The 144,179-nt window shown below is 47.3% G+C and overlaps 2 protein-coding genes across 3 annotated transcripts in view; one reads left to right on the forward strand and one right to left on the reverse strand.

Annotated features, from left to right (window-relative positions):
• Window positions 1-19,628: 19,628 nt before the first annotated feature.
• Window positions 19,629-76,260, reverse strand: NUP85 (nucleoporin 85). Of its 2 annotated transcripts, none has more exons than XM_073588024.1 (19): window positions 76,052-76,260; window positions 73,554-73,647; window positions 70,808-70,967; window positions 70,576-70,646; window positions 67,200-67,243; window positions 66,049-66,118; window positions 65,273-65,394; window positions 58,340-58,474; window positions 56,908-57,021; window positions 45,568-45,699; window positions 45,136-45,242; window positions 44,957-45,040; window positions 43,753-43,818; window positions 43,443-43,594; window positions 43,176-43,293; window positions 29,416-29,516; window positions 29,170-29,321; window positions 19,884-19,949; window positions 19,629-19,781 (listed from the first exon to the last, which is right to left on the reverse strand). In XM_073588024.1, exons 1-19 carry the CDS (start codon window positions 76,085-76,087, stop codon window positions 19,680-19,682), a joined length of 1,926 nt encoding a protein of 641 aa, XP_073444125.1. In that variant the 5' UTR covers window positions 76,088-76,260; the 3' UTR covers window positions 19,629-19,679. The 2 variants fall into 2 exon arrangements, with proteins under 2 accessions (XP_073444125.1, XP_073444126.1); XM_073588025.1 differs by lacking the exon at window positions 76,052-76,260 and adding an exon at window positions 75,894-75,911 and having other exon boundaries at window positions 70,808-70,969; window positions 73,555-73,647.
• Window positions 76,261-144,095: 67,835 nt separating this feature from the next.
• SUMO2 (small ubiquitin like modifier 2) overlaps window positions 144,096-144,179 on the forward strand; it is a 10,844-nt gene continuing 10,760 nt past the window's right edge. The window contains exon 1 of the mRNA XM_073588028.1: window positions 144,096-144,179. This exon is cut by the window's right edge and continues 111 nt beyond it. The gene's annotated coding sequence lies outside the window, so the exon portion shown is untranslated.

Here is a 144,179-nt window from a genome sequence, read left to right on the forward strand (position 1 = left end):
GAGCAATTTCTCCTGAGTACACCAATACCTCATATGTGGTCATAAACCACTGTTTGGACGCAGGGCAGGGCTCAGAAGGGAAGGAGCACCATTTGACTTTTTGAATGGAAAATATGCTGGAATATTTAGCGGTTGCCATGTCGCGTTTGGAGAGTCCCTGTGTGCCAAAACATTGGAGCTCCCCCAGAAGTGACCCCATTTTGGAAACTAGACCCCCCCAAAGGAACTTATCTAGATGCACAGTGAGCACATTGAAGCCCCAGGTGCTTCACAAATTGATCCGTAAAAATAGGTATTAGACCTACCGGTAATGATGTTTCCAGGAGTCCATCCTGACAGCACCATGGAGGACGTCCTCCTCCTCCTTACAGGGACAGGAAAGCACACGAGAGGTTAAAAGGCCCCGTCCCACCCCTTTCCCTCAGTGACTTAGCAAGTACCACAGCGGGGATAATGCCATAACTCTTTTAATGATATCATATTACATCATATGACATAACATAACCTATCAGGGAGGGAACTACCCGTGCTGTCAGGATGGACTCCTGGAAACATCATTACCGGTAGGTCTAATACCTATTTTCCAGGATGTCCACCTGACAGCACCATGGAGAGTACCAAAGCTCCTCCTCAGGGTGGGATCACCGCCTGGAGAACTTTTCTCCCAAATGCGGTATGTTGGGCTGATAGCACGTCAAGTTTGTAGTGCTTGCAAAATGTATTCAGGCTGGCCCAAGTTGCTGCTCTACAAATCTGCTCGACTGAGGCGCCTGCACGTTCGGCCCAGGAGGCTGAGACTGCCCTAGTAGAGTGGGCCCTTAAGGTATCTGGTGGGCTGGCGCCTTCCGACTGGTAGGCGTCTGAAATTACTGAGGTGATCCATCTTGCGATGGACGCCTTAGAGGCTTTTCGCCCCCTATTTTTACCCCCAAAGAGGATGAACAGGTTTGAGTCAATACGCTAGTCCTTGGTGGCCTCTAGGTAGCTTATAACTGCCCGTCTTACGTCTAGGGAGTGGAGACGCTGTTCTTTCTCATTGCGGGGATTGCTGCAGAAGGATGGTAGCACTATCTCCTGATTTATATTCTGGTAAGAGGCTACCTTGGGGATAAAAGCCGGATCTAATCTTAAGATTATATGATCATCTCTGATCTGGAGATATGGATCCTTGGTGGACAGGGCCTGGATCTCCCCTATTCTTTTGGCCGTGGTAATGGCTACCAGGAAAGCCGTTTTCCGAGAGAGTTGAAATGGTCATTCTATCACTAGGCATGTAGGGGTCCCTACATAAGGATCTGAGTACCAGGCCGAGGTCCCAGGGCGGGGTGAGCTGCCTAATTGTGGGGCGAAGACGCTGCGTGGCCTTTATGAATCTTACCACCCAAGGATGGGAGGCTAAAGGGTAGTCGAAGGCGGCGCTCAAAGCCGAAATCTGGACCTTTAACGTGCTGGGTTTAAGGACTTTATTATATCCCGACTGTAAAAAGTCTAGGACACTAGGGAGGTCGGGGGTACCTGCCGAGAGGTCGGACCTGCCACCTTCCAGGCAGAATCTCTTCCATATTTTTCTGTAGATTGCAGATGTTACCGGTTTCCTGCTGGACAGTAGAGTGGATATGACCTGCTCGGATAAGCCCTTTGCTCTCAGGATGACCCTTTCAGGATCCATGCCGAGAGGTGTAGCCTTGCTGGGTCTGGATGGCGAATCGGACCCTGGTGGATAACATCTCCCTTCAGGGGTAGCTCGACTGGGTTTCCTACTGCCATGGCTCCTAGCAGCAGAAACCAGCTTCTCTTTGGCCAGTATGGCACTATTAATATCACCGACGCACGGTCCTCGCGGATCTTCCTGAGTACCGCCGGTATCAGCGCCAGTGGTGGGAATGCATACAAGAGGGGCTCCGTCCAGGCCTGGCTCAGGGCATCTACTCCGTCCGGGTGGTCTGCTGGGTTCAAGGAGTAGAATCTGGCGACCTTTGAGTTCTTCCGGTTTGCAAACAGGTCTATACTGGGGGTCCTCCAACGCTGACAAAGCTGATGGAAGATTTCTTCGTTTAGTTCCCACTCTGTCGGGCTGACCCGCTGTCTGCTTAGATAGTCCGCTACTATGTTCTGAGAACCCTCCAGGTGGATTGCTGTTATGGAGAGGACCACCTCTTCTGCCCAGGCGAATATTCGTCCTGCAAGTGCCTGGAGTGGTCGATGTCTCGGACCTCCCTGGTGCTTCAGGAATGAGACTGCCGTTGTGTTGTCGGACAATATCCGGACATGTCGATTTCTCACTACCGACCGGTTCGGACGCAGGGCTTCCCAGACCGCATAGAGCTCCCTGAAGTTGGAGGATCTGTTTCTGATGCTGACCGGCCATCTTCCCTGAAAAACTCTCCCTTCTACGTGGACTCCCCATCCCCACATACTGGCGTCTGTGGTGATTGCCACGTACGGCGAGGTTGTCCATAGCACGCCCACCTGTAAGTTCTGGGGCTGTATCCACCATCGCAGGGATCATCTTACCGTGTCTGGTAAGGATATGGGCCCGTCGAGAGAATCCTGACGCCTGTTCCATCCTGCGAGGATTTCCTCTTGCAGGGGCCTCGATTGGGACTGGGCCCATCTGACGCATGGAATGCAAGCCGTCATCAGACCCAGAACTTCCATTGCACCTCTTATGGAGGAGCGATGTCTCAGTAGTCCCTTGACTCTGTCCTGAATTATCTGCTGCTTTTTTTTCCTCGGAAGCCGGGATATTCTGTCTCTTGAATCCAGAAGGGCTCCCAGGAAGATCTTCCTGCTTTCTGGCTTTAGGTCTGACTTCTGGTCGTTGATCAGCCAGCCGAGATATTCCAGTGTTCTGATCGTTCGGTGTCCTCTAACTTAAACAGCTATTTCCTGCCTTGGTCCCTCCTGTCAGTCGGGATCTCCCCATCCTCGGGATCCGAGTCCCGGGGGTCTGACCCCTCAGGCGAGCTGGTCTCCGAGGCTAGCTCCATCTCCCACCTCGGCCGCTTCCGGCTTGTCCCCAGACTAGGGGACTGCTGCCGTGAGAGACTGGATCTGGAGGCCTGTACTTCCTCTCGAATCAAGGATCGCATCTCGGCAAGGAGGGACGGCTGCTCGTCTCTTACGACCCTTGAAGTGCAGGGTCCGCAGAGAGTCTTGGTATAGTTGTCTGGCAGCTTTACCCTGCAAACCGGGCATCTGACTTAGATGTGGCCTTTACCGAATCCTTAACCTGTCAGGGGGGCTGGGGTACCCTTCCGCTTCCTGCCCAGCTCTGAAGCCCCGCCCACCGAGCGTCCTGCAATGGCGGCGCCCATCCGGCTTTCTGCGGGGACCCGGCTTCTAGCTGCACCTGCAGCGTGGCCCGGGTTCTCTGTCTCCGGCGCCCACTGCGTGTGGGGCCCGGCTTCCAGCAACTGCCGCGCGGCCTGTGATTTGTCGCGCCGGCATCGCCCGCTGCCTGCGGGGACCCGGCTTCTAGCTGTGATTGCAGCGCGGCCTGGAGCCGAGAGCCTCCCTCCAGGAGCGACGTCCTGCTCCTGGCTTTGGGGCAGAGGGACTCCCCACCGGGAAGTGTCAGCCTTGGGCATCCTGACAGGGGGAAGGATTGGACCGGCCGCCCGATCCCCCTGCGCCCTCCGGTAAGCTTCCTGCTCCTCTCGTATGTCCCTCCGTGCAGGGGCAGGAAAGACACTGAGGGAAAGGATTGGGACGGGGGCTTTTAACCTCTCGTGTGCTTTCCTGTCCCTGTAAGGAGGAGGAGGAGGACGTCCTCAATGGTGCTGTCAGGTGGACGTCCTGGAAAAAAGCACTTTTTTCTCACTAAAATTTTTTTAGCCTCAAGTTTTTTCATGTTCACATGGGCAACAGGATAAAATGGATCCTAAAATTTGTTGGACAATTTCTCCTGAGTACACCGATACCTCATATGTGGTCATAAACCACTGTTTGGGCACACGGCAGGGCCCGGAAGGGAAGGAGCACCATTTGACTTTTTGAATGGAAAATTAGCTACTATCGTTAGCGGACACCATGTCGCGTTTGGAGAGTCCCTGTGTGCCTAAACATTGGAGCTTCCCCACAAGTGACCCCATTTTGGAAACTAGACCCCCCACGGAACTTATCTAGATGTGTGGTGAGCACTTTGAACCCCCAAGTGCTTCACAGAAGTTTATAACGCAGAGCAGTGAAAATAAAAAAAAATCATTTTTTTCCCTCAAAAATGATTTTTAGCCCGCTATTTTTTATTTTCACAAGGCTAGCAGGAGAAACTGGACCACAAAAGTTGTTGTGCAATTTGTCCTGAGTACACCGATACCCCATATGTGGAGGGGAACCACTGTTTGGGCGCATGGGAGAGCTCAGAAGGGAAGGAGCGCGATTTTGGAATGCAGACTTTGTTGGAATGTTCTGTGGACATCATGTTGCGTTTGCAGATCCCCTGATGTGCCTAAACAGCAGAACCCCCCCACAAGTGACCCCATTTTGGAAACTAGACCCCCCAAGGAGCTTCTCTAGATGTGTAGTGAGAACTTTAAGCCCACAAGTGCTTCACAGAAGTTTGTAAATGCAGAGCCATGAAAATAAATTTTTTTTCCTCAAAAAATGATTTTTAGCCCCCAATTTTTTGTTTTCCCAAGGGTAACAGGAGAAATTAGACCCCCAAAGTTGTTGTGCAATTTTTCCTGAGTACGCTGATACCCCATATGTGGGGGTAACCACTGTTTGGGCACACGTCGGGGCTCGGAATGGAGGGAGTGCTGTTTGACTTTTTGAATGCAAAATTGGCTGGAATAAATCGTGGCGCCATGTCACATTCGGAGAACCCGTGATGTGCCTAAACAGTCGAAAACCCTCAATTCTAACTCCAACCCCAATACACCCCTAACCCAACTCTAATCATAACCCTAACCACAACACACCCCTAACCCTAACCACAAGCCTAACCCTAATCCCAACCCACCCCTAATCTTAACCCTAATTCCACCCCTAACCCCAATTCAACCCCTAACCCCAATTCCAACCCTACCCTAATCCTAACCCTAAATGGAAAAATAAAAATATTTTTTTATTTCATTATGTGTGCCTGGCTATGGGGATGATAAACGGGGGGTGTATTTACTTTTTTTTTTTGTTCATTTTGATGACTGAGATTATCACAGTGATCAAAATGAAAAATGAATGGGCAGCCGGCAAATTCATGGGCGCCGCCATTTTGGAAAATGGCAGGCAAATGCACCCACCATTTTCCAAGATGGCGGCGTCCATGATCTGGGACGGCAGGACCCCAGGATGCTATTGCAGCATCGGCCATGGCTGGATTGTAATATTTCACCAAATTTAATTGGTGAAATATTACAAATCGCTGATTGGCTGTTAAAAGTGAAACAGCCAATCAGAGCAATCGTAGGCATGTGGGGGCTAAGCCACGCCCCCTGGGGTTAACTATAGTGTCCTCTGTGTTCGGGTCGGGTGACCTTTCAGTGACCCCGGTCACCCGACCCGCAGGGGGGCAATCCATGACGCCACATAGGCGTCATGGGTCCTATTGGCACGACTTTTCATGACGCCTATGTGGCGTCAAAGGTCAGGAAGGGGTTAAAAGAGGCATAGATGCTCATGAGAATATAATTTTACCCCTATACAAGTCACTAGGGCGACCACACTTAGAATACTGTGCACGGTTCTGGTCTCTGGTGTATAAGACAGACATAGCTGAACTGGAGCGGATGCAGAGAACAACAACCAAGGTTATTAGGGAACTGGGGGGTCTGCAATACCAAGACAGGTTATTACACTTGGGGTTATTTAGTTTGGAAAAATGAAGGCTTATGGGTGATCTTATTACAATGTATAAATATATGAGGGGACAATACAAAGAACTTTCTAGTGATCTTTTTACTCTTAGACCTGAGACGGGGACAAGGGGGCATCCTCTACATCTGGAGGAAAGACGGTTTAGGCTATGTGCACACGTTGCTGATTCTGCCGCGGATCCACAGCGTTTTTGGCCCTGTGGCGTTGTACAGTACCATTAAAGATAATGGAATTTGAAAAACGCTGTGCACATGCTACGGAAAAATCCGTGCGGATTAGCTGCAGGTTCATTTCCGCAGCATGTCACTTCTGTGTGCAGTTCTAAAGTGTTTCTGCACCCATTGACTTGCATTGATCCGCAGCAAAGCTGCAGGTCTCAAAAAGATCTGCAGTTTTGCTGTGGATGAAACGCAGCAGATCGGGAGGGGGAAGAGTGTGGGCGGTGACTGTGTGCGTGTATGTGTGCGGGGGTCTGCGGAGGTCATAGGGATGTCGCGGTGTGTGTGCAGGGCCTGTGCAGTCATTGGGCTGTTCGGGGGGGGGGGTGCGGGGGCTTACGGGGCTGTTCGGGTCTCATCGGGCTGTCGGGGGGGTCTGTACGGGGGTGATCGGGTCTCCGCAGCGGGCTCTGCGGTGTGTATGTATGTGTGTGTATATATGACTCTGGGTCAGAACGAAAACAGCTACAACATAGGCATCGTCTGATGGGACTACAAGTCCCAACGGGCGATGCCTGCTACACTGTCAGTGATTGACACATTAGCCAATGATGGGACAGTAGTAGTCCCATCATCCGGCTAATGTGTTGCATGTAAACGAAAAAAAAAAAAAACACATACATTACATACAACATACAGTACATATAACATACAACACATAACGGAGTACATACTCACCATATACACCCAATTCCCTGAAGCTATCGATCTCCTGTAATAAACACAAAATAATAAAGCAACCTATACTCACCTCTTCGCTGCAGTCCAAATAATAACGAGGGTCCCACGACGATCTCCCATGGAGCCGCATCAGCAGATGAGACCGCTCTCTAGAGGCTCCAGCACTGAAATGACAGGCAAAGGTATCCCTCTGCCCAGAAAGAGGTCCCGTAACCCTAATTCTCACGCAGCAGTGCCGTAAAGTGAGACTTTGAACTCAGGTAACCTCAGTGATGGACTGCAGGAGCCATTGTTTATTGTCAGTTCATCACTGGGAAGTCCTATAGAGCAGTGACATCAACTGATGTCACTGTTCTATAGGGGAGAGATCGTTGTGGGACCCTCGTTATTAATTGGACTATGTCGGACAGGGAGTATACGGTTGGTTTATTTTTTGTTTTTTTCTAGGAGACGAGGGCGTCGCTTGGATCTGAGCGTGCAATAAAAATATGAAAACTGTCGTGTTTTATTTCATTAAGACTTTTTTCTTGTGTTTTTTTTTAACCCTTTAAAAAGATTAGTAATGGATCGGTGCCTTATTGATGCCTCTCCATTATTAACCGGACTTAAAGGGAAAGTGCCGTGTTTTTTCATAATGTAAAAAAGAAAATAGTATAAAAAGATATTGCCCCCTAAGCTTGACTCAGTGGTGTGTATGGTCTGGCTGCTGAACGACTTTCCATGATCATTTACAGCGGTCCCTGGGCATAAGAGACAATAGTCGGCTCCCGACCCTATCTCTTTCATTGCAGCTGCATCAGGAGTGAACTGGGCATGCCTCTCAGCTGTAGGTGTGGCCAGGCACCATCTTATTAGAGCACAGTGCTTTCCTTTTAGCTCCATTTACACTATTGCAAGCCCTGTTATCATTGATGCTGTACTGTTCCACTATAACAGGGCTTGGATGTTCACTCTGCACATACCAGCTGCAGGAAAGGGATGCAGGACGAGCTCCTGGAGACCAAGCTGCACTTTCCAAAACACCCGACCAGCTGCTGCCCCTGCTCTTGCAAAAACATAGGAGGAGCTGCTCCCTGCTGTTTCAAAACACTTGGCAATCTGCTGGACATCTAATCCTCTCCTGTGTGATACTGACTGCTGAGCCGTGTATCTAATCCTATCCTGTGTGATACTGACTGCTGAGCCGTGTATTTAATCCCATCCTGTGTGATACTGGCTGCTGAGCCGTGTATCTAATCCTATCCAGTGTGATACTGACTGCTGAGCCGTGTATCTAATCCTATCCTGTGATACTGACTGCTGAGCCGTGTATTTAATCCCATCCTTTGTGATACTGTCTGCTGAGCTGTGTATCTAATCCTATCCTGTGTGATACTGTCTGCTGAGCTGTTTATCTAATCCTATACGTGATACTGACTGCTGAGCCATGTATCTAATCCTCTCCTGTGTGATACTGTGTGCTGAGCCGTGTATCTAATCCTTTCCCGTGTGATACTGACTACTGAGCCGTGTATCTAATCCTATCCTGTGTGATACTGACTGCTGAGCCGTGTATTTCATAGAATCATAGAGTTGGAAGGGACCTCCTGGGCCATCTGGCCCAACCCCCTGCTCAAAGCAGGAGTCGCTAAATCATCCCAGTCAGATGTCTGTCCAGCCTCTGTTTGAAGACTTCCATTGAAGAACTCACAACTTCTCGTGGCAGCTTGTTCCACTCATTGATCACTCTGTCAAAAAGTTTTTTCTAATATCTAATCTGTGTCTCCTCCCATTCAGTTTCATCCCATTGCTTCTAGGCTTTCCTTGTGCAAATGAGAATAAAGTTGATCCTTTTACAATGTGACAGCCCTTTAGATATTTGTAGACAGCTATTAAGTCTCCTCTCAGTCTTCTCTTTTGCAAACTAAACAATCCCAAATCCTGCAACCTTTCCTCATAAGACAGGGTTTGCAGACCAGTCACCATTCTGGTTGCTCTTTTCTGAACTTGCTCCAGTTTGTTGATGTCTTTTTTAAAATGTGGTGCCCAAAACTGGACACAATATTCCAGATGAGGTCTGACCAAAGAGTAGAGGGAAATAATGACTTCACGTGATCGACTGTATGCTTCTGTTAATACATCCTAGAATTGCATTTGCCTTTTTTGCTGCTGCATCACACTGTTGACTCATATTCAGTCTGTGATCTATTAGTATACCCAAATCTTTTTCACATGTGCTGTTGCTTAGGCCTATTCCTCCCATTCTGTATATGCTTTTTTCATTTTATTTAATCCCATCCTGTGTGATACTGGCTGCTGAGCCGTGTATCTAATCCTATCCAGTGTGATACTGACTGCTGAGCCGTGTATCTAATCCTATCCTGTGTGATACTGACTGCTGAGCCGTGTATTTAATCCCATCCTTTGTGATACTGTCTGCTGAGCCGTGTATCTAATCCTATCCTGTGTGATACTGTCTGCTGAGCTGTTTATCTAATCCTATACGTGATACTGACTGCTGAGTCATGTATCTAATCCTCTCCTGTGATACTGTGCTGAGCAGTGTATCTAATCCTATCCGTGCGATACTGTCTGCTGAGCCGTGTATCTAATCCTCTCCAGTGTCATACTGACTGCTGAGCCGTGTATCTAATCCTATCCTGTGAGATACTGACTGCTGAGCCGTGCATCTAATCCTATCCTGTGATACTGCTCTCCTGAAATACTGTGTTGCTGTCACCCTGCTCCTCCACCATACATCTCCCTCTGTGCCCCCATAGACCAGTACACTGCTCTCCTGAAATACTTTGTGCTGCTATCACCCTACTCCCAGAATCCTTGCTGCCTGCCATCCTCAGTGACCGAAGACCCCATTCCTCACCTCAGATCCTGTCCAGGCGATGTGTGAAAGCAAGGCGACAGGGGCCTGATATATGGTGGAAGGAGCAGAGTGACAGCAGCACAGAGTATTTCAGGAGAGCAGTGTGCTGGTCTATGGGGGGCACCCTGTTCGGTGCCAGGGATTGTACATAGAGCGCTGTGTTTTATACACATGGATGGACAGTCTGCTCCACAGAAATCCAGGAAACATTTCTGCTGATTGATGGCCTGTTCTGATCCAGACTTTGCATGCAAAGACAGTAACTTTGCAGGCCCCATCAAAATGGCTGATCACTGTGTTCCTAAATGTCATCCTCTCTTTTCCCTTAACAAACACCCAGAAGGGGAGAAGAGGAGTGACATCACACCAATGTCAGCAGATTCCGCCCATAATTACTGCAGGGCAGTAATGTGAGCTAGTTGTACACTAGGTGTTTGTGCCAAATTTCAGTAGCTGCTCCCCCTAGTGTTAAGTGGAAATGCCAAACTTTTTAAAATTATTTTTCATATTTTACAAAATTAAAAACATATCCCACCACTACACGGGAGTGGGAAGAAAGGGGCTAAGTGTCAGAATTGGCGCCATTTCTGGGGCGGCTTTGGGGTGGTATTTGTAACCGGGGAGGTCAATATCCATGGCCCCTTCCTAGGCTATGAATATCAGCCCACAGCTGTCTGTGTAGCCTTTCTGGCTATAAAATATAGGGGGACCCCACGTCTTTTTTTGGAGGTCCCCCTATTTTAATAGCCAGTAAAGGCTGCGCAGACAGCTGTGGGTTGATATTCATAGCCTGGGAGGGGGCCATGGGTATTACCCCCTTCCCAGGCTACAAATACTGACTCCCGGCCATGGGAATTCCCCCCTCTGGCGTAGAAAATTGCGCGGGAGACGCCATTTTTTTTTATTTATATAGCTATATATCCTATCTATCCATCTTTCTATCTATGCATCGATCTATCTTTCTATCTGTGTGTGTAATGGAGTGTGGGTTGGACCAATGTAAATGAGGAGGTTGGACAGAAATGACATCACAAATTTTTTTTTGTGAAATAACATCTTTATTTAGCTTACAAAAACGCATACAAAACCGCAGGCAAAATGACACTGAAAAACCGCATCAAAAACCATGGCAAAAACGCATAAAAAACGCACCTGCGTTTTCTGTCAAGAGCTGCAGTTTTTGTGCGGAAAAATCATCGGGAGAATCTGCAACGTTTGCACATAGCCTAAATCATAATCACAGATGCGGATTCTTTACTGTAAGAGCAGTGAGCGTATGGAACTCTCTGCCATATGTTGTTGTACTGAGTGATTGACTACTAAAATTTAAGAGGGGACTGGATGCCTTTCTTGAAAAGTATATTACAGGTTATATACACTAGTTTCCTTCATAGGGCGTTGATCCAGGGAACTAGTCCGATGCCGTATGTGGAGTCGGGGAGGATCCTCTGGATCAACATGTTGGGCTATAGGTTGAACTAGATGGACTTAAAGTCCTCCTTCAACCTTAAAAACTTTACCTTTATACTCATCGTTCAGTGCTGGCTATATCCCATGCACTTATCCCTGAACTTATTAGTATTTCTGATAGTATAGTAATATGAAGAAAACTATTAGTCCCTTCTCATGATTATTTAATATCCCAAGTTCCCCAAATCCACGTCCACGTGACCTTTACATTTTTTCCTTCTATTTCAATGCTGACTCCTGCCACTATCTGGACAGTGCGCATGCGCTGCCTCCCTAACCTCCAGCACTTTCAGTGATGTTGACACACCGACAGGTTTGCATTCCAGTGAGCGTCTCCAGGAAGATCCTGTTCAGAGTAGGGCGGTCACCACATGCGCTGCACACATCATGGATAACGCTGGCCCCAAAGAACCGTGGATTGGTTGCCGCATAGTTTAAAAATACGATCGCCCTTCACCCTGACAAATCTCTGGAAGAAGCTGGCGGCGAAACGCGTCTGTGCGAGTGGATGCTGAGCTAATCTGTCAAAATCAATATTTACAATGTATTCCTGCTATCTAGAGGGTTTCCCATATTGAACATTAACTTGGGAGGCCTATTGGGGTATAATACCGATTCGGATACTATTTGTTTTATACCATTTGCCCCTAGGCTGTAATACAATCCCTCATTTGATAGTTATATAGTCACCTTATGCACATGCTATTACTTTGTTTTCACTGGAATGTTATATTGGAATTATACGACTTTTCTTTTGACTCTGGATAGTTATGGGTCTCATTTTGATCAGGTGCTAATTTAGCTGTCCACATACCGTTCTGACCTGCTTAAGTGACACCTTGCTTTAGATATAGGCTACTGTTGTGAATTCTCTCTCTGGCTTCCCCTCTGGTGATTACTGAAGATAGTGGAGCTGGTCAGATTGAGAGTTCTCTTTCTGGGCTCCCTTTGGTGGTTACTGTAGGTAGTGGAGCTGATCTGACAGAGGCTTGCCACCTGATAATGAGGAAGACAATTGGAGATCTGGGGCTTCTGATTGGCATTTAAGACAGCTGACTCCCTCTATCCCTGCTGATTTTCTTCCTGTGCCTCATGAGGTCTGATGTCTCCTGCTCTTTCCCTGCATGTTCAGCTAAGTGGTTCATTTGCTGTTGTTTGCATTTGATCTGGTTTTGTTTATCTCTGCTTTGTGCGGTTCAGCTAGCTCCGGCTGGGGCTGTGCTGAATCACCGCCCATGTTACTGCATGTGCCAGTTTGTTTTGTCCCCTTTTATATTGGTCTCTTTTTGCTTTGCTTTCAGAATATACCAGAGTGCTGATATAGTGGGGGCGAAGTCGTGCGACTTCAGTGTTTTTGTGCATCAGACGTGTTGGACTTTTTGCAGGGTTTTTTGCGTGATTGCAGACAGTGTCTTTCCTTTCCTGTCTAGTCAGTGTGGGCCCCATTGTTTGCTCAGTCTATTTTTCTGCCTGCGTTTGTGTTTTCATCTTGTCTCACCGACAATATGTTTGGGGGCTATCTATTCCTTTGGGGTCTGCTCAGGGGCAGTTTAGATTTCCCCTTTCTTGCTTTAGGCTTAGTTAGCTCTCCGGCTGTGCCGAGGCGTCTAGGATCATCGCAGGTACGCGTCTAGGATCATCGTAGGTACGCTCTACGGCTACTGCTAGTTGTGTGGACAGGATCAGGGGTCTGCATCCGCTTAGTTACCAACCTCTCTGGTTTTCTGTGGCTTAGCCTGGGGCCTGCTATCCTCCTCGGTGACCCATTCATAACAGGCTACCGCAGGTTTATTATATATTCATTTGGATGGGGGGGTATCACAGTATTCTGAATGTTTAAGTACCCCATCTATATTGTAATAGCCTTCATTCTTGGATAATGTTTGCCTATCCGCATCCCTGGTATGACATTCTGCTTTTTTATTGTTTTGACATTTTGTTCTAATAAAGATTAATTATTTTTTTTAACATGGATCGATTCTATACTCTGTCTTGTGTACACTTAGCCCGTGTATATGGTGTTATTTCATGTAAATTACATGCCGACAACTGTGAGCATTTGGTTTTCTTTTGTGAAGCCAACAAATAGGAGAAATTAACAGTAAACTTTAGTGTGCATAAGTAATCACCCCCCAGAAAACAGGTGTATATACGGACAGATCATGACACTTAGATTGCACACAGGTGGACTTCCTTTCAACAAGCATGTGACTTATGAAGGTAATTTTTAGGGGCTTCATAGCAAAAGGCTTGAATACATATGCACATGCCAATTTGTAGTTATTTGATCCCATAAAGATAATATATGTCTATAGTTTTCTCACTTCACCAACTTAGATTATTTAGTGCTGATATATCACACACACAAATCGAATTACATTACAACCTGTGTTTAAATATTTTTGTAACAAAATAGATAAAAAGACAAAGGTGGTGAATACTTTCACAAGCCACTATTTACAACTTATGGGACATCCCATGATTCCGGTGTCCTCTAATGACACCAGAGAATAAGCCGGATTACTTACCGGTAATGCTCTTTTAATGAGTCCACGACAGCACCCACTTGGAGGGATCCGCCCATAGGAACAGGAAACCTACAGAGATAAAAGAGGGTGGTCCACCTCTCCCCCTCAGTTGGATTTCAGAGTACCAGGAGGACCGCCAAATATTAGGCCATTATATTATCCAATTATTCTAAGTTATTAACTTCACAACTAAGAAGGTGTATGTACATTATGTTAACTTCTAGGGAGGGTTAGTGAACGGGTGCTGTCGTGGACTCATTAAAAGAGCATTACCGGTAAGTAATCCGGCTTTTTACCCTTCGCCACGACAGCACCCACTTGGAGAGACTTTCAGAGACCTTCACCTGGGAGGGACCACCGTGCCGAGGACCGCTCTACCAAAGGCTAGGTCAGATGAGCATGATGAATCAAGCCTATAGTGATTATAAAAAGTAGAGGGTGTAGACCAGGTTGCCGCCTTACATATAGATTCGATTGCGACGTCTCCCCTCTCTGCCCAAGAGGAAGCCATAGCTCTGGCTGAATGTGCTCTGATACCCTCCGGAGGATTCTCATTGCTCTCTGAGTATGCCAGCCCAATCGCGTCTGATCCATCGAGACAGGGTACCCCTTGTGTGTTCACATCCCTTCTTTTGGCCCTGAAAAGAGACAAATAGAGCCCTACTCTTCCTCCAGCTGCTAGACCTCTCAATGTATTGTAATACTGCTCTTCTAACGTCTAGTGTATGGAATCTTTCTTCCTCTGGAGTAGAAGGGTTACTAAAAAATGAAGGGAGATGGATTTCTTGTGACCTATGAAACCTCCCTGCTACTTTTGGTAAGTATGAGGGATCTGGTTTTAGTATTAGCTGATCCTGTAACATCACTAAAAAAAGGGGATCTATTGAAAGTGCCTGTATGTCACTAACTCTTCTGGCTGAGGTTAGTGCAACTAGCAGTGCTGTTTTGAAGGATAGGTGTTTAAGGGAAATTGTATCTAAGGGTTCAAAAGGCGGACGTGTTAAGGCCTCCAGAACCAGGTTTAGATCCCAAGGAGGGACTCTAGGTATGTGTACTGGCTCGCTCCGCTCACATGCCGCGATGAACCTGCTTATCCATTTATTGCCTGCCACATTATAGCTATATAGGGCCCCTAGAGCTGACACCTGAACTTTTAGTGTGTTGACAGCTAGCCCTAATTCCTTTCTGTAGGAATTCTAGGATCGCCGTAATCGGGATTTCTCCAGACTCAGGGCTTGTGTGGGACTCTAGGAATTTTCTCCATACTCTGGTATAAATTCTTGTCGTTGTTATTTTCCGACTTTGTAGGAGTGTATTGACTAGTCCCTCCGAGAACCCTCTTGATCTCAACATTTCCCTTTCAAGTTCCAGGCAGTCAAGTGGAGACTGTCCACTTGAGGATGGAAAAAAGGTCCCTGTGAGAGGAGCCTGGGGGTTGAGGGAAGCACCCACGGATCTGTTACTGACATCGCTTGCAGGCATGAAAACCACGGCCTCCTGGGCCAGAATGGTGCTATTAGGATTATTCGTGCTTCCTCTGCTCTGATTTTCCTGATCACCTGCGGTAGTAGTATGATTGGTGGGAACGCATATGCCAGTTTGAATTGCCACGGGGCCTGGAGGGCATCCAGAATTTCCGGACTGTCTGACACATTTAGAGAGGCGAACCTCCGCACTTGCCTGTTTTTTCTGGTGGCGAAGAGGTCTATTTGGGGAAGACCCCAAAGCGACACGATGTGTGTGAATATTCCCCGGCTTAGACACCACTCCCCTTGCCGCAGTGTATGGCGGCTTAGGAAATCTGCCTCCACGTTGTCTCTTCCCCTTATGTGGAGGGCTGAGAGAGACAACAAATGTTCTTCTGCTAGGGATAAAATTCTTCTTGCGGAAGACATTAAGGTGACCGATCGAGTTCCGCCTTGTCTGTTCAGATAAGCGACTACGGTGGTGTTGTCCGAAAGGATTCTCACGTCCTCCCCTTGTAACTGTGGAAGAAAATGAAATAATGCATGATAAACTGCCTTTAGCTCTTTTAAATTTGACGAATCCTTATCTTCGCCTATATCCCATAGGCCTTGGGCAAAGTTATTCCCCATATGGGCTCCCCATCCTGTGGGGCTAGCGTCCGTGATAATTATACGGGAGGGTGTTATAACCCAAGGTACTCCCGCCGTTAGGTTATCGTCCTTTAGCCACCACGCAAGGGAGGTTAGGACCTCCTGGGACAGCGTGATTTTCTTTGTCAGATTCCCTCGGTCACGGGACTCCTCTAAAAGAATTTGGTATTGTAGCGTCCTCGTGTGGAACTGGGCCCACTGAACTGCCGGGATGCAGGCAGTAAGGGATCCCAGAAGGGACATTGCTTCCCTTAAAGACATGTGTGGCCGACGTATCGCCATCTTAACCTTCTTTTTGATTGCTGAGATTTTTACCTGCGACAGCAGACACCTTTGGCTTATGGAATCTAGCTCGAGACCCAGGAAAGACTGAACAGACTGCGGCTCGATTCTGGACTTTTTGAAGTTTATTATCCACCCTAGGGCCTGTAAGGACAAGATTGTATCAGCAACTCGATCACTACATTGTCGAGATGAATTTCCCACTATCAGAAAATCATCCAGATAGGGTACTATTAGCGTGTCCTTCTGGCGTAAAAAAGCCATCACTTCCAGCATCACCTTTGTAAATACTCGTGGTGCGATGGAAATGCTGAATGGCATGGCTGTGAACTGGAGATGCTGTATCTTGCCATCGAGGAGGACCGCCACTCTGAGGTATTTCTGATATCTGTAATGGATGGGAATATGATAATAAGCATCCTTCAGATCCAAGCCTGCCATCATACAATTGGGGAAGAGGAGCTTAATCGTGGATCTTATGGATTCCATCTTAAATTTATGATTTATTATGAATGAATTTAATTTTTTCAGGTTGATTATTGTCCGGAATGATCCGTCTGGTTTAGATATCAGAAAGAGAGGGGAATAAAATCCTCTCCCTTCTTGCCCCTTAGGCACATGGACCAAAACTTTTTTGTCCAGTAAATTCCGAATCTCAGCTTCCAGGGCCTGCTGTTGGATTGGTGAGCTGAAGGATGTTATAATCAAAGAGTTACGGGGTATATGATGGAATCCTATTTTTAACCCGTCTCTGATAATGCCTAGGACCCAAGGGCTAGCCGTAATTTTCTCCCATTTTCAAAAAATTTTTTAGTCTCCCTCCTACTGGAGGGACTGGCTCCTCAGTTCCTGTCCCTGCGGAAGGAGGATCCCCTAAACATGGCACCTTTGCCTTTTCCTTCCTTTGTGGCCCAGCGGTTTTGATTCTCCGCTGACCTTCCCCGGCCGAAGGGTCTTCTCCTAAACGCCCTCCTATAAAATGGGAGAGGAGGGTTAGGGAATCCTTTTTTCCTTTCTTTTGCCTTCGTAAGGATTTCATCTAAGGCTCTTCCAAATAAGAACTCACCCTCGCAAGGAATGGTACACAGTTTTGCTTTGGACTGAGTGTCACCTCTCCAGCTTTTAAGCCACAGGCTACGCCTGGCGTTATTAGCCAACCCCGCTGTTTTGGCTGCCATACGTAAGGAATCAGCCAAAGCATCCGCTATATATGCTGCTGCACCGCGGATTAGTGGTATGGCGGCTCGTAGTTTGTCTCTAGGGATCTTCTGGTCTATTTGCTGGTCTAGTTGATCGATCCAGACCAGCATAGAACGAGCTGTGCAGGTACTAGCTATTGCCGGTTTAAATGTGCCGGTAGCTGCTTCCCATGCCCTCTTCAAAGAGGCGTCAGCTTTGCGGTCAAGCGGGTCTTTTAAAATGCCCGTGTCCTCCACTGGTAAGACCGTTTGCTTTGAGGCGGAGGCCACTGCCGCATCTACCTTTGGGACCTTACCCCATGTCGACAACTCTTCGTCGTCGAAGGGGTACCTTCTTTTTGAGGTTGAGGGAAGATACCCTCTCTGGTCCTGTCTCTCCCATTCTTTCTTAACCAGCGCTTTTATTGCTGGAATAACTCTCCTCTTTTTGTCCGTCAGACCTGCAAACATGATTTCTTGAGTCGTCTGCGGCTCCTTTGTGTCCGTGCATCCCATTGTATTCCTCACGGATTTAACTAGATTATCCATATGATCTAAAGGAAAACAGCAGCGGCCCTCCATCTCTGAGGAGGATGCTGATGTGGATGCGTTGGAACTATCTGAGACTACTTCGCCTTCATCGGTGTCTACAACCGCTGATTTGATAGTTTCGATATTGGAGGGCCTGCTCTGGTTTAGGGCCTGTAGCTCTTCCCTAATTATGGCCCTTATGTCTACGGCTGATGCCTGTTTTGCCGTCTCATTAATGCATTTTTTGCATAGCCTTTTTGTGTAAGATTCCGGTAACGGACGTGCACACAGGGCGCACTCTTTATTTTTTGATTTTTCCTTCCTTTTTGCCTGAGATATGATGACGGCAGGGGAGAGAGGGGGAGAGAGAGAGAGAGAGAGAGAGAGAGAGACACATTTTATCAGCTTGATAGGCAGAGCGACGTCCACTCACCCAGGGAAGCTGTAGGTACCGGCTCAGGCTGCGAAGGAGGCTTGTTGGCGTGGCTTCTGTGGCTACGATCCGAGGACCCTCGTCTTGCATGGTCCTTGGTTGCTGCTGCGTCGCCTGCCTGGGGATGCGTGTCCTGTCTCGGTGAAGACATGATTGGACGCCGTATCTCTGTGCCCCAGGCCTTTTGTAAGCCCCTTCATACCTGGTACCTCCCCCTCCAGGTGCGCCTATTTGCGGCTCATTAGTATGCGCTTCAGCGCCGACACTAGCCGCTTGCGCAGATTGAATCGCTCTCTCTTTTTATTTTATTTTTTTTTTTTTCCTGCTGGAGGGGGCGGGGAGCGCCTCTATGCCTGCGGTGCCGCCCATCCGCGCGTGCGCTCTGAGCCGAGGAACCTCCGGTAACCCGGAAGTTCCTCCTTACCACATCCTGCCGCTCTGCATGTGTGCCCTCCTGGACGCTGAAGCCTTCTAGGAACGCCGGAGGTTGCCGTTTCCTCCGGTTCCTGCGCCCCCACATGGACCGGAATGGATCCTCCTGCCCGGTGTCATGTTATCCCAGAAAGACCCCGGTCGGCGCCACCCGGTACCGGTGTCTCTGCACTCCATACCAGCCGAGGAGGGAGCCGGATTCCAGCACTCCCCCGTCGCTGCCTCTGGACCGGAACCCCTGCCGTTCTCGCAGACACTGCACAGGCGGTTCCTTGGCCCAGGTAAGCTGTAGCGTATCCTGCAGTTCCCCATCGGAACAGGAAACCAACTGAGGGGGAGAGGTGGACCGCCCTCTTATCTTTGTAGGTTTCCTGTTCCTATGGGCGGATCCCTCCAAGTGGGTGCTGTCGTGGCGAAGGGTAAAGAAGAATTTTTGGACTTAAAAGTATAATCCCTCTCTGATAGCCTTCATTGGAGGGGAAGGCAGCACCACCCTTTTATCCTTGCTGCTCCATTGGACCTTTGGTCATTATTTTCTGCTTTTCCTACTGTTTTTCTCACTTAATAGCTTAATTGCCAGCAAGCCGGTGTAACCTGCTGAGTAAGAGCAGTCTTTTTTTTCTTTGGTTGTAATTATCACTGTCAGCTTCATGGTGGCAGCAGCACCATGGTTCCGTGTCCACAAATGAAGTCTACGAAAAAGGAATTTTAGTAAAAATCCTTTTCCCATCTCATAACTGAATCATATAGAATCTTGAGAATGAAGTGATAAAGCTCTTCACCATTTTTCCTTTGCGCCATGATCACTTGGTTATGCAAAGACCTGATGAATACCTTTACGTATTAGCAATGCAGTTGAGAATGCTGTGCTCTTTCTATAAGATTTGTTGCATGAATTCGCAACATATCTGAATGAGGCTGATTCTGTAATGTGTGCATAGATTATATCTGATTTGGCATTGTAGTATATTGTACCCACTAATACATGTGATAACAGCAGTTTTGATGTATTTTCTTTGCACAAGTTTTGTTTTTTTTTCTTTTTTTAATTGCACAAACATCAGTAAGCTCAAAAAGAAAATAAGAACAAGATGTTTATTTGCAAAACATAACTACATGAGATATTCTCTATTTACATTTGAGCAGTTCCTTCTTTAACAATGGCGCGGGCAAGGTTTCGTGCAAGAGCCAGCCTAAGCATCTGAAGCTTTGAGTGTTCAATGCTGCTGCTGTCCTGTGGAAGAAAACAGCACAAACCACATGGTGGTCAGCCATAATTGCTTTCTGACTTGCCCTACAGTAGACGCTTCTTATTCTGTTACCCAATGCAATTTACCTGGGCTCTTGGGTTCCCTTCCAAGCAGCTCATTAGCTGGTATGTCTGGTCAGCAGAAAAGATCACCTATAGGAAACAGTTTGATAGGGGAGCTTGGGATTTTCTGATATTTGACACTTGGCACATTCTAAAATGCATGGGCGCTTTCTTGGAATTATGCATCCAAGTGCAGCATTATGTATGAAAAAAACACATGACATTTTTGACTAAGAATCTAACCCTAGCAGTACTTGAAATAAGCAAATTCTCCTAAATGTAATAAAGCAGCACATGGAATTGCCAACCGATAAGAGATGGAGTTTACATGAAAAAAATAGGGATTTTTGTGTACTCACCGAAAAATCCTTTTCTCCGAGCCAATCATTGGGGGACACAGTCAGTGGGTGTTATGCTGCTTGCCACTAGGACACTAAGTAAACACAGAAAAAGTTAACTCCTCCCCTGCAGTATACCCCCTCTCGCTGGCTGGGAATTCCCCAGTTCAGTGAAAAAAGCAGTAGGAGCATTAAACGAATGACAATAATCAAAACCTAAAAGTGCTACAGTGAGCCAATAGGCCAGACAGGGTGGGTGCTGTGTCCCCCAATGATTGGCTCGGAGAAAAGGATTTTACGGTGAGTACACAAAAATCCCTATTTCTCCTACGCCTCCTTTGGGGGACACAGACAGTGGGACATCCTAAAGCAGTCCCTGGGTGGGGAGCATACAACTGCTAATACCCTATGTACCACTGGCTTAACACTGTGGTACTGCCGATTGCAGGATGCATCTGCCAAGAGCTGCATCCGCAGAGGCCTGAGCATGAATTTGGTAATGTCTTGTAAAGGTATGCAGGCTGGACCAAGTCGCAGCGTTGAAGACCTGTTCTGCCGACGCCTTGTGCCGAATGGCCCAAGAGGCGCCCACTGAGCGGATAGAATGCGCCTGAATCATTGCTGGGACAGGTGTCCTGGACATGGCAGGATTCCTGAATAGCCAAGAAAATCCACCTGGCTAGCGTGGTTTTTGAAGCCGCTAGACCCTTCCTATGCCCCTGTGGAAGTACGAACAGGGCATCTGACTTGTGGAAGGGAGCCGTCCGCGAGATATACCATCTTAAGAGCCCTGACCACATCGAGGGCGTGGAAGGCCCTCTGAATGTAATGGACTGGAGCCGGACAGAAGGAAGGCCAAACAATTTCTTCACTGAGATGAAAAGACGACCCGACTTTGGTCAGGAAAGACGGGGACGTCCTAAGAGCTGCCTCGTCCTGATGAAAAATTCAGGAACGGAGGACGGCAGGACAGGGCTGCAAATTCAGAATCTTGTGTAATTGACGTAATTGCTGCTAGAAAGACCACCTTCCAAGAGAGAATAGCTAGTGGTACGTCCTGCAGTGGATCGAAAAGAGCCTCCTGTAAGGCTTCGAGAACCAAGTTAAAGTCCCATGATTCCCATGGCCCTTAAAATATAGAGGTGCCACCTGGGAGACTCTGAATGAATATCTTCATCTGAAGTCCGGTGGCAATTTTGCATTGGAATAGCACCGACAAGGCTGAAATCTGGCCATTGAGCAAGCTAAGCACGAGCCCTGACGTTAATCCGGATTGTAGGAATTTCAATATGGAAAGAATAGAAAATACCAGTGGGGATCGACCATGATCCTTGCACCACGATAAGAAGGTTCTCCAGGTGTGGTGATAAGTGCGCATGGACATGGGCTTCCTAACATTAATCATGGTGGCGATCACATTGGGAGAAAAAAAGAGCCTGTGCTAAACACCAGGATTCAACATTAAAGACAGGGCCCCGGGGTTCTGGTGGTAAATCGGGCCCTGTGAGAGTAGATCCATGCGATCTGGAAGTCGCCAGGGAACACCGGCGACTAGTTGTACTAGTTCTGCATAGAATGGCCAGCATGACCAATCTGGCGCGACTAGGATCACTGGTATTCCCTCTGCTCTAATTTTCTTGATGACCCTTGGGAGCAAGGGAAGAATGCACGGGAGCCAGCACTGGTGCCATGGCAGAACTAGAGTGTCCGCTCGGATGGCGCATGGATCGGGCGTTCGGGTAATGAATCGAAGAACCCTGTTTAGTCTTTAGGCCATATGATCCACATCCGGAGTCCCCCAGCGACGGCAGATCTGCTGAAAAAAAACTTCCACTTCCGGATGAAGAGACCACTCTCCTGAGGCAAGGCCTTGGCGACAGAGAAAAACCACCGGCCAATTGTCCACACCCGGGGTGTGGATTGTTGAGATGGGCGAATGGTTGGTCTCGGTCCAATGGAGGATGTGACTCACTTCGTGCATATCCATCCTGCTCCGAGTACCCCCCTGACTGTTGATATACACGACAGCCGTGGCGTTGTCGGATTGGATCCTGATGAGGTTACCTGCGAGGAGATGGTGGAAACTCAGTAGAGCTAATTTGATAGCTCGAATGTCCAAGATGTTGATGGGGAGACATGGCTCTTGAATTAACCAACAATCCTGTGCCGTGTGGTAACGAAGAAAAAAACGCACACCAGCCTAGGAGATTGGCGTCGATGGTCACCCCGACCATCGTACTGGGAGAAAGAACTTCGCTTAACTCAGGGAGGGTTTCAGTGTCCCCCGCTTGGGGGCTCGTCTGACCCGCAGGGACAAAAGGAACCGGCGGTCCAGAGAACGGGTTCTTGTCCCAAGTTAACAGCAACGCATGTTGTAAAGGGCAGAAATGGAGGTGTGCAAATGGGACGGCTCCCATCGCTGCCACCATGTTTCCGAGAACTATCATGCTGAAAGCGTATGGAGTGAGAAAACAGTCGAGAAAGAGTCCGCGCTGCCTGTTGTAAGGCTCGGGCCTTCTCAGGAGTGAGAATGACCAACCCGCGGGAAGAGTCCAAGATCAATTCCAAAAAGGAAGTCTGCTGGACCGGTGTTGGGGAAGACTTTGAGGTTTATCTTCCGACCCAGGCAAGAAAGTGTATTTACTGTGATATCCACAGATTTCTCGCAGGCTGGAAGGGATGGACCCTTGATCAGCAGGTCATCCAGATACGGCAGTACGACCACTCCCCGAGCGTGGAAAATGGCCATAACAGCCGCCATGGCCTTGGTATAGACCCTGGGGGCGGTGGCGAGACTGAAGGGCAAGGCAACGAACTAGAAGTGTTCTTCTCAAATTGCAAAATGCAGGAACTGCTGAATGATAGGGGCTCTCCCTTTTGCATGGAGGCAACACCGATTGGAGGAATTCCATTCGGAATTGCCGTACTTTGACAAACTAATTTAACAGCTTGCGGTCCAGTATGGACCGCATTGTTCCTTCCTTCTTTGGAACCACAAAGAAAGGTTTGAGTAAAAAACCGCTGACCCATTCGTCTTGAGGGACCAGAAGGATGACTCCGTCCCTCTGCGACGCATGAACGGCCCGAAGGAAGGCTGTGACTGAATGACAGCAGATGGCCGCCTACTTTGTCGGTGTCTGCCAGATACCACAAGTCATTGAGTGGAGGATCTAAGGGATCTGCTTCCTTAGATCCAGATGCTGTCGGCCTGGGTTTCCAAGAGTGGTTAGGTCTGTGAGAGACCTGGGAACCTCTGTCTCCACGCGGGGACCTACCTGATCCGGAATAGAAGGTTGTGGATTCCAAAAACGGCCGGGGAGCCCCTTGGTGAAGAAACCTACTCTCCCCCCCCCCCGGAAGTTTCAGAAATGAGCTGGTCTAGTTTCTTGTCCAAACAGGCGACCAGTTTGATACGGCAGAGAAGTCTCTGGAGGTGGAATCTGCCCGCCAGTCGCGTAGCCATAGGGCTCTTCTGATGGAGACTGCATTAGCGGTTGCCTTAGCAGCGCAATTAGCGGCATCTAAAGAGGAGTCTACTGCAAAATCCCCTGCGTGAGTTATCTGCTTGGCGACACTGGCTGTCTCCGGAGGGTTGCTATGTTGGAAGGCAGTAATTAAGACTTCTGCCCAAGTAGCCATTGCCTTAGCCACTCAAGTCGCCGCGAAAGATGGGAAAAAAGCCACTCCTGGAGCGCCAAAACTGAACTGGCGAGGTAGCCAATTTGATAATTGGAGGGGTTTCTGACTGAAGAGCCCTTAGAAATGGATCAAAGCGTTTTAGGAGCAAGGCACAATACAGGAGAATCCACCGAGGGTGACTGTAATCAATCCTTCATTAGATCTGGAGTAAAGGGGTATTTAGCCTCGATAGGCTTTTTCCCTGTGAACCAGGGCTGTGGAGTCGGAGTCGTAGCTCATTTTGGTGGAGTCGGTTTAAAATGGACCGACTCCTAAAATATATAATAAATTGGGTACAGTAGTTCAATGCAGAATGTGCTGAATATTTTTTCATAGGAATTTGGGAAAGTTATGAAATGTCCTATAAATGACTTCTATTCCTGATCTAAGGCTACATTCACACACAGTGTTTTTCCTGCGTTTTTTGAGTATACGTTTTTCAGTTGCAAAAGCAGATCAGCTCTTTAAAAAATGGATCACCTGAAAGGTTTTTGAGCTCATAGCTAATGTTTTCAATAGCAAAAGCAGATTAGAAATCTGCTCTATCTATATATCCATTTCATATCTGTACCAAAAAGAATGAAAGCCGGATAGCACACAGACTAACACTCCTTTTTTTAAGCACCAGTCAGGTACACCTCATAGCTGCCCAAAAGGACACCCAGGACAGGCATTGCTCATCTTCAGTAACACATCAACATCAATTGATAGTTGGAATAAATAGACTGCATTCACCACCACATGTTCTTGAGGTGCAGGCTTTATTTTCAAGTGTAGGGGTGTGCAGTATGAGGTTCTGCAGTAGCTGAGGTGTGCAATATGAAATTGAAATTCTGCAGAACAGTATGAGGTTCAGCCCCCCCCCCCTAATTTTGATCCTGGCTACGCCCATAGTGTGAATGTAGCCTGAGGATCTAGGCTTTATCTTAGCCGAGGTGTGTATGTGTGTATGTGTATGTGTATGTGTGTGTGTATATATGTATATATATATATATATATATATATATATATATATATATATATATATATATATACACATACACACTCACTGGCCACTTTATTAGGTACACCATGCTAGTAAGGGGTTGGACCCCCTTTTGCCTTCAGAACTGCCTCAATTCTTCGTGGCAGAGATTCAACAAGGTGCTGGAAGCATTCCTCAGAGATTTTGGACCATATTGACATGATGGCATCACACAGTTGGCGCAGATTTGTTGGCTGCACATCCCTGATGCGAATCTCCCGTTCCACCACATCCCAAAGATGCTCTATTGGATTGAGATCTGGTGACTGAGGAGGCCATTTGAGTACAGTAAACTCATTGTCATGTTCAAGAAACCAATCTGAGATGATTTGAGCTTTATGACATGGCGCATTATCCTGCTGAAAGTAGCCATCAGATGTTGGGTACATTGTGGTCATAAAGGGATGGACATGGTCAGCAACAATACTCAGGTAGGCTGTGGCGTTGCAACGATGCTTAATTGGTACCAAGGGGCCCAAAGAGTGCCCAGAAAAAATTCCCCACACCATGACACCACCACCACCAGCCTGAACCGTTGATACAAGGCAGGATGGATCCATGCTTTCATGTTGTTTACGCCAAATTCTGACCCTACCATCCGAATGTCGCAGCAGAAATCGAGACTCATCAGACCAGGCAACGTTTTTCCAATCTTCTACTGTCCAATTTCGATGAGCTTGTGCAAATTGTAGCCTCAGTTTCCTGTTCTTAGCTGAGAGGAGTGGTACCCAGTGTGGTCTTCTGCTGCTGTAGCCCATCTGCCTCAAAGTTCGACGCACTGTGCGTTCAGAGATGCTCTTCTGCCTACCTTGGTTGTAACGGGTGGCAATTTGAGTCACTGTTGCCTTTCTATCAGCTCGAACCAGTCTGCCCATTCTCCTCTGACCTCTGGCATCAACATGGCATTTCCGGCCACAGAACTGCCGCTCACTGGATTTTTTTTCTTTTTCGGACCATTCTCTGTAAACCCTAGAGATGGTTGTGCGTGAAAATCCCAGTAGATCAGCAGTTTCTGAAATTCTCAGACCAGCCCTTCTGGCACCAACAATCATGCCACGTTCAAAGGCACTCAAATCACCTTTCTTCCCCATACTGATGCTCGGTTTGAACTGCAGGAGATTGTCTTGACCATGTCTACATGCCTAAATGCACTGAGTTGCCGCCATGTGATTGGCTGATTAGAAATTAAGTCTTAACACACAGTTGGACAGGTGTACCTAATAAAGTGGCCAGTGAGTGTATATATACACATACATACACACACACACACATACACAATACAGAAGAAAAAAAGTTTGGACACACCTTCTCAATCAAAGCGTTTTCTTTATTTTCATGACTATGAAAATTGTAGATTCATTCTGAAGGCATCAAAACTATGAATTAACACATGTGGAATCATATAATAAAAAGTGTGAAACAACTGAAAATACTGTATGTCTTATATTCTAGGTTCTTCAAAGTAGCCACCTTTTGCTTTGATTTCTGCTTTGCACACTCTTGGCATTCTCTTGATGAGCTTCAAGAGGTAGTCAGTCTACTGAATAGACTGTTAGAATTTGTATTATGGCAAGAAAAAAGCAGCTAACAGTCTATTCATTAGGACAGTCACCTGTGTATCCACCAGACTTCTGCACAACACAACTGATGGTCCCAACCTCATTTATAAGGCAAGAAATCCCACTTATTAAACCTGACAGGGCACACCTGTGAAGTGAAAACCATTTCCGGTGACTACCTCTTGAAGCTCATCAAGAGAATGCCAAGTGTGTGCAAAGCAGAAATCAATGCAAAAGGCTACTTTGAAGAACCTAGAATATAACCTACAGTATTTTCAGTTGTTTCACACTTTTTTGTTAATTATATAATTCCACATGTGTTAATTCATTGTTTTGATGCCTTCAGAGTGAATCTACAATTTTCATAGTCATGAAAATAAAGAAAACTCTTTGAATGAAAAGGTGTGTCCAAACGTTTGTCTGTACCGTATGTATGTAATCGATATTATACAGTGTATTACATATTTACAATTGATTAGTTTTTTGTGCTCTAAAGTTGTATTCCAATAAATAGAACATAATATCTAAATATCTTGATTATTGGATCATAGAAATGATTAAATGTCTGATGTTCACATTGTACTACAATAAATTTTTCACTTAAATATAAGCAATATATGTGGGAGTCGGAGTAAGGGAAATTGAGGAGTCGGAGTTGCAGGTTTGGCTTACCGACTCCACAGCCCTGCTGTGAACCACTTATGTGGTCGGTTCCTACGTTTCTGGACAATGTCCTTCAACTCCGGATGGCTGGCAAATACCCTGCGTACACGTTTAGTTTTACAGTAGATAACGTGCTCTGGAGCGGGAATATTCTCCTCGTCCAACGTCAGAAACTTGTTGAATGACTGTCAGAGAATCAAGCGATTCATGGACATTTGGGGAATTCTGAGGGACATGTCAGACTCGAATTCAGAGACATGTTCTCTGCGAACATTAGGAGAGGGAGAGCGAGAGACAGAACTCGCCGATGCTGAATCGCGAGCGTGACTAGGGGACGCGTCATAGGTCCGCTTTCTAGAGACCCGAGGATCACTTGAACGAGCACGGCCCCTGCTTGCAGACAGTTCCCGGCAGTCGCCAAAACCCTCCTCGGGTGGTAAAGAGGATTCCCGGAGGAGTCTATAGCCTTGGTCAGTGACTCCACAGACCATGACAAGGACGCAGCCCGCACAGGGGGACTAAACGCAGGGAGCACCTTGCAGCGGATGGAGTTTTAGCACAAGCCGGGTTGCAATCCGTGCATAGCGGATTAGTCTGGGTACTGGGCAATGCAGTCTTGCAATAGGTACCAGCGGTAAAGAACAAGGCGCTTCTTATTAGCCCCCTTTTTTGCTTTCTTAGACTGAGATATAGTAGCCGTGAAAGGGTTACAAGCAGTGCCTGCGCTGCAGGGAATGTGCTACGAAGGGGTTAAGCTTTTCTCTGAGAGCAGATCCCTGGGAGGAATATCGGTGGCCGTGTAGCGTCACCAGATGTTGTCCATCAGTGCGCGCACCCCCGCAGCTGTCACAAAGCCCGAGAAGCAGAGAAGGGGTTAAGGACATCGCCCCCGTGACTAGCAGGGCGCCTCTCGTACAGAGCGAGAGGCGCCAAAGACGTGGGCGGCGGTGCCAACAGTGGGCGGCGCTATGTAAATTGCGGCCTAGTAGGCCGAAAAGCCGGGGACTAAATCTTTGGGCCTACCCACGGCGAGCGCCGGGTGAAGGGGGCAGCGGGGGCCGTGACGGTGCGTCGGTATGCCGCCGCTGAGACTCTGTCAGTGCTTCTCCCAGGGACCAGGATCCGACCCCATACCTCCAATCCGGTGCTCGCTCCGTCTGCGCTGTCTAGGAGCCTGCAGGTTTCATCCCATCTCAGATCCTGATGTAAAAAAGCTCCCAGGCGATGTAGCAGAGTCGGAGATGTTGTTACAGGGGTATTGCTCAATCGATCCACCTTATGGGCAGGGGGACGGAGAGCTATGGGGCTGACTCAGGGCCTCCGAAAGCGATGATCAAATCTTCTCCGTGCGCTTGCCCTCGTATCAGTGAGAGGTACCGGGACCATAAAGGAACCATCGCCAGAAGAATCAGCCCCAGTCGTCGCAGGAAAGTGTACGGGGGAGGTATACTCCGCGTGCTTGCCTTGTTGGTTCGGGAGAGAGTGGGCCGTAGAAAGGAACCGTCGCCCCCCCTTCACTCCGTTAATTAAAAAATAAAAATTTACAGAAAATTCAAAAATAAAACGGTGGGGTCTGAGGCCAGACCCAAGTGCCTCCTATAGACACTAAGCAAGAACTGGGGAATTCCCAGCCAGCGAGAGGGTACTGTATACTGCAGAGAAGGAGTTAACTTGTTTTCTGTGTTTACTTAGTGTCCTCCTAGTGGCAAGCAGCATAACACCCACTGTCTGCGTCCCCCCTATGAGGCGTAGGAGAAAAATGTTCTGTACACTCTCACCCCTTCCCTGGGGACACAACAAGGTCCCACTCCCCTATAGAAATACGGAAAAAAAATGTTTCTGGATTTTGATTCGTGAGCTGTGTCCTGGAAATTGCACTCACATCTTGTATCAGTTGATGGCTAATATTCTAATATTACCATCTGAAACATTTTGGCATACGTCATGGAATTTGCTAGAGAGGTCTGAAGAGTAATTTAATTCTGGGAAACATCTTCGTTTGCAGTTCAGGCATTTTTGCTAACATGCGTTCATAGTACATGACTTACCTGATGCTGCTCAAGCAGAGGCAGTGCATCCAGCAGTAAAGTATGCCAAAAATAACAGGGAGCAATGCGAGCAGTCATGAGAGAAAGGAGTAAGCCGGCGGCTACTTCAAATCGCTGGTCACAGTACATCCGGTGAAACTCCCGGTATTTTCCTTTATTAAAAATTCACAACCATTAGGTTAGATCTATAACAGTAATTAGGCTTAAACATTGGTACAACATTGCAGGTTTGATAAATACACCCACCTAGGAATGTCAGGCGATCACTGAGCAACATTGCAGAACCCAGATTGTCAATCAGATCCAAATCCGAGAATCTTCCTCGTTCACAGTAATCCTTTAAAAACCTTCAGAAAATAAAATAAAAAAAAGCTTGTTTAATGGATGATCCCAGAAATTACTGAACCTTTACACAGACAGATCTCCGATGGCAAGATACTGGACAGTCAAATATTAACCCTCTATGACTTTTCTAGCAACTAAGATTTTTGCCATTTCAACTGTTACCCCTATCAATATGAGATTGGGGGTACCTAATCCTGGGTTCAGCCATACACCATCATATTCTGTTAATATGTTTCCTTCTGTTCTGTACGCACTTAATTACATTTATTCCAGCCCACCCTTTCAGTTTCAGGGGTATAGAGTGTGGGACCAGGGACTTCTGAGGACTAAGGACTAGTAATGGCGCAGATCTACTGATCATCATTCATCATCCCTCCAGCATGGATCTATGAAGCAGACAGCTTCATTGTCTAGATAATGGTCTGGCTGACAATGACTGGAAACAACCTTCTGGCTCTCTTGACCATAAAATTAGCATACAAAAAAACATTTGAGTTAATAACCTGCCTAGCACCTACACTTAGGCTATGTGCTCACGTTGCGTTTTTTTTTTTTTTTTTTAAGCGTTTCTGCGGCGCTTTTAGACGCGCGATTCTGCCGCGGAAACACTTAAGTAAAACATCCAATGTAATCTTAATGTAATCCGCACATGTTGTGCTAATGGTGCAATTTTTACCGCTGCGGAAACGCTTAGCGGTAAAAATCGCAGCATTCATTAATTTGCGGAATCGCACGCGATTCCGCATACATAGACTTGTATTGAAACGCTTTCAAATTGCAAATGTAACAAATATTTGCGGTTTTTCAAGCGACTCAAATCGCACACAACAGGAAGTGACATCAGGCCATCCCATAACCCAGGAAGACAGGAATCAATCCCATAATTCCTGTCTTCCTGGATCATGGCTGCCAGTATGGAATGGTATCGCAGGATGGACCTGGATGTGGGCCTCCTGATCAGTGTGGTAAGTGTCGGTGTGTGTGTGTCTCGGTGTGCGTGTCTGTGTGTGTCGGGGGTGCGGTCTATATGTGGTCTGTGTGCGGCGTCTGTGTGTACACACGCACACACACATATATACCCCATTTTTAAACCCCCCCTCCCAAAAAAAATAAAATTATATATATATATATATATATATATATATATATATATATATATATATATATATATATATATATATACACACACATATATATGAGAGATACACACACACACACACACACACACACACACACACACAGGGGTTGGACAAAATAATGGAAACACCTGGAGACATCAACAAAAGTTAGTTTAATATGGTTTAGGTCCACCTTTTGCGGCGTTTACAGCCTCAATTCTCTGAGGTTTCCAAAGGAATTTTAGCCCATTCTTCAGTTGAAACACCCTCCAGTTCTTTGAGCGACGATGGCGGCGGCGATCAACGTCTAACTTGAATCTCTAAAATTGACCATAAATGCTCAATAATGTTGAGGCCTGGGGATTGTGGGGGGCCAGATGAGATGCTCAACTTCATTACAATGTTCCTCGTGCCATGCTTTAACGATTCTAGCTGAATTGGTGCATTATCATCCTGAAAGATGGCGTTCCCCTCCGGGAACAGTGTTTGAACCATAGGATTCACTTGGTCGCCCAAAATGCCTAAATAATCGCGGCTGTTAATTTTCCCATGAAGGGATATCATTGGCCCAGCGGATCTCCACGAAATAGCACCCCAGATCATCACAGAACCTCCGCCATGTTTTACGGTTGGGAGAAGGCAGTCTGGATGGAATGCTTCTTTCGGCTATCTCCAAACGTACACTTGGACGGAGGTTGGAAATAGGGTAAACGATGATTCGTGTGAGAATATTACGTTTCCACTGCTCGAGGGACCAATTCTGGAGGTTTCTACACCACTCAACGCTTGGAAACATTTGTCATTGAGAGTAGCGGTTTTCGAATTGCAGCTCTTCCGTGGAATCCAGATTTGTGCAGCTCTCGACGAACAGTTTTCGTGGAAACTGGGTTCTATAGGTGTTCATTGAGCTCAGTAGTGATTTTCGGAGCCGTAGTCTCACAATTCGCTTTAGAGTCCGACGGTCTCTCAGTCAATTTCGACTTTCGGCCGGACCTGTGCTTTGCTGCGGACGTTTTTCCTTCTCTTTCAAACGCAGTCATTACTTTGGAGACAGTACCTCTTGTTGACACGCCAAGCATTCGGGCACTTTCTGTTACACTAGCGCCTGCCATACGAGCACCAACAATTTGGCCTCTTTGAAAATCCAAGAGGTCTGCCATTGGTATCCGGTTCTCTTCAATGTTCTTACAATTCTGCAAAACAAACAGTTAATTTACATACACATCATATAACACAAATAATCAACTACAAAACATTACCATATGTCACGGTTTGCATGGTTATAACGTGTTCGAAGATTATGATGCCAAAACGTTAGGTGTTTCCATTATTTTGTCCAACCCATGCATGCAAAATATATATATATATATATATATATATATATATATATATATATATATATACACACTCACTGGCCACTTTATTAGGTACACCTGTCCAACTGTGTGTTAAGACTTAATTTCTAATCAGCCAATCACATGGCGGCAACTCAGTGCATTTAGGCATGTAGACATGGTCAAGACAATCTCCTGCAGTTCAAACCGAGCATCAGTATGGGGAAGAAAGGTGATTTGAGTGCCTTTGAACGTGGCATGATTGTTGGTGCCAGAAGGGCTGGTCTGAGTATTTCAGAAACTGCTGATCTACTGGGATTTTCACGCACAACCATCTCTAGGGTTTACAGAGAATGGTCCGAAAAAGAAAAAAAATCCAGTGAGCGGCAGTTCTGTGGCTGGAAATGCCATGTTGATGCCAGAGGAGAATGGGCAGACTGGTTCGAGCTGATAGAAAGGCAACAGTGACTCAAATTGCCACCCGTTACAACCAAGGTAGGCAGAAGAGCATCTATGAACGCACAGTGCGTCGAACTTTGAGGCAGATGGGCTACAGCAGCAGAAGACCACACTGGGTACCACTCCTCTCAGCTAAGAACAGGAAACTGAGGCTACAATTTGCACAAGCTCATCGAAATTGGACAGTAGAAGATTGGAAAAACGTTGCCTGGTCTGATGAGTCTCGATTTCTGCTGCGACATTCGGATGGTAGGGTCAGAATTTGGCGTAAACAACATGAAAGCATGGATCCATCCTGCCTTGTATCAACTGTTCAGGCTGGTGGTGGTGGTGTCATGGTGTGGGGAATTTTTTCTGGGCACTCTTTGGGCCCCTTGGTACCAATTGAGCATCGTTGCAACGCCACAGCCTACCTGAGTATTGTTGCTGACCATGTCCATCCCTTTATGACCACAATGTACCCAACATCTGATGGCTACTTTCAGCAGGATAATGCGCCATGTCATAAAGCTCGAATCATCTCAGATTGGTTTCTTGAACATGACAATGAGTTTACTGTACTCAAATGGCCTCCTCAGTCACCAGATCTCAATCCAATAGAGCATCTTTGGGATGTGGTGGAACGGGAGATTCGCATCAGGGATGTGCAGCCGACAAATCTGCGCCAACTGTGTGATGCCATCATGTCAATATGGTCCAAAATCTCTGAGGAATGCTTCCAGCACCTTGTTGAATCTCTGCCACGAAGAATTGAGGCAGTTCTGAAGGCAAAAGGGGGTCCAACCCGTTACTAGCATGGTGTACCTAATAAAGTGGCCAGTGAGTGTATATGTATATATATATATATATATATATTCCAAGAGAAAAAGGTCGCACTCTGCGGGATAATGATGAATGTTTATTGACACTGAATTACATGTCACGTCGGAGATGTGCAGGAGAGTGTGTCAAATGGCTGACTATGGCCGTTTCACGCTACTCGAGCGCTTCCACGGGACCCGTGGAAGCGCTCGAGTAGCGTGAAACGGCCGTAGTCAGCCATTTGACACACTCTCCTGCACATCTCCGACGTGACATGTAATTCAGTGTCAATAAACATTCATCATTATCCCGCAGAGTGCGACCTTTTTCTCTTGGAAACTACATTCGCCTTGCTACGAGGTCAAGCACCCGGGAGTCCTGGATGTGAGCTCTCCGCCTGCTGCCAGCCACGGACCTTAGTACGGTAACAGTGGTGCCGTCCGCTTTCTTGCATTGAATATATATATATATATATATATATATACACACATATACATACACACATACGCACACACACCCCATTTTTAATCCCCCCTTCCCAAAAAAAAAAAATACCCTAACCCTAATACAAACCCTAACCGTAATCCCATCCCAAATCCTAATTTGAATTAAAAATAATTTAAAATTATGGTTTGGGATTAGTGTTGGAATTGGGATTAGGGCAATCGTAGGATTCGTAACGGTAAGTAGGCTGAAAGAGCCGTGTTGGGGTGGTTGTGTGTGTGCACATGTGTACATGGATTCATACATAACTATATTGGTTTTGAAAGTGTTTCCGTGTGGATATATATGAATTTATGGGTGCAAATGTAAATAATGATATATTTATATTGTTGACTACACAATTATTTCAAAATAACTTCTTAACTTTATTGTAGATTGAGAAATATCCGGCCGTTTGGGACCGCTCCTGTGAAGAATATAAAGGTTCTAAGCGGGATGTCTGGCCGGCTATAGTCAAGGAACTGTATCCACAGTGGCCTCATCTGCCTTTAGCTGGACAAAAACTGATTAGTATGTATTTCATAATTTGAATTTGTCCAGTTTTTGAAAAGATTTATTTTTAAGAATTTTTTTTATGGTTTCATTTCAGTGGACGATGTAAAGGAACATTGGGAGGTCAGTGACCGATCGCTTCATTAAGTCGATGAAAACTGCAAGTGGAAGCTCGCCTCCGAGGAAGGTTCAATATGTTGACCAACTCCAGTTCATATCACCTAGCAAGAACTTGCAGAGGTAATTTTTTTTTTTTTTTTTTTTTTTTTTTAAATTTTGTTAACATTTTAAAGTAGTCTTTTATTAACATGGGGTTTTTTCTTCCTTCTACAGAACTGACGGCAACATGAGGGCTGAAACTCCACCGGCCCATCAAAACAGCCCGGAGCAGGGTCTGTGAGAGGAGGCCGAGGAACATCTGCTGTACTCCTCACCGGATGCTTCTGAGGCCAGGCCAACATCCTCGGCGCCCTCTGATGTATCAGCTGCAACGCCAACATCTTCTGCAGCTGGCACTTCGGCATCTGGGGTGGAGGTGGCGTCAGAGTCCTGTGTTGCTGCTCCTGCATCGGGCGCTGCCTGTAGCTCTGCTGGTGGCTTGTCAAGGCCCACTAGGATGGGGGCTGCTTCTGCCAGTCCCGTGGCATCGAGAAGAGCGGCACCAAAAAAGGTCCCAAATACTGAGACTTTGACTAGTGCGTTAGAAAACCTCACTAGTCGAACCATCAGTATGCTTGACACTTCGTCGAAGCAAGAAGAGCTGGACATATTCTGCTCATTTTTAGCCAGCCGCCTAAGATCCATTCCACGGGACCGGCAGAATCTTCATGTTAACAGTCAATTTACTTATAATGACTTGACGTCCCATCCCCAATTCCCGCGTCATCAGCTATAATGACGGGGATTCTTAACATATTTAATCCCCAAAGTGGGCCTCCACCACCACCAGCAGCATCGCAGTGTTTTGGGCAGGCGGCAGCAAACAGGCCTGACGCTGCAGAAGCATTTGGTTATGGCCGACCACCAGCACCTCAGGTCATAATATTATTTCCCCCAACTCTTCTATGTCTTCCCAAGACATGTTTCCCACCTATGGATACGATCCACATTACCAGTTTTTGAAAAATTTTGTGGTCTCACCAACCAGGCTGGACGTCCCACCCCCCTACTCTGTCCTGTTGACAGGGTGCTGTTTGTCTTTTCATCTTTTTTTATTTAAAACATTGTTTATTAAAAATGTTTTTTAAAATAACCCTGTGTGTTATAATTTCTTTAAAAAAAATAAATAAAAATTGATACAGTAAAGGCCCACCATGACTGGGGATGATGTAAAAGGAACTGGCCCATGATGGGAGGGGGACCTTAATACTGGAAGAGGACAATGAATGGGGATATTATACCAAAAAGAGGTTCAGAATGTGTGACATTATATCACAAGGGGGGGTCATTATACCAGGAAGGTGCCCAAGATGGGGGACATAAGTGGATGTGAAACACTGTTTCAGGAAAGTGCCAGGATAATGGACATTATTACAGTAAGGGAGCCAGGATGTGGCATTTTTTTTTTTAACCAAAGATTTTTTATTATATTCAAATGTCGTTATAATTACATTTAGGCAAAGCTTTCAAATCATCTCCATTGCATACAGAAAAAATACACGACATTCAATTTCCTCCCCGTCATAAAAGAGATGAAAAACAAACCCAACCTCCTCCCCCCTTCCCAACTGCAATACAGACTTTCTCAATGTGATTGTCTCCACTGTAACCACATGGCCCAGATTTTTTCAAAGTGTGCCTCTGTATGTCGTCTTCTATAAATTCTCTCTTCCAATCGGATTACGTTATTCACACGAGTGACAAACTCCCCAATCGTTGGGGGTTCAGCATCGATCCATTTTTGTGCGATCAGCTTACGGGCAATATATAAGAGTTTTGCTATGATGGACTTATAGGCACTCCCCACCGACACCTCCTCCACGTACCCCAACACACGTTATTGGGTCCCTTCCTATTTCACATCTGTACATCTTCTCAACAAGCCCTATAACCTCCTCCCAATATGACGAGAGTCTTGGACAAGACCAGAGCATATGAAGCATTCCCGCAGGTTCATACCCACATCTTGGACACTCCGCATTGTCCCTCAAGCCCATTTTCCTCATAAGTTCTGGGGTCTTATATGTTCTATGTACGATATATAGTTGTGATATCCTACCTGGCTCACTCAAAGAGAGTTTAGGTATGTACTCTAAAATAGTCTCCCATGTTTCATCTACTATTTCTCCCACTTCTCTCTCCCATTTAGATTTTACTGTTAGAGGAAACCCAGCCAAGTAAGAGTATAATAAATCTCTATAGATGGTAGAGATAACGCCTCTCGTACCCCCGGACGCACACACATAGTCCAACACCACATCCCTCTGTACCGTCATATTCGTTGTCTGTTTCTGCGCTTGAAATGCATGCCTGAGACCGAAATATCGAAATTCCCCACTACGTGAGAGTCCAAACTCTTCTTTTAGGACAGAAAAAGGCTTGATCTCGGACCCCTCCAATAGTTGCCACACATATTGCAAACCTCTCCTCTCCCAATCGATATAGTCCTTCAGTTTATATAGTTCCGATAGGTTCACATTATCCCAGATAGGTGTGTATATCGTCAGTTCCTCAACTCTTCTAAGAAGTTTGATATGCTGCCATATTTTGTGCATTAGTCCAAATGTGGGTATGTCCTTCCCAAATCTCCCAAAGCTTCCTGCTTCCAGACCCTGTACCAATGTTCTCTTGTTGGTCATTTGGGCCAAAATTTCCCCCATAACGCTCAAGTTCCCCTCCTCTCGCCAGCCCCTAAAGTGCTGCCCCTGCGTTGCTACAAAGTATATCCATGGATTTGGCTCCGCCAACCCACCCTCTTCCTTCCCCCTTTGCAGTATTTCCAATTTAATTTTTGCTTGTTTTTTCCCCCAGATCAATTCTCTAAAAATGGTATTAATTTTGTAAAATTTTTTCTTTGGGATCCAAACCGGGGCATTATGGAGGACATACATCAACTGAGGCATCATTATCATTTTAATTAGATTCGTCCTCCCCACTATTGATAGTACTAGTTTACACCATGCTGTCATCTTAACTTTGAATTTAACTAGTAATGGGTCCAAGTTTAGTTCGAGAAATCTAGATACAGGCATAGATACCCATATTCCGAGGTATTTAAACTCCTTAACTACTTTCAAGTGTCCAACTGCCTCCCCCACATCTCGACATCCCAACTCTCTATCAATCCCCATGATACATGACTTGTCCCAATTAATTCTCAATCCGGAAAAGAATCCAAATTTCCCTATAAGGCCCATGACCTCAGTCAGTGCTTCTCCGCCGTCTTTTAAGAACAGGAGTATATCATCCGCGTATAGGGCGATCTTTTCCTCCAATTCCCCATATCTAAAGCCTTGTATTTCTTTGGAGTTACGAATTTTAATCGCTAACGGTTCCATCGCCACAGCAAACAATAACGGTGACAATGGACATCCCTGACGAGTTCAGGATGTGGCATATTTTAATAAGAAGAGGGCCAAGATGGGGAACATTATAACTGGAAGGGGCTTACGATGAGAGACATTGTTACATAAAGTGGCCAGGACGGTGGGCATTATTACAGTAGGGTGTCATGATGTCGACACTACCCATGTGTTAATAGGATCTAGAGTGCTACTAGGGCCCCAACAAGGAGTTTGACAAAATAATGGAGACCAGATTTTATTTTAAAAACAAAGTGAATTTTTATTAACCTTTTTTGGGTTTTCACATTTTTATAGAAAAACAGACCTTGCTTGCCTGTAGTTAGTCATCAGATCTTCTCTGCTGTCCTGGCTGCTCAACACCAGCACAGGAGTTTTGCCAGTGCACGGCACCTTCAGGACTCGAAGTAGTCAGTGAAGGTTTCTCGCACACGCACACCCGAGTTGGATAACCATCCTTGACCCAAGTTTTCAACTGCATTTAATTCAGACAGCTGTGCCTCCTCATCTATGTCAGTGCCGTATTCTCGAGCGTAGTTGTGGAGTACACAGCATGCCTTACTGTGTCAACGATCTCCGTATCCAACTGGATGGCTGTGTGAAAGATCCGCCACTGACGACAAGGTGCATTCCACATATCTGCGTGCACGACTCAGCCGATAATTAAAAACCCTCCGCCGGTCATCCAGTGCCCTTCGTGGGTATGGGCGCAGCAGGTTGGTCTTTAAGGGAAACGCCTCATCCGATACCATCACAAAGGGCACTGGATGTGTGGAACCCGTCAAAGGTCTTGGGGCTGGGAGCGTTCCACCATATCGAAGAATTTGCAGTCCAATCTGTGATGATCGCAACACTCGAGAATCCCCAGTACTGCCATAAGCACCAACGTCAATGGCAACAAATTTGCAATGTGCAACAGCCACCGCCATCAGGACCACCGAAAAATACTTCTTATAATTAAAGAAGCGTGATCCTGATCGTGGTGGCTTCAGCACTCTCACGTTTACCATCGACAGCACCTATGCAGTTTGGGAAATTGGCGACAGACTGAAAGCCTGCTGCAACCTGCAGCCAAGTCTCCTCGGTTGGGGAAGGCATCACAATGGGCTGCAACTTCTGCCAGATGACGGTACATGTGCTCCTCACAATTCTAGAGATGGTGGTTTTACCAACCCTAAATTGGAGGTGTAGTGATGTGTAGCTCTCTCCTGTGGCCAAAAACCTGAAAAAAAAAACCATACGTAAATGGAACATTTGAAATTTAGATGTAAAACTATATGGTCTTTTTAAGACTTAGGCTTCAAGCACTGAGTTAAATTTTTTTGGGCCACTGTGCACGCCAGCAGTATGGGGGCAGCGTGTCCGCCAGCAGTGTGGGGGCAGCGTGTCCGCCAGCAGTGTGGGGGCAGCGTGTCCGCCAGCAGTGTGGGGGCAGCGTGTCCGCCAGCAGTGTGGGGGCAGCGTGTCCGCCAGCAGTGTGGGGGCAGCGTGTCCGCCAGCAGTGTGGGGGCAGCGTGTCCGCCAGCAGTATGGGGGCAGCGTGTCCGCCAGCAGTATGGGGGCAGCGTGTCCGCCAGCAGTATGGGGGCAGCGTGTCCGCCAGCAGTATGGGGGCAGCGTGTCCGCCAGCAGTATGGGGGCAGCGTGTCCGCCAGCAGTATGGGGGCAGCGTGTCCGCCAGCAGTATGGGGGCAGCGTGTCCGCCAGCAGTATGGGGGCAGCGTGTCCGCCAGCAGTATGGGGGCAGCGTGTCCGCCAGCAGTATGGGGGCAGCGTGTCCGCCAGCAGTGTGGGGGCAGCGTGTCCGCCAGCAGTGTGGGGGCAGCGTGTCCGCCAGCAGTGTGGGGGCAGCGTGTCCGCCAGCTTTTGTGCTGGATGCGAGACGGACCAGATCGAAGAATTCCGAAAGGATCAGAATCGTGTTTGGTTACGCCGTTTAAACGTGCGTTTAGGTTTTAGTTGAGGGAGAGAGGTACTCTTACCCCCAGTTGCGTTGGATATCATTGTGTCCAACTTTTCACCGAAAAGCCGTCCACTGAGGTACGGGAGATGCGTGAGGGACTTCTTTGAGGCCGCATCCACTTTCCATTCCCGCAGCCAGAGGATACGCCGAATTGTGATGGCGTTTGCTGCTATCCCCGCTACACCTCTTGCGGAGTCAAGGGCTGCATGAAGCATGTAATCTGCTACTACTGCTATTTGAACCGCTTGGTCCAACAGCTCAGGATTTGAAGCTTTGAGGCAATCTTACAATGTTTTGGCCCAAGCCAGAATGGCCTTGGCCGCCCAAGCCATGCGTTCTACCTGCCGGTCTGCTGCTCCCTGAGGGTTGAGCTATCTGGCAGTGAGAGGAGGGTCTGTGCTGCTAATCTAGAGACTGGGGGGTCCACTTCAGGGAGATCTGTCCACTGCTTGGTGTCCTTTTGTGGGAAGGGGTACCTAGCCTCCAAATATTTGCGAATGGTGAATTTCTTCTCAGGCTGCGAAAACTGCTTAGTAAGGATCGTCTGAAATTCTGGGTGGTTAGAGAAAACCTTAGGTGGTTTCAGAACACCTTCAAAGCAAATCTTGTGTTCTGGGGCTTCCGGGGTTGGATCGGAAATGTCCAGCACCCGATGGATGGAAGAGATTATGTCCTTAACTAGCGCTGTATTGCTAGGGGGACAAGGGACCAGAGACCTCTCTGTCTCATTGTCTGAGTCACAGATGCCTACCGAATCCTGCGTATCTTCCCTGGTGGGTGAGCTGGGGCGGAGGTCTTCTGTAGTCGGGGGTCGCTGCTGAGATCTGCGTTGTCCGTCTCTGGTAGGGGACGGTCTAGGCGACCTGAAACTACGGTGTCTCTCCCTGGGTGGGGATGACCGTGTGCTATGGGATGACGCAGAGGAACGCGACGTGTGGGTCCGCTTACGTCTGGGAGAGCCAGAAACGGCCTGTCCCTGAGTGGAGCTGTCCCTTTGCTGGGTAACGCTCATAGCCGAGACATGACCCTGCAGAGCCTGGAGTAATATGGAAGTTAAGTTATCTATGGACTGTGTGTCAGACTGCGACATCTGGGTAGCCCATTCTGGCGTGGTAGAAGCCTCTTGGGGTTCTGACCCAGTATTCTGGATACAGTCCCGACAGTGGGGGTACGTGCTGCCACTGGAGAGAGTGGTTTTGCAGGCTGTGCAGAATGCATAAAAGCAGTTCTGCCTGTTTCTTTTGTACCTTGAGTCTGGCATAGTGCTCAGAGAGCGGAAGTGCTGGCTATGAGAGAGCCCTACAGGGGTGGATATGCAGGGGAAACCTATAGGAGAGCCTTACAGGGAATCCGGATTCACAGCCGAGCACAAAAACCCAAGCTATGATCTTACCCCACCAGTGTGCCCCTAGGTCCAGCGCCGAAGATCCACAGTCCTGTGCCCCCCAGAGACTGGCTGGCGTGGTGCTGCGTCAGAAATGGCCGCCGAGAGGATGAGGAGGGACAAGAAGGGGGCGGAGAGCTGAGAAATAGCGCGTAGAGATGTGTAAAAACGCGCCCTTTCTGCCTCGATCCGCCCCTTCTATGACACTGTGGAGTGTCATATTTCTCATCCGGGGGCGGCGACCTCAGCTAGGCTGAAGCCGCGGCCTAAATTAGACACCGATGCCCAGAAAGGGCTCCAGGCCGGCGCGGTAGTCCGAGAGGGGGACGGATTTTAACCGGACCCCCCGGATTGAAAGGCAGGCTAGCGGTGGGGCCACAATCTGAAGCGGGGCCCTGTGATGGGTCCCCCTCAGGCGCTATAGAACTGATGCTGCCGCAGAGACAGGGGCGCAGGGAGCCCTGTGTCTGTATGTGCTATGCCTGACCGCACTCCCCCCGGCCCCGACAGGAGGCCGCAGCTGGCTGGGGTCCCTGGATACTGTGCAGATTGCCATGGTACAAACCCTACCTGAGGCGTCTCAACCTAATACCCCCAGAGGGGGATTAGGGAGGGTGCTGCTGTCACCATCAGGGGGCTTCCTCCTCGCCCTCAACCCAAGACCAAAAGGAATTGGGGAAGGAGGGGGGGGGGTCTCGACTTCGAACCAGCACCCGCAGGACTGGGGAAGGAACTACATGGGGAACCGCCATCTCAACTACAACTGGGCACCCCATAATAGGGGGCCGAGGAAGGAGCCATGCCGGGAGTCTCACAGGAGACCCACTTTTCTTCATCTGTCATCTGGAAGAAAAAAAAACGGGGGAAAAAAAAGTGTGCCTCCTTGCGACACTAAGCAAAAACTGGAGAAGGCTGACGCTGTCCAGGGGTGTATACTGCAGAGGAGGAGCCAAAGTTAATCTTTTTCAGATTATGCATAGTGTCGCCTCCTATTGGACAGCAGCGTAACACCCATGGTTCTGTGTCCCCCAATGAGGCGACAGAGTAAACGCATGCGTTTTTCCTGGCAAGGGTGTGTGTTTCTGCTCAGGAAAAAACTGCTTCAAAGCTGCAACATGGGCACATAGCCTTAGTCGAACGCTGCCAGGAGAAAATGAATTTTATTCCCGATAGCGTTTCGGTCTTTTTCATGGGGGCACCGTTGGTTCAGTCACCACTTTGAGTATACAGAACGGCGGCTGTAGTAGTGCCCCTACAATAACTGACTGCCGGCCCTAATGCAGAGCCAGTGTCAGGGTCGGGGGCACAGTAACAGCCACCTCTCTGTATACTCGGTGACTGAATCAGCACGGTGAAACTAGAGTGACAAATTGAAACAATGCCTTGGGGTAGGGAGGAGTAAGTTTTCTGCCTGCAGTGATCAGTTAACTGTGGGCTCTAGGCAGATTAATAACGCTATTAACCCCATCTGCAAGTTACTAGAGTTTTTTTCTTGTGACAGGTTAACTTTAAAGAGGACCTTCCACTGGATTTTATATTTTAAAGTGAACAAGGACATCTACAATTGGTGCTGCTTCCCTGACTCTCAAACAGTTTTTCTTTGCCCCTTTGCAACATTATGCCCACTGATAATAAAGAAGGTAAGTGGTGACTGAAGTTCTCGACGTGTTCACTTGTAACAAAGCTTTCCTCGTCTCAGGAAAACACACTGAACCAGGTTGCAGCTGCGACCTTCTCTGTGGGCATTTGCTTTTCCCCCTCTGACACCGCTGTGATTTGATTGGCCAGCGTCGTAGAGAAGAAACCGCAAAAGACCAAATAGACTTCCAATGTTCACATCTGCTTAGTCGGAAAGAAAACTTGCATTTTGAGTGCTTTTAATTACCAGGAGAGCAGAAATAAATTTGTAACTGAGGGGCACAGTAAAAAAAAAATAATATTTTATATATATATATATATATATATATATATATATATATATATATCTCAGAATCATGGAAGAAGCATTAATTGGGGCAGGTACGCAGTTTAAATTCCAAAATCCAGTGAAAGGTCTTTCTTAAAATAACTCAAGAGTGCACTCACCGATCAGATATGAGCGTGGCAAATGCTGCGTCTTTAGCTCGAATGCTCCATGAAAGTGCTGATCCTAATCTTTTATTGCGCATAGCTTCCATTGCCATTGTTTTACAAATACTGCGAACTAGAAAAGAGGAATAAGTTGTGGACATTATAACATTCAGGACATCATAAAAAGATACAAGCCTACCTGTTTACAGTTGGAGATTTCACCACATGATGACTGAAATGCTCAATAAACCACAAATTTCCTTAATATTCCCTCGCACGTACCTTGCTCTGTCATTTGCCGATCCTCACAGATGCGCAATGCCTTCAACGCTTTTTTCTCTGTGCTCAAAGGAATCCTCTCCATGTGAAGCTCCAGGTAAACACGACCCAATTCAGGACAGTGATCTAAATAGTCAACCCCGAGCTGCCAAAGGCTGCAAGAAAAATTCCCTCCCATCAATTACAGGATGTAAAAGAAAAAAAGCAAACTTCATTATAAACTTAACTGCTGCTGAACAGAAAGGCACAAAGAGGAAAAGACATGACAATGGCCATATAAAAGGTGTAAACCAGATCAAAAGCGATATCATACCTATGATGGGAGAAGAGGCCAGCGGCATACTGCAGTAGTAAGTGTTCTCGCATGTTAGACCCAAAACTAAAATTTAGCAGGAATTAAGATATGGTTATGACTTAAACAACTAGAAATCAAAGATAAAAAGGAACTGCAAGAAAAATCTGCATTTTGGGTACATTTGACTTAAAATTTCCTGTTAGTAACTGCCTGAAGGGTGGAGCTTGGCAAGAGGAAGAACTTAAAGGGTTATTCTGGCTCCTCTGACTCGAGTATCAGGTGAGCGGGGCCTGTGACATTGCATCTTGATACTTGTCAGGAAATGATTGGACAGGTGCACAATAACTCCTGATCGCACGGGAGTCTTGGCAGTGACATCACCATACTCGCTCACCTCCTAATACGGAAGAGTGGAGTAAGAATAACCCTGATCCGTAATGATTTGCGTGCTATAATGCATGAGAAGGGTGGCTTCTGCTGTAGCTAGTTGTCTTACAGCAGGACTGAGAATTAAAGGGTAATGGGAGATTTGGGGCACAGTACTTCTTGAGATATCTCAACTCTAATTAAAATTTCAAACATGAGATTAGTTTAAGATAGAATTCATTATTTTGTTTGTTTCTTTATATTTAGTATTTCTTTTAGGCAATTGCGTAAAATTAGAACATGACCAAATTATTGCAAAAACAATGCCAACACCTATCCATAAAATGCTTGGCATTGGAGCCCAGCTCCACAAAGGTGAAGAGGACTGACCTGCAATAACAAACACAACCTGTGGACTGGTGTAGTGCTGTGTTTGAACAATCCTGGGCAGCCCATTTATATAGGCATATTTGTAATACCAAGCTAATACATACAAAGGTACATGCGGAGTATATATATATATATATATATATATATATATATATATATATACACACATATATATATATATACACATATATATATACATACATATACACACACATATACATATACATACACATACATGCTGAATGGGCACTCTGGTCCACAGGGATCATGCCTTACTGGCCTATTAAGGATAGAAGGATAGACTATTAATCTAGAGTTCCTAACAATCCCATTTAGTATAGATTACCATATATAAAAGGTACAGTTTCTAAATAAACAAAAAAATAAATGACATCCAATAAGAAAAATATATTACAGGTATGTTTTTCTGCTTCTCCTCCCTCTCCCAAATCTTACTCCAGCTTACTATAGGTTGTGGGACTGAAAGAGCTGACAGTGATCCAGCAGGTCAGTAAGATGAGCCACAAACCACCAGTTATTTGTCACAATGCTGAAAACCAGAGGAAAAAAATGTGTATAGAATTAAACTGAACATACACTGGAGTAACATTATTGAGAGACAAGAGATGTGACATGGCCGATTACCTGAATTCTTTTATGACTTGATGAATGTCGAGCTCAAAAGCTGCTAGCAGAATGTTGTCCAGGGGCTCTGAACTGCTGTCTCCAGCCTTAAAGATGTCCAGACAGGACTAAAGGTGCGAGGGAACACAATGGCTGTCATTACAAAATAGAACGGTTTTTAAAAATAATCCTTTCACATGGCAGAAACTGAATAGTCTCTGAAATTTATTAGACAAGGACAGGATAGTAGAATTTAGGTTATGGATGTGAACAAATTTTTTTCCAGTATTTCTTTTTTATTCTTAAGCCCACAACAATCACAGTAAAAAATAAAGACAAAATAAAGGAACAAAAGATAAAAGGCAAAATGAAAGGTGACCAATATAACATTTAATTTGCCAACAATACAGCCAATAAATTTAATCAGCACGTGATCTTCAGGTTGCATCTCACCTGAGCATAGGTGTGGATTTCTGTCAGGGTTGCCGTCGGATGTGTAAAAAGCAGCTGTGATACCAGGAAATGATACCAAGTGCCCATCAGATCTTTCTTCTCAAGCATCATGTCCTCAGATCCCAGTAAAACCTATTAGTAAGTCAAGAAGCTCAGTGATCACAAGTATGCTAGTCCCACAGGATATAACAGGAATTAACAATTTTTCCCTCACCGCCTGATATTAACCCCTTCATGACCAAGCCTATTTTGACCTTAATGACCAGGCCATTTTTTGCAATTCTGACCAGTGTCCCTTTATAAGGTAATAACTCAGTAATGCTTCAACGGATCCCAGCAATTCTGAGATTGTTTTTTCGTGACATATTGGGCTTCATGTTAATGATAAATTTAGATCAATAATTTTTGCATTTGTGGTGGGGGGGGGGGATTGGAAATTTGGCGAAAATTTAGAAAGTTTCGCAATTTTCAAATTTTTATTTTTATTCTGTTAAACCAGAGAGTTATGTGACACAAAATAGTTAATAAATAACATTTCCCACATGTCTACTTTACATCAGCACGATTTTGGAAACAATTTTTTTTGTTAGGAAGTTAAGGGTTAAAAGTTGACCAGCAATTTCTCATTTTTACAATAAAATTTACAAAACCATTTTTTTTTTAGGGACCACCTCACATTTGAAGTCAGTTTGAGGGGTCTATATGGCAGAAAATACCCAAAGGTGACACCATTCTAAAAACTGCACCCCTCAAGCTGATCAAAACCACATCCAAGCATTTTATTAACCCTTCAGGTGCATCACAGCAGCAGAAGCAAAATGGAAGGAAAAAAATTAACATTTAACTTTTTAGTCACAAAAATGATCTTTCAGCAACAAGTTTTTTATTTTCCCAAGTGTAAAAGGAGAAAGTGGACCCCAAAAGTGGTTGTCCAATTTGTCATGAGTACATTGAAACCCCATATGTGGGGGGGGACCACTGTTTGGGTGCACGGCAGGACTCGGAAGGAGCGCCATTTGACTTTTTGAATGGAAAATTAGCTCCAATCGTTAGCAGACACCATGTCATGGTTGCAGAGCCCCTGTGTGCCTAAACTTTGGAGCTCCCCCACAAATGACAGCATTTTGGAAACTAGACCCCCTAAGGAACTTATCTAGATGCACAGTGAGCACTTTGAACCCCCAGATGCTTCACAAATTGATCCGGAAAAATGAAAAAGTACTTTTTTTTTTTTTTCCACAAAAATTTTCTTTTAGCCTCATTTTTTTCATTTTCACATGGGTAACAGGATAAAATGGATCCTAAAATTTGTTGGGCAATTTCTCCTGAGTACACTAATACCTCATATATAGTCACCACTGTTTGGGTGCACGGCAAAGCTCGAAAGGGAAGGAGCTCCATTTGACTTTGAATGGAAAATTAGCTCCAATCGTTAGCGGACACCATGTCACGTATGGAGAGCCCCTGTGTGCCTAAACATTGGAGACCCCCCACGTGATCCTATTTTGTAAACTAGACCCCCCCCCCCCCCCCAAGTAACTTACCTAGATGTGTGGTGAGCACTCTGAACCCCCAAGTGCTTCACAGAAGTTTATAACGCAGAGTCGTGAAAATAAAATCATTTTTTTCCTCAAAAAATGGGGAAACCACTGTTTGGGCACACATCAGGGCTCGGAAGGGAAGTAGTGACGTTTTGAAATGCTGACTTTATGGAATGGTCTCCGGGCGTCATGTTATGTTTGCAGAGCCCCTGATGTGCCTAAACAGTAGAAACCCCCCCACAAGTGACCCCATTTTGGAAACTAGACCCCTCCCAAGGAGCTTATCTAGATGTGTGGTGAGCACTTTGTTTCACAGAAGTTTATAACGCAGAGCCGTAAAAATAAAAAAATTAAAATTTCCACAAAAATAATTTTTTAGCCATTTTTTTATTTTCTCAAGGGTAACAGGAGAAATCAGACCCCCAAAGTTGTTGTGCAATTTTTCTTAAGTACGCTGAAACCACTGTTTGGGCACACGTCGGGGCTCGGAAGGGAGGGAGCACCGTTTGACTTTTTGAACGCAAAATTGGCTAGAATCAATGGTTTGGAGACCCCCTGATGTGCCTAAATAGTGGATACCCCTCCATTCTAACTCAACCCTAAACCCTAAACCCCAACTCCAACCCTAAACCCCAACTCCAACCCTAAACCCCAACTCCAACCCTAAACCCCAACTCCAACCCTAAACCCCAACTCCAACCCTAAACCCCAACTCCAACCCTAAACCCCAACTCCAACCCTAAACCCCAACTCCAACCCTAAACCCCAACTCCAACCCTAAACCCCAACTCCAACCCTAAACCCCAACCCTAAACCCCAACTCCAACCCTAAACCCCAACTCCAACCCTAAACCCCAACTCCAACCCTAAACCCCAACTCCAACCCTAACCCCAACCCCAACGGAAAAATAAATAAATATATTTTCTGTATTTTATTATATCTCCCTACCTATGGGGGTGATAAAGGGGGGTGAATTTACTTTTTTTTTTTTGATCACTGTGAATGGTTTATCACAGTGATCAAAATGAATGAATGAATGAATGAATGAATCTGCCGCCCGGGAGAGTTGGCGGGAGCACTGCGCATACGCCCGCCATTTTAAAAGATGGCGGCGCCCATGAAGAATCCAGGAGGGACATAGGAGGTACCGGGGGGAGGGTCTCGGAAGGCGGGGGGGGGGAAGCAGATGGCGACAGCAGCAGCAGATCTTTATTTATATAGCGCCAACATATTCCGCAGCACTTAACAGTTTCAAAACACAAGTCATAAGTAACAACGTTAACAATACAATAATTAAAGCAAAATAAGTTGACTCTGCTTGTGAGAGCTTACAATCTACAATGAGGCGGGGGAGATACAAAGTACAGGTGTTATTTACAATGGTGTATTTACAATGATGGTCCAGCCATCTTGAGGGATGGATGGAGATAGTGAATGGGCGACACACCCACACTTACACATAGAATGACTGATTAGTGGACGCGATAGGCCGCTCTGAATGAGATTTTTGTGTACTCACCGTAAAATCTCTCTCTTAGCCTCTAATTGGGGGACACAGAACCATGGGTGTTATGCTGCTGTCCACTAGGAGGCGACACTATGCATAGTCTGAAAAAGATTAACTTTGTCTCCTCCTCTGCAGTATACACCCTTGGACGGCGTCAGCCATTCTCCAGTTTTGTGCAAAAGCATTAGGAGAAATGTAACAGAAACATAACCATGCCTGTAAGAAGGCTACTATGTACGAGCTCAAAGAACAATATGAGAACTCAATCGTAAACAACGGCCCGTAATGGCAACAGGGTGGGAGCTGTGTCCCCCAATTAAAGGCTAAGAGAAAGATTTTACGGTGAGTACACAAAAATCTCCTTTACTCTGTCGCCTCATTGGGGGACACAGAACCATGGGAAGTCCCAAAGCAGTCCCTGGGTGGGAAGCAATGGACGAATATTGTTCTAGCAGGCCCTTAAACTTGGGGCACTGCCACCTGCAGAACCAGTCTAGCCAGGCTCGCATCCGCTGAGGACTGGGTATGAACACTGTAGTGTTTCGTAAACGTGTGTAGGCTAGTCCAAGTGGCCGCCTTACACACTTGTTGTGCCGAAGCCTGGTGCCAAATGGCCCAGGAGGTCCCTACTGCCCGCGTAGAGTGTGCCGTGATACCGGCCGGAAGAGGAGAATTGTTAAGTCGGTAAAGCCTCTTGTATGGTGGACTTGATCCACCTGACAAGGGTAGCTTTGGAAGCCGGCAGAACCTTGTGAACGCCCTCCGGAAGAAGGAAAAGGGAGTCAGACTTCCAGAAGGGTGCAGTCCAAGACACGTATATACGCAATGCCCTGACGAGGTCAAGCGTATGCAGAGCCTTCTCCACTCTATGAACCGGAACCGGGGAAAGGAATGGCAGTGAAATTTCCTCATTGAGGTGGAAGGTGGACACAACCTTCGGAAGGAAGAATGGTACTGTACGGAGAACCACCTTGTCCTGGTGAAAAGCTAGGAAAGGCTGTCTGCAGGAGAGTGCGGACAATTAAGGTACCCTGCGTAGCGAGGTGATTGCCACAGAAAAATCACTTTCTGTGACAGGATGCGGAGTGGGACTTCCTTTAGGGGTTCGAAAGGTGGTGCCTGTAATGCTGTCAGGACCAGGTTGAGATCCCACGCTTCCAGTTGGCGTCTGTAGGGGGGAACCAATCGGGAAAGTCCCTGGAGAAAAGTCCCTACTTGCGGCTCGTTAGCAATACGCCTTTGGAAAAGCACTGAAAGCGCTGACACCTGGCTCTTAAGCGAGCCTAGGGATAGCCCAGCGTCCAGGCCCGATTGAAGAAAACCCAATACCTTCGGGAGGGAATAAGGGAGTGGGACCTGTCCACGGGATTTGCACCAGGTACGATAATAAATCTTGGCGGAGGCTGGCTTTCTTGCTCTGATCATGGTTGTGATGACGTCTGGTGAGAGCCCTGCTTGGGTTAGAACCCAGGTTTCAAGGGCCACGCCGTCAAATTGAGAGCCCCTGAGTTCTGATGGTAGAACGGACCTTGTGACAGAAGGTCGTGACGGTTGAGGAGACGCCAGGGGGCGTCTGCTGTAAGTTGCACGACGTCAGCATACCATGTACATCTGGGCCAGTCCGGCGCAATCAGGATGGTTGAAACTCCCTCTTGTTTGATCTTCCTCATGACTCTGGAGATCAGGGGGATGGGTGGAAAAATGTACAGAAGCTGGAATTGGGTCCAGTCCTGCACCAGGGCATCCGCTCCGAGCGACCACGGGTCGCGTGTCCTGGCCATGAAACTGGAGACATTCGCATTGAAATGGGATGCCATTAGGTCCACGTCCGGGGTTCCCCAGCGACGGCAGATCTGGTGAAAAATTTCGGGATGGAAAGACCACTCCCCCGCGTCCATTCCTTGTCTGCTTCCCAGTTGTCCACACAGGAATGTGGACTGCTGAGAGTACCGACCTCATCTCTTCCGCCCAGTGGAGAATATGTGCCACTTCTCTCATCACCTGGGCACTGCGGGTCCTGCCTTGGTGGTTCACATATGCCACCGCCGTGGCATTGTCCGACTGTATCCTTATGTGAGAGGCTGTCAGCAAGCGATGAAAGGCTCTCAGTGCCAGGAAGATGGCCCGAATTTCCAGAATATTGATGGGCAAAGTCATTTCCGCTGGTGACCACTTGCCTTGTGCCCTGTGATGTAGGTGCACCGCACTCCAACCTGTCAGGCTTGCATCGGTGGTCAGGACCTTCCAGCGTCCTGTGCGCGCCCGGTGCCAGCGTTCTGCACCCGCCTGCAGAGGCCCCATCTCCCGCCACCCTCCACCGCTCCGAGGCCCAGTACCTTGCGGCTCCCGGTGGCCACCGCCACCCCCCTCTGGGTCGCTCCGCGGTGCAGCCGAGGCCCTGTATCTTGCGGCTCCCGGTGGCTGCCACCACCCAAAACAGGATGCCCAGGCCCGGCGATCAGCTCTCCTGTAGTCACCGCCGCCACTACTCGTAGGAGGCAGCATCCCCCTTTTTTTTTTCCTTTTCCTGGGATTGGCAGACTTGCTCCATCTTCACTGCCTCTCCCCACTCACCCTCAAGGCCCGACGACCCCGGTGGTGGTGCTTCGGGGGAAGCTCGCACAAGGCCTTGATCCAGCCGAGGCAGGGAGCCCCGCTGCCTTTTACCGGACTGGCTCAGTCCCCGGCATCCCGCGTCGACTGCAGGCACCAGGCAACTGGTGAGTGACATTGCAGACATTCTGATGATTGACAGGGACAGGAAACCAACTGATGTGGGAGAGAGGTACCGCCTTTTTCATCTGTAGGTTTCCTGTCCCTGAGGGCAGATCCCTCTCTCTCCGTGGGGCCGTCATGGGGGAAAGAGAAAACGCTGTACCACCAGGTTGAGGACGTGAGCCATGCAACCATGCAAGGCCAGTATGTGAGCTTGCCTCGCCGTAGGGACCGCCACCAGGTTTGCACGGTTATCGGACACAGCCTTCCCCAGATGCAGGTTCAGGGAAGACAGCCATTGATCAAATTCAGCCGGGAGAGCTCTCCACAACTCTTCAGCTGTATGACTGCGATCTCCAAGGCATACCAATTTTAAGGCTGCCTGATTGCGTCGAGGCCTGGCTGTGCATTACGGAGGTCGTGGGGGTTCGCTATGCAGTTGGAACGCGTGTGTCATGAAGGCAGGGGTTGAGGGCGCAGGTGGAGGCCCTAGAGGAGGCAGAAGTAGTGAAGTCAGTGTTAAATGTAGAGGTTTGGCCTGCAAGCCTTGGGGATTCCAAGACTTGTGGAGCAGCACCTGTCCCCACAGCCACCAGAGTCACCCAGTGGCCAGTCAGCGAGATGTAACGCCCTTGCTCATGTTTACTCGTCCAAGTGTCCGTGGTGAAATGCAACCTGGCAGACAGATTTTGTCAAGGAATGGGTGATGTTGTCTGCTACATGCTGGTGTAGCGTAGCGCAGGCACAGCTTTCTTAGAAAAGTAAAGGCGACTGGGTAATTGGGACTGCGAAAGCCAACAGCTTTCGGAAACCGGCGGCATCCACCAGGCGGAAAGGCAGCATTTCCGTAACCAACAAATGGGAGATGGTGGAGTTCAACCTCTTAGTTATTTTTTTTTTTTTATAATTTGTTTATTGAACGAGAATGCACAACATACCAAGTATACGCAAAGAACAGCTGGTTATACATTGTGAAGCAGGTTTATCAGTCAATTTCACAAGCCTTTATCATGTTACACAGATAAAGTCTAATTATAAATTCCTAAACTACAACTACATCAACTGGTATTCACTACTTCGCAGCCTAGTATCTTATATATTATCTAACATGTGATGTATCAACCTTGTAAAGTAAGATGAGAGGAATTCCATCTCTCCCAAATCTTTTCAAATTTACCCGGGCATCCCCTATTCTGATATAACGTGCGCTCGTATGGAACAATCGAGTTTACCAGGTCAATCCACATTCTAAGGGAGGGACATGAACTTCACATCCACCGTAGTGCCAATACCTTCCGTGTCATAAACAGTGTCTCGCACAAAAAGATCCTGACATAGTGACCCCAAATCTCCTCATCCCATACCCCAAACAAGCAGACCAGTGGCTCAAGAGGAACAGGGACTTGCACCAGGGATGACAAGAGCAACGTCACCTCCTTCCAGTAATGTAGAATAGTGGGACACTGCCATATCATGTGAATAAAATCTGCAACTGGTGAGTGACATTGCAGACATTCTGATGATTGAAATCGTCCCAGCCTAAAAAGTCATGTCGGAGTCAAGTATGATTGATTAAATATAACTATCATTCTATTAATAGATTGTGATACTCCGATCGGAGACTCCAGGATCTCTTCCAACTCCTCTCCCTGCGTATTAGGGATGAGTCTTTCCCACTTCCCTTTAATAGAGCTTATAGCAGATTCTGCTCCCACTGACTGCATGTGCGTATATAAAGAGGGGGTAAGACCCTGGGGACCTTGCGAATTAAGGATTCCTATCAAAGGTAGAGATGAAATAGTATGGCCCACACCCCTACATCTCATGTGTGATTGAAGAACCGATCTCAACTGTAAATAGCAGAAAAATTGGGATCTCGGGATATCATGTGTAACCTGTAATTGCTCAAAAGACATTAAAAGGTCCCCTAGTCATACAAGTCCCCCATCGAGGAGAGATTATGTTGAATCCAAAAATCAGTGGATGGGTGATTTAGCAATTCCGGGAAATAGTCATTGTTCCACAGGGGCATTTCAGCTATAAAATCTTTAAATCCAATCACTTTCGTAATTTGCCTCCATGTTAGTCGCGCCAGTCGGAGCAAGGGTAGTAGACGAGGGACATCAGTCCTCTCTAACTCAAGGAAACCCAGTGGGCAATCAGTTCGTGCAGCATGAAGCAGGTGATTTTCAGAATTGGGGAGATAATTACCCAGCATCCATTTACTTAAAGCTTTAGCTTGCCCAGCCAAATAGTATAAGAAAAAATCTGGTAACGCTGTCCCACCTCCTTTTTAGGTCTTTGTAGGGTGGACAACTTAAGTTTGGGCCTAGTTTCCCCCCCATATAAAAGATGTGATCTGGGAATTGAGATTCACAAAGAAAAATCTGGGTACCATTTCAGCACTGTGCTGAAGGGAGTAACTGAGCTTGGGAAGTAATATCATTTTAATAAGGTTAATGTGTCCTGCTATAGACAGCGGAAGTTTGCTCCAAGTTGCAAATTTAACTTTAACTAGTTCCAGCAGTGGGTGGATATTAAGTTGTGAGTCAAGCGCACTATTATGAGATATATAGATACCCAAATATTTAAAGCTAGATACAAGACAGCAAGGAGAGAGCCTCTAGTTGGGTCATGAAAGAGGGGGTATAAGTAGACCTCCTAATTTATATATAAACCTGAATATTTACTGAATCTATTTATAGTGACAATTACTTGCGGCAGAGTTTCCTCCGTTTCATCCATAAATATCACCATATCGTCAGCATATAGACCAATGGTATCTACCTGACCCACTATATCTATACCCTTAATGCCAGGGGAAGACCTTATACGTATTGAAAGGTGCCTCAATCGCAAGGGCAAAGAGGGCCAGGGAAAGGGGGCACCCTTGACGAGTCCCCCTATGTAATGAAAAAGACTCCGACATGGAATTATTTACTATAATACGGGCTTTGGGCTTCATATATAGTATTTTGACCCATTTTATAAATTTACCACCAAAGCCATATCTTTGCAAGCATGCAGAGAGGAAAGGCCACTCAAGAGAGTCAAAAGCCTTGGCAGCATCTAATGATGCCAGTGCCCATTTGTTATCTGGCATTAGGGAACTATATTGGACTATTGACTGGACTCGTCTGATGTTAATGGAGGTGATCTTACCAGGCATAAAGCCCGTTTGAAAAGGATGTATAAAGGTTCAATATAATTGAATTCAGTCTGGTAGCTATGATCTTAGTAAAAATTTTATAGTCCACATTTACTATCAAAATGGGGCGATAGGATCCACATTCCAAAGGGTCCTTCCCCTCCTTCCTAAGCACTATATTAGCCTCAAAAGGATTCAGGCATAGCTTTCCCTTCCCAAATTCCCCAAAATACCTTTACCAGAAGTGGCGTTAATATATCCCGGTATTTCCTGTACAATTAACATCTTAACTTTGTCACGCATAGGAAAAAAAACAATCTGTTCCGTGGCCACAACTGCGGAACCGTGGGCTAGCCTGGCTACAGTGCTGTGAGAGGGCCGAGTATGGTAAACTCGACAAACTGCAGGACCGTGAGAGGTGCAGGTGGAGATGTTACTGTGGATTGAGATAGGTCAAAAATACAAGGCATGTCCTCTTCCTTTGCAGCTGAAAGAAGCCTCTCAGTAATCGTGACTCAATCGGGTAAAGAACTCGAGGTTCTGTGGTCAAAGACCTGCGTATCAATAGTTGGCACGGTAACAGAGGAGGAGGAAGAAGCAGCAAATGTGATTGATGGGGTGACTGTTGTTGATGTCTGCTGCTCCGCATTCTTGTGCAGTATGATTTGCACAGTAAAGCATGTTGATTGCGAATTTGAAAGTGCATACGTGTAGTAGTCAAATTATTGCTCTTTTTTACTTCGACTCAATTTTTTGTTTGCAAAGTTGGCAGATTACGTGAGTTGGCTCATCCTTTTGCAGTGTCAAAAAAGGCCTAAGCTAGGCAACACTAGTCACCCCTGCGAGCTGCAGACCCACGGATGCTGCTGGTAAGAGACACAGTTGTGGCTGAGGATGCATCGCTCTTCGTGGCTACATCAGTACGTGTCTGCGGCGGACGGCGCAACATAACCTGTTCGTCTTCCTCCTCAGATGACCTACTCAGCTGTGTGCCTCTATGTTCACGCCAACTGGAAGCCAACACATCATCCTCGGTGTTATCAAATTCCTCACCTTTTGAGTCAAGCTCTTCCTCTTCTTGCCCTGACAACACAGTACGGTCTGCGAGAGCCTCAGATATCTGAGTCTCATCAGGATCACCTCCCCACCAGGGGTTAACGCCTGTTGACGAGGGTCAGGATGCTGTTCGGACTGTACTTCTTCCTGCCCCGGATCCAAGCTAAAAAAGAATTTGGGCATCAATGCAGATTTCCTCCTCTTGACTCTGAGAAGCTTTTGAGTACACTTCTGATGAACATGGCATAGAATGTGTGAACAGTTCTTCAGACTCACCCATCTGTGGTTCCGTACAGTCAGTTGAACGGTTGGATAGTTGGGACACGAGGTGAAAATTGGATTTCAAACTCTGCACCACCTCTGCAAACAGCTGAATTTCAACGGCAGTAAATTCAAAGTTGAAATATGTTTGCATTCCTCTGCAGTATTTGGTTGACTGTGGAAGGAGGGAAGAACTACCTTGTGACTCCTATGAAAATTTAAGGCCACTTTGGGGAGTTACCCTGGATCGGGCCTCAACATCACTATCATCTAATACCTGCTTAAAAGGAGGATTAATAGATAGAACTTGCAGATCAATAACCCTGCGGGCTGATGTCAGGGCCACTACAATTATTGTTTTCAGTGCTAGTATCTTATCTGGCAACTCATGTTTGGGCTCAAAGGGTGAACTTGTTAAGACTTCCAGGACTAAATTTAAATCCCACGGAGGTATTTTTGGAGCTGGAATAGGCCTAGACCTCTGGCATGCTTTAATGAACCTGATCACCCATCTATCCGCTTCCAGGTTACAGTTGTATAGGGCCACTAAAGTGGATACCTGCACCTTAAGGGTGCTGGTGGCAAGGACCATCTCCATACCCCTCTGAAGGCAATCTAAAATAGCTCTGATTGGGACTGTACCCCCAACAGACATTCGCAAGAAAGCCAAAAACTTAGCCCATATCCTGCCATAAATCCTAGTTGTTATAGGCTTCCTACTCTGCACAGAGTAGCTACCAAGTCTGGAGAGAACCCCCTCTGTGTTAGCAGCGCCCTCTCAAAATCCAGGACATCAGATGTAGACCTGCGTCCTGAGGATGTGACACTGGGCCCTGTCTGAGGAGACCTGGAACATCCAGGAGAATCCAGAGATATGCCAAGGACAACCTCCTCATCAAGCAAGCCAGAAGTAACAACCATAGAGGTCTTCAGGAGACCTCTGGTTGTCATGCCAATGAACCGGTGACCAGGGGTCACATGATGGGGTAACCGGTGGGTTAAATCACAGAAAAAAAAAAAAAAAGTCTTGTTTTGCGGTAGCATTTTGTTTTATTAACCCATCATCGGACACCCTCTCCTCATAAGCACATATCACAGTAGGGGTACACACCTTACAGATAGTCTCCATTTCAGGACTGGATGAGAAGGTTGCACACTGTAAATGACGCTCACATTCCTCCCGCCAGTGCTGCCACTTTATTTCAAACTCTGTCAGTGTCTGAGACTATAAAAAAGGAAAAGAAAAAAGAAACATGGAAATGGACCACACATCCAAAACCTATACACTGATTTATTGTGGCAAAGCACTAAAACTTAGTTAACATTCTGCTCAGACTGTATGAAGCCCACTGACATGTCAAGGTGAACCTCTTGGTTGGTTTTAAAGATATGACTACACACCACAACAGCAGGGAGAGCAACCAGGTCTCCCACAGAACCCATGCTGCAAGGCAAAGCCCCTATTGCTCTAAGTCACACCACCCCACAGACACAGCTCCACAGCAACAATGGCTGCCATAGAGCACCAATACCAGGTGAAGGGAGTTAAAAAGAAATTTGGCGATTGTTGCTGCACCTTTAAGATCAGTGACTCACTGACAGTCACTGTGATGTGGCAGTGGGTTTCACACTGTCAGAATGTTAAACTAAAGGCTCCGTCACACACAGCGAGATCGCTAGCGAGATCGCTGATTTTGTGACGCAACAGCGATCTCACTGTGTGTGACATGCATCAGTGACCAAAACCCCCCCGCCGGGTATCGCTGATCGTGCAGTCCTGGGCCATTTTTTGATCATTGGTCTCCCGCTGGCCAGCGTGCATCGCTGCGTGTGGCAGCGGGAGACCAACGATCAGCGAGCTGCCAGCGCTGTAAGCAGATGCTGGGAGCTGGTATCCAAGGTAAATATCGGGTAACTAAGCACGCGCGTCGCTTAGTTACCCGCTGTGTACCTTGGATACTTGCATGCCTGCGCTGGGAGCTGGTATCCAAGGTACACAGCGGGTAACTAAGTGACGAGCGCTTAGTTACCCGAAATTTACCTTGGATACCAGCGTCCTCGCTGGTCCTGATCGCTGGCGAGTCTGCCAGTTTGACAACTCACCAGTGATCATGTAGTGAGGCACCAGCGATCCTGACAAGGTCTTATCGTTGTCGAGATCGCTGGTGCATCGTTTACTGTGACGGGACCCTTAGAACGTCACAATCAATTTTGTAAGCTTTTGCTTTGCCGCAATAGATCAGTTTTGGATCTCTTTTACTGCAGTTACTTTATAATACAAGGATGGCCAACTGTCTGCTTTGTTATTTCTGCAAATAAAAAAAATTAAAAAAATCTACGTTCAAAAAAACAAATATACAACATGAATAATGTAGGTACTAGGTTAAGTTTGTAGATGACTACTGTAATATATATAAAGTACTCTGAAAAACAGGTAAAAAAACAAAAAACCAACATCACTTTCTTGCAATGCATAGTCCACTGCTCCAGACAAACAGAAATCTATAATCTAATACTACTCTTTAATCAATCATCATACATACATTGAACGTAGGCATTTTCTTGAGAAGATCGTCTAGGACTCGGCACATGCTCCGGGTGCGTGTGGAAGCAGCCGCTTGTTTGGCCAGCAGTTTCCGGGCTTCATCCATACGAGCCTGCAGGACATATCCAGTGATCTGTAATGAAGATATAATGTAAGGAAGGATTAAAAAAATCTAAAGTATGGAGAAAAGAAAAAAAAAAAAAAAAAAGAGGAATCAGGTGTAAACTAGTACACACAATTCCACAATACACTTTATATATTGAAATACGTCGCAAGCATTGTAGATTCCCCCAAAAAATAAAAAGATAAAGCGGGCTCAAAGTTGCAACACAGAGACTCAATGACAGTATGAAATAATACATCAACTTCAAGAGCCACCCCTTCAAAGTTCTGGTGCTTTCTCCCATATTCATCAGTAAAAGCTTTATGCCATGCTGTCATCAAATCTATGGGGGGTTTTTTACTACTTTATTGCTATACTTTTATTATTGTGCCCATTTTTTTAACATAGTGTAAAGCATTATTTGTCTGTGTTGCTCCCGTCTACGTTGTGAGGTGAATGGCGCCAGTGACACCACGATTAGAGGCAGCAGCAAGACTGACAGGTACTGTGGTCGCAATGGAAAAGTGGCAAAATAGCCCTTTTTTGTTTTTAAGTCCCACTTCGAGACTTCACAATACGATCACTGATCTAATGCTTTGGAATAGAGCGTGTATAATGGACAGGCGCTCCATTTGCCAAAAAAAGGAGACTTTGTGTACTCACCATAAAATCTCTCAGCCTTTAATTGGGGGACACAGAACCGTGGGTGTTATGCTGCTGTCCACTAGGAGGCGACACTATGCATAATCTGAAAAAGATTAACTTTGGCCCCTCCTCTGCAGAATACACCCCTGGACGGCGTCAGCCTTCTCCAGTTTTGTGCAAAAGCATTAGGAGGAATATACCAGAAACATAACCATGCCTGTAAGAAGGCTACTATAAACTAGCTCAAACAACAATATGAGAACCCAACCGTAACAACGGCCCGCAAGGGCAACAGGGTGGGAGCTGTGTCCCCCAATTAAAGGCTAAGAGAAAGATTTTACGGTGAGTACACAAAAATCTCCTTTACTCTGTCGCCTCATTGGGGGACACAGAACCGTGGGACGTCCCAAAGCAGTCCCTGGGTGGGAAGCAGTGGACGAATATTGTGCTGACAGTCCCCTAGATTTGGGGTACTGCCGCCTGCAGGACCCATCTACCCAGGCTCGCATCCGCTGAGGACTGGGTATGCACTCTGTAATGTTTTGTAAATGTGTGGAGGCTAGTCCAAGTGGCTGCCTTACACACTTGTTGTGCCGAGGCTTGATGCCGAACGGCCCAAGAGCCCCCTACCGCCTGCGTAGAGTGTGCCGTGATACCGGCCGGAAGAGAATTGTTAAGGCGGTAAGCCTCTTGAATGGTGGACTTGATCCACCTAGCAAGGGTGGCTTTGGAAGCCGGTAGGCCCTTGTGAACGCCTTCTGGAAGAAGGAAAAATGAATCAGACTTCCGGAGGGGAGCAGTCCTAGATACGTAAATACGCAATGCCCTGACAAGGTCAAGCATATGCAGAGCCTTCTCCACTCTATGAACGGGAACCGGGCAAAGAGATGGTAGTGAGATTTCCTCATTGAGGTGGAAGCTGGACACAACCGTCGGAAGGAAGGATGGGACTGTACGGAGAACCACTTTGTCCTGATGGAAAACCAGGAAGGGTTGTCTGCAGGAAAGTGCTGAAAGTTCGGACACCCTGCGTAGCAAGGTGATTGCCACCAGAAAAACCACCTTCTGTGATAGAAGGCGGAGTGAGACCTCCTTAAGAGGTTCGAAAGGAGGTGTCTGCAATGCTGTCAGGACCATGTTGAGGTCCCACGTCTCCAATGATGTTTGTAAGGGGGAATCAATCGGGAAACCCCTTGGAGAAAAGTCCTCACTTGCGGCTTGTTAGCAATACGCCTCTGAAAAAGCACTGAGAGCGCTGACACCTGGCTCTTAAGCGAGCCCAGGGATAGCCTGGCATCCAAGCCTGACTGAAGGAAACTGAGGACCTTTGGAAGAGAGTAGGGGAGTGGGATCTGTCTGCGAGATTCGCACCACGTAAAGAAAACCTTCCAGGTACGATAGTAAATCCAGGCTAAAGCTGGCTTTCGAGCCCTGATCATGGTTTTAACGACGTCCGGTGAAAAACCTGCTTGAGTCAAAACCCAGGTCTCAATGGCCACGCCATCAAATTGAGAGCCCCTGAGTTCTGGTGGAAGAACGGGCCTTGTGACAGAAGGTCGGGACATGTGGGGAGACATCAGGGGGCGTCTGCTGTGAGTTGCACGACGTCGGCGTACCATGTACGACTGGGCCAGTCTGGCGCGATCAGGATGGTGGGAACTCCCTCTTGTTTGATCTTCCTCAGGACTCTGGAGATCAGGGGGATGGGTGGAAAAATGTACAGAAGCTGGAACTGGGTCCAGTCCTGAACCAGGGCATCTGCTCCGAGCGACCGCGGATTGCGCGTCCTGGCCATGAAATTGGGAACCTTGGCATTGAGATGGGATGCCATTAGATCCACGTCCGGGGTCCCCCCGCGATGGCAGATCCGACGAAAAATTTCGGGATGGAGAGACCACTCCCCCGAGTCCATTCCTTGTCTGCTGAGATAGTCGGCTTCCCAGTTGTCCACACCCGGAATGTGGACCGCAGAGAGTACCGACCTCGCATCCTCCGCCCAGTGTAGGATACGTGTTACTTTGTTCATCGCCTGGATGCTGCGGGTCCCGCCTTGATGGGTCCCGCCTTGATGAAAAGCTTTCAATGCCAGGAAGATGGCCCGAATTTCCAGGATGTTGATGGGCATGTTCGCTTCCATTGGTGACCACTTTCCTTGCGCTCTGTGATGTAGGTGCACCGCGCCCCAACCCGTCAGGCTTGCGATTTTCCACTTGCGAGGTTGGCTTGAGCCACCAGTGCACGAACCTCCTGGTTTTCGATGATAACCAGAACTCCCTGTCGAGGGAGAACAGATTCCTGTCCCAGGACTTGAGGATGGCCAGTTGAAGGGGTCTGAGGTGAAACTGGGCAAATGGTACCGCCTCCATTGCTGCTGCTATCCTGCCGAGTACTCTCATGGCATACCGGAGAGATCGGGGGGACCTGCGGAGGAGAGTGCGAACTCCCAAACGGAGGGCTAGTGCCTTGTCCCTGGGGAGGATCACCAGACCCCTGGAGGTGTCGAATAGCATCCCTAGGAAGGCCAGAGACTGACTCGGGGTAGTCAATGACTTCTGTAAATTGACTAACCATCCCAGGCGACCCAGTGTCGATTGTGATTGAGACGTTGACCTCGCAGTCCTTGAAGTTGGGGGCCTTGATGAGAAGGTTGTCCAGGTATGGAACGACCACTATGCCTCTGGAGTGTAGAACGTCCATGGTAGCTGCCATGACCTTTGTAAATGTTCTGGGAGCCGTGGCGAGTCCAAACGGGAGGGCCACAAACTGGTAATGGTCTTGGTTGATTGCGAATCTGAGGAATCTCTGATGGGCGGGAGCTATTGGTATATGCAGGTATGCGTCCTGTATGTCTATTGAGGCGAGATATTCTCCTTTCTCCATGGACGCAACGATTGACCGGAGGTACTCCATGCGAAAGTGACGAACTCGAACATACTTGTTGAGTTGCTTGAGGTCTAGTATGGGTCGGACGCTGCCTCCTTTCTTGGGCACCACGAACAGATTGGAGTAGAACCCTCGGAAGCGCTCGTCTGCTGGAACTGGTACTATAACTCCTGCTTGAAGGAGGGAAGAAACCGCATGATGGAAGGCTCGAGCCTTGAGTGGAGGTTTTGGAGGAACGGAGAGAAAGAACCTGTTTGGTGGGCTGGTAGTAAACTCGATCTTGTATCCTGAAGACACTATTTCCTTGACCCACCTGTCTTCTGTAATAGGCAGCCAGACCTGCTGAAAGAATAGCAGTCTTCCGCCTACAAGTGGTTTGTCTTCCGGAGGCCATGAGTCATGATGAGGGGAAAGTCTGAGCTTTTCCTCCCTTGGATTTCACCTGGCTTGCTTTTGACTGCCAGTTCTTGTCCTGCCTCTGTGCCGCCCGTGTGTTGTCTCTGCAGGGGGAGTGGTTACGATTTTGTGCTGGGCGCGAGACGGACCAGCCTGAAGAATTCCGAAAGGATCGGAAACGAGATTGATTACGTCTTTTAAACGTGTGTTTTGGTTTTAGTTGAGGGAGAGAAGTACTTTTACCCCCCGTAGCATTGGATATCATTGTATCCAGCTTTTCACCGAAAAGACGCCCACTGAAGTATGGGAGATTTGTTAGAGACTTTTTTGAGGCCGCATCCGCCTTCCATTCTCTCAGGAGGGGAATACGCCGGATCGTGATGGCGTTTGATGCTATTCCCGCTACCCCTCTTGCAGAATCCAACGCTGCCTGGACCATTTAATCTGCCACTACTGCAATTTGCACCGCCTGGTCCGTCAGCTGAGGATTTGGAGCTTGGAGGCCCTGTTGCAATAGTTTAGCCCAGGCCATAATGTCCTTGGCTGCCCAAACTGAAGCAAACGCGGGAGCCAAAGAGGCACCTGCCGCTTCGAAGACTGAACGAGCCATGCGTTCTACCTGTCTGTCTGCTGCGTCCTTGACGGTTGAGCTGTCCAGCAGTGAGAGAACCTTTTTTGCTGCTAGCCTAGAGGCTGGGTCCACTTCAGGTGGATCTGTCCATTTTTTAGTGTCCTTTTGTGGGAAGGGGTACTTTGCTTCTAAGTATTTGCGATTGGCGAATTTTTTCTCTGGCTGCGAAAAATGTTTTGAAATTCCGGGTGATTAGGGAAGACCTTAGATGGTTTCTGAACACTCTCGAAGGAAATCTTGTGTTCTGGTGCTTCCGGGGTTGGATCAGAAATGTCAAGCACCCGAAGGATGGAGGAGATTATATCCTCAACTAGCGCCGTATTGCTAGGGGGACAACTGAGCAGAGCATTCTGTTTCGTTAGAGTTAGAGTCACATATGCCCTCCGAGTCTTGCGCATCGCTAAGGAGCTCCCTAGCGGGCGAACTAGGGCGGAGGTGTTCTGTGGTCTGGGATAGTTGTGGAGATCCACATAGTCTTTCTCTATCAGGGGACGGTCTAGGTGACCTGGAGCCACTGTGTCTCTCCCTGGAGGGGGACGACCTAGTGCTATGTGAAGACGCACATGAACGCGACCTGTGGGTCCACTTACGTCTCAAACTGTTGGAAGCGGCATGTCCCAGAGACCGGATGTCCCTTTGCTGGGTAACGTTCATAGCAGAGACATGACCCTGCAGTAGTGTGGAGGTCAGGTTATCTATAGACTGTCATAGACTGCGACATCTGAGTAGCCCATTCCGGCGCAGTAGCGCCCGCAGAAGCGTTGGTAGGGACTTCTTGGGGTTCTGATCCAATGTTTTGGGAACAGTCCCGGCAGTGCGGGTATGTGCTGCCGCTGGGGAGAGTAACCTTGCAAGCTGCGCAGACTGCATAAAAGCAGTCTTGTCTGGTCCTCTTTTCTGAGCCCGACATAGTGCTCAGAGGCTGATTAGCAGAGGCCCTACATGGGTATCTGCGCAGAGGAGAAGAACAGGGGAGCGTTATAGGTTATATGAACTCACAGCTGAGTACAGAGAACCCAGCTGTGATCTTACCCCACCGGTGCGCCCCCTAGGTCCAGCGCCGATAAATCCCAGTCCTGTGCCCCCCAGAGACCGCTGTGCTGCCTTCAGCTATGTCTTCTGGTGCAACAAGATGGCCACCGGAATTCTGAGGTGGAGGGGGAAGGGGGCGGAGAGCCGAAAAGGGCACGCAGAGCTATGTAAAAGCGTGCCCTTCCTGTCTCGATCCGCCCCTTCTATGACACTGCAGAGTGTCATTTTCGTCATCCGGGGAGCGGGCCGAGGGGCGGGAATAGGGCGGCGGCTTCGGCTAGGCCGAAGCCGTGGCCTAAATTTGAGATCTCATGCCCAGTAGGGCTCCAGGACGGCACGGTTGCCCGTGGGGGGGTTGGATTTAACCCAGACCCCTCCCCCCCGGAAAGAAAAAGAAGGCTAGCGGTGGGGTCTTAACGCGCACTGGGCCCTGTGAAGGGTCTCTGAGGCGCTGTGCAGCTGGTGCTGCTGCAGAGACAGGGCGCAGGGAGTCCGATCTCTGACAAGTGCTATGCCTTGCTGTATCTCCCCCGGTCCCAACAGGAGCCCGCAGCTGGACTGGGGTCCCTGGGCTTGTAAGCGTCCGAATGGTGCCTGGTACAGGCCCTACCTGCGGTGTCTCTACCCAATACCCCCAGAGGGGGATTAGGGAGGGTGCTTCGTCGTCGGCTCAACCTCAACCCAGAGCTAAAAGTTACTGAGGAGGGAGGGGGGGGGGGGGGGTTCTCAACTTCGAACCAGTACCCGAAGGACTGGGGAAGGAGCGACATGGGGAATAGCCACCTTGACCTCAACCGGGTACCCCTAATACGGGACCGAGGAGGGAGCCATGCCGGGAATCTCGCTGGAGACCCGCTTTTCTTCATCTGTAGTCCGTTGTAAAAAAATCCAGGAAGAAAAAAAAAAAAAAAAAGGGACGGAGTAAAAACTCCTAGGTGTGCCTCCTTGCGACACTAAGCAAAAACTGGAGAAGGCTGACGCCGTCCAGGGGTGTATACTGCGAGGGGCCAAAGTTAATCTTTTTCAGATTATGCATAGTGTCGCCTCCTAGTGGACAGCAGCATAACACCCACGGTTCTGTGTCCCCCAATTAAGCGACAGAGTAATGCACACAGCTTTGACAAGCATGGAGGCCTTGGTTAAATCTCTGGTTCCAATGGCAACCCTTCAGTACCCCACCCATTTGTGGAAAGGCACAATATTAACCAAGCATAGCGGATAACTATTAGTGTAACGCTCACCAAGTCCCAGAATCTGTCATGCTGCACGGGATTTTCACTCTGTAAAACCTCTTCAGCTATGCGGTCAATGTCGTTTGCATGCAAACGTATCCAGTCAAGAAGTAGTACCAGGAGGGAACCAGCTAAAAGTGCAATTAAGTTTACTCCAGTAAATATGCAAATTTATGTCACTTATCAGGAATTATTCATTTTCTTGATAATCATAACTTCTGTTCAGTGTTTACGTGGTCACAGATATATCGGCTGTTGATTACATTTGTAGAAATTTTGTAGCAATATCTGCAACATTTTTATACCTCGCTTTTTTTAAATAAATTAAGGTGCCATTTTACTTGTAGTTTTTCTAAGGATTTAAAAAAAAAAAAAGCAATTAAAAAAACAAAAACAAAGTAGAATTATTGGCTTCAAAACTGCATGCTCAAAACAACCCCAACACTTATATCACCCATGTAGTTTTTGAGCCAAAGCCAGGAAGTCTGTCGGAGTTCAGCCATGTCTCCCCCCTTAACCTCACTATCTTATGTGTGCCTGTAAGACAACTTACAGCAGCAGGAACCCACCACCACTTTACTATGTCTGCATTAGGACACAAAATCATTAGACCCACTTTGCATTTTAGTATGTTGACATGCGTAAGATTTAACACTTGACATTTCTTTATGCAAATTTTCTTCAGGCCAGATTCTTCTTGTTAATTTCTAGGTTTAGAAATCATTTAAAAAAAGGTCTATTTAAAAAAAAAAAAAAAATTAAAAAAAAAACCCAAAAATGCTCACCTGTGGCAGCTTCGATGAAAAGTATTTCACAAAGGTTCCAACATAGTTCCATGGCTGACAGGATAGACAGCTAAGATCCATAAGAGACAATCTGATTAGACAACACAAGACTTCAATCAAGTGATTCAAAATCTGAGGCTATGCTTAAAGAGGTTGTTCACTACTTTTACATTGATGACCTGTGACACCCAGCACTCCCAACAATCAGCTTTGATTGGTGTCGGCGGCTGCAGGTATTCACTTGCCGAATTGCTCTGTCTACTTGTGGTGGTCGCTGCAGCGTACTACACATCTCCCGTCTATTAAATTGAATAAGAGGCGGATGAGCAGTACCAAGCCATGGCCACTACAAGTAGACAGAGCAGCTAATACCTTCTAAAAGCAGCAACAGATGTTCATTCAGGTCGACAAAAAAAAAAGTGCTGTGCTTGGTCAAATGATTCAGATCAGACATTGAATGGAACATGTGACCCCCGACCCAGTCCAAGCTCGCTGTAGTGGTGCAGTAAAAATGGACAAAGCCCTTGAGATCCCCATTCTGGTGACCAGTGGTGGTCCTAATAGTGGGTTCTAACAAAGCCATTTATAACCTATTCTATCGGTGCCCTTTATGACACAATGCTTCTAAGGGCAGCATTGCATGGAAGAGACAGTGGATCAGGATAAGTAAACTTGCATCCTGATTTAGTGTTTTGAATGACTTAGGCCTGATTCACAAATCCGTTTTTTGGCGTCCGCCAAAGTGTGAAAAACGGATCCGTTTCAGTTTTGCCACAAACGGATGCTACCGGATCCGTTTTTTGGACGGATCTGCTTTAGCCACAAATGCAAGTCTCTGGTTAAAAAAATGGATCCGCCAAAAAAAAAAAATGGCGGATCCGTTTTTTTTTTTTTGCTAAATAGCGGATTTTGACCGACGTCTAAAAACGGATGTGTGATCCAGGCCTTACTTGTTTTCCTTTCCGAGTTACCTTATATAGTCACTTTTTCTGACCAGGAAAGGCCAGACTCATTTATATAATAGAAAACTCTATATTGTTCTCTCTACCATCGAATTGGAAGACATAGAAAAGCTTTAAAATGACTAGGTACAACGAACAAAAGTATTTTTTTTTACATGAAAGGAAAAAACAAACAGTATTTTTCCTCACCAGGACAGAAAACTTGGCACTTTGATTCCTGTCTCGTGTGGAGCCTGAAAATTTATTTAAAAAATCTCTTTAATACATGATAGCTGCTTTAGATAAACGTGTCAGAACTGAAAAGAAGCAGCATGCTGGGCAATACATGCAGAGCACAAATGGTGGCAAAATAGCTACAAAGCAAAGGACTGAATATCTAATGGACAGTGATCAGACACATTGTGTTCTCCTGACAAGTCTGATCCTAAATACAAGTAATGTACGTGAAATGACAACTTAGGCTACTTTCACACTTCCGGCTTTCTAAATCCGGCACCCTGCGGCGTAAATTTCCAAACGCGGATTCGGCGATATGTGTCGCCGCATCCATTTTTTTCCCCATTGAGTTGCATTGATGCCGCATAGACACGCCGCGCGCGTCTGGCTTTTGCCGGATACGGCAAAAAGTGACGGTGCTGTGTCTTGAAAAAACGTGACATGTAACGTTTTTTTTTCCTGTGCCGGACAGCTTTTTTAAAAAGCGCATGCCCGGAAGATTTTCTCTGCCATGAATATTAACCCTGGAAGCGGCAAAAAAAAAAATCTCTCTCTCTGAGTCCTATCACTTTAAATTTCAGACATTGGTAACTGAAAACAGATCCGTCAACAAAAAAAAGGATCTGCTGCATCCGTTTTTTTTCTCAAATGGAAACAGATCCAGTTTTTTTCATCTTTGCCGGATTTCAACTCATGTCGAAAAACTGAAGTGTGAGAGTAGCCTTAGGAGCATCTTTATTTAAAACTCTAATTTATGCCAAAGCTTAGACATTGATATATACATATATTTCTAAGAAGAATAGAAGAGCACAGATTTCTAAGAACCACTATTTAATGGAAAATACTAGACACATACCATGACAGCTGACTGGTCCACTGTATAGGGGTTGTTTGGTCTTAAAATAAAAGCTGGCAGTCACACTGTGACTTTACACTGCAAAGTCTTGACAGTGTGCGATGCGTCACGATTCCCCCATGCGAGTGGGTGGGTGGTCATTTATCTTCTATTGTGAGAAGCAGGGCTGTGGAGTCGTAAGCCAAACCTCCAACTAATCAATTTCTCTGACTCCGACCCCACAGCACTGGTCACTACTGAGCATGTGCACAAAGTTCAGCACAGATTCATCTCAACTAAAAGCCCAGATCATTAGATCAGGAACAGAACAGACATTTATATTACATTTCATAACTTTCCCAAATTATTGTGAAAACAATTACCGCACATCCTGTATTATATTACTATACCAAATTAATTAAATATTTAAGGAGCCGGTCCATTTTATACCGACTCCAGTGCTTATGGCGAGAAGCCAGGTGAGACTACTCAGCATGGGACCACAAGTATGTAAATTACATACATGTCGTCACATAGCTGCTTGCCCGCCTACATGGGGAATACAGGAAAATCACTATAGTATGCACATTGCCACGATTTGGCAGTCTGCAGTTACATGGAGTGAATAGACCTTTCTTCTGCGACTGGACAATCCCCTTAAGGTGGTGTCTAATTGCAGGAAAATGGGCTCCAAACTGGGTAGGGTACATAAACTAAGCAGGTACTCACTCTCCCCATGGACCAGTGCCGGCATTTTGACTACTAGGTGACATCACACCAACAGCGCATGTCACCGCTCTGGCCAGTCACTGATTTCTGCGCAATGCAGATCTCAGTGACTGCAGTGTAATTAAAACTTGAGGACCAGAGCAGCAGCGGGGGTGGATATCATCATTACCATAAGGTACCCACACAATCTAATCCAATCAGTGCTGGCAGTATCACACTGTAGTAGTAGATGCCGTATTGACAAAGGAAATGTTTTTACTATTTTCCAAGGAAAAGAAGGTGTGACACAAGGCAGATTTCTGGTATTTCACGAGGAACTGTTGTATTTCTTAAAACAAACATGTCAGGAAAGCATAATGTTGATAAGGGCTGAGCGTGCACGCACAGAAGCAGTCAAGAGCGGGTGCCAATGGATTGCATGATTTGGTTTAGATTCCGCAGCTGATGACCATTTCCCTTAACCCCTTAACGACCAGGGGTATTTTTGGTTTTGCATTTTCATTTTTCCCTCCCCTTCTTTCCAGAGCCATAAGTTTTTTATTTTTCCGTCTATATGGCCATGTGAGGGCTTATTTTTTGCGGGACGAGTTGTACTTTTAAATGACATCATTGGTTTTACCATGTCGTGTACTCGAAAACGGGAGAAAAATTCCAAGTGTGGTGAAATTGCCAAAAAAATGCAATCCCACACTTGTTTTTTGCTTGGCTTTTCTGCTAGGTTCACTAGATGTTAAATCTGACCTGCCATTATGATTCTCCAGGTCATTACGAATTCATAGACACCAAACATGTCTATGTCCTCTTTTATCTAAGTGGTGAAAAAAAATTCCAAAGTTTCCTAAAAAAAAAAAATAAAAAAAAAATTTGCGCACTTTTCCGAGACCCGTAGTGTCTCCATTTTTCCATGATCTGGGGTCGGGTGAGGGCTTATTTTTTCTGTGCCGGGCTGACGTTTTTAATTATACCACTTTTGTGCAGATACGTTCTTTTGATCGCCCGTTATTGCATTTTAACGCAATGTCTTGGCGACCAAAAAAACGTAATTCTGGCGTTTTGAATTTTTTTCTCGCTACGCCGTTTAGCGATCGGGTTAATGCTTTTTTTTTTATTGATAGATCGGGCTATTCTGAACGCGGCGATACCTAATGTGTCTGTGGGATTTTTTTTTACTGTTTTATTTTGATTGGGGCGAAAGGGGGGGTGATTTGAACTTTTAAGTTTTTTTTTAATTTTATTTTTAAACTTTTTTTTTTTTTTACTTTTGGCATGCTTCAGTAGCCTCTGCAGGAGGCTAGAAGCATGCGCAACCCGATCGGCTCTGCTACATATGGGCGATGAGCAGATCGCCCATATGTAGCAGATTTACTGCTGCGCTTTCAGCGCCAACCACCGGGTGGCGCTGAAAGCCATATGCCTGGAACAACCATAGAGGTCTGAGACCTCTGGTTGTCCAGGCAACATGACGCCGACCCCCGATCACGTGACGGGGTCGGTGATGACGTCAATTCCGGCCCGGCGGCCGGAAATGCTATTTAAATGCCCGCTGTCAGCTTTGACAGCGGGATTTAACTAGTTAATAGGCGCGGGCGGACGGCGATTCCGCTCACGCCTATTGCGGGCACATGTCATCTGTTCATAACAGCTGACATGTCCCGGCTTTGATGGGGGCTCAGCGTCGGAGCCCTCATCAAAGCAGGGGATATGTCTGATGACGGACTGTGTCCGTTATTGGACATTAAGGGGTTAAAGAGAAAGATGGGGAAAAAACAGAAGTGCTTCACTTACTTGCCACTTTGTGCATTTCTTGCATACAAGCCTGGAGAAGTGAGCGATAATTCTTACTAACAAGAACCAACCTGTGAAATTAAATACCAATCACAATAGTGCACGTATATAGTTCAACAGTAGCTTACAAATAGAGTCACCAAACATCAAGTGACACCAGAGGTTTCTGGCAATTAATGACCCTAAGAGGTTAAAGGTATATGGACAGGCTCCCCTAACGGCAATCACATACTGAGCTTTACGTGTCCTGCTGGACGCTGCTTCTTCACTCTTTTGCAGGCCCATAAATATTCCGTGTGACTCATTGAATAGCTTTCTCAGTACTGGAGAGTACAGATCTTCGTCAGTACGAATAAAAGCCAGGTGGCCTGTGGTTGGCAAATGCGAGTTGTCTGCAGAGAAAGAAAAAGTTGTCTCAGTTATTAGTTTGCTTACGGGGACAGAAATAGTCACAACTAATTAACAGGGACTATAGAGATTTCCTAGCATATCCCTTTCATATCAGCCTAGCCTGTATAGGGTGGTGCTGAAGCAGAGGACCTGTCAGTAGGATATTCAACCCCTAACTAAAAGGCATGAGTGTAAAACAGGATTTTTGGTTGCTTACCGTAAAATTTGATTCTCGGAGCCTTCATTGGGGGACACAGGAACCATGGGACACAGGAACCATGGGTGTACGCTGGTGCCACTAGGAGGCTAACACTATGCACAGAAAAAGGTTAGCTCCTCCTCTGCAGTATACACCCAACCGACCGTCACTAATTTCGTCAGTTAGTGAGAAAGCAGTAGAACAAAATAGAGTGAAACAGAACAGACAACTCAACTGTAACCAACAAACAACATAAGAACAGGAGTTGCAGAACATGGGAGGGTGCTGTGTCCCCCAACGAAGGCTCCAAGAAACAGATTTTACGGTAAGCAACCAAAAATCCTGTGTTCTCTATCGCTTCATTGGGGGACACAGGAACCATGGGACGTCCCAAAGCAGTCCCTGGGGAGGGAGAAGCAAACTTCCATTAGGTCTGAGAACTCACCACCGCCGCCTGCAAGATCGTTCTGTCTAGGCTGGCGTCCGCCGAAGCGTAGGTGTGGACCTTGTAAAATTTGGCAAACGTCTGGATCGAAGACCAGGTTGCAGCTTTGCAAAGCTGCAGCGCGGAAGCTCTGTGGCGCACTGGCCAGGAGGCACCCACTGCCCGGGTAGAGTGACCTCTAATTCCAGGAGGGGGCACTCGATGCTTGACCCGGTAGGCTTCCAAAATTGCCAAATCTGATCGAGCGAGCAATAGTAGCCTTGGAGGCTGGCTGACCTTTCCGCGCACCATCTGGAATGATGAAAAGTGAGTCTGTCTTCCACAAGGGAGCCGTCCTAGCCAGGTAGACCTTCATCGCCCTGACCAGGTCTAGCTTGTTCAAGGTGCGCTCAAGAGGGTGGATTGGACCCGGACAAAAGGACGGAAGAACAATGTCCTCATTTAGGTGGAAAGTGGACACCACCTTAGGAAGGAAGGCGGGGGCCGCAGGACCACCTTATCCTGGTGGAGCACCAAGAAAGGAAGAGGTACCTTCATCATCCAGGTGGCGTCCATGAATCCTCTAGAAGGATGTCCACGCCTCTTCCAAACCAACAGGCTCTGGTGGGCGAGTGGGTGGGAGACGGGGACGAGGACCAGTCTGGATCGCCTGACACGCATCCGTGTTAGGGGTTCTTGGTCCTGCTGTGGAGAGCTATGAGGATACGAGGTGGCAGTACACGCCGTACTCACAGTCTCTTTGTGGGACTACAGATGTGACCATTCACTCTGTATCCCTCCGGAAACCTGAAAAGAAACAACGCACACTGAAGTAGATATGGGTCTAAAGAAAGACCCGTGTCCACCTCCTACTGACACTAAGCTAAACTGACGAAATTAGTGCCGGTCGGTGGGGTGTATACTGCGGAGGAGCTAACCTTTTTCTGTGCATAGTGTCAGCCTCCTAGTGGCAGCAGCATACACCCATGGTTCCTGTGTCCCATGGTTCCTGTGTCCCCCAATGAAGCGATAGAGAAAGCCCCTTTAATGCTTATTACACTCATACTTTGCTATAAGGGCATCGGGGTGGGCACTTCACTCATCAGCCCTGCTGTACTTCACCAACCTCTGGTCATTTATTGCCAAGGCACATCTTCCCTCAGTGAGCGGTCTCCCCTGCGTAGGTGCAGTCATTGCCCAGGTTTGTGTCATTAGAAGGGACGGCGCCTGCGCAATGGGCGCCTGATGACCATGTGAGATCAATGTATTGACTCCTGCAACGTCATTAAGAAGCGCACTGCCTGAGTTCGCTGCAATGACGGCGCCTGCACAATTAGTCATCAGGAGCTTACCACGCAGGTGCCACCTCTTGTGATGACGTTAATCCAGGCAATGATGGCATCTGAGCAAGGGAGGCATGTCACCAAGGGAAGAGTGACCTGTCAGTCAATGACCGGAGGCCAGCAGTGGAAAGCAAAGTACAGCAGCACTGCATTTGAGCATAAAAGGTCAAGACTAGATTTTTCAAAAATGCAACAAAATTGTACCAGCAAAGTACGACTATAAAAAGGATTAAACGGGCTTTTCACACATCTTCAGGGGTCAGATATCCTGCTAACGGGTCTTCTTTAACAATGTAATGTTTTTAGGTATACCAATTCCTATTTTTTTTGTACGATTTGGGGAGAAATAAACAATACTGGTTATTTTCTAATAAGTATAATTGACCTTTCAAGTGACTTTTCAGGATAATAAAACAATGTTATAGTAGCAGGTATAATTTGATCCCTCACTGCAGACAGATTTGTAGACGGATTTGAGCAGTATGTGAGTGAATGATCAAAGAAAAAAAAAGATAATAAATTTAAAAACAAACAACATATTTAATATATCTTTACAAGTATTGTTATTGTTGATTTATGTGAAAAAAAATGTAGTCACTATTTATGGAAGTACTGTACATACCTTTTTTTGGGTAATGGGTTTCATAAAGAAGCAATTCTCCTGGTCCCCAATCGAACCCAATGTGTGTGCCAGGTCGCCCAAGTCCTTCTACAATCTAAGTTTAAAAAAAAAGTTTATCACTCATAGGGTCCTGTAACAACAGGACAGGTGTGCGTTGCTGCAATGTTCAAAGTCTATGGGACTGATGGAAAGAGCGGAAAACTGTACCAACAATGCCACAGACAGTGATGCGTATAGAGTGGCAGAGCACACAAGCAATGGCTGTTCTATCTAAGGCTGGTTTCACATTAGCGCTTTTTAAGCGCACGCACGGCCGGGGGTAGCTCCGCCCCCGAGCCGGCTCTCTGCCCGGCGTGCCCGCCCCTTGCTTGTAGCGCCGCCTCCTAGCGCACAGCGGTGCCTGCGATCGGCGCACCCTATCTTTAGCATAGGGTGCGCAGATCGTGCGCAGGCCGTGCGCTAGTTGCGCTTTGACCTGCGCTGCGCACTTTTGACGGTGCGCCGTGCACGCCAAAATCAAACTTTTCAGATTTTGGCGCGCACGGCGCACCGTCAAAAGTGCGCAGCGCAGGTCAAAGCGCAACTAGCGCACGGCCTGCGCACGATCTGCGCACCCTATGCTAAAGATAGGGTGCGCCGATCGCAGGCGCCGCTGTGCGCTAGGAGGCGGCGCTACAAGCAAGGGGCGGGCACGCCGGGCAGAGAGCCGGCTCGGGGGCGGAGCTACCCCCGGCCGTGCGTGCGCTTAAAAAGCGCTAATGTGAAACCAGCCTAACACAGTAACACAATCCCCTAATCTGGTCGTAGTTTTTGGGCTTTGACAAATCAGCTATCACTTCTTCTAACAGGAACACCCGTTTAAGGCCACATTCACACATCAGTATTTGGTCAGTATTTTACCTCAGTATCTGTAAGGCTGGTTTCACATTAGCGCTTTTTAAGCGCACGCACGGCCGGGGGTAGCTCCGCCCCCGAGCTGGCTCTCTGCCCGGCGTGCCCGCCCCTTGCTTGTAGCGCCGCCTCCTAGCGCACAGCGGCGCCTGCGATCGGCGCACCCTATCTTTAGCATAGGGTGCGCAGATCGTGCGCAGGCCGTGCGCTAGTTGCGCTTTGACCTGCGCACTTTTGACTGTGCGCCGTGCGCGCCAAAATCCGAAAAGTTTGATTTTGGCGCGCACGGCGCACCGTCAAAAGTGCGCAGCGCAGGTCAAAGCGCAACTAGCGCACGGCCTGCGCACGATCTGCGCACCCTATGCTAAAGATAGGGTGCGCCGATCGCAGGGGCCGCTGTGCACTAGGAGGCGGAGCTACAAGCAAGGGGCGGGCACGCCGGACAGAGAGCCGGCTCGGGGGCGGAGCTACCCCCGGCCGTGCGTGCGCTTAAAAAGCGCTAATGTGAAACCAGCCTAAGCCAAAACCAGGAGTGGGACAATCATGGAAACACGTCAGCACTTCTGGATTTATCACCCACTCCTGGTTTTGGCTTACAAATACTGAGGTAAAAAACTGACCAAATACTGAACGTGGCCTGATTCCAATAATATATCAGGAAACGTTTGATGGCAGTCTGAGTTCTGTAATAAACACTGCTTGCCTCAGTATCCAATCCATCATTTTCCTTTTAGCTGATTACACCATTGGTTAGGACCACTCTCCCAGTGTTGCAGTGGTTACCGTTCTCTATGTCCTGACCTCACATTGGCCATTTAAATGCAGCAGAGCTGCAGTGTAAAGCATGAGGAAGCAATAAGTGAGAGTAGGTGGCTTTTAGATGGACTCACTCTTCGGAGAACAATGCAGCTAGGCTGGGTGACTAGTCTGATCTGCTATGTAAGTGACAAGTCATTTGATTTCTGCAGTCTCTGCTTTGAACATGATACAATTGGCACATCCTAGGGCATGGCTGTGTACAGGGCTTTCCCCCGCGGACACAGGTACGCCCAGTGCATACACCCTAGGCATTAGAGGCTGGAGAAGCAGGACCACAAGGGCTTTCATCATCAGACTACATTTGATCATAGGGTCTTGCTGGGGTGGTTCCCACCCACGGTGTACAGTAGCATTGCCTTCCACGCAGTGGTCCAACGCTCTGCCAACCAACTCCCAGGGGCCTGGTGACACTGTAGCTGGCACTCCATGGCCCAATGTTTTGCCATCCACTGAAGCGCAACGTGTAGCTGTGCCCACCATTCAGTGGCCTTTCGGCAATGTTGTGCCACTCCTAGCTCACAGGTGCCCACGCTGTGGTCTGACACCCTGCCATCATTGGCATGCTGTGGCCAACTGTGCGGGTAGCCCACCGTGCCCGCCATGCCAGGCTCCGCCACCCCTGTGGTTTACCTCACAGCATGGGCTGCATTTAGCGTCGACCTGAAAGCGGATTTACAAGCGTGGCCGGCCTCATGTCTGTGCTGACACTGGGATGCTGTACGGGGGCACATGCCACACACACCGGGGGACTGCCACTGCCCCCCACAGACTGGAAGCGGGCAGGTTACCGTTTCCGCCGGCTGTTCGTCCAGCTCCTCCATCATTCTCCTCCACTTCCAGATTCCCGCTTGGTGTCAGTGAGGCCGGGGCTGTCCTGAGTCGACGTGACGTCACTGCCTGCGCTCGCTGCTCCTGCACTCACTGACAGGAAGTCCCGAGCCTGCAACCGTCGTCACTGGCCACGCCCACCATTCTCCCGCCAAACCTGGCAGACAGCACTGAGCTCCGCTGCTCCTCCGCCTGCTGTGCAGCACCGTGCAGCCACAGTCCGTCTCCCACGGTCGTGTGTAATAATGAGTGCTGTACACCAGGCAGTAAGGGCGCTCAGGGGCAGAGTGTGTGCACATTTAGTATTGCGCCTTGCTACGTTTTAGCACAAAACTGCCTAAAATTCACCAAGGAAGAGTTGGCACAAGGAAGGCTGCGTTCACACCTGTGTTACGTCATTCAGAATAATGCCTAAAACTGATTATGGGGTCGTTTGGACGCCATAATTGTGCTATACTTAGATTAGATGAAAGATGTCTGCCTGCAGGGCCGGTTTTAGGCAAAGTGGGGCCTTAGGCAAAGTTTAAAATGGGGCCCCAAATGCTAACATATTGCACATCACAGAAGCATTTCGGTTGTATTTACATGCGCTGAGTTCAGGCCGCTAAATGAGTGTGATCGACAATATTGAAGCCATTCGATGCTTGTTTCCCGGCATCTTTCCACCGTCTGAGAAAGAATGATGGGGACAGAACAATCACTATTAGATCGATCTGTCCCCAGACAGTATCATATTATCAGCAGCACAACTACAGTTTACACCGGCGATGTGCTGCTGAGAACAATGATTTTTGTTCCGACATAAACAATCCACTCACTGAATAGGCAGCATTTTGCTTGTTTAGTATAATACACCCCATAGTCCTCCATATATTATAATGTGCACCACAGTCCTCCCTATTGTATAAATACACTCCTCAGTCCTCCATATATTAAAATACACTGCTCAGTCCTCCATATAGTATAATACACTCCTCATAGTCCTCCATATAGTGTAATACACTCCTCAGTGCTCCATATAGTATAATACACTCCTCATAGTCCTCCATATAGTGTAATACACTCCTCAGTGCTCCATATAGTATAATACACTCCTCATAGTCCTCCATATATTAAAATACACTGCTCAGTCCTCCATAGAGTATAATACACTCCTCATAGTGCTCCATATAGTATAATGCACCGCCATAGTCATCCAGGTAGTACAATTCACTTCTCATAGTATAATGCACCCCATAATTCTTCATACAGTATAATTTATTCCCGATAGTCTTCGATACAGTATAATGCAACCTACATATAGTATAATGCAGCCACTCCATATAGTATAATGCAGCCACTCCATAGAGCATAATGCAGCCAACCCACAGAGTATGATGCAGCCCCACCATACAATATAATGTAACCCCCATAGAATATAATGCAGCCACTTTATAGAATATATGGTAGCCCCCAAAGAATATAGTGCCATCCCTCCATAGAATATAATGCAGCCCCCTTATATAGTATAATGTAGCTCCTCCATAGAGTATAATGAAGCCCTCCATACAATATAATCTAGCCCCCCATAGAATATAATACTGCCCCCCATAGTGTTAGTAGTTGGATTTCTGCGTTTACTCTGCAGGGATCCAGATCCTCACATTCTGCACTCTCCTCCTATTTATCCACTGCAGAGGAGATTGCCTTGCAGCAAATCTCTCCTGAGGCTAAGTCCTTCTGTCCTCTTACTGGGCATGCTCATGGGACAATCTCCCATTGGAGATAGGGAGTCATGTGCTCAGGTCCCGCTCCAGTTTTCATTGGTCCACCTCAGAGATCTGGAAGTGTGCAGAAGGTCCCGGCTGCTATAAAAGGCGCACATGACTGTTTCGCCATGCGCTAGTATAGACTTGCCGCTGTGTGTGTGAGGGCGGATGCATGATTCTGGTGACGGACTCATTTGAAACCCCTTCCCTCTGATATTACGCATGTGGATAGGGACTGAGTTAGAAACAGCGCCAGCGCTCCTCTGCTGCAACATCCACAGCTGCTAGCATCCGACATTGCGCTTGCGCCTTGCCTTTGCCGTTTAGCGGCAGTGTCCACGCCGCGCTGCAGTAGCAGCCTCCTTTGCGTTCGCAGTTGCAACGCTGCGCACATGGTAGGTCTGGATGGACGTAGTGCCACCGTCTTGGGCTACTCCTGTGACCGTATACCGTGTGTGCGTTGTTTACTGAGTACTGTGACTACAACAGGCTCAGTCATTTGTGTTTGTACTTTTTGGCATCTCTGTGAGTTAACTGAGATTGCTCTGCGCACCTGGGTGAAGTTTAACCCTGTGTGCATTTCCGCCATATTGCTCCTGCAACCACTTAGCAGCGGTTATATCACCTACTGCACAGTGGACCCCAAGCTGCGAACGCACGTTATTATAATTTTTATTTAGTGCGTTCCGCCGTTCCTAACACATAGAATATAATGTACTCCCTATAGAATATAATACAGCCCACCTCCCCATAGTATATAATGTATCCCCCATAGAATATAGCCCACCTCTCCATAGAATATGATGTACCCCCCCATAGAATATAATGTACCTCTCCATAGAATATAATGTACCCCCCATAGACTATAATACAGCCCACTTCCCCATACAATATGATGTACATTCCATGGAATATCATGTACCACCCCAAAGAATATGATGTATCCCCCATAGCATATAATTTACCTCCCCAAAGAATATAATGTACCCCCATATAGAATATAATACTCCTCTTCCAAGAGAGAATGTTTTTGCACTTTTTTCCAGAAAAAAGTTACCGTAGGTTTCCTATTCTAACAAAGTGATTGGGATTTCTTAAAGGGAACCTGTCACCCCCCCAGGGCGTTTTTAAGTTAAAGAGCCTCCTTCAGCAGCACTAAGGCTGCAATCTGTGAAGGTGGCTCTTCTGTTTCTGACCCCTAACGCAGAAATATTGACTTTTATAATTAGCTCCTCATATTTGTAATGCGTCCCATAGGTATGGTGTGTCCCCCTGTATCAGCTGCCTCCCAGCCATCCATCATGCCTCTGTTGTGCCTGGGCGCCGCCTCCCAGCCATCCATCATGCCCCTGTCTTGCTTCTGGGAGCAGCCTCCCAGCAAGACAAGGGGCATGATGGATGGCTGGGAGGCGGCGCCCAGGCACAACAGGGGCATGATGGATGGCTGGGAGGCGGCTCCCAGGCACAACAGGGGCATGATGGATGGCTGGGAGGCGGCTGATACAGGGGGACACACCATACCTATGGGACGCATTACAGGTATGAGGACCTATTTATAAAAGTCAACATTTTTGCGTTACTAGGGGTCAGAAACAGAAGAGCCACCTTCACAGAATGCAGCCTTAGTGCTGCTGAAGGAGGCTCTTTACTTAAAAATGCCCTGGGCGGGTGACAGGTCCCTTTAAATCTGACGCAAGATCTGCTTATTTTTTCCTGGTAGATTTGAAGCAGTTTCATATCTGTCGTGTGTCCGTTCTTTCAGCTTTTTTCCTGCCAGCAGACATGTTTTTTGGTGCAGAAACATCTTCTGTAAATTCCTAACGTGTGCACACAGCCTTAGGCTGGTTTCACATTTGCGTTTTTTAGCGCTGGAAAAAAACGCACACCTGCGCATGCGTTTTTTCCCCTATATTTAACATGGGTGCGCATACCTGCGCGCTGGTAAGCGCATGTATGCGATTTTCATGCGCTGCGTTTTTTTGGGGTGTGCGTTGGGATTTTCCAGACGCAGCATGTTGCATTTTTTGGCCCTGCAAAAAAGCGCATGCGCACATATGCGCACGTTTTGCGCTAAAAATGGCCATTATAGCCTATGGATGCGCATATGTGCGCACTGGCATGCTCATGTATGCGTTTTTTTGCATATGCGTTTTTTTTTTTAAACCATGGAATTTAGGGGTTTGGGTTAGAGTTAGGGTTAGTTAAGGGGGTTTAGGGTTAGGGTTATGGTCAGGGTCAGGGTTAGGGTTGGGGTTTGGGTCAGGGTTAGGGTTAAGTATGGTTTTGTTAAGGATTAGGGTCATGGTTAGGGTCAGGATTAGGGTTAAGTATGGTTTTGTTAAGGGTTAGGGTCAGGGTTAGGGTTAGGGTTAGGGTCAGGGTTAGGGTTAGGGTCAGGGTTAGGGTCAGGATTAGGGTTAAGTATGGTTTTGTTAAGGATTAGGGTCATGGTTAGGGTCAGGATTAGGGTTAAGTATGGTTTTGTTAAGGGTTAGGGTCAGGGTTAGGGTTAGGGTTAGGGTTAGGGTCAGGGTTAGGGTTAGGGTCAGGGTTAGGGTCAGGATTAGGGTTAAGTATGGTTTTGTTAAGGATTAGGGTCAGGGTTAGGGTCAGGATTAGGGTTAGTATGGTTTTGTTAAGGGTTAGGGTCAGGGTTAGGGTTAGGGTTAGGGTCAGGGTTAGGGTCAGGATTAGGGTTAAGTATGGTTTGGTTAAGGGTTAGGGTCAGGGTCAGGGTTAGGGTTAGGGTCAGGGTTAGGGTTAAGTATGGTTTTGTTAAGGGTTAGGGTCAGGGTTAGGGTTAGGGTTAGGGTCAGGGTTAGGGTTAGGGTCAGGGTTAGGGTTAGGGTTAGTTAGGGTTTGGGTTAGGGTTAAGTATGATTTGGTTAAGGGTTAGGGTCAGGGTTAGGGTTAGGGTCAGTAAAGTCATGGTTTGGGTAGTGTGAGGGGCCACCTAAAAATGTTGGAAAAAACCGCAAACGCGGTAAAAACGCGCTAAAAACGCATACAAACGCATAAAAACGCTGCGTTTTTTTCATGCATGCTCATAAAAATGCTTGAAAAAAACGCAGCAGTTGTATGCTTATGTATGCGTTTTTTCAATGCGTTTTTTTGCGGGAAAAACGCGCTGCAAAAAAAAGCAAGTGTGAAACTAGCCTAAGGGTTCTCACCTCCTGTTACCGGTTTCTATGTTTTGTGGTGCAGCATGGCGTAGTCTGCACTAGTTATGTTAGATAATGCTACACACATTATACAAGTGCAGAGCAACCAAAAAAAACTGCATCCTGGTGATTATGCATTTGTGAAAGCAGAAGTGATAAGGAAAAAAAAATAATTCACAACCAAGTGACATTATATTAGCACAGGAAATGGTGCGAACATGAGACCCTTGTAAGGTGGAGGGCCACACAGGGGCAGTGAGAAAGACACGGGCGAACAGTGACTAGGGGGTCAGGGGAGAAGGACACAAGGGGGCTAGAGGAGACAGGCACAAGGGTGACACAGGGGGGCTAGGGAGCAAGGGAAAGAGGCACAAGGGAACACACGGGACTAGAAGGAAGGGGATAAGGGCACAAGGGGACACACGGGGACTAGGAGGAAGGGGATAAGGGGACACACGGGGACTAGGAGGAAGGGGATAAGGGCACAAGGGGACACACGGGGACTAGGGTGCAAGGGAGACAGGCACAAGAGGACACAAGGAGACTCCGAGGGCAGAGTAGGTAGGGATGCACGGGGAGACGGGGCTGCAAGGGGACATGGGAAGACGGGGGTAACTTGGGAGCAGGGAAGAAGGGAGAACAGGGATTACGAGTACAGGGTAGATGGGGGCACGGTGAGAAAGGGTCGCAAGGGGACAAGAGAGACGGGGGATACAGGGGAGACTTGAGAGTAGGGCAGACGAGTCACACGGGGACAAGAGGCAGGGAATGCATGGGGGGTGCATGAGGGACTCAGGGCATGATAGATGGGGAGCATTGGGGGACCAGAGGAGGAGGGACAATGCACGTACCGGGACCCGGAGGAGCACCTTGACCTGAACCTGGGTACCTACAAGGACATGGGGAACGGAAGAGCATGGAGCAACGGCAGAGCATGAAGGAATCGGGGCTTGTGTCACAGGGGCCAATCCGCAAGACGTGGAATATATAGAGACACATGCATGGCCCGGGTATCAGAAAGCATGTATACACCGTGTGTGCAAAATTACATGTATCATCCAATATAAAGTCATTGGTCCAGTGTATATAATGCTGCACAGGACAAGACGGCTACGGAAGTTACATTGCTGTATAGCCAAGTACTGAATAATGAGGGTATAAATAATGCCAATATTAATATATATATATATATATACTGTATATACAGTAGAATCATAGAATCGTAGAGTTGGAAGGGACCTCCTGGGCCATCTGGTCCTACCCCCTGCTCAAAGCAGGATTCGCTAAATCATCCCAGTCAGATGTCTGTCCAGCCTCTGTTTGAAGACTTCCATTGAAGGAGAACTCACCACTTCTCGTGGCAGCTTGTTCCACTCATTGATCACTCTGTCAAAAAGTTTTTTCTAATATCTAATCTGTGTCTCCTCCCATTCAGTTTCATCCCATTGTTTCTAGTCTTTCCTTGTGCAAATGAGAATAAAGTTGATCCTTCTACAATGTGACAGCCCTTTAGATATTTGTAGACAGCTATTAAGTCTCCTCTCAGTCTTCTCTTTTGCAAACTAAACAATCCCAAATCCTGCAACCTTTCCTCATAAGACAGGGTTTGCAGACCGGTCACCATTCTGGTTGCTCTTTTCTGAACTTGCTCCAGTTTGTTAATGTCTTTTTCAAAATGTGGTGCCCAAAACTGGACACAATATTCCAGATGAGGTCTGACCAAAGAGGAGTAAAGGGAAATAATGACTTCACATGATCTAGACTGTATGCTTCTGTTAATACATCCTAGAATTGCATTTGCCTTTTTTGCTGCTGCATCACACTGTTGACTCATATTCAGTCTGTGATCTATTAGTATACCCAAGTCTTTTTCACATGTGCTGTTGCTTAGCCCTATTCCTCCCATTCTGTATATGCTTTTTTCATTTTTATTGCCCAGATGTAGTACTTTGCATTTTTCCCTGTTAAAAACCATTCTGTTAGTTGCTACCCACTTCTCCAGTTTATTTATATCTTTTTGAATCCTCTCTCTCTCTTCTCTAGTATTAGCTGTCCCTCCTAGCTTTGTGTCATCAGCAAATTTAATTAGTTTACCCTCAATTCCTTCATCTAAATCGTTGATAAAGATGTTGAACAATACAGGGCCCAGGACAGAGCCCTGTGGTACCCCACTTGAGACATTCTTCCAACTGGATGTGCAGCCATTTACGACCACTCTTTGGGTCCGATCACTAAGCCAGTTATGAATCCACCTAACCGTTGCCTTGTCCATTCCATACTTAGTCATTTTTTCAATAAGGATTGTATGAGATACTTTGTCAAATGCTTTGCTGAAGTCAAGATATACTATATCTACAGCATTTCCTTGATCCACCCAATCAGTGATTCCGTCATAGAAGGAAAGTAAGTTAGTCTGACATGACTTATTAGTTACAAACCCATGCTGACCCTGTTTAATCACTCCATTCTTATCCAGGTACTGACATACATGTTGTTTAATAATTTGTTCAAAGATCTTTCCTGGTATCGAAGTCAGACTCACCGGCCTATAGTTGCCTGGGTCCAACTATATATATATATATATATATATATATATACATATATACTGTATATATATGTATGTATATACTGCTCAATAAAATAAAGGGAACCCTTTCTCTTCCATAATCAAAAGGGACACATAATGGAGCCCAGACCGACCTACATTAACCCCTTTACCCCCAAGGGTGGATTGCACGTTCATCACCGGGCCAATTTTTAAAATTCTGACCACTGTCCCTTTACGAGGTAATAACTCTGGAACGCTCCCATGGATCCAGGTGATTCTGACATTGTTTTCTCATGACATATTGTACTTCATGTTAGTGGTAAAATTTCATTGATAGAACTTGCGTTTATTTGTGAAAAAAACGGAAATTTGGAGAAAATTTTGAAAATTTCACAATTTTTCAACTTTGAATTTTTATGCCCTTAAATCATAGAGCTATGGCACACAAAAAAACTTAATAAGTAACATTTCTCACATGTTTACTTTACATCAGCACAATTTTGGAACCAAAAATTTTTTTTTGTTGGGAAGTTATAAGGGTTAAAAGTTGACCAGCAATTTCTCATTTTTACAACACCATTTTATTTTTAGGGACCACATCACATTTGAAGTCACTTTGAGGGGTCTATATGATAAAAAATGCCCAAAAGTGACACCATTCTAAAAACTGAACCCCTCAAGGTGCTCAAAACCAGATTCAAGAAGTTTATTAACCTTTCAGGTGCTTCACAGGAATGTTTTGAATGTTTAAAAAAAAATGAACACTTAACTTTTTCACAAAAAAAATTACTTCGGGTCCAATTTTTTTATTTTACCAAGGTAACAGGAGAAATTGGACTGCAAAAGTTATTGTGCAATTTGTCCTGAGTACGCTGATACCTGATATGTGGGGGGGAACCGCACATAGCGGAGCTAAGAAGGGTAGGAGCGCCGTTTGACTTTTTCACTGCAAAATTGGCTGGAATTCAGATCGGACGCCATGTCACGTTTGGAGAGCTCCTGATGTGCCTAAACAGTGGAAACCCCCCACAAGTGACCCCATTTTGGAAACTAGACCCCCCAGGGAACTTATCTAGCTATGTCGTGAGCACTTTGAACCCCCCAAGGGCTTCACAGAAGTTTATAACGTACAGCCGTAAAATTAAAAAAAATCATCTTTTCACCCCCAATTTTTATTTTCCCAAGGGTAACAGGACCCCAGAAGTTATTGTGCAATTTGTCCTGAGTACACTGATACCTCACATGTGGGGGTAAACCACTATTTGGGCGCATGGCAGAGCTCGGAAGGGAAGCCGCACCATTTGACTTTTTTGGCTGGAATTGAGATTGGACGCCATGTCACGTTTGGAAAGCCCCTGATGTGCCAAAACAGTGGAAACCCCCACAAATGACACCATTTTGGAAATTAGACCCCCCAAGGAATTTACCTAGATGTGTGGTGAGCACTTTGAACCCCCAAGTGCTTCACAGAAGTATATAACGCCCGAGTGTGAAAATAAAAAAAATCATATTTTTTCCACAGACATGATCTTTTAGTCCCCTATTTTTTTATTTTCCCAAGGGTAAGAGGAGAAATTGGACCCCAAAAGTTGTTGTCCAATTTGTCCTAAGTACGCTGATATCCCATATGTGGGAGAAAACTACTGTATGCGCACATGTCGGGGCTCGGAAGGGAAGTAGTGACGTTTTGGAATGCAGACTTTGATGGAATGATCTGCGGGTGTCATGTTGCCTTTGGAGAGCCCCTGATGTGCCTAAACTGTGGAAACCCCCAAGTGACCCCATTTTGGAAACTAGACACCCCAAGGAACTTATCTAGATGTGTGGTGAGCACTTTTGTCCTGAGTACGCTGATATCCCATATGTGGAAGAAAACTACTGTATGGGCACACGTCGGGGCTCGGAAGGGAAGTAGTGACATTTTGGAATGCAGACTTTGATGGAATGGTCTGCAGGTGTCATGTCACGTTTGGAGATCCTCTGATGTGCCTAATCTGTTGAAACCCCCACAAGTGACCCCATTTGGGAAACTAGACCCCCCCAAGGAACTTATCTAGATGTGTGGTGAGCACTTTGAACCCCCAAATGCTTCACAGAAGATTATAACGTAGAGCCATAAAAATAAAAAAATGTTATTTTTGCCCCCAATTTTTTATTTTCCCAAGGGTAACAGGAGAAATTGGACCCCAAAAGTTGTTGTACAATTTGTCCTGAGTAGGCTGATAGCCCATATGTGGGGGTAAACCACTGTTTGGGCGCATGGCAGAGCTTGGAAGGGAAGGAGTGTTACGGGCTGGCGGAACGCACCAAATAATAAAGAAGCAGAGATGGTAACTGCTGCTTGGTAATGGCGGACGTTATATGGCGGTACAATAGAGGAACACACGGGCTTAACTCCACCTAGTGTGTATAGAGGCGGACTCTGTTACATCACAGAGACGCCTGAACGCCATCACTAATGCCGCAGCCTGTTTATGCTCACAGAGCTCGGCAATGTGAGCACTGGTGTATAGACACAGGACTCTACCCCTGAGACACTGGGTTAGAGTCCCTCTAGTTACACTAGTGCTCGGCACCGCAACCGCAATGCCTGAACAGACACCTATAGGATGCTGTGCCCTGTTAGAAGTCACAGGGTGCAGCTGAACGTTGCTTACCGCACAGCGCAGCTCTGACGGACGCCACTAACCAGCCTAAATTCAGGCCTGGAAAGCGCATAGGACGCGCACGGCACCGCACTAACGGATGCTGCAGTACCTGCGGTAGCGTGGTGCCTTAGGTAGCTTGGCGCACACAGGCGCTAACATGTGTGAGGAACTGGGAGTACTGTGGCGCTAGGCAGTGCCACACAACTCGACGCTGACTCTGAACTCTTACCCTAATAACCATCCGTATCAAAGGGAAGGGGTTTCATAATGAGTCATTCAGGGGTTCACAAGCATCCATCATCACACACATCTCTATCAAATACAGTGTATACTATCGCATGGCCGAGGGGCCATGCGAACCTTTTATAGCAGCGTCCTTCCGGGACCTTCCTGATGGTCCAATCCGAGCTGGAGAAGGACCTGAGCATGTGACCTCCGATCTCCAATGAGAGATCGTCCCATGGGCATGCTCAGTAGACCGAAAGGAGGACTTAGTCCCTGGAGTAGCTCACTGCTGACCAGCATGCGTTGCTATAGCTGGGCCAGGCGTGGCAGCAGCAGCAACCAAACCCACAGTGCTAGACTGAGCAAGATGCTGGGAACGCTGTTTTTGCTGAGCAGGTTCCTCTGCGGCTGAAGAAGAATGGGAGACCGCAGAAGGCAAGGGTCGGGATTCCTCCTGTGCAGAGGCAACAAACAGTGGAAACCCCCCAATTCTAACTCCAACCCTAATGGGAAAATGGAAATTAATACATTTTTTTTTTCATTTTATTATTTTTCCCTAGCTAAGGCTAGTTTCACACTAGCGTTCTCGGGCACAGGGCTGCCGCTTAGCTCCGTCCCCAGCCATGCCCCCTCCGGTCAGCTCCTCCTAGGATCGCATGACGCTGCAATGGATCAGTGTACCGTATATTTTGCTTTGGGTAAGCTGACCGTGAGCTGGTCGTACACTGGTATGATTTTGCTGGCGCTGTGCCCATTTGGCGCTGGGCCCAGCGCACAAAAATGCAGCACAAAGCAAAATATACGGTACACTGATCCATTGCAGCGTCATGCAATCCTAGGAGGAGCTAACGGGAGGGGGCACGGCCGGGGGCGGAGCTAAGCGGCGGCCCAGCGTTGCGCCCGAGAACGCTAGTGTGAAACTAGCCTAAGGGGGTGATAAAGGGGGTTTTGATTTACTATTTATGGCGGGTTTTTATGTTTGGCAGCTGTCACACGCTAAAAGACACTTTTTATTGTAAAAATAGTTTTTGCATCACCACATTTTCAGAGCTATAATTTTTCCATATTTTGACCCACCGAGTCATGTGAGGTCTTATTTTTTTGCGGGATGAGTTGATGTTTTTATTGGTACCATTTTTGGGCACGTGACATTTTTTGATCGCTTTTTATTCTGATTTTTTGGACTTTGGATGAACAAAAAACAGCATTTCATGAATTTCTTTTGGGGGGGTGTGTTTACACCGTTCCGCGTGCGGTAAAATTGATAAAGTGGTTTTATTCTTCAGGTCAGTACGGTTACAGCGATACCTCATTTATGTCTTTTTTTATGTTTTGGTGCTTTTATGCAATGAAAACAATTTTATATAAAAAATAATTATTTTTGCATCGCTTTATTCTGAAGCTATAACTTTTTTATTTTTTCGCTGATGACGCTGTGTGGCAACTCGTTTTTTGTGGGACAAGATGACGTTTTCAGCGGTACCATGGTTATTTATATCCGTCTTTTTGATTGCGGTATGATGATAAAGCATTATTTTTTGCTTTGTTTTTTATTTTTATTTTGTAAGGGGTTAACTAGTGGGACAGTTTTATAGTGCGGGTCGTTACGGACGCGGCGATACTAAATATGTGTACTTTTATTGGTTTTGGTTTTTTTTATTTCCAAAAAATGAATTTATTAGGGATTTTTTTTTTTATTTATTTAGTGATTTTTTATAAATTATTTTTACACTTTTTTTTTTTACTTTATTACTTTGTCCCAGGGGGACATCACTGTTTTGTGTCAGATCGCTGATCTGACACTTCACACAGCGCTGTGTCAGATCAGCGATCTGACAGGCTCTGCAGCAGGCTTCCTCGTGTCTGCTCTCAGCAGGCACTGAGGAATCCGCCTCGCTGCAGGCCCCCTAGCCATCTTGGATCCGGGGACCTGCAGGGAAGGAGGCCCCCAGAGCAGCGCAGCACATCTCGCTGCGCTGGGCGTCTCAGGGAAGCACGGAGAGAGCCCCGTCCCTGCCGATACTTCACTAATTCCCTGGTACACTACGATCATGTTTGATCTCAGTGTGACAGGGGTTAACGTGTCGGGGGCGGTCTGTGACCGCCCCTGACACATAGTGCCGGGTGTCAGCCATGATAATCAGCTGGCACCCGGCCGCTGATCGGGATGATGTATGTACTATCCCGTCCTTGGTCATAGGGGTCCGGGTACCGTGGACGGGATAGTACGTCAGATGTCAGAAAGGGGTTAAAGAGGTTGTCCGGCCTTGTGACAGTCTCCGATCATTCTTATGTGACTGCAGACTTCTGAATCGTTGCATTCTTCCTGCCACAATTTGGCTACATGTGTTCAGCCTCGCTCAATTCACTTGTATTGCGTGTGCTGTAAGGATATGGAAGCCTGTAGTCACATATAGCTGTCTACAAATATTTCAAGGTCTGGCACGTTGTAGAAGGATCATCTTTATTCACATTTGCACAAGGAAAGACTAGAAGCAATGGGATGAAACTGAATGGGAGGAGACACAGATTAGATATTAGAAAAAACTTTTTGACAGTTACGGTGATCAATGAGTGGAACAGGCTGCCATGAGAAGTGGTGAGTTCTCCTTCAGTGGAAGTCTTCAAACAGAGGCTGGACAGACATCTGCCTGGGATGATTTAGTGAATCCTGCTTTGAGCAGGAGGTTGGACCAAATGGCCCAGGAGGTCCCTTCCAACTCTACGATTCTAGGATTCTATAATAGAGTGACTTCAAACTTACATCAGAAGACCGGACAACCGGACAACCCCTTTAAGACCAAATTCACACAACCGACATTCACAATCCGAATTATGGCCTGCGCTGCACACACCGGCCAAGGATCTCCTGACTAACATCCAACAGCCGCATGTTATATAGAGTCATTACAAACAGTGATCTATTTCAAGTGTTTATTTCTGTTAATGTTGATGATTATGGCTTACAGCCAATAAAACCCCAAGTCACTATGGGGTCACATTGCGACTTGCAAAGTACCACGACCTCAACAAGCAACTTGAAAAAATCCATTTAGTTCTGGTTATTTGTGACTTGCTTGTCGCTGTTCCTTATGGATTACAATGTGATCCGATTCACTTGTGATATACTGCTATGTAGCAGCAGCATACAGCAATCTAAGGGTATGTGCACACGCTGCGGATTCTGCTGCGTTTCCGCAGCGTTTTTGGCCGCTGCGGGCCCGCAGCAGTTTTAGCTGCGGTGTACAGTACCATTCAAATGAATGGTAAAAAAAAAAAACGCCTAAGCCTAAGGGTGTGTGCAGACGCTGCGGAATCCGCTGCGGATTAATCTGCACGGATTTTGCAAAAACCGCAGATAAACCGCAGGTCAAAAGACCTGCGGATTATCTGTGGTTTTGACTGCAGTTTGGTCCTGCGGATTCACCATCTCCACAATGGTGGAGATAGGAACCCGCTGCGGATTCCGCAGAAAGAATTGACATGTCACTTCTTTCTGCGGTTTCAAAACCGCAACAAATCCGCGCAGATTTTTCCGCAACGTCTACACAGTGGGTTTTTTACCATTCATTTGAATAGTACTGTACACCGCAGCTACAACTGCTGCGGGTCCGCAGCGGCCAAAAACGCTGCGGAAACGCAGCGGAATCCGCAGCGTGTGCACATACCCTAAGACTTCCTTCACACATCCGTGTCTCCGGTACGTGTGGTGACAGTTTCCACATGTACCACAGACACTTTGGCCGGAGTCACACTACAGCGAGATACGGCCGAGTCTCGCAGGTTAAAACCAAGCTCTGGCACCGGCACTCCGGAGCGCAGCGTGCAGTTCCATGTATTGCTGTGCGGCTGCACGCTCCGCTCCGTAGTGCCGGCGCCAGAGCTTGGCTTTAACCTGCGAGACTCGGCCGTATCTCGCTGTGTGTGATCCCGGCCTTACACACATAGACACATTCAAATCTATGGGACTGCACACATGTCAGTGTGTTCAACACATGTAGACATGTCAATTTTTTCCTGGCAACACAGTCAACAATACATCCTGCACACATACACACTGATGACACACGGATGACATCCGTGTGTCACATACTGGCATCTTGTAAAAGCAGTATAGTTAATACTGTGCCCGGGTGCTGAATCCAACTCTCATCATCCTTGCCTGGTCTCCCTACTATCAGCGAGGCCAGGCGTCGCTGATGATAGTTGTAGTCAGTGCATTAAATATATAAGCTTCCAGCAGCCTGCATAACCCTTACTGGTTTTTAAAAAGGGGGACTAAAAAAAAATTAATAATCAGCAAAGGCTAAACAGACAACTGCGGGCCGATATTAATAGGCTGCAAAGGGGTGTGAAAGCAGGAGTTATTTATCTATCTTGACTCCATTTTGATTATTCTACATGCATCTCCTTGCTTTCCAAAAAGGAGTCGGTGCATGTTATGAGATAAGAAGTCTCAGTAATTTCTTTTTATAATGGACTTAGAGATAATAGAGATAACATAGGAAAGTAAAAGAAAGTGTAACACTGCTGCTGTCACCACTGCATGGCGTCCTCTTCCCCCTCCATGCAGTGACACCAGCTTACTCACCGCATCAGCCCCGCAGCGTGGTCCCCAGCGACCTACTGCTTCCATGTACTTCTTTTCAGTGTGTGCCTTAACCTTGTCCACTGGTCCCGGAGTGGCCAATGCCTGAACATTGTCCCTTGGTCCTGAAGCGGCCAGTCCTGTTCCCGAAGTCCCCTGGTCCCAGTTTGGCCCGTGCATGAGCACTATTCTTCTGTCCAGGAGTGGCCTAACCCTGATCCTAAATCCTAGACTGGTGTGTCTGTACTAAGCCCTAAAGCAGTGTCAACATACCTGACCCTTGGTGTGAGCATCTGCAGTACCAGGTTCTGCCCAGGAGTGGTACCTGGCGGCAACTTGCCTCATAAGCCTGACCTCACCACTAGACTGGTCGGTACATCCTTATATACTGGACTGATTAGCGGGCAGTCCAGTATATAAGGATGTACCGACCAGTCATATACCCACCCCCTGACGAAGGAAGATCCATTCCGAAACGCGCGTTGGGGCGCGTTCTCAGGCATTCCCAGGCACCAATTACTGGCTCATTAGGTATCTCCTTGTTCACTCCCAGCTCCCATTTCTTTTCCTTTTTTCACACTGTGTGGCACCACAGTAGTGTCATCCTTCTAATTGTGCACTGCACATTATTTATTCATCATTCATCTTTCATTGCACAATCTTGTTTTATTGCACTTTGTATGCACAGCAGTGGTCATTATTTGTACACTGTATATATATATTTTTTTTGGTCATTTATTATCATTTTTATTGTTTATTATCGCATTCTTTATTGCACAATTTGGTGTTATTGCACATTGTATGCACAATTTTCTGGGGGCTTTAAGAAGTGTATAGTCATTTTTTACCTGTATAGCATTGAGCCTGTTTTATATGGGTATTTATTTAACCCCATGTTGAAGTTTATTATAATTCAACACTACGCATTTATTTGGGATGCCTTTTTATTCATTCTAAGTGTACACCCATTCACATTTTAATAAAGGTGTTTTTATCTATTTTCACGTGTTGCTGCATATATCATTTCCATTTGGCACCCTGTCGGCATCATCTTCCACCATACTCAGTGGTATTAGGTTCAGTGTTTTCAGAAGGTATAAAAAAGATTTTACAAGCTGAGACAATTAAAATATGTACAAAGCAATTACAAATATAAAGGGGATTAAAACAGAAATACACACTCACGTGTTGCTTAGATCATCTCAGGCAAACATGCTGGTGGGAGGGGCCAGACGTCACAGTGCATTGAGGGTCTTGTTGCAGCAGCTTCCCAGGCAAGAATGAAGGTTGGGCTGAGTGCAGTAACTTATACTTCGTGGCTTGTGACATCACTAAAGGGGCTGGTTTACCTGCACCCTCCCCTAGCTCAGAGTTACAGATTTGGTTCTGTGTGAATACTTTTCCACCCAATTATGACAAAAGTATTCTCAGAGTGATACCTTTCTTGACTCACCAGAAAATATGTTTGCAAGCTTTCAGAGCACAGTGGCTCCTTCTTCAGGCAAGATAACAAATGGATTAATAAGAAAAAAGCACAAATGTCATGGGGCAGTTGGGACAAAGCAGGAGACGTGGAACCTGGGCCCCTGAACTGACCCTCAAGCTAAGGGGGTGCCCTGACTCTCCTTATCTTGGGGGTACACTTGAAGGTAGTGAGGCCCAAGTCCCCGACCAGTCCCTATCTCCTGTTTAGCCCTGAACTAAACCACCAACCCCCTCCCCAGAAGGTGAGACAGGGAATAAAGTGAACTGCACCCAATAACTCACAAAGGAAAATAAAACAGACACCACGGGGTTAAAGCAACTAAAACTCAAAACTTAGCTTTGCTCTGCTGCAAATGCTCCAAGCAACAGAGTAAGGATCCGATCAGCATCCAGCAGCAACTCCACTGCTCCAGATAAGCTGAACCCCCTCTCCACCAGGTAGGTCCAGTCTTCACCACGGTTGGATAACAAATGAACAATATTACCAACAGTGATTACTGCACATGACGACCTTTCATAGGAAGGAGGGGGGAGTAGTCATCACCTGTTGGTAAATTCACACATGTAGTAATTCCAGCGGCCACTGGGGGCAAAACCAGCACCAAAAACAACTACAGTTGTAGTAAACCCCAGCAGCCACCGGGGGAAAAAGCTTTCTATAAGAATTCACATTCTGCCACGGCTCCAAAAATGAACAGTGACAACAACATTGAGGATATGTGCCCACATAGCGATTTTCAAGCGATTTTTTTCCTGAGCAGAAACGCATACCCTTGCCAGGGAAATCGCATGCGCTTTTTGACAAGCATTTTTGACGCGATTGTCAAGCGTTTTGACATGCGTTTCCCCATGCGTTTTTGCTCATATAATTGATGGTATGCGGAATCGCGGGCGATTCCGCAAAATTAATGAACATACTGCGTTTTTTTTACCGCTAAGCGATTCCGCAGCGGTAAAAAACGCACCATTGGCACAACAAGTGCGTTTTCTATTACAAATGTACGGAACGCTTATTTTAAGCGTTTCCGCGGCAGAATTATGCGTTAAAAAACGCTGCCGAAATGCTTAAAAATCGCTACGTGGGCACACAGCCTAAAGAGATACTACAGTAGGATATTTGTTCATTAGGTGGGAGGTGTGATGCCTCCTAAAGATGAGTCAAGGAAATCGAATTAGCATTTTCTTACAAATGGAGAGGCAGTGGGAATGATGTTCTTAGTTGTCTGAAGTCCTTCTGGTGGAAGTGTGAACTGTGTCCATGTAGTGAGTCATAAATCCAGGTGTTATATTGAGTCCTAGTGTCAAAGTGTTGAACATCCTTATAAGTTTAAATTCCCAAATTTTTCCCTCTCTGTCATCCTTAAAATGACCTTTTAGTATTAAGACTTTTAAGGCTGTCATCAGGGGTGTACATAGAAATCATGGGGCCCCGTAGCAAAAATCTGAATGGGCCCCCCCAAAAAAAAAAAAAAATCAGTAGCTGATTGATTGTCAATTAGTGTTGAGCATTCCGATATTGCAATATCGGGTATCGGCCGATATTCGCTGTATCGGAGTTCCGATACTTTTAGAATATCGAATACCGGAATCGGAAGTTCCCCTAATGCAATGAGCCAGTTTGATTTTATTCAGCCAATAAGGAATCCTAAGAAGTGTGGGCACATCCTGTTATGCATGTTAGGCATGTTAACTAATGGCATGGCTGTGATTGGCTGCGAGCAGACCACCCAGCTGCTCCTCCCCCAGACCCATGCTGAACAGTGATCTATGGAAAGTGAAACTAGTGAGGGAGGAGGAAACGACCAGTTCTCATATCAATGCCAGAACACCCTCCCCTGGACGTTTATCTTAGAAGCAAGAGATGATATCTTGGAAACCGTGCAGACTAGCCACAGAAGGCAAATTACTTATTGTCAGCATTCTGCAGCCCAGATATGCACTGAGATTATGTGAAAAGCCCGGACAACTTGTTTAACATAGTCAATATCTTTGTAACTCCGAACGTCTTAAAAAATTAATTCCTGCTATTCCATTTGATTGGGCTAAACCTCTATGCCTTTAATGTCTCCTCCACCTCCCCCAATACATACTACATTATTCTTAGTTGTTTTCCTTCATGTAGAATTAACCTACAAGGAAAGTAAGGGTTTATTTTCATTCCGATATTTGTGTCCCATTGACTTGCATTGGTTTCCGGTATCGGCGATATTTTTGGGGTATCGGTCCGATCCAATCCAATCCGATATTTCCCGATATCGGACGGTATCGCTCAACACTATTGTCAATATATATAACACAGACATTTAGCAAGGCAGAATAAATCATTGGAGGCTCAGTGGTGTGTATATATTGTAGGGATTCGACTCGCTTAGGTGCAGCGGGAGACAAACATGAGGCACGTTCCTTTAAAATTTCACCAGGTTTATTACTCCATAAACCATAGACAGCATAACACTGAAATGTAACCTTCACTTCAGGCAAAGGAACAGAAATGTCCGTGGCTTCAGACTCGGACTGAGAGTCTCAGCACATGCTGGGAGCTGTAGTCCTCCCCATATACACTCTCTGTAGTGTCCCACCTGGACACATGGAAGTCTGTCCACACTCAGACAGACTCACTCTCACACTCTCACATGTGCCAAACACCTCAATTACATAGCCCTGTAACCACACCCAAAGGGGATCACATGGCTATGACATCACTAAAGGTTGTATAGACACACACAGGCTTCCCTGACACAGTGTAACAGAAAGATCAGCAGTACCTCTGCTGATCAATACACCCTGGAGCCTGCATCCCAAGGCCACCCACCTTGAGACCCATAATGGTCATTTAGGACCCTGCTCCTGTTACCACACTGAATGTGCCTGTACACCCGTCCTGGGACACCCACACAGCGCCCCCTAGCTGACATAGTGGTAACTACACCACATACCTCCCCCCTCTGTTCAAACTTGTGGGGTTGAACACATGACATCACCCAGGTATCTTGAGACCTGGCACCCATGTCACCTTGCCCTACAAGTCGAGAGGACCATCTCCGTCTGTTTCGGTAGTCAAACTGCCTCATATTCACGTTAGGCCTCCCCCGCCCCCAGCGGTCAGTATCTCGGCCTTGGGCTTTGGCCTTCCCGTCAACGTCCGTCAGTGTGATCAGACACTCTTTAGTCTCCACCTGTTTGCAGTGCGCTCCATCACGCGACCTTTCTCTCACTGGCTGGCTCTCCCAGTTCACACGGTCATGAGTCCCACATCCAGCTGGACCAACTGGCTGGTCTGAGTCTGACCCTCTGTCACTATGTCCACCACCGGGTCTCGTGCCTATGTTACTACAATTAGAACGGCCACTTGCGGACTCTCGACGTTCTTGCCTTCGACTACCTGTCCTTTCATTCCTTGGAGGATCCCTTCGGGTCCTTACACCTTGGGTTGGAGGGGGACACCACCTGACGTTCTCTATCTGCTCATTCATCTGCAGTCGATCCTGTCTTAGCTGCTCAATCTCCTTCAGGTACGCTACCCGATATTCCAGGAGCATGCGAAGCTTCCCAATGCTTTCCACTGAACCAACCACAATGACAGGAACCATGTCATCTTCAATAACGACTTGAATTTCACCAGCAGGTGGGATCCTCACTCTCTTCACACTGGATCGATTCACCATCTCCTGCATCACCTTTCCAAGTCTGCCAATGACTTTCCCTACCAGATTTCTGGGTACCGGAATTATGTCTTCCACAAAGCCCAGCCGACTTTGAGCCTCCCTTGCAAGCTCCAGACGTCGAGCGGCTTTCCTATTACGCTCCACGAGCATCTGTTTCGTGCGGAGACATTGTAGGTGCATCTCCTTCAGGACAGCCACCCTTCTCTCTGTGTCTTCCGTTTCTGACAGTATCACCAACTGGTCTGTTTCTGGTGCCCAGCTCACACTATAGGCCTTTACTGCCTTTTTAAAGGTCTCATGGACACCTTCGCTTCTCGCACGTTTTCGGGTACCTCCATCACGCACTTGAAGGTCATGGACTTGCTCTCATCCTGGACAGATGGCTCTGGGTTCCCCACGGACACTTCCCTCAAGGTATCTGCCAAGACCGGGTGACTGTCTTGTGCAGCTCTTGGCTCACCATCTTCCTGAGATTTACAGTCTTCAGGACCCTTTTCCAAGATGGGCTTTGGCAGTTCTGCCTTGCTATCAGTCGGGCATGGCCGCTGTACGTCTTCGCCCATCCACTTCTCCTGCAGAAGACCTTTTACTACTCCACTGAGTTCTTGCAGAACTTTATCTCGCTCCTCTGCCAGGTAGCGACGCTCATCCTCTCTCCTGAGAATCTCCTGTTGATGCTTCTCTTGGGCCTCTCTGAGCACCTCCATATCTTCCAACAGGGTCTTGTTCATGGTTTTACAAGTGGACAGGTGACCTCTGAGCTCAGAGACTTTCTTCTCCAGCTCATCCACTCTATGCTCAGCTGCTTGCCTTAGGACTCTTTCCCGTTCGACATGTTTTGTTACAGTCTCCTTTATCAACTGTATCTCACGATCTTGTTCTCTTTTGTCCATCACGTGTCTCACTACTACCTCTTTAATTATATCGTTAAAGGGTACCACTGGGTCAGTCACCCCAGTCGAGTGAACCCTCCAGTTACCGTCCAGCACCAATGTGTTTAGTCCAGTCGTCTCATCTCCCAGCCCACCATCTGTCTTATCACGAGACGTCAGGTCCGTCAGTTGGGCAGATGTACTTCTTCCTCTGGTCAGTTCTACCTCTGACCTGTCCATGTCAGGAGCCGTCACTGTCTCAGTGTCTGCTTGTCCCACAGTCGAAGCATCTCCATCGTCAGACCAAACGTCATCAAACAAAAGAAAGTCCCGGCCCCTCTCCCAGGCATAGACTAAGTCCCGTGGTATTCCTCTACCTTGGCACTCACCACCTTTGGTCCCCTCAAACACTACTGTGTCTACTGCGTAGTTCACCGTGACCCCGTGTTTACAGCGAACCCTGACGTTTTTCTCGGTCAGAGAGAAAACGAGAGGCGTTCCTGTCAGAGTCACCTGACTCTCTGAGTCCAGCCGACCAAAGGCTCCTTCCCGGTGCAGCATCACTGTACACATCTGTGGCCCATCATTACTACCTGGAAAGGATATTCCACATTCTGAAAAAGACCTGCACATACACTGCGGTACTCCAGACATACCTACTGAGTCACCCAGTGCTGTCACTTCTTCACACTTGGCCCCTTTTTGGACCACCACCCCGCTTTGGGTTGCCACCCCAATTTTGGTCACCGCCCCCTTTTGGGACTCCACCCCTTTTTGGGTTACCACTCCAATTTGGGTCACCGCCCCCTTTTGGGTTTCCACCCCTTTTTGGGTTACCACTCCAATTTGGGTCACCGCCCCCTTTTGGGTTTCCACCCCTTTTTGGGTCACCACTCCAATTTGGGTCACCGCCCCCTTTTGGGTCACCGCCCCCTTTTGGGATTTCCCCATGTCCGTCCTGCAGAACCTCTTAGGCCACAGTTCACACAGTACAGTTTGTCTTTTAACGATACCACACAAGTCTTTGCTGGCACCACCACAGCTCCTGCTGTCACTGATCACCGGCACCTCCGGCTGCTGTTCACACACATACACAGCGGCTGGTGTCACTGCAGCTCCTGCTGCGCCATCTTCGTGGACCCGCCGATCCACCGGAAGCCGCTTGTCACCTTCGTAACCCCGCCGGGTTACTGGAAGCCGCTTGTCACCCTCAAAGATAAAAAAGCCACAAAAGTGCGCCCATAGGGCCTTACCAGTGCAGGTATAATGGGTTATGAAGCAATAATACAGGGTACTCACCCTTAATAGTTGTGTAAAGCCACAACTACTGTATCCGCTTAGTCACATGCAATAAAGCTGCAGCAGGATGGTGTAGACAGACAGCGTCTGCTACCAATGCTCCCAGGGCAGATCCCTTAAAGAAAACACCAGGTCCTTGTGCTGCGAGACCTTCGTGACCCCACTGAGCCACAGCAAGCACCTTCAGGTTTTGCAGAGGAAAAGAAAAAAAAAAAAAACACATGCACAGTCTCTCACATGTCCTGTTCGTGTGCCACTCAGGACGTACCGTCTCCACCTGAGACCGTCCAACACACATGGCACTCCGGGTGCTATTCAGGGAGCCGACCCTCCTCCCAGGGTCTCCCAACACACCAGCCTCACCAGGTCCAGGGGCTCAGCAGGTGCTCTTCAGGACATCCGTCTCCGCCTGAGACTGCCCAACACACGCCTCACCAGGTCCAAGGTCATAGCACGTGTTCCAGGGATCCGATTCCTCTCCCAGAACCTCCCAACACTGACCCCTCCAGGAACACAGTCTCTCACTGACCCTGGTCACTGCAACACAGACTCCTGTCTGTTACCTGTGTCGGCCACACAGGTTCCTGGACGCCTCTTCTCCTCCAGAGGTATCCCACAAATTTTAATACAGTCACTTTCTCTGACCTCGGTCAGTATTACTCACGGTTGTCAGACCGTCCGCTCTCCTGGCTCAGAATCGCCAGCACTGCCACACGTGCTTCTGGGAATCGCTGCCCGCAGTCTGTCACCAATTGTAGGGATTCGACTCGCTTAGGTGCAGCGGGAGACAAACATGAGGCACGTTCCTTTAAAATTTCACCAGGTTTATTACTCCATAAACCATAGACAGCATAACACTGAAATGTAACCTTCACTTCAGGCAAAGGAACAGAAATGTCCGTGGCTTCAGACTCGGACTGAGAGTCTCAGCACATGCTGGGAGCTGTAGTCCTCCCCATATACACTCTCTGTAGTGTCCCACCTGGACACATGGAAGTCTGTCCACACTCAGACAGACTCACTCTCACATGTGCCAAACACCTCAATTACATAGCCCTGTAACCACACCCAAAGGGGATCACATGGCTATGACATCACTAAAGGTTGTATAGACACACACAGGCTTCCCTGACACAGCGTAACAGAAAGATCAGCAGTACCTCTGCTGATCAATACACCCTGGAGCCTGCATCCCAAGGCCACCCACCTTGAGACCCATAATGGTCATTTAGGACCCTGCTCCTGTTACCACACTGAATGTGCCTGTACACCCGTCCTGGGACACCCACAGAGCGCCCCCTAGCTGACATAGTGGTAACTACACCACAATATATATATATATATATATATATATATATATATATATATATATACACACACACACACACACACACCTGCAGTGCATGCAGGGCCTCCTCCACCCTCCACAGTGCGTGCAGCCGGGCCCCCCTCCCTAAGGTGCAAAGTGCAGCCAGAGCCATTGTAAATGTAAATTGCCAGGCTGCCAGCACAGTGAGGAAACACATTTAACAAAAAAAAATCCACCCCCAGCCGGGCTCACCGTCTTGTGTGTGTGTCCCTCTCCCTGAGTGAGAGAGGCTCATGAATGTTTTCTGCTTCCTGCAATGCACGTGTGCTGCTCTCTGGCTGCCAGGAGGCGTGGCGTTCATATGCAAATCCTGACAGAGACTTCAGCCAACTGCTGACCAGGAAACAAGGAAAGGGGAGCTTCAAGGGGCCAGGGGATATACAGCGGCCGGCGCTTACATTTAATTAAAGGAGATAGTACTGTGTCAGCACAGCACAGCTGCCAAACCGCAGCGGCCGTCGCAGGCAGGCCCGGATTGGCCATTTACCCAACCGGGCATTTTCCCGCTGGGCCGCCATTTTCAAAAGGTGATGGGCCGCTGGCGGCGGCGGCGGATCGGCCTCTTTTTTTCCTGCCGCCGGCCCTTTAAATTTTCTGGCAAGGCGGCAGACAGCGGGGATTAAACACGTGACGCGACGTGGTGACGCTGACAAGGCCCCGCCCCCGTACCGCAGCAGGAGCAGAGGAAACCTGGCGGCCGCGGCCATTTGTAATGAGGCAGCGGCACCGCTTGGCGTGGGTGGGCGTCTGGACTGGGCGAGTCGGAGTCGCCCTGGGGCTGGGGCCGGGCTGCCTGGCGCTGGTGGTGGGCCCATGATGATGTGAGTGAGTGACTCTCTGTTGATAAAAAAATACTGCCCTGGGCTGGCGCTGGGCCACCTGACCCTGGCCCTGCTGTCTGTCACTGTGTCAGCTATAGACCCTGCCTGATTAAACAGTGTGTGCGGTCACCCCTCACCCCCTGCAGAGAAGCATAAGGCTGCTGAGTGCTGAGCCCAATCTGCCCCCTGGCAGGACACGGCAGCTTCACCGACAGGACACGGCAGCCCCTCCCGACAGGACACGGCAGCCCCCCGACAGGAAACGGCGGCCCCCCAAAAGGACACGTCAGCGCAGCCCCCCTGATTGGACACAGCAGCCCCCGACAGGACACGGCAGCTTCCCTGACTGGACACGGCAGCCCCTCCCGACAAGACACAGCAGCCCCCCCTTTCTGGACACGGCAGCCCCTCCCGACAGGACACTGCAGCCCCCCCGACAGGACACGGCGGCCCCCCAAAAGGACACGGCAGCGCAGCCCCCCTGACTGGACACGGCAGCCCCCCGACAGGACACGGCAGCTTCCCTGACTGGACACGGCAGTCCCCCCCCTGTCTGGACACGGCAGCCCCTCCCGACAGGACACGGCAGCCCCCCAAAAGGACACGGCAGCCCCCCCCAACAGGACACGGCAGGGGGCAGATGGGGCACAGCAGCCTCATGTGTCCCTACAGGGCAGGGGGTCTCTAGGACGCTGCTCATCAGGATTTATAGCTGAGGAATAGGTTCACCTCCCAGAGATGTCATGTACAGAAGCACACTAATAGATATATATATATATATATATATATATATAACTGAGGCCGGCCTCCAGCATGAGATATATAGGGCATATACAGGGCAGGACTGGGGGGCCGCTATCTGCCTGCGCTGATGTGTATGTATATACAAGGTCTGGGGGGATGTAGATGCTGGGTCTGGTGTGTATTCACAGGTGCTGGTGGATATACGTTGTTGGGGCTGATGTGTATACAGGTCCTGTATAAACAACAGTCCCAGCATCTGTATATACCCAGCCCCAGCAATGTATCTCCACCAGCACTTGTGTATACACCAGCCCGCCCCTGTATATACACCAGACTCCAGCACCTGTATATATCAGCCCCAGCACCTCCATATACATATGAAATAAAAATCCTTTATTATAAATGAAACAAAACACTTTTACTTTTTTATTTAAAAACTAGCTGAAGAGCTCGGCGTTGCCTGAGCATAGTAACCAACTCTGGTTAGTTATAACAAATTATAATGATTATATTGCTCATAAAAACAGTTCACATCATATATTCAACACTACAGATTTGTAACACAAATTAACTAATTGATTACCCAAGTATTGATAGTATTTTATTTTCAACTCATTCAAGATTTTTGTTTTTTCCTTTCGGTGCAAAGATGAACAGATTTTTGGCAGTTCCGACTCTTGAACAGATCACGTAAAGTTGACCATGAGAAAAAAGCATGGAGATTGCAAATCGATCCATACTACTTTAAAGGACTGTCCCTGAGCCTTGTTAATAGACATTGCAAATAGCAGTTGAACTGGAAACTGGAGGCGTTTAAAATCAAAAAACTAATCAGATGGAATGAGTGGAATTCTTGGCATGAAAATGTCCTCTCTTTTGCCACATCCTGTTTCTGAGCTGTGTACCTAATCCTATCCTGTGTGATACTGACTGCTGAGCTGTGTAACTAACCCTATCCTGTGTGATAATGTCTGCTGAACTGTGTACCTAATCCTATCCTGTGTAATACTGACTGCTGAGCTGTGTATCTAATCCTATCCTGTGTGATACTGACTGCTGGGCCGTGTATCTAATCCTATCCTGTGTGATACTGGCTGTGGGCTCCCCCTGCAGTCTGTGTCAGAGGATGGTCTGTGTTGGCACGGTAATAAATTGTGTTATTTCCAGCTTTACAGAAGGACAATAACACCATAGAAATGACATGAATAGGCAAAATTGTTTGGTGAATTGGAACGCGCGAAGTTAAAATCTTGCCTTGCAACATAGGACACTCTCGGGCTCCAGACGTGTGACTGCAAAATTTTGTGGCTGTAGCTGCGACGGTGCAGATGCCAATCCCGGACATACACACATACACACACACATACATACAAACATACACACACATTGAGCTTTATATATTAGATAACAAGCACAGTTATACTCACCTAATGCCTAATTCCACCAAAGCCCTCGTTCTCCTGAAATAAAACAAAAATAAAAAACAACAATATACTATACCTGTCCATCGTTCTGTCATACGCCTTAATCCAAGTCTGGGGGCGAAAGGTCTAGCAGACATCTTAATTGGGGTTTCCCCTTACAAAACTAAAAAATGTCAGTGGGGTCACAGCACATACTATAGGTACAGTCACAGAAGGCTGAATCTCCCACATATTAAAGGCAGTGAGAGGGACTTGTATTGTAGCACTTACAAAGTAATTTTCCCCTATTGAACCCCCTTTGTGTTCTCACTCACTATGGTAACCCATTAATGGCCACCATAAAGCAACACATTTTTCCCACAAACACAGGATACTCTCTCACAATGAATTCCTTTACAGTACCCTCCACATACACAGCATGATTCCCATTCAATGCCCACACACAGTGATGCCCACACACAGTCCCCACCCATACACACGCACATTAAGATCTCCAGTGACCCCCAACACTGTATGATGGTCCCTACACTGTTCCCCAACACAGAATAATGGCACCCAAAGTAATCCCTTCCACATACAGTGGTGGTGGAAGTGTGCCTCAATTAAAGTCATTTAATTTTTTTTCGTTTTAATTAGATGTGTACACCAAAATCTGAAGGGTCAAAAAGCAGGAAAGAGAGCACTATACTACATGTGAAGGTGAGTGAAAGGTCTCCTGCAGTATTATTTTGCATAAACGAATGAAAAAATTTGGATTGTGATACAATTTCAAAATGTATGTGTGTATATATGTGTGTGTGTGTATATATATATATATATATATATATATATATACAGTCATATGTAAAAGTTTGGGCACCCCTATTAATGTTAACCTTTTTTCTTTATAACAATTTTGGTTTTTGCAACAGCTATTTCAGTTTCATATATCTAATAACTGATGGACTCAGTTATATTTCTGGATTCAAATGAGGTTTATTGTACTAACAGAAAATGTGCAATCTGCATTTAAACAAAATTTGACCGGTGTAAAAGTATGGGCACCCTTATCATTTTATTGATTTGAACACTCCTAACTACTTTTTACTGACTTCCTGAAGCACTAAAATGGTTTTGTAACCTCATTGAGCTTTGAACTTCATAGCCAGGTGTATCAAATCATGAGAAAAGGTATTTAAGGTGGCCACTTGCAAGTAATTCTCCTCTTTGATTTTCCTATGAAGAGTGGCATCATGGGCTCCTCAAAACAACTCTCAAATGATCTGAAAACAAAGATTATTCAACATAGCTTTTCAGGGGAAGAATACAAAAAGTTGTCTCAGAGATTTAACCTGTCAGTTTCCACTGTGAGGAACATAGTAAGGAAATGGAAGAACACAGGTACAGTTCTTGTTAAGCCCAGAAGTGGCAGGCCAAGAAAAATATCAGAAAGGCAGAGAAGAAGAATGGTGAGAACAGTCAAGGACAATCCACAGACCACCTCCAAAGACCTGCAGCATCATCTTGCTGTAGATGGTGTCACTGTGCATCGGTCAACAATACAGCGCACTTTGCACAAGGAGAAGCTGTATGGGAGAGTGATGCGAAAGATGCCGTTTCTGCAAGCACGCCACAAACAGAGTCGCCTGAGGTATGCAAAAGCACATTTGGACAAGCCAGTCACATTTTGGAAGAAGGTCCTGTCGACTGATGAAACAAAGATTGAGTTGTTTGGTCATACAAAAAGGCGTTATGCATAGAGGCTAAAAAACACAGCATTCCAAGAAAAACACTTGCTACCCACAGTAAAATTTGGTGGAGGTTCCATCATGCTTTGGGGTTGTGTGGCCAATGCCGGCACCGGGAATCTTGTTAAAGTTGAGGGTCACATGGATTCAACTCAGTATCAGCAGATTCTTGACAATAATGTGCAAGAATCAGTGACGAAGTTGAAGTTACGCAGGGGATGGATATTTCAGCAAGACAATGATCCAAAACACCGCTCCAAATCTACTCAGGCATTCATGCAGAGGAACAATTACAATGTTCTGGAATGGCCATCCCAGTCCCCAGACCTGAATATCATTGAACATCTGTGGGATGATTTGAAGCGGGCTGTCCATGCTCGGCGACCATCAAACTTAACTGAACTGGAATTGTTTTGTAAACAGGAATGGTCACAAATACCTTCATTCAGGATCCAGGAACTCATTAATAGCTACAGGAAGCGACTAGAGGCTGTTATTTTTGCAAAAGGAGGATCTACATAATATTAATGTCACTTTTATGTTGAGGTGCCCATACTTTTGCACTGGTCAAATTTTGTTAAAATGCAGATTGCATATTTTCTGTTAGCACAATAAACCTTATTTGAATCCAGAAATATAACTGAGTCCATCAGTTATTAGCTATATGAAACTGAAATAGCTGTTGCAAAAACCAAAATTGTTATAAAGAAAAAAGGTTAACATTAATAGGGGTGCCCAAACTTTTACATATGACTGTATATATATATATATATATTATAATATAATATTATTATAGCACGTGGGCTGCTTTGGTTGGTGTGCCAGGGCTGATTTTCAGTCCCAGTCCGGCCCTGGTCGCAGGCCCCCTCACCCATCCGGGCCCCCTCACCTGTCCGGGCCCCATAGCAGCTGCGTGGTCTGCTACTATTGACGGTACGCCGCTGTCTGTCATACAGTGTCTAGTTCCAGAAAAATGTTTTCCCACAGGCGTGTCCATTTAATTCCTGATTGTATGTCTGTGTAAATTCATCCTTGTTTGTAGTTTTTGCATGGTTTCCCCAATATAGATCGCTCCAGGGCATGCGGAGCATCTGTTTGAGGGTACCGTTGAAGCGTTCACATAAGTCATTGGTCTGTGGGTGATATGCACTCGATACCAGCTGCGTCACCTGCCTTTTCTTACAGAGAACCTCCATTAGGCGAGACATATATTGGGTCACTTGATCGGTAAGCATCTCCCTGGGGAAATCCTACCCTTGAAAAGATGTCACCAGTGCATCCGCCACCTTATCCGCCCTGGTTGAGGACAGAGCTACTGCCTCTGGGTACAGGGTAGCGTAGTCTACCACGGTGAGAATGTATCGCTTTCCAGAGCTGCTGGGGACGGCTAGCGGGCCTACAATGTCCACCGCGATTCTCTGGAAAGGCTTCTCTATCACTGGCAAAGGGATCAGGGGAGCCTTAAGAGGAGGCCCCGCCTTCCCCACTCTTTGACAGGTGGTACAGGAGCGGCAGTATTGGGTCACGCCTGTCCCCATCTTGGGACAATAGAAGTGTTGAGACAGCCGTGCCTTAGTTTTACTGATCCCCAAGTGTCCAGCAAGTAGAATCTCATGGACAAGCCGTAGCTCAGCCCTAAATCGATAGGGGACGACCAGCTGTCTTTCCCTCAACCACTCCTTTTGGGATTCTATGGGTATTGTCTCCCGGTACAACCTTCCTCGTTACCAGAACACCCTCTCCTTAACAGTTGCGGAGGTGGGCGTCTCGGCGAGGTATCTCAATTTCTCCAGGCTCGCATCTGAGTGCAGAGCGGCCTGGAACTCCTAGCTGGAGGCAGCGAGAAGTGACGTCATGGTCCCCTCTTCACTGGGACCTGCTCTGGGTCCACCTCTGGTTCAGTCACTCCTGTAGCGGAGGAGGGTCCAGAAGGCAGGGCACTACCTGCGTTCCGGGCACTCTGACTGCGGGTGACAGCGGCTACGTAGCCTGTCTCCCCGAGGAATTTTACAGACCCATCAGCCGGCGCTGCAATGGGTATTACCTTCCCATCCACCCCCAACACTTCAGGAGCAGGGGTGCTTATGGGGCCAGTTACCTTCCTCGATGGCACTGGTCAGTTGCATGGCATCACCTTCCTCACGGTTCCCATGCAGCTCCCCATTTCCTTGAGCACCGTCGTTTGCTCCTGCTAAGGGTTCCTCAGCCTTCTCACTCCGCAGAGCGACGTGGCTGAGCACTCCTGTACCTGTGGACACATCTACCATTTCAGAAAAATGGTTATCAGGTTCAGTTGGCACATTTACATCATTATCAGCATCATTCCTAGAGAAAAAATGGTTATTAGAGGCATCATTATTCAATAAAGCATTGTCAGGTAACACATTCAGTTTCCCATCATCATCGAGCTTAACGTTACCCTTATTATCAGGTTGGGGAGGGGCATCAGGGACGTAGTATGCAACCGTAGTATGCAACCTCCCCAAATCAGTCCCCAACAAAACATCAGTGGGCAGGTTTTCGGACACCCCCACTTCCCTCACCCCGCTCCCGACACCCCAAGCAATGAAAACCCGGGCCATCGGCAAGGGGCAGAGGACACCCCCAATCTCAGTGACGGTTAGGGTTTTCCCATCAATTATCTCTTCAGGGGCCGCCAGTCCTGGTCGGATGAGGGTTCATTCGGCCCCGGTGTCCTCGAGGCCTCTAGCGAGACTGGTCGCCACACGGACATGCTGCACGCACGTTATCCTCAATCCTCCCAACCACCCCACCCACCAAAAGAACGGCTGCATTAGGCTCTGAGGCCTTGGCTGGGGGGGTTCCTTCTCCGGGCATGTGGCACTGATATGAGCAGTCCGATTGCAGGAAAAAGACCTGCGAGTGCCTGAAGTAGGCCTGGGGTTGGCAAAAGAGACAGGACCTCCGGAGGGACGGCTGACAGGGGCACTGGGGTTGGCTGCAGGCTTACCTCCTCTCCAGCTGGCGGTGACTGGCTTCCGTGTCTCCGGTTTCTGGTTGGCCTCATAGGTGTCGGTGATCAGCGCTGCTTTGTTCGCATCCGTTGGCTCTCGGTCCAGTATGAACTGTCGGACCTCAGCTGGGAAAAGATGTAAGAACTGGTCTTTGATCATCAGGTCTTTCAGCAGCTCAAAGGTGTTCACTGACAGTCCGTGAATCCACTGATCAAAGTGGGTCCTGAGTCCTTGCACCACATCATTATAACTGTTGTGTGGGCCACGTTAGAGGTTCCGGAACTTCTTGCGGTATACCTCAGGGGTTAGCCGGTATTTGGCGATCAGGGCCTGCTTGATGGCGTCATAGTTGTCATCTTGCTCTTGCGGGAGAGAAACAAATGCCTTCAGGGCTTTGTCTTTTAGCCCTGGGGTCAAGTACCTGGCTCATTGTTCCATAGGCAGCTGGGACTGTCTGCAGGCTTTCTCAAAGGCCCGCAGAAAAGTGTCCAAGTCCCCGTCCTTTTCCATCACGGGAAAATGCTCTGGCCGGGGTTTAGGTGACGGAGTGTGGCTTGACTCACTGCTCGGCGTGGTAGATGAACTGGCACGGAGCTCGGCCAGCTGCAGTTCATGGTCCCGCTGGGCTTGGCGCTCGGCTCTCTCTTGAGCTTGCTGGATCAGCTGTAGACGTCCAACATGGTCTTCGGCAGGGAGTTGATGTAGGGCCATTTGCAGATAGCGGTCCATGACTTCCTGGCTGCCGGTCAGGCCGGTCTGAACTAGCTGGACCTCTGCGGCTGCACCATCGGCACTGGTGCTGCTTTCTGCGCCCTGGCTCTCCTCCCATTGCACCAGAGCCGCGACCAACTGGTCTTTGGTTTTGTCGGCGGTGTCAAGTAGGGATGGGCGAATCTACTCGTTAGGACTCGTTACTCTGCGAGTAGTAGGGGACTCGCAGGAGTCGGTACTCTGCGAGTTTCCAAGCGATTACTCGCACAGTAACGAGTCCAATGCAAATGAATGGCAATCCTAGTTTTTGCAGAGTTTCTTAGCGATTTTGTGTCAGCAGCTGGACACAAAATCGCTAAGAAACTAGGATTGCTTGTATTAAACTGTGAAAAAACTAGCTAGGAGTTCTCTCTCTCTGTTTTGCAGCGATTCCTGTGCTGGGGGATTCCTGTGCTGGGGAGGAGGAGAATGGGGATGCGAGTTTTGCAGCGATTCCTGTGCTGGAGGGGAGAGAGAGAGAGAACTCCTAGCTAGTTTTGTGTGTCCTAGCTGGACACAAAATCGCTAAGAAACTAGGATTGCTTGTATTAAACTGTGAAAAAACTAGCTAGGAGTTCGTTCTCTCTCTCTCTCTCTCTCTCTCTCTCTCTCTCCTCGCATCCCCATTCTCCTCCTCCCCAGCACAGGAATCGCTGCAAAACAGAGAGAGAGAACTCCTAGCTAGTTTTTTAACAGTTTAATACAAGCAATCCTAGTTTCTTAGCGATTTTGTGTCCAGCTGCTGACACAAAATCGCTAAGAAACTCTGCAAAAAAAAAAAATCTGCATCCCCATTCTCCTCTTCCCAAGCACAGGAATCGCTGCAAAACTCGCATCCCCATTCATTAACATTGGACTCGCTAGACTTGCAACGAATAGCGAGTTTCCGAGTCGGACTCGTTACAGCCTAGCGATTCCGAATATTTCAGGATTCGCCCATCCCTAGTGTCAAGCTAGTTTGACGTGCACAGGGCCGCAAGGGTGTCCTTGTTCAGCTGCTTATACAGTTTTGGCCAAAAGTATTGACACTCCTGCAATTCTGTCAGATAATACTCAGTTTCTTCCTGAAAATGATTGCAAGCACAAATTCTTTGGTATTATTATCCTCATTTAATTTGTCTTAAATGAAAAAACCTCGACTAACATCCAAACAAGTTCAAGCTGCCCTGCAGTCCGAGGGTACAACAGTATCAACCCGTACTATCCGTCGGCGTCTGAATGAAAAGGGATTGTATGGTAGGAGACCCAGGAAGACCCCACCTCTTACCCCGAGACATAAAAAAGCCAGGCTGGAGTTTGCCAAAACTTACCTGAAAAAGCCTAAAACGTTTTGGAAGAATGTTCTCTGGTCAGATGAGACAAAAGTAGAGCTTTTTGGGCAAAGGCATCAACATAGAGCTTACAGGAGAAAAAAAGAGGCATTCAAAGAAAAGAACACGGTCCCTACAGTCAAACATGGCGGAGGTTCCTTGATGTTTTGGGGTTGCTTTGCTGCCTCTGGCACTGGACTTCTTGACCGTGTGCATGGCATTATGAAGTCAGAAGACTACCAACAAATTTTGCAGCATAATGTAGGGCCCAGTGTGAGAAAGATGGGTCTCGCTCAGAGGTCATGGGTCTTCCAGCAGGACAATGACCCAAAACACACTTCTAAAAGCACTAGAAAATGGTTTGAGAGAAAGCACTGGAGACTTCTAAGGTGGCCAGCAAGAGTCCAGACCTGAATCCTATAGAACACCTGTGGAGAGATCTAAAAATGGCAGTTTGGAGAAGGCACCCTTCAAATATCAGGGACCTGGAGCAGTTTGCCAAAGAAGAATGGTCTAAAATTCCAGCAGAGCATTGTAAGAAACTCATTGATGGTTAACGGAAGCGGTTGGTCACAGTTATTTTGGCTAAAGGTTGTGCAACCAAGTATTAGGCTGAGGGTGCCAATACGTTTGTATGGCCCATTTTTGGAGCTTTGTGTGAAATGATCAATGTTTTGCTTTTTGCTTCATTCTCTTTTGTGTTTTTTCATTTAAGACAAATTAATGTAAATGAAGATAATACCAAAGAATTTGTGTTTGCAATCATTTTCAGGAAGAAACTGAGTATTATCTGACAGAAATGCAAGGGGTGTCAATACTTTTGGCCACAACTGTAGTAGGATTGTCCCCGCGTAGCCATGGTTGCCAAATTAAAGATAGGATAGAAAAACAAAGAGAAAGGGAGGGGATAATCGCAAGTACACATAATTGTCTCAGGAATAATAAACACTGAGTTTCGTTCTCCAAAACTTTTGCTGCAGGGTCCTCGGAAGAACTGTGCAAGTCTTTAGTGAGAGGAATGATTGCTCAGACCAGATCACTAATGCTCTATGATCCCACCGCTCTGCCACCAAACTGTCATGGAAAGGGGGTGACCTTTGGCCAGCATACGGCTATCACATGTGCAGGGGGCTTATCTTAGCTATCCCACCGCTGCCACAATGTGATGAAAACAGCAAGCTAGTCTTGACCTATCAATTTACCACAGGGTGGCTTATTTTAGTTATCCCACCGCTGCCAACAATGTGTTACAAACTGCCAGGATTTATGTATATCCCACTTTCCAGTTCCCCTTTGGAACTTGCAGCTCTCCGGCGCCCTCCTTACCCTCAGGTCAGTCAGGGAACTGCACCTAGCATATTTGGTCACCGAATGGGCCATTTACTGTGGACTGGCTATCAGGCAAGCTGCAGAGAGGGAATTATAATTGCTCTGGCCGCAGCCAAACAATCAGTTTATAAAACCTGTTCCGTCATTGCCAGTGTTACCCTCCTAGCACAGAACACACTTCGCTGCCACCAGCTCCGATTTCTATATTAATATTTAAATTAATAAAGAGGGTCCGAATCCAACCCAAATTAGTAGCGTAATCAACTACAGGCATGTTGACATTCAGTATAGAGCATAGAGACGAATTAGTAATTTTATATTTTACTCCAAAAGGGTAGGCAGTGTTTACAGCAGGTATAAAAAAGATTTTACAAGATGAGACAATTAAAATATGTACAAAGCGATTACAAATATATAGGGGATTAAAACAGAAATACACACTCACGTGTTGCTTAGATCATCTCAGGCAAACAAGCTGGTGGGAAGGGCCAGACGTCACAATGCATTGAGGGTCTTGTTGCAGCAGCTTCCCAGGCAAGAATGAAGGTTGGGCTGAGTGCAGTAACTTATACCTCGGGGTTTGTGACATCACTAAAGGGGCTTGTTTACCTGCAGCCTCTCCTAGCTCAGAGTTACAGATTTGGTTCTGAAAACTTATAACGATCATAACTGGGCTTGAGAACCTAGCAGAATATCGGCAGAACCATCATTCATCTTATATTAAAATTAGCTTTCTATTGAGTCCAAACTCCGACGGTCTATTCACCTCTATTCAAGAGAATTCCATTTCTCGGGTTCTGTTGGTGCTGGAACTGGGAAAAACACGGGCTACGAAGCTTCATTGACGCACATCCCAGATATGTAATTTTCATATTTCTATCATAAACTCACGTCGCTTTATGACCAAATGATTAGATTCTAATTATAGGCTATGAGAAGCCAGCACATGGGGAAAAGAGACAAAGACATTCCTCTGGGAGGGGGGATATCACTCACTGGTATCTCAGGTTACAATGTGTGTGTGTGTGTGTGTGTGTGTGTGTGTGTGTGAAGAGGGCTGAGGGGAGAGGATGGGGTGTTACAGGCTGCGAGTGAAGACATACAGGCAGAGGAGGAATAGAGCTGCAGGCCTGACAGGCAGGGGGAAGGAAAGGGGGGGTCAAACACTCACCACTGGCATAGCAGAGTTCAGTATGTGAATAGAAGATTCTGGAATGTTCCGGAAGGTGTGATACTAGGGAAAATCATACATGATATTTTACATTATTGTGACACCACCCATTCACCAGACTGTTGAGGCAGCTACTCATGCAGAATCCATGAAGGTTGACCATATTTGTGAGGCTACATAGAAGCCAGAACTCAATCGTGAGATAGGATTGTCGCTGCGATTGTGCGGAACATCCTAATGGTCTCATCCCCTAGTCCATGAGCGGCCAGTTCCTGAACTTTATTCCCAGGTCCCAGAGCGGCCAGTGCCTGAACCTAATTCCCTGGTCACGGAGCGGCCAGTGCCTGAACATTGTCCCCTGGTCCCGGAGCTGCCAGTCCTGTTCCTGAAGTGTCCTGGTCCCAGTATGGCCAGTGCATGAATGCTATTCCCAGATCCTTGAGTGGCCTAACCCTGATCTTGAATCCTGGAGCTGTGTGTCTGAACTAAGTTCTAAAGCAGTGTCAATATACCTGACCCTTGGAGTCAGCTGCAGTCCCAGGTTCTTCCCAAGAGTGGTACCTGGTGGCTACCTGCCGCACACGTCTGACCTAACCAACAGAGGCTCCAGTGAACACTAAGGTAGGTAGAGTGAGTCCACAAATCCACGTGCGCCACAGTTGGGCGTAACAGTGTGCTCGGCTCAGCCATGACTGCAATAAAAAGAAGTGAGAGACACACCTAAGATGCTTAAGACACACCTAGATCAAGGTAAGGCTTGTCATGCTCGCCATGTCTGTTATGTCCGCCATGTCTGTTTTGCCTCATGACCCTGGAGCGGTGTGCACGCTCATCTCATGTCTGCTATCCTGCTTGTTCCCTAGAGCAGTGTGCACACTCACCTCATGTCTGCTGAGCTGCAAGATGCCTGCGTTTCTGCTTTGCCTTGTGTGATCTTCTTGCCATGTCTAGAATCCCTGATCATGTGTCTTTCCTAGGATCCTGCACTATCTGGTTCTGCAATCATCTCGTCATGTCTGAAACTCTGATCATGTGACCTTTCCTAAGATCCTGCACTGTCTGGTTCTGTGATCATCTCATCATGTCTGAAACCCTGATCATGTGACTGCGCTCTGTGATCCTGGAGCATCTGAACTAGGAAGTTCTCCCCTGGTCCTGACCTGGAAGAGGAGGTGCTATGCCCTATATTAGACCGCCCCTTCCTATGCTCAGGGCCTGAGTATTGTGTGGTGTCCCTGCATGGCTGCTTGGTCTGTGGGGCGCTCCCTCTATTCTGTGCCCTTGCATTCTGCTCTGTCGTGCGTCTCTGCACACGCTCCGTGCTCGTACTCCATCTCTTGTCCCGTGCCTTGTCTTATGTTTGTCCGTTGTGCCATGTTCGTCCTTGTGCTGCTTGGACTTGTAGTCCTTCTGTTATTCTCTGCCTTGCCTGTTTTCGCTATGCCTTGTTTTGTACCTTGCCTTGCTCTGCCTTGTTCCTCCCTATGGTCTCAGCCTTTGGTTACTCTGCCTCGCTCTCTCCGATGGTGCTCTGTAGTGCTCCCTGGCACACGCACCATCCCTCCTTTCTTTCCTTTTGTGCTCTTTTCGATGTCTAGTCCCAAGGCTCTGCGTTGGCCCGGCTCTGGGCTTCGATCTACGCTCCGCTGCTAGACTCTTTCCTTATGTGCTCTCTTGCACGTTTCTAGGCTAGTCCCAAGGTTCTCCCTTGGCCCGGCTCTGGGCTTCGGCCTACGCTCCGCTGCTAGCTCTGTTCTTGCTCTGACCTGATTCCGTGTTTCGGCCTATGCTTCCGTCCCTGGTTCTGTACTCTGTCTAAGCTCTCCCTTGTTTCTCGTCTTGTCTTCCCTTGCTCTGTTTCTTCGTATGCTCTTTGCATGCGCCTGGCCTTCCTAGCCTCCTGTTTGTGCCTCAGCCATGCCCGCCCTAGCCGTGCCCGCCTGCTTATGCCTCAGCCGTGCTTGTCGGTCAGTGACAGCTGTGTCGCCTGCCATGCCTCAGTCAGGTTTGCTGGAGTCTTGCCCGGCTGTCAGTGCCGCAGCCCGATCAGCTAGCCAGTGCCCCAGCCATGCCCTCTGTGCTCCCTTGCACTTCACGCTGTTTCCGCACTGTGCTCTGCGTGCTCTCTAAAGCACGTGCAGGCCCTCGCCTGCCCATGGCATACCTCCCCGTGCTTCTGTAAAAGTACGCGCAGGCTTTGCCATGTCCCCTGTCGTGCCATCTTGCACGCACAGGCCCTAACCCTGTCCTGGAACCCTGACCCTGACGTGCCTCTCTGCACGCTCAGGACTCTGCCTCGCCTGACCCTGGCATGCCCCTTTGCACGCTCAGGACTCTGTTTAGTATCTTGTGCCTTGGCGTGTCTCTACACACGCACTCTGTCTTGCCTTGTGCTTTGGCGTGTCTCCAAGCACGCACCCTGCCTTGAACCCTGGTGTGGCTCCAAGCACGCACCCTGCCTTGAACCCTGGCATGCCCCTTGGCATGCGCAGGCCTCCGTCCTGGGAACCTGATCCTGGCGTGTCTCCAAGCACGCACCCTGCCTTGAACCCTGGCATGTCTCCAAGCACGCACCCTGCCTTGAACCCTGGCGTGGCTCCAAGCACGCACCCTGCCTTGAACTTTGGCTTGCCTGCTGGATTCCCGAAACCTGCCAACCGCTGCCAGAGGTCCGGAACCAGATGACTGCGGCCTGATGTCCGGAGCTGATGTCCGCAGCCTGATGCCTGGACCCTGTCAGTCGTTGCCAGTAGTCCGGAGTCCGATGCCATCGCACCCCGTCTTTGATCCTGGCATGTCCTAGCATGCATCCCTTCTAGGAACTCTTGTGTGATCCCTATCACGTATCCTGTCCTGGACCCTGTTATGTTTTCGTGCACGTGTTATGCCTGGAACATTTGGCGTGCCCTTGCATGCATCCTGCCGTGTTTCACTGTTTGTGCCCTGCACCTGATTCCCTGTTATGCCTTGCACCTGAATAAAGTGTGAATCCACGTTTGATGAAGAAACTGTGTGACTTCGCTTTATGTTTGGTATCCTGTCCGTCCTGTTGTCAGACAATCAATAGTGTCCCCTTGAGCCGGCCGTCTGGTCCAGCTGCCGTGGTGGCTCACCCCCTTGGTCTTGCCCCTGACACTCCCTGTACAGGGGGTGGGTTCTCACTAGGTCAGCTCGCCTTAGGTGGGTGGGTGCCACGGCCCAGAGGGTCCACTCTAAAAAGGAAAATGGGCTCAGCAGAAGCTGAGTCCGTCACAGGGCTACTGTCAAATTGGTGAAGAAAGAAAGAAATTTGTGCAGAAAATGCATAGGTTTTGTTCAGCGACTGGTTGTTCAACAGGTGGCAGGCTTAATGAGTGTTTCTGGAAAAGGGTGTTGAAGAAAAAGAGAGGATGGTTAAGTAATACTGCTTGTTAGAACAGTTTGAAAAATGGAGGAAAACCTCTAAATGTGTAACTAGAGATGAGTTAACGGAAGAAGAACATAGTGAAAAGTTTTCCACCCCCTTACATTGTCCCAGAAGAATCGACATGCTGTGTATGCAGGAATCAGAATCTAGATTGGGTGGAGGCCTGTTGTGTATGTTGATCCCCCTGTCGACATATAGAAACTGATAAACGTCGTACTGCTAAGACAGAATTGTACCCTTTATTACCGCCCTCCCCAATCCATTTGCATACTATAAGCCCTCAGAGCCTTGTGAAGCCAGTCTAGTCCCCATGGCCAGTGCCCCAATTGCTACGCCCCCACAAGTTCTGGCCATGCCCCGAATGAGTATCATGCCTGCAATGGGTGGGACCAATGCCCCTTCAAGCCAAATGGATACAGCAGTTATATATCAACCTTTCACTGCCATCCAGGACTCACTAGGACAATTACTCAGTTAAGGTGGGCAGGTCACCCCAACCCCTGCTACTCGCCAGCAGTGCTTGCCAAGATTGCTACCTCCAGACCCCAGTCTAGGGAATCTGGTACTGTAGAGTCCCAGGAGGGTGTGTGGCGTCCTTGGAATCCTAGTAAAATTCTAGCCATGATGAGTATAATGCAGACACTGAAATATTTCCAATGCCATTTGTTAAAGAGGTAGTGAAAATTAGAAAGGTTTTGTCCAGTTGTTGGTGGGATTTTAAGGACATGGTGTTAACAATGTCAAGGGGAAACTTGTTATCCCATTGTGGCAGGGACAATAGTGGCCCCACCCACAGATGATACTTCACCTAGATTCAGAGAAGCAATATGTGAAAAAACTCACCCTATGGGGGTAGTCTAGGCTAAAGTTTCATTCAGCCACCCTTCACAATATCCAACAGGATGCTGCAATGAGTAGAAAAATATTATACCCAGCTCTGACAAATGTGACAGGACAGGATTCGAGAGCACGTCCGAAGTCCACACCTGTTTACTGTCCTGTGCTTTTGTTGAACATTTAAGGCCTGTGATTAAAGAACCCCTACTAGTGTCCCACCTGGAGTACCAGACTATGTCCCCGGCTGTGATGCTCCAAGAAGAAATTTCACGTTATAATTGTGGAAATCCTGGACACGCAAGGAGAAATAGCAGTCTCCCTCCTAGACTCAGAGGAGAGCATGATAACCCCATTCCTCCCCTTCTCCAGTAGGGGAATCAGCCATAAATACTGTGCAGCTCCTCCTGGATAAGTCTGCCAAAATTGTTCTGACTTTCTTCCTCACTGTTTATGACCCTCATGATGTTACTGCTATTCTTTCTCAAGTTCAACTAAAACCTCTCAGTACTGCTGGCCATCTCAGGCATCAATGTGCCCTCCTTATGCCTAATAACATCATTATTCGTTATGGGCAGCACAGTGGCTCAGTGGTGAGCACTGCAGCCTTGTAGCGCTGGAGTCCTGGGTTCGAATCCCACCAATGAAAACATCTGCAACGAGTTTGTATGTTCTCCCTGTGTTTGCGTGGGTTTCCTCCGGGTACTCCGGTTTCCTCCCACATTCCGAAGACATGTTAATAGGGAATTTAGATTGTGAGCCCCACGGGGACAGTGATGATAATGTGTGCAAACTGTAAAGCGCTGTGGAATATGTTAGCACTATATAAAAATAAAGATTATTATTCATTGTTGCACTACTATGAATCCAGCCACCTTGTTGCCTCTGAGGGAAAGGTGGTAGCAGTAACTGGGTTAGGCTAGTTTCACACTAACGTTTATGAGCGCAGCGATGGCCGCCGCTAAGCCCCGCCGGTAGCTCCGCCCACCGGCACATGACGCTGCATGCGCCCTGCGTCCCCTATCTTTATCACAGGGGGCGCAGGCCATGCGCAGTATGCGTTTGGCGGCGCATGTGCCTTTTTGACGGTGCGCCGACGCAACCAAACTGCAGCAGGTTGCGTTTGGCGCAGGTCGGCGCACCGTCAAAAGGACGCATGCGCCGCCAAACGCATACTGCGCACGGCCTGTGCCCCCAGTGATAAAGATAGGGGACGCAGGGCGCATGCAGCGTCATGCGCCGGTGGGCGGAGCTACCGGCGGAGGCGGGGCTTAGCGGCGGCCGTGCGCAGGCCGTTGCTGCGCTCATAAACGCTAGTGTGAAACTAGCCTTACTGATGTTCCAATAGGTAACTCTTTGTGGGTGGATCATGGCATGGTGTGCATGGCTGGTTCTACACTGGATATGCTGTTTCCCTCCATGAAACCATAAAAGCAGAACAACTGCCCCCACACATGTCCACCTGGTAAGCTGAGCTCTGTGCCCTATAAGAAGCCTGCAGACATGCAAAGGATGACTCAGCTACAGCTAAAAGAAACCACCTGGCTGACCAGGCTGTAAAATCTGCAGCTTACTATTTAAGAGGCAAACCTGCAGAGGTGGTAGCTGCACTGGTGACCTCTGCCGCAGACCCACCTGTGATGACCTTTTCAAGAAGCTACAAGATTGGTGTTGAAGAATTCACCAGATGGCAAGAGAAGGGATCTGTGCAGTCACCAGAAGGACTGTGGCACATGGGTGACAAAATTTGCCTTCCTCGGGTTCTGTATCCCATGATGGCTTAGCAATACCCATCAATTGAAGACTGCCATGACAGACCTTATCCTCTGCCATTGGTATACTCTGGGATTCGGTGTAGCCAAACACGTTCAAGCATGTCTGTTTTGTGTGCTTCACAACGTGGGACACACCACCAAGACGCTGATGAGGCCCACACTGTAGCCCTTATACCTGTTCCAGCATCTTCAGATAGACTACATTCAACTTCCCAAGATGCAAGCCAACGAGTATGTACTTGTGTGTGTCGACCTCTTCTCAGGATGGCCAGAAGCTTACCGGTGTGTAAAGCCACCGCTAAGGCTGCACAGAGAAAAAACTAATCTCAGAAGTCATCTGCACATACGGGTACCTGAGACCATAGAGATTGACAGAGGTGCCCACTTTACCAGAGAAGTAATGCAGGAAAAATGCTTGTCCTGGGAGTGGAACAAGCCTTTTTATACTCTGTACCATCCACAAAGTAGTGGTAGAGTAGAGAGATTGAATGGGACCCTGAAACTGAAAATCCAAAAAGCCATGGCTGAAACGAGCAGACAAAATGCTTTGCCCCTTGCACTCTTCTCAATAGGGTATTCTTACAACAAAAAGGCAGACCTAAGCCCATATGAGATGTTATTTGGGTCAGACCCCAGGTTAGGGTTGTATTTTCCACAGCAGCTCCAGATGTAACGTGATAGGCTGTTTTCTTATGTTATTGCACTCACAAAACGGTTGTCTAACATAAACTCATGAGTTTACACTTCTCTTCCAGATTCTGAATAAAAGGGAGCCTCCTCCTGCAGCCTGGAGACTGGTTGGTGGTCAATAAGCACGTCAGAAGAGCACTCGAGCCTTGGTTTGAAGGGTCATTCCAAGTTCTGCTGACAACTGAGAATCCCGTAAAGCTTGAGCTGATTGATTAGGACACTTTTTCTTCTTAAGGATGTCAGGGACCGACCTAGTCTAAATAAAACTGAGACCCGCAACCAATTACTTCCAAAGACTCATTCCTAGTGCCCCTAACCTATGAGGATAATCCGTCTGTAGAGACGGGATACCCCGAGACCATTTCTTAGAATGGGTAAACTACTCTGCAATCATCATAAACAAGAGTGATTGTATAGTCTGTGCCCTAACTAGACCTCATCTAGGCATGGTGCCCTTCCCTATAAGCAACCAGACAAACTCTGTTGCTTTCACCTGCCTAATTCAGCTATTTTCTGCTACAGAAGGAGAAAAAGGCTGCCCAGGCCTCCAAACAAATGCACTATCAGGATGCAGTGGACCCATATTGTTAAGATGGCGGCAACACAGATGCAAGAATACCGATGAGACAACCGCTCACATCCTACCAATCCATGGAGGGGTCGGTTGCTTGGTATATTAATGCACAATGAGGACTTGTATGTGGTGCTGTTCACACTATGGCAATGCACAGCATCCAGGGTAACAGTCTATTAGTTACGCCCTTCTATTAGATCAGGCGGGCTGCCCAGCGCTATCAAAATGCATCCCAAGTGAACAGACAGCACAGTTTACAAGACCAAATGGGCCCAACTGCACCCTGCAAATAAAAATGTGCAAAAAAACACATAACAAATGTGAGGTATCAGTTGATATTTTGGCCAAAATTCTTAAGCTCGTAACCCTCGTCACGGGTCCCCACGTTGAAGAGTCCTAACACAAAACAGCAATTGCACAAAATGCCCAGGCCTCCAAACAAATGCACTATCAGGATGCAACGGACCCATATAGTTAAGATGGCGGCAACACAGGTGCAAGAATACCGATGAGACAACCGCTCACACCCTACCAATCCATGGAGGGGGCGGTTGCTTGGTATATTATGCACAATGAAGATTTGTATGTGGCGCTGTTCACACTATGGCAATGCACAGCATCCAGCTTAACTATATGGGTCCACTGCATTTGTTTGGAGGCCTGGGCAGGTAAGCATCTCTGCCTTTTTTTGCTGTATTTTTGAATTTTTGGACGATTTTCCAGTCCTCTTTTTGTGCTATTGCTGTTTAGTGCTACAGAAGGAGAAAATACTTTGGGGTCTAGTTTGCTCCTGCAGTTGTATCCCCCCTATAAAACCTAAATATGTAAAGGAGAATGGAGTTAGCTACTATCCCAGGAATTACATGTGTTTCCAGAGTTTAACAGGTACCATTGACCTACAGAATTTATGTTCCTCATACTGCAGTCCCACAATCACCACTAACTTGGTACAAGGCTGTGACCTCCTGAATCAGACAGTAATAATAATCTCTATTTTTATATAGCGCTAACATATTCCGCAGCGCTTTACAGTTTGCACCCATTATCACCACTGTCCCCAATGGGGCTCACAATCTAGAATCAGTCTGTTTTTGGAGTGTGGGAGGAAACCCATGCAAACACGGGGAAGAACATACAAACGCCTTGCAGATGTTGTCCTTGGTGGGATTTGAACCCAGGACTCCAGAGCTGCAAGGCTGTAGTGATATCCACTGAGCCGCCGTGCCACCCAGGGCTGACGTGTGGTGGATGTGAGGAAATGGTGACTTTTATCATGTACTGCCAGTGAAATGGAAGGGTACTTGTGCTATTGTTAAATTCCTGATACTACTCCAGATTGTATCTTCACTCTTTGTTTCATTGCAGCCATTTGGTAAATTCAAAAAAGTTCTTTTTTTCTCATTAATGTACACTCTGCACCCCATCTTGACTAAAAAAAAAAAAATGTAGAAATGTTTGCAAATTTATTAAAAAGAAAACTGAAATATCACATGGTCATAAGTATTCAGACTCTTTGCTCAGTATTGAGTAGAAGCACCCTTTTGAGCTAGTACAGCCATGAGTCTTCTTGGGAATAATGCAACAAGTTTTTCACACCTGGATTTGGGGATCCTCTGTCATTCTTCCTTGCAGATCCTCTCCAGTTCCATCAGTTTGGATGGTGAACGTTGGCGGACAGCCATTTTCAGGTCTCTCCAGAAATGCGCAATTGGGTTTAGGTCAGGGCTCTAGCTGGGCCAGTCAAGAATGGTCATAGAGGTGTTCTGAAGACACTCCTTTGTTATTTTAGCTGTGTGCTTAGGGTCATTGTCTTGTTGGAAGGTGAACCTTCGGCCAAGTCTGAGGTCCAGAGCACTCTGAAAGAAGTTTTCATCCAGAATATCTTTGTACTTGGCCGCATTCATGTTTCCTTCAATTGCAAACAGTCGTCCTGTCTCTACAGCTGAAAAACACCCCCATAGCATGATGCTGCCATCACGATGTTTCACTGTTGGGATTGCATTGGGCTGGTTTTCTCCACACATACCGCTTAGAACTTTTTGGTGATAAATCTATCTTCGTCTCATCAGACCATAGAATCTTATTTCTCATAGTCTGGGAGACCTTCATATGTTTTTTTTAAGCAAACTCTGCAGGCTTTCATAAGTCTTGCACAAAGGAGAGACTTCCGTCGGTCCACTCTGCCATAAAGGCTCGACTGGTGGAGGGCTCTAGTGATAGTTGACTTTGTGGCACTTTCTCCCATCTCCCTACTGCATCTATGGAGCTCAGCCACAGTGATCTTGGGGTTCTTCTTTACCTCTCTCACTAAAGCTCTTCTCCCACAATTCCTCAGTTTGGCTGGACAGCCAGGTATAGGAAGACTTCTGGTGGTCCCAAACTTCTTCCATTTAAGGATTATGGAGGCCACTGTGCTCTTAGGAACCTTGAGTACTGCAGAAATTCTTTTGTAACCTTGGTCAGATCTATGCCTTGCCACAATTCTGTCTCTGAGCTCCTTGGCCAGTTCCTTTGACCTCATGATTCTCATTTGGTCTGACATGCACTGTGAGCTGTGAGGTCTTCTATAGATAGGTGTGTTCCTTTATAAATCAAGTCCTATCCGTTTAATTAAACACAGCTGGACTACAATTAAGGAGTAGAACCATCTCAAAGAGAATCACAAGGAAATAGACAGCATGTGACTTAAATATGAGTGTCTTTGCAAAGGGTCTGAATACTTATGACCAAGTGATATTTCAGTTTTTCTTTTTTAACAAATTTTAAAAATTTCTACATTTCTGTTTTTTTTTCAGTCAAGATGGGGTGCAGAGGGTACATTAATGAGAACAAAAATGAACTTTCTGAATTTACCAAATGGCTGCAATGAAACAAAGAGTGAATCATTTATAGGGGTCTAAATATTTTCCATACCCACTATATATCCTTGTTGGCAATGACAGAAGTCAAACATTTCTGTAAGTCTTCATAAGGTTGGCACACACTGTTGGTGGTATGTTGGCCATTCCTCCATGCAGATTTCCTCTTGAGCAGTGATGTTTTGGGCCCGTCACTGGGCAACACGGACTTTCAAATCCCTCCAAAGGTTTTCTATGGGGTTGAGATCTGGAGACTGGCTAGGCCACTCCAGGACCTTCATATGCTTCTTGTGAAGCTACTCCTTCATTGCCCTGGAGGTGTGCTTTGGATCATTATCATGCTGAAAGACCCATCCTTGTTTCATCTTCAATGCTCTTGCTGATGGAAGGAGGTTTGCACTCAAAATCTCACGATACATGGCCCCATTCATTCTTTCATGTACACAGATCAGTCGTCCTGGTCCCTTTGCAGAGAAACAGACCCAAAGCATTATGTTGCCACCCCCATACTTCACAGTAGGTGTGGTGTTCTTTGGATGCAATTCAGCATTCTGTCTCTTCCAAACAGATGAGTTTTGTTTCTATCAAACAGTTCTACTTTGGTTTCATCAAACCATATGACATTCTCCCAATACTCTTCTTGATAATCCAAATGCTTTCTAGCAAACTTCAGACGGGCCCAGACATGTACTGATTTAAGCAGGGGGACACGTCTGGCACTGCAGGATCTGAGTCCCTGGCGATGTAGTGCGTTACTGATGGTAGATTTTGTTACGGTGGTCCCAGCTCTATGCAGGTCAATCACTAGGCCCCCCATGTGGTTCTGGGATTTTTGCTCACTGTTCTTGTGATCATTTTGACCCCACGGGGTGAGATCTTGTTTGGAGCCCTAGATTGAGGGAGATTATCAGTTGGTCTTGTATGTCTTCCATTTTCTTATTATTTCTCCCACAGTTGATTTCATCACACCAAGCTGCTTGCCTATTGCAGATTCCGTCTTCTCAGCTTGATGCAGGGCTACAATTTTGTTTCTGGTGTCCTTCGAAAGCTTTTTGGTCTTCACCATAGTGGAGTTTGGAGTGTGACTGTTTAAGGTTGTGGACAAGTGTCTTTTATACTGATGACAAGTTCAAACAGGTGCTATTACTACAGGTAATGAGTGGAGGACAGAGGAGCCTCTTAAAGAAGAAGTTACAGGAGAGTCAGAAATCTCTGACTCTGTGAGAGTCAGAAATCTGTCACGGGGGCTTAGTTCAACTAAGGCTGAAATACCCGGGGCCCCTGTGGTGTCCCTTTACTAGGGGAAACCCTGTCTGACCCTCAACCCAGGGTTTTTGCTGAAGGTGCAAATGCCTGAGCCTCCGACCTTTCCTTATCTCCTGCTCAGCCCTGCACTTAACCCTCCACCCTCCACCCAGTGAGAAGTCACCACCAAAGCTCCCACACAAATAATGACAGACAGGGAGAACTTAAACTGCACTGCGCCGCGCACACACACGGGAATAAACGGTAATGTGAACAGGGCACAACTAAACACAAATATGGGAAGGAGAAAGGATAACGACGGATCATACGACACCAGATATGAATCTCTCTCTCTTGAACACCTCCACTCCAGACCGGAACCACTTGGTATGAAACACAAGCTATAATCGGCGACGCCCATAGGCCAGCATGACTATTTAAAGACCGTGGGCGTGACTAACCATCCAACCTGGTCTCCAGCAGGATTAACCCCCGAGAGCCTGAAGATCAGGCCGGCGCCACCGAGGCTATAGTGGCTGGAGGTGGAACTACCTCTGCCTGCCGGATGCTGTGGTGTGAACAGCGTCCGACATGACAGTACCCCGTCTTCTACGAGGGACCCCAGGGCCCTCAAGACTCCTAGGACCCGGCTTGTCCGGATGACGACGGTGAAAAGAACTGACCAGCCGATCCGCATGTATGTCTGAGGCTGGAACCCAAGACCTCTCCTCTGGACCATACCCCCGCCAGTGCACCAAATACTGAAGAGTACGGCGTACTACTCGAGAGTCCACTACCTTGGCGACCTCGAACTCTAACTCGCCATCCACCATGACTGGAGGTGGCATCGGCGTTGTGTCCACAGAGCCTACCACCTTTTTCAATAAAGCCCTGTGAAACACGTTGTGTATCTTGTACACTGCGGGAAGTTCCAACCGATAAGCCACTGGGTTAATGATGGCAGAAATCCTAAAAGGCCCAATAAACCTTGGACCCAGTTTTAAAGAAGGGATTTTGAGTTTTATGTTCTTCGTAGCTAACCACACCCATTCACCCACACACAGGTCCGGACCTGGCACGCGTCTACTGTCAGCCACCCGTTTGTACCTGGCACTCATGCTCAACAAACGCTGTTTCACCCGCCTCCAGACTGATGACAATTGGGCTCCTAGCTGATCCTCCTCCGGGACACCCCCGGAGTCACCCTGACGTAAGGTACAAAACTGAGGATGTTGACCGTACACACAAAAGAATGGAGACTCTCCTGATGACTCTTGGCGGTGATTATTTAATGCGAATTCGGCCAGAGGAAGGAAAGTAGACCACTCCTCCTGGTTGTCGGACACAAAGCATCGTAAATACTGTTCTAGATTTTGGTTCATGCGCTCAGTTTGTCCATTAGACTGTGGATGAAACGCCGATGAATGTGACAACTTGATCCCCAACCTTGAGCAAAAAGCTTTCCAAAACCTCGCCACAAATTGCGTACCCCTATCAGATACTATGTCAGACGGTACTCCGTGGAGTCTGACCACCTCCTTCACAAATACCTGAGCCAACGTCTTAGCATTGGGCAAAGAGGACAACGCCACAAAATGCGCCATCTTTGAAAAACGGTCAACCACCACCAGGATGACCGTGTTCCCTGCCGAGGCTGGCAAGTCAGTGATAAAATCCATGGAGATTTCTGTCCATGGCCTATTGGGTACCCCCAGAGGCTGTAGCGTGCCAGCAGGACGGGTTCGGGGTGACTTAGCCCTAGCGCACGTGATGCAAGCTGCCACGTACGAGACCACGTCCTGCCGGATTTTGGGCCACCAGAAACGACGCGATACCAGCTCTAAGGTGCCCTTCACCCCTGGGTGACCAGCCAGTACCGAATCGTGGTGTTCCTTCAACACTTTAGGCCGAAGATGCAGGGGTACAAATGATTTGTTGGTGGGAAGTCCTGGTGGTACCTCCTCTTGGGCCTCGGCAATCTCCGCCTCTACCTCAGTCGTGAGAGCCGAGACCACTACCCCTTTCTGGAGGATGGGTACCGGCTCTTCCCGAGGTTCTCCCCCCGGAAAACACCTAGACAAAGCATCCGCCTTGGTGTTTTTAGCCCCAGGACGGTACGTCACAAGAAAATTGAAACGAGTAAAAAACAATGCCCAGCGAGCCTGCCTAGGAGACAGACGCTTGGCCGACTCCAGGTAGAGCAGATTCTTATGGTCGGTGATAACTGTGACCTGGTGAGCCGCCCCCTCCAAGAAGTGTCGCCATTCCTCAAAAGCCAGTTTGATGGCCAACAACTCCCTGTTGCCGATATCATAATTCCGTTCGGCCGGCGACAACTTCTTGGAGAAGTAGGCGCATGGATGCATCTCGCTCAAGGACGAGCCTTGAGACAGTACTGCCCCCACTCCCACCTCCGACGCATCAACCTCTACCACAAAAGGTTTAGACACGTCTGGTTGCACCAGAATGGGGGCTGAAGCAAAACTATTCTTCAGACGCTCAAATGCACGTATAGCCACCTCAGGCCAGTTCGCCAGATCGGCACCCTTTTTTGTCATGTCCGTGAGCGGTTTGGCGACAGTCGAAAAGTGTTTTATAAATTTCCTATAATAATTCGCAAACCCAAGGAACCGCTGGAGTGCTTTCAGACTCTCCGGCCTCTCCCATTGCAACACCGCTTGCACCTTAGCGGTGTCCATTTTAAAACCAGCTGCGGACACAATATATCCCAAAAAGGGCAACTCCTGGACAAAAAATAAACATTTTTCCAGCTTAGCATAGAGCTGGTTCTCCCGGAGCAACTGTAACACCTGCCTAACATGCTGCAAATGAGTGTCCCGATCGCTAGAATAAATGAGGATATCATCCAGGTATACAATCACAAATCTCCCCAGGACATGAGCAAAGACATCATTAATAAAATGTTGGAAAACGGCAGGCGCGGTGGTCAACCCAAACGGCATAACCAGACTCTCAAAGTGACCCTCAGGAGTGTTAAACGCCGTCTTCCACTCATCCCCCTGACGGACCCTTATGAGGTTATACGCCCCCCTGAGGTCCAGCTTGGAAAACCATTTTGCCCCCGCTACCTGGTTGAACAAATCCGGGATCAACGGCATTGGGTAGGGATCACGGATAGTAATCTGGTTTAACTCTCGGAAATCCAGACACGGGCGTAACCCCCCATCTTTCTTCTTAATGAAGAAAAACCCCGCGGCTACAGGCGAGGACGAAGGCCGGATGTGACCTTTGCTCAGACTCTCCGCGATGTAGTCTTTCAGAGCTTGTCTCTCAGGACCAGAAATATTAAACATCCTGGCCTTAGGTAATTTGGCCCCGGGTTTTAACCTAATAGCACAGTCATAGGCTCTATGTGGAGGCAGTTCTGAGCAACCCTTCTCAGAGAAAACATCCGCGAAATCCTGCAAAGCCTCCGGCAGGCTGGGCGTCACGGCGGACACACATGTGGCCAAGCAATTGTCTTGGCAGAAACCACTCCATTGTACTATGTCCTGAGTTTTCCAATCAATTACCGGGTTGTGCCTGGACAGCCATGGAAAACCCAGGACCATTTGAGCTGGGAGATTACGGAGGACCCTACATGTAACTGACTCAGAATGTAGGACCCCAATGTGGAGTTTCACCTCTGCCACAAACTCAGTAATCTCCCCTTGAGGGAGGGGAACAGCATTAATGGTCACCACCTGTATGGGGTGAGGAAGTTTTTCAATCTTAAACCCGGCGGTGTGTGCAAACTCCTCATCTATGAGATTGGTGGCGGAACCGCTATCCACAAACACTGATATAGGTAGCTCTCTGCCGGCGACAATAACCTTGGCAGGGAGCATACATTGAGATACCATCATGGAGGATATGCATACGCTCAGTTGGGTCTCCTCCATACCCTCTGAGCTTAACAGTTTTCCGCCGGTGTGACCCTCTTAGGTAGTACCGGGCAAACGTTAACATAATGATCACCTTTACCACAGTAGAAACATGCTCCGGACCTCCGGACTCCCGGAGCGCGAGGCTGAACCTGTGCCATGCCAGCAATCTGCATAGGTTCAGGGGACTCATCTACTTCAACCACACCTGCACCTCTGTTTTCCCCCAGAGGTAGCGTCTCCTGTGCCCCCTGACGAAAACGGCGATCAATACGTATCACCAAACTCATGGCAGACTCCAATGATGCCGGAGTCTCATACATCAGGAGGGCTTGTTTCACCCTCCCTGATACCCCATGAATAAACTGGCTCCGCAGTGCTGGGTCATTCCACTGTGTGTCTACAGCCCAGCGGCGAAATTCCGAACAATAGTCTTCTGCCAAGCGCTCCCCCTGGCGGAGGGCGCGGATTTTAGATTCCGCTAGAGCCAGTCGGTCAGGGTCATCGTAAATGAGCCCGAGGGCAGAAAAAACATTATCGACCGAATGAAATGTAGCAGAGTCAGGTGGTAAGGAAAATGCCCATGCTTGGGGGTCACCACTCAGTAATGACAACACCAGCCCTACTCGCTGGGCCTCATTACCTGAGGATATTGGCCGCATGCGGAAGTATAATTTGCAGGCCTCCCGAAATACGACAAATTTGCTGCGATCGCCTGAAAATCGTTCTGGCAGCGGAAACTTCGGCTCTGCACCGATACCTGCAGATGCCGTTTGCACCTTTGCTACTACCAGGCCCTGCTGCTGAACTGCCCCATTCAACTCGGAGACCTGTATGGACAGCGCCGCCAACTGGCGGGTTATGGAATCTAATGGATCCATGGACTCCTGAAAAAATGTGGGCCGATTATAATGTCACGGGGGCTTAGTTCAACTAAGGCTGAAATACCCGGGGCCCCTGTGGTGTCCCTTTACTAGGGGAAACCCTGTCTGACCCTCAACCCAGGGTTTTTGCTGAAGGTGCAAATGCCTGAGCCTCCGACCTTTCCTTATCTCCTGCTCAGCCCTGCACTTAACCCTCCACCCTCCACCCAGTGAGAAGTCACCACCAAAGCTCCCACACAAATAATGACAGACAGGGAGAACTTAAACTGCACTGCGCCGCGCACACACACGGGAATAAACGGTAATGTGAACAGGGCACAACTAAACACAAATATGGGAAGGAGAAAGGATAACGACGGATCATACGACACCAGATATGAATCTCTCTCTCTTGAACACCTCCACTCCAGACCGGAACCACTTGGTATGAAACACAAGCTATAATCGGCGACGCCCATAGGCCAGCATGACTATTTAAAGACCGTGGGCGTGACTAACCATCCAACCTGGTCTCCAGCAGGATTAACCCCCGAGAGCCTGAAGATCAGGCCGGCGCCACCGAGGCTATAGTGGCTGGAGGTGGAACTACCTCTGCCTGCCGGATGCTGTGGTGTGAACAGCGTCCGACATGACAAAATCTTGCATGTTTTTAAGTGACCAAATACTTATTTTCCACCATAATTTGCAAAATAAATCTTGCCAAATCAGACAAGGTGATTTCTGGATTTGTTTTCTCATTTTGACTCTCATAGTTGTGGTCTACCTATGATGTAAATTACAGGCCTCTCTCATCTTTTTAAGTGGGAGAACTTGCACAATTGGTGGCTGACTAAATACTTTTTTTCCCCACTGTATATATACTGGCAAACATAGAAAGTTATGGCTGCTAGGGTATATTATAACATAGGTTAAAAATTATATCCCCAGATCTCTATGGCCCACCTAATGATTCTCAGGAAGAAGGCTATAATTTCCTTCACAAGGTTGATCCACCAAAACTTTCCATCGCTCAAAGAGAAATTTTAAATAAACCTATCTCTCCTGGGGAAGTTGGATTGTTCATCCAGTCTCTCTAAATTGCTTAAAGCCCCTGGCCCGGACAGTTAAGGGCCCATTACACATAGTGATATCGCTAGCAATATCACTGTAACGTCACTGGTTTTGTAACGCAGCAGCGATATTGTCAGCGACATCACTACATGTGATACTTACCTCCGACCGGCTCCCCCGCTGGCTATCGCTGATCGTGCGAGAACGTCCTGGACCGTTTCTCGTCGGGCGCTTCCTGCTGGGCTTCCTGTGGCGCCGACGAGTGACGCGTGGACACGGGCGGGAGGACGTCAGGATCGCCGCGTCTGACAGGTAAGTAGCGACCCGCGACCGCTGCTATGTCGCTGATGAGATCTGCCTGTGTGGCAGCTCACTAGCAACCACTTAGCGATGCACCAGCGATCCATATCGTTGTCGGGATCGCTGGTGCATCGCTAAGTGTAACGGTACCCTTACTCAGCAGAATTCTATATAATATTGCGACCATTACTTATACCCCACCTTACCTTCAATGAAGCAAGCCTTTCATTATTACCAAAGCCGGGTAAAGACCCCCTTCTCCCTGCCTCATACCGCCCAGTCTCCTTTTTAAACGTAGATTTCAAATTGCTCACCAAAATTATGGCCAACAGATTACAATCTATACTTCCTAATATCCTCACCACGTCCCAAATGGGCTTTGTCCATGGCCGATCCATCACCTACAATATTAGAACGGCATTAGCTGATGTTATTCATAGTCATCAAACCAAAGCTAAACGAAACATCTTAGTTAGTCTTGACATCGATAAGGCTTTTGACTGGGTATCTTGGTCCCACCTCATCCGAACTCTTAAATACAGAATGTTTGGATTTTCCTTTTTCAATTTTATCCAGATGATTTACACCACTCCTCAGTCCTCAATTTGGCTCCAAGGTATTCAGTCATCCCCTTTCTCAGTTTTCTGAGTTACGAGGCAGGGATGTCCTTTATCCCCCTTATTGTTTAATATTGCCCTAGACCCTCTACTTAGATATCTGGAGATGATCGGCCACCTTACACTCAGTCCTTGGCATTCACCGACGACATACTACTCATGATAGGCAATCCTAAGGAGTCCATTCCTTTCATAATGGAGGTTTTCCATGAGTTTGGAGAAATCTCGGGATTCCGCATAAATTTTAACAAATCCAAGGCTTTAGTGATCTTCAGGGATGCTGGACAAAGGTGGCCCTTCCTTTTTTCCATTTCAGTGGAGGCATGGTTCTTTATGATATCTTGGTATTCTTCTACCCTCCAACCCACATACTATTTAACAACTTAATATCCGACCTTTAATATCTGCCATTACTCGGGAAATACAATCTTGGACGTCTTTTAAATTATCTTTCACGGGTAAAGGTCACCCCTTATTAAAATGGTTTCCTTCCCTAAAATACTCTTCCCTTTAAAAACGCTACCTATTCTATTATCTAAAGCTGACGATCAACTCATAACTAAGATTTTTTGACAATTTATATGGGGCTCGAGGGGGAGATCTAGGATCAGTATTTTTAAATTGCAACAGGCTAAATCTTTGGGGGACCTCAATTTTCCAAATTTAAGATTGTGTAGTGTTGCAGCCATTTTCAGACATTCTCTTGATTGGCTTTAGGCCCATACTAAATTTACCAACACCCCATAGATGAAGCAATATCTGGACCGATCAGTCTTCCTGCCTTACTCCATTTACAACAAAATAGCGTTCCCACTGCAATCAGGGATAATCCTCTGCTATGATCCGTGGTATTGGCATGGCGTCATACTAGAAGGATCAGTGGACTAGACGCTTATACCTCAGTTTTCCTTCCCTTTCAAGGTAACTCTTTCTTTTTACAAGGCAGACCACCCCCAATTTACCTAGTGCTGGGGGGAGAGAGGGTGCAGACTGGTCTGCGACCTTCTGACAACTGCTCAATGTCCTCTCTCTCTGGAGGGTATTTTCTCCAAATATTCAATCTTAGTGGGTAATATTTTTATTACTACTCAGATTAAGCATTACATTGACTCGGTCTTCCGAGGCATACCAGGCAGTGTCAGAACCTGTTCCCTCCATCTGCTCTCCCTTGGCGCTTGTGGAGGAGTTTATTTGCTAAGACATCTATAAATCAATCAAACCTTCTATTTCATGGTCAGATTCTTCACCAGGCCCGAGCAGATGGGTATCACAACTATCTAATTTGTGGCGGGGCTAAGGGTTGTATAGTTGATGGGAGGTATGTGGCTCAGAGATGGGTGCGATCTGTAAGGTAAGCCCTAATTATTATCATTCTATTTCTGATGTTTTGCAAGGACCTGTGGTGAGGTCACAATCATGTGACCAGTCAGCTGCCGGGTTCGTGGGTGTGGCTAGAACTTTATAAGCTAGACTTCTCCTGAAACCCAGAGCTGTATGTGAGGAGGGTCAAGCCTCCTGTGTGTGCTGAGGCTCCAGGACTGAGCCTGAAGGAATGGACATTTGTGTTCTCTTTTGCCTAAGCTAAAGGCTATTTCTTTTGTGACATGCTGCTTTATGGGTTTATGAAGGAAATAAACCTCATGAACTTTAAAGGAACCTGCCTCATGACTGTCTCCCGTTGCACCTGAGCGCGTAGAATCCCTACAATTGTTGCTAGAAATGTGGGCAGCATTCCCAGTAGAGACTTGAGACAGTTGCTGCATGTCCTGGGTAAAGTTTTCAGCGAGGCAGCAAGCTCTAACTGGAATAATGGAGAACCTGCTGAAACACCTGGTCCAGTCCCAGGCACAGCAACAGGAGACCAACAGGCTGTTGTTACAGCAGAGCCAGCAGGAGCAACGGCAGCAGTTACAGCAGAGCCAGCAAGAGCAACGGCAGCAGTTCCAGCAGAGCCAGCAGGAGCAACGGAAGCAGATGCAGGTTCTGGCAGCTGCCATCCAGGAGGGCAGGACGAGCGCCCCAACCCCAGGCCTGGCTGATGACACCCACGTCAGGAAGGCGGTAAGACGCGCATTGCAAAAAATGACCCCTGAGGATGATGTTGAGGCCTTCCTGACAGTGTTTGAGAGGGTGGCGGAGAGGGAAAAACTTCAGCCAGAGCAGTGGGCAGAGGTACTGGCCCCATACCTGATGGGGGAGCCCCAGAAGGCGTACTATGATTTGACTTTGCAAGATGCCAAGGAGTATCCCAAACTAAAAGCCGAGATTATCTCACACTTGGGGGTGACAATGACTGTCAGGGCACGGTGAGTTCACCGCTGGGTGTATCACCGGGACAAACCACCTCGCTCTCAAATGTTTGAGTTTGCTAGCAAGAGCAGGGAACCAATGCACCCTAATAAGGTATTGCCACCACCAGAGGCAGACGGGTGTCCTTGTGGGGGATGAGGAGGAAGGGTCCCCTGTATCTGACATTCCGGAGTTAGGGGTGGCCGGTGAGAATTTTGGGACTGCCCAACATAGGGACCCAACGCTGAGAGAAGTCTTCAACAATGTCACCGTCATTAATGGGGTTGCACAAGAGCCAGGAGCAGACACCAGGTTCCCCTATTTTATGATGAGTGGGGACTTGTTATACCAGGTCACGAAAATAAGGAAGGAGTTGGTAGAGCAGTTAATAGTACCAGGCCCCTATAGACGGAAAATTGTTGGGCATGGCCCATTCACACATCTTGGGGGGACACCTGGGGGTGGAAAAAATGCAGGAACGGGTTGTGCAGAGGTTCTATTGGCCTGGGTGTCACCGGGAAATAGTAAACTATTGCAGGTCCTGCCCCACATCTCAGTTAACTGCCCCCAACCCTCATTTCTGGAGCCCAATTGTGCCATTGCCCATTATTGAGGTGCAATTTGAGAGAATTGCCATGGACTTGGTCGGTCCCTTAGTTAAGTCAGCCCCGGGGCCATCAGTATATATTAGTCATTCTGGACTATGCCACACGCTACCCTGAGGCAATTCCCCTGAGAAACTCCTCCGTGAAGAGTATAGCCCGCGAGCTGATCCATGTGTTTTCCTGGACGGGTTTGCCGAAGGAGATCCTGACCAACCAGGGGACACCTTTTATAAGCAAGGTGATGAGGGAGTTGTGCAGGGTTCTGCAAATATCCCAGTGTATCATCCGCAGTCAGATGGCCTTGTTGAAAGATTTAACAAGACACTGAAGAGCATGCTAAGAAAAGCCATAGAAAAAGATGGTAGAGACTGGGATTGTCTCTTACCGTATCTACTGTTCTCTATCCGTGAAGTTCCCCAGGCCTCCACAGGGTTCTCGCCCTTCGAATTGCTGTATGGCCGACATCCACGAGATCTCCTAGACATAGCCAAGGAAACCTGGGAAGCCGAAGTCACGCCCCACAGAACCAATATTGAGCATGTGGCACTGTTGCAGCAGAGGATTGCAAAGGTGATGCCCATCATAAAGGAACACCTTCACCAGGCACAAGAAGCCCAGGCCAGGGTCTACAACTGGACAGCCAGAGTGAGGCAGTTCAACCCAGGAGACCGAGTTCTCGTGCTGGTTCCGACAGTAGAGAGCAAGTTCTTGGCCAAATGGCAAGGGCCATATGAGGTTGTGGAGAAGCTTGGGGAGGTAAACTATAAGATCCACCAACCCGGAAGACGGAAACCATACCAGGTTTACCATGTCAACCTCATCAAGCCGTGGCAAGATAGAGAGCCAGCGGTAACTCCATGCTTACTGGGCAACCTAGAAGGTGAGGTTGAAGCAGTTACCATAGCAGAGACGCTATCGAAGGCCCAGAAACAGCAGTGTCGGGAGTTACTCCAGAGAAACTGAGACCTGTTTTCAGAATTGCCGGGGTGCACGAAGGTCGTGGAGCACAAAGTTCTGACCGAGCCACATGTACGGGTGAACGTGAAGCCTTATCGAATTCCTGAGGCCCGTCGAGAAGTAATCTTCAAGGAGGTGCAGCGTATGTTGAAGCTCGGGGTCATTGAGGAATCCAAGAGTGGCTGGTCGAGCCCGATTGTCCTCGTCCCAAAACTGGATGATGAATGATTACCTGCAATGACTACCGGAAGCTGAATGAGGTCTCCAAGTTCGACGCATATCCCATGCAACGCGTTGATGAGCTCATCGAAAGACTTGGACCTGCCAGGTACATCACCACCTTGGATTTGACCAAGGGATATTGGCAGATCCCCATGGTACAGGAAGCCAAGGAGAAGACAGCATTTTCTACACCAGACGGGTGCTTCCAGTATGTCCGAATGCCATTTGGCCTGCAGGGAGCTCCGGCAACTTTCCAGAGGGCTATGGATAGAATCCTTGCGCCTCATAAGCTATACGCTGACGCGTACCTGGTTATATCGTCATCTTTACCCCGGACTGGTAGACTGACCTGGAAAACGTCCAAGCAGTGTTTCATGCTCTAAGGGAGGCGGGGTTTACAATAAACCCGAAGAAGTGTGCCGTGGGTAAAGAAGAAGCCAAGTACCTCGGATATGTAGTGGGGCGTGGCGAGATCAAACCCCAAATCAATGAAGTGGATGCAATTCAAACATTGCCGAGAACTCTGTCCAAAAAGCAATTTAAAGCCTTCCTGGGGATCGTGGGATATTACAGAAGGTTCACCCAGACATCGCCACGATGGCTGCGCCTCTGACTAATCTTCTAAAAGGGACAAAATCAGTAATGGTCAGATGGTCCGAAGAGGCAGAGTCAGCCTTCCAAGAAATGAAAGGGACTTTATGTAAGCAACCCGTTCTGGTGGCCCCGGACTTTAAACGAGAGTTTATCCTTCAGACAGATGCCTCAGATGTCGGGATAGGAGTAGTCCTTTCCCAGGAGATACGTGGGGAGGAGCATCCTGTCCTCTACCTGAGTAGAAAGCTATCTTCTTGTGAGAGAAATTACTCAGTTGTAGAGAAGGAGTGTTCGGCCATAAAATGGGCAGTGGATACCTTACGGTACTACCTGGTGGGACGGAAGTTTAGGTTACTATCCGACCATGCCCCACTCAGATGGATGAGGGAAACAAAGGGTAATAATTCTAGGGTCACCCGCTGGTTCTTAGCCCTGCAAGACTTCAGCTTCCATGTAGAACATAGGGCCGAGAAGCTGCATGGTAATGCCGATGCCCTCTCACGAATCCCTTGTCTAGTAGGTGAACGTGCCAAGCCCCACGGCTTTAGGCAGAGGGGGGAGGTATGTGGCATGGCTAAGGGTTGTATAGTTGATGGTAGGTAAGTGGCTCAGAGATGGGTGCGCTCTGTAATGTAAGTTCTAATTAATATCATTCTATTTCTGATGTTTTGCAAGGACCTGTGGTGAGGTCACAATCACGTGACCAGTCAGCTGCTGGGTTCGTGGGTGTGGCTAGAACTTTATCAGCTAGACTACTCCTGAAACCCAGAGCTGTATGTGAGGAGGGTCAAGCCTCACATGCATCGACATGCATTGCCTATATTTTATTCTTGTGATGCTAGAAAACAACGTGCCATGTGGGAAAGATAAATGACCAACAGATGTATAGGTCTCCTCCCTATATTCAGGAAAATTTACATAGTCTATCTCCGATACCAGTAATACCAACAAGGATGTACCACTTAAAACAGATGAATAGCCAGAAAATACATAAGTCCCCTCCCTATATTCAGAGAGATCGGCATGTTAACAAACGGCAACTCAGATGTAAAAAAAGTCAAGGCCCAAATACAGATCCCATAGAAAGCAATATGAGTAGCCCATATGAAAATATAATGCACCAAACAAACTTGCAGACACTGTAAAATGAACACTTATATGACTCAACACAAATCCTCAACAAAAATCAAACTCAACGCGTTTCTCCCCTTTCGAGGATCATCAGGGAATTAGCTGCATTAGAGGTAACTAACTTCATGTGTCCTGATCATCTTGCCATTGAGCCTCTTTAGAATATGGACAACCATCAGCTAAGTACTCCTTTACTATACTCCTGATGACACGCCTTGAGAAATACACTAGGCGAAACGTGCCTTGGAGTCACAGGAGCTACAGGGTACGGACTATTGGTATATTTATTATATTTTCTTACTCCATCTCTTCCTTGCCTTTTCATATATAATGCATGTTTACAATATTTACTTGAAATTAATGTGTAAGCTATTGTTATGGGGTTTTGTTGAAATATGAGGTTGTAACTTTGTCCTAGTACCCACTACAACCATTGTGCTGTGGCTTTGCATCTTTTGTCATTTGGTTTCCCTCTTTTTATGTCATTTATATTTTAATATTATTAATAAAAATTATATATTTTATATAGTCTTTCTCATTTGGTTTATTCACTCAGTCTGAGTAGGTTATATTATTGTTTGTGAGTGAATATCCTATATACTTCATTATTATTATGAGTTAGTCTCAATTAAGCTTTGTATTATATATAGTTTTATGAGAAAATATTCATATAATCCTCTGCTCTTTTTTCAGTTTAGTTGATGGTCTGGCTTCTGTCGCACACAACGTGCAGTCGACGTTTTTATTGGTTCTATTTTCGGGCACATGACTTTTTTTATTATGATATTTGGGAGGAAGAATGAACAAAATACAGCAACTCAGAGATTTTTTTTTACTGCTGTTCCACGTGTGGTAAAATTGAGAAGGCAGCTTTATTCTTCGGGTCAGTAAGATTACAGAGATACCACATTTTTATGTTTTTTGTATGTTTTGCTGCCTTTAAATAATAAAATTATTGAAAAAATATCCTCTGTTTTTTAACTGGTACTTCTGAACCCTCTTAATCCAGAATACCCACTGCACCCCTGAACCCCATGCATTCCTCATCCTCTGTTTTTTAACTGGTACGTCTGAACCCTCTTAATCCAGAATACCCACTGCACCCCTGAACCCTATGTATTCCTCATCCTCTGTTTTTTTAACTGGTACGTCTGAACCCTCTTAATCCAGAATACCCACTACACCCCTGAACCTCATGCATTCCTCATCCTCTGTTTTTTAACTGGTACATCGGAACCCTCTTAATCCAGAATACCCACTGCACCCCTGAACCCCATGCATTCCTCATCCTCTGCTTTTTAACTGGTACGTCTGAACTGTTTTTTCCCCTGACTTGTATGTATCATACTTCAAATTTACTGTATGCATATTGATATGCCCATGCTCGTTATCCATCCATTTTACCCTACCTCTTTCTTCAGCTTTGATGCTAGTCAAATGTCCTATCAACTGCAATCTGTTAATTGCTCCCTGCTGTGAACCGTCCTCCTGCCCCCTCATCCTCCTCCCTCTTTCACTCACCTGGCTTCATTTCATGGACATTTGAATGGTATAAGTTGAACAGAGAAGGTCAGATGTGACCTTGGTCAGATGCGACATCATTTGAAGTGTGACATCAGAAATATACCAGAAATAGTCCAGAAATCGGTCAGAAGGTAAGAATAACCACTGCTAATTTTAATTGCCTTTCTTTACTAACCCTGCTCTTTAACCATGCTCACATTTGCCCTCACCGTTTTTGTTCCACTACTCTTCACTCTCCTTCGCTATCTCCAAACCCCTGCACCCTTGAACCAAATAACTATCTCCCCCTCTCTCTTACCCCCCCACCTTGCTTTATCTGCAGACCTGCTTCTTAACCTCAAACCTCCTACTAAAATATAATACAAGTCGGTCACTCTCTTTCACCCACCTGCTTTCCCTTTCTCTGCTTCTTCTCACTGCTGGTGACATATCCCCCAATCCTGGCCCCCCACCTCATACATCCTACTGATCCTCACCCCTATCTTTCTCACATTAAGAGAAACTACCGCAATCCCTCACACTTAAAACCTGTGCCACTGACTCCCACCCTCCCGCTCCCTCTCTCTGGAGCACATTGGAATGCCCGCTCCGTCTGCAACAAGCTCCACGTGATCCACGACCTCTTTACCTCCTGCAACCTTTCCTTCTTGGCTCTCACTGAGACCTGGCTGACACCCTCTGACATGGCCTCCACTTTACCCACACTCCTTGCCCTGGCAACAGACATGGTGGAGTGGGTTTTCTTCTTTCAAAAAATTGCTCCTTTAACCCTATCCACCCCCACCCTCCCTTATCCTCCCTTCTTTCAAGGTTCACTCTGTCCGTATCAACTCTCCCTCTAATCTCCAAATGGCTGTCATATACCGACTGCCTTCATTGACCAATTCTCCACCTGGCTCCTCCACTTTCTGCTGACATCCCCACCATCATGGGGGACTTCAACATCCCCATTGACACCCACCAGCCAGCACCCACCTCCAAACTCCTGTCACTTACCTCATCCTTTGGACTTACTCAGTGGTCCTCCACAGCCACCCACACAGATGGACATTAGATCTCATCTTCACCTGCCTCTGTTCCCTACCCAATCTCACAACCTCTCCCTTCCCCCTATCTGACCACCATCTACTCACCTTCTCATCCTTGTCCTCCTCAGCTGCCCCCCATGTCCAGCCACTAGCACATCCTCGCCGAAACCTCGCACACCTAGACACTCAGACTCTCTTCTACCCCGTCCTCCATATCTTCACTCCACAATACGGACACCGCCAAAGCTTTCTAGAACGCCACCCTCACATCAGCCAATACAATAGTTTTAGTAGACTGAGGAAGGGCCGGATTCTGGAAATATTTTTGAGTTTGAGGCGATAAGAGGTGGCAAGAGTTTGGACGTGTAGTTTGAAGGACAGGGCAGAGTCGAGAGTTACTCCGAGGCAGCGGATTTCAAGTCTGGGAGAGAGCGTGTTGCCGTTTACCATAATAGATAGATCGGGTAGGGAATATACAGTGGGGCAAAAAAGTATTTAGTCAGTCAGCAATAGTGCAAGTTCCACCACTTAAAAAGATGAGAGGCGTCTGTAATTTACATCATAGGTAGACCTCAACTATGGGAGACAAACTGAGAAAAAAAAATCCAGAAAATCACATTGTCTGTTTTTTTTTCATTTTATTTGCATATTATGGTGGAAAATAAGTATTTGGTCAGAAACAAAATTTCATCTCAATACTTTGTGATATATCCTTTGTTGGCAATGACAGAGGTCAAACGTTTTCTGTAAGTCTTCACAAGGTTGCCACACACTGTTGTTGGTATGTTAGCCCATTCCTCCATGCAGATCTCCTCTAGAGCAGTGATGTTTTTGGCTTTTCGCTTGGCAACACGGACTTTCAACTCCCTCCAAAGGTTTTCTATAGGGTTGAGATCTGAAGACTGGCTAGGCCACTCCAGGACCTTGAAATGCTTCTTACGAAGCCACTCCTTCGTTGCCCTGGCGGTGTGCTTTGGATCATTGTCATGTTGAAAGACCCAGCCACGTTTCATCTTCAATGCCCTTGCTGATGGAAGGAGGTTTGCACTCAAAATCTCACGATACATGGCCCCATTCATTCTTTCATGTACCCGGATCAGTCGTCCTGGCCCCTTTGCAGAGAAACAGCCCCAAAGCATGATGTTTCCACCACCATGCTTTACAGTAGGTATGGTGTGTGATGGATGCAACTCAGTATTCTTTTTCCTCCAAACACGACAAGTTGTGTTTCTACCAAACAGTTCCAGTTTGGTTTCATCAGACCATAGGACATTCTCCCAAAACTCCTCTGGATCATCCAAATGCTCTCTAGCAAACTTCAGACGGGCCCGGACATGTACAGGCTTAAGCAGTGGGACACGTCTGGCACTGCAGGATCTGAGTCCATGGTGGCGTAGTGTGGTACTTATGGTAGGCCTTGTTACATTGGTCCCAGCTCTCTGCAGTTCATTCACTAGGTCCCCCCGCGTGGTTCTGGGATTTTTGCTCACCGTTCTTGTGATCATTCTGACCCCACGGGGTGGGATTTTGCGTGGGGCACCAGATCGAGGGAGATTATCAGTGATCTTGTATGTCTTCCATTTTCTAATTATTGCTCCCACAGTTGATTTCTTAACTCCAAGCTGGTTGGCTATTGCAGATTCAGTCTTCCCAGCCTGGTGCAGGGCTACAATTTTGTTTCTGGTGTCCTTTGACTTCTCTTTGGTCTTCACCATAGTGGAGTTTGGAGTCAGACTGTTTGAGGGTGTGCACAGGTGTCTTTTTATACTGATAACAAGTTTAAACAGGTGCCATTACTACAGGTAATGAGTGGAGGAAAGAGGAGACTCTTAAAGAAGAAGTTACAGGTCTGTGAGAGCCAGAAATCTTGATTGTTTGTTTCTGACCAAATACTTATTTTCCACCATAATATGCAAATAAAATGAAAAAAAAAACAGACAATGTGATTTTCTGGATTTTTTTTTCTTAGTTTGTCTCCCATAGTTGAGGTCTACCTATGATGTAAATTACAGACGCCTCTCATCTTTTTAAGTGGTGGAACTTGCACTATTGCTGACTGACTAAATACTTTTTTTCCCCACTGTACCTATTGTATCTATTCTATGTATATATTCTATTCTGGGGGTTATGGCTGTGAATTTACTGTACTTGGCTGATGAAATGTCGAGCTTTTCTTTGAGATGTGTGCGTAAAAATCGGACAGTATGAGCATAGTCTGTGTGCCATGCGATTTTTTTTTTCTCGCACCCATTGACTTGCATTGGTGAATGCGATCCGATTCTCTCAATCACAGCATAATGTGATTTTATTTCTCAGCCCGATCTGAGGTGAGAGAAAACTCACAGATGAGCACTGACTCATTTATTAACTTTGGTCAGAGTGCAGTGTGATGTTTTCTAGCATTGCACTCATCCGATTTATATGCTCGTGTGAAGACTTTGTTTAGGATAATTCTGTAAGATAGAATACGCTGAAAACTGTTTTGAGGGTGAATTCGGACCAAGATGAATGCCAGATAGTGTCACAAGGTCCACCAGAAGTAGTTTGGACTGCAAATCTGTGGAAAAACCCTAAGGTTTGCCAGAGAATCCTCATGTGTATTTACTCTGTGTACACATAAACATTTAAGGGATTTTCTACCCAACCCCAGTGGCTATACAATACAATGTGTTAGGAACGGCGGAACGCACTAAATAAATAAATAATAAAGTGCGTTCGCCGCTCGGGGTCCACCGTGCAGAAGGTGTTAACACTGCTGCAAATAATGGCGAACACTAAATATGGCGGTATTGTTGCACGTGGGTTGGACGTCACCCAGTGTGCGCTGGGCGTACTCTGTTGGCTTCACACCAAAGGTCTCAGAGAAGTGCATGCACGGTATGTGGTCACAGGAGCTGAACCCTAGACAGAGGGTCAGAGTCCGTCTAGACCTACTGTGCGTGCGGCGTTGCAACTGCGGACGCCGAGAGGAGCTGCAGACTGCAGCGCGGCGACAGACACTGCCACTAATCGACAATGCCCGGTAGCAGGCGCACTGTCGGGCGCTAGCACTGTGGAGGATGCTGTTGTGGCTTGTAGCTTGCCACTGGCTGGCGCAGACTCTAAAGCTAAGTCCATATACACACTCGTAATATCAGAGAAAGGAGATCTTAATGAGTCATTCACAGGTTCATGCATCCATCATCATTCACACAGTAGCAACTAGAGACTATACTAGCGCATGGCCGAGCGGCCATGCAGACCTTTTATAGCCGTGCGCTTCCGGGACCTTCCAGATCTCTGAGATGGACCAATGAGATCAGGAGAAGGACCTGAGCATGTGACTCCCGATCTCCAATGGGAGATCATCTCGTGAGCATGCCCAGAAGCACGCGAGAAGACAGCCTCTGGAGCGTTTTGCTGCAAAGCAGCCTGCATTGCTATTGCTGACCCAAATGGCAGCAATGGCCAGACCCACAGAGCACGTCTGGGCAGAGCGTCTGGGCCGCTGAGACTGCTGAGCAATCTCCTCTGCGGTCGATAGACAATGAGAGACTGCAGAATGTGAGGCTCTGGATTCCTGCTGAGCCGCTGCAGGAACCTGACGCCTAAGGCTATGTGCCCATGTAGTTTTTAGGTTCTGCGGATTTCTCCCTGCGGATTTTGTAAAATCCGCAGGTCAAAACAGTTTACCTGTGGATTAGCCTGCGGTTTCTCACCTCACAATGGTGAAGGTTGGAAACCGCAGCGGAATACGCAGAAAGAATTGACATGCTGTGGATTGTAACCTGCAGCATGTGCACTGCGTTTTTTTATTTCCATAGGAAATAAAGGTACTCTACAACGCAGCAGAATCTGCTGCGGACCCGCAGGGCCAAATCCGTTGCAGATCCGCAGCGGATTTGGCCCTGCGAGTCCGCAGCAGATTCTGCTGCGTTGTACAGTACCTTTATTTCCTATGGAAATAAAAAAACGCTGTGCACATGCTGCGGATTTTTCCGCGTGGATTTGCTGCGGGTTACAATCCGCAGCATGTCAATTCTTTGTGCGGATTCCGCTGCGGTTTCCTACCTTCACCATTGTGAGGTGAGAAACCGCAGGCTAATCCGCAGGTCTTTTGACCTGCGGATTTTACAAAATCTGCAGCACCTAAAAACTAAGTGGGCACATAGCCTAACACTATGCACATATCTGACCCATGTGCACATACCCAGTGATACACAGATCCGACCCGTGTGCGTACGCAGTGATACACAGATCTGACCCGCGTGGATGTACCCACTGACACACATACACCTTTTGTTATTTTGGGTGGTTACATTATTAGAAGGCTTTTTCCGTTGTGTGGCGAACCTCAGCTAAGGACAGGAAAGTGTCCGTGCCCCTCTGGATGCAGCCCAGGGGTAGGTCTGTGCCCGGACAACAACCTGCACGCCACAGAGTCAGCCACATGCTCAGCACCCGCCATAGCCCGAAGGAGATGAGACGGTGTACTGAGGAGATATGACCGTGTATTGAGATCAGATCGTGTACTGAGAAGACGCTGTGTGTACTGAGATGTACCCGTGTACTGAGAAGACGCTGTGTGTACTGAGATGTGGCCGTGTACTGAGAAGACGCTGTGTGTACTGAGATGTGGCCGTGTACTGAGAAGACGCTGTGTGTACTGAGATGTGGCCGTGTACTGAGATGACGCTGTGTGTAGTACTGAGATGTGACCGTGTACTGAGGAGATATGACCATGTACTGTGACCGTGTACTGAGGAGATGACGTGACCGTGTACAGGAGGTGACACCGTGTACTGAGATGTGACCGTGTACTGAGGAGATATGACCATGTACTGTGACCGTGTACTGAGGAGATATGACCATGTACTGTGACCGTGTACAGGAGGTGACACCGTGTACTGAGATGTGACCGTGTACTGAGGAGATATGACCATGTACTGTGACCGTGTACTGAGGAGATATGACCATGTACTGTGACCGTGTACTGAGGAGATATGACCATGTACTGTGACCGTGTACAGGAGGTGACACCGTGTACTGAGGAGATATGACCATGTACTGTGACCGTGTACTGAGGAGATATGACCATGTACTGTGACCGTGTACTGAGGAGATATGACCATGTACTGTGACCGTGTACAGGAGGTGACACCGTGTACTGAGATGTGACCGTGAGCTGAGGAGCTAGGACCATGTACTGTGACCGTGTACTGAGGAGATATGACCATGTACTGTGACCGTGTACAGGAGGTGACACCGTGTACTGAGATGTGACCGTGTACTGAGGAGATATGACCATGTACTGTGACCGTGTACTGAGGAGATATGACCATGTACTGTGACCGTGTACTGAGGAGATATGACCATGTACTGTGACCGTGTACTGAGGAGATATGACTATGTACTGTGACCGTGTACAGGAGGTGACACCGTGTACTGAGATGTGACCGTGAGCTGAGGAGCTATGACCATGTACTGTGACCGTGTACTGAGGAGATATGACCATGTACTGTGACCGTGTACTGAGGAGATGACGCTGTGTACTGAGACCGTGTACATGAGGTGACACCGTGTACTGAGATGTGACCGTGAACTGAGGAGAGGACCAGAGCTCACAGTCTCACCTCGTCCCGCCTCACACTGGCTGCCCGAATTCATCTCACAAAAGGTCGGGCATGCGCAGCGTGTAACAACGTGGTCCACAGAGCAGGATTCTCTGACGTTCCTGAGTAGGAGGAGCTAGTCGGGGCCGCGCACGTAAGCACGCAGTGTTT

This window comes from Dendrobates tinctorius, unplaced genomic scaffold, assembly GCF_039654945.1.
Source record: "Dendrobates tinctorius isolate UK_male_01 unplaced genomic scaffold, ASM3965494v1 ptg000103l, whole genome shotgun sequence".
NCBI lineage: Eukaryota > Metazoa > Chordata > Amphibia > Anura > Dendrobatidae > Dendrobates > Dendrobates tinctorius.

Bases quoted from the DNA above. Each gene is read 5' to 3' on its own strand.
- NUP85 (XM_073588024.1), bottom strand. From the start codon at position 76,087: ATGATGGAGGAGCTGGACGAACAGCCGGCGGAAACG. The intron at 57,022-58,339 runs GTATGTATGATG...CCTTTTTTATAG, and splicing joins AGAAAATGCCTACGTTCAAT to TCTCAGACACTGACAGAGTT. The intron at 45,243-45,567 runs GTGAGATGCAAC...TCGCACCTTTAG, and splicing joins AAATCCACACCTATGCTCAG to TCCTGTCTGGACATCTTTAA.